At 41.9% G+C, this 121221-nt stretch overlaps 6 protein-coding genes, 1 non-coding gene and 1 pseudogene across 8 annotated transcripts; 3 read left to right on the top strand and 5 right to left on the bottom strand.

Annotated features, from left to right (window-relative positions):
- Positions 1–15677: 15677 nt before the first annotated feature.
- LOC148714670 (uncharacterized) lies at positions 15678–16483 on the bottom strand. Its single transcript, XM_088717230.2, has one exon. It carries the CDS (start codon positions 16124–16126, stop codon positions 15848–15850), a length of 279 nt encoding a protein of 92 aa, XP_088573356.2. The 5' UTR covers positions 16127–16483; the 3' UTR covers positions 15678–15847.
- Positions 16484–31451: 14968 nt separating this feature from the next.
- Positions 31452–31523, top strand: TRNAD-GUC (transfer RNA aspartic acid (anticodon GUC)). Its single transcript has one exon. It is a non-coding gene; the product is annotated as a tRNA-Asp (tRNA).
- Positions 31524–38441: 6918 nt separating this feature from the next.
- On the bottom strand, positions 38442–41483 carry LOC120112965 (pyrophosphate--fructose 6-phosphate 1-phosphotransferase subunit beta 1-like). Its single transcript, XM_088716448.2, has 5 exons — positions 40782–41483; positions 40499–40660; positions 40208–40329; positions 38804–38857; positions 38442–38656 (listed from the first exon to the last, which is right to left on the bottom strand). Exons 1-5 carry the CDS (start codon positions 40957–40959, stop codon positions 38555–38557), a joined length of 618 nt encoding a protein of 205 aa, XP_088572574.2. The 5' UTR covers positions 40960–41483; the 3' UTR covers positions 38442–38554.
- A 3167-nt stretch (positions 41484–44650) lies between these two features.
- On the top strand, positions 44651–46321 carry LOC103718849 (gallate 1-beta-glucosyltransferase-like). Its single transcript, XM_008807843.6, has one exon. It carries the CDS (start codon positions 44792–44794, stop codon positions 46202–46204), a length of 1413 nt encoding a protein of 470 aa, XP_008806065.2. The 5' UTR covers positions 44651–44791; the 3' UTR covers positions 46205–46321.
- An 8014-nt stretch (positions 46322–54335) lies between these two features.
- LOC103718850 (protein FERTILITY RESTORER RF2, mitochondrial-like) lies at positions 54336–62057 on the bottom strand. The gene is made up of 5 exons (XM_008807844.6): positions 61903–62057; positions 60863–60962; positions 56396–56529; positions 55103–55178; positions 54336–54959 (listed from the first exon to the last, which is right to left on the bottom strand). Exons 2-5 carry the CDS (start codon positions 60942–60944, stop codon positions 54772–54774), a joined length of 480 nt encoding a protein of 159 aa, XP_008806066.1. The 5' UTR covers positions 60945–60962; positions 61903–62057; the 3' UTR covers positions 54336–54771.
- Positions 62058–63998: 1941 nt separating this feature from the next.
- LOC103718851 (triacylglycerol lipase 1-like) lies at positions 63999–79570 on the bottom strand. The gene is made up of 9 exons (XM_008807845.5): positions 79172–79570; positions 74322–74432; positions 73959–74099; positions 73677–73787; positions 73418–73561; positions 73300–73340; positions 73126–73202; positions 66326–66421; positions 63999–64671 (listed from the first exon to the last, which is right to left on the bottom strand). Exons 1-9 carry the CDS (start codon positions 79334–79336, stop codon positions 64349–64351), a joined length of 1209 nt encoding a protein of 402 aa, XP_008806067.1. The 5' UTR covers positions 79337–79570; the 3' UTR covers positions 63999–64348.
- Positions 79571–84875: 5305 nt separating this feature from the next.
- Positions 84876–86850, top strand: LOC149768278 (uncharacterized). The gene is made up of 2 exons (XM_089928005.1): positions 84876–85985; positions 86119–86850. Exons 1-2 carry the CDS (start codon positions 84876–84878, stop codon positions 86848–86850), a joined length of 1842 nt encoding a protein of 613 aa, XP_089784131.1.
- An 8424-nt stretch (positions 86851–95274) lies between these two features.
- LOC103718852 (F-box protein GID2 pseudogene) lies at positions 95275–98247 on the bottom strand (annotated as a pseudogene). The gene has a single exon (XR_015975272.2). The product of XR_015975272.2 is annotated as an F-box protein GID2 pseudogene (transcript).
- Between the last annotated feature and the right edge of the window lie 22974 nt (positions 98248–121221).

The raw sequence follows: 121221 nt of genomic DNA, 5'->3' as shown, positions 1-121221 counted from the left end.
CCTCTCCCGCGGCCCCTTTCTATGGCTGCCACGGCCCGGCCCCCTTCCGTTGCTGCCGACTTGCAGGAGAAGAAAAAAGAAGAAAGAAGAAGAAAGGAAGAAGAGAAAAAAAAGAAAAAGAAAAAAAAAAGAAAAAAAGGAAAAAAAAGAAAAAAAGAAAAGAAAAAAAATGAAAAGAAGAAAAAGAAAGAAAGAAAGAAAAGAAAAAAATAGAAGGAAAAAAAAAGAAGATTTAAGTGTGTATAGAGAAAATTTAATTATGTACAGAAAATACTTAACTGTGTGATGCACATAATTAAGTATTCTCTGCACATGATTAAGTCTTCTCTGCATACACTTAACTGTGTAATGCATAGAACACTTAATTGTATGCAAAGAAGATTTAAGTGTGTGATGAAAAGACTTAATTGTGTACAGAAAATATTTAACTTAGCTATATGATGTGTATAATACTTAACTATATTGAGAGAAGATTTAAGTGTGTGCTGAGAAGACTTAACCGTGTGCAGAGAAGAAAAGAAAAAGAAAAAGAAAATAAAAAGAAGAGAAGGAAAGAAAAAAAAGGAAAGAAAAGGCAAAAAAGGAAAGAAAAAGAAGAAAAGAAAAGAAAGAGGAAGAAAAAGGAAAGAAAAAGAAGAAAAGGAAAAAAAGAAAAAAAGAAAAGAAAAAAAGAAGAAGAAAAAGGAAAGAAAAAGAAGAGAAGGAAAGGAAAAGAAGAAAAGAATAGAAAAAGGAAGAAAAGGAAAGAAAAAAAAGAAAAAGAAAAGAAAAAAAGAAAAAAAAAGAAAAGAAAAAAAAAGAAGAAAAAAGAAAGAAAAAGAAAAGAAGGAAAGAAAAAAATACTTAACTGTGTGCAGAAAAAATTTATGTGTATGCAGAGAAGACTTAATTGTGTACTAAGAATACTTAACTTAACTGTGTGATGCATAGAATACTTACTTGTATTCAGAAAAGATTTAAGTGTGTGCAGAGAAGACTTAATTGTGTACAGAAAAAACTTAACTATATAGTGCACACAGTTAAGTATTATTTGTACACAATTAAGTCTTCTCTATACATACTTAACTGTGTGATGCAGAGAACATTTAACTGTGTGCAGAGAAGAAAAGAAAAAGAAAAGAAGATTTAAGTGTGTGCAGAAGAGATTTAACTTAACTGTGTGATGTATAGAACATAACTATGTGCAGAGAAGATTTAAGTGTGTGCAGGAAAGCTTGACACATAGGTAATATACCATGGCACATGATAGAGGAAAAAATGGATCGTCCAGCCCACAACTAAAAGGCTATCCACTTTCGGCCCAGTAAACTTCAACGACAATCGGCTGAACCATCATTTCAGCCCAGAGCCAGTTCGTCCTCGGAACTCCGCCGAAAGCTCCACCAACTTCAGACATTCGCCGACTCCCCTGACCAAGCTTGGGGTACCTCCAGACAATCGCCGATCCGTCCCGACAAAGCTCGGGGCGCCAACCCCTGCGATACGCTCCGACCCTCGAGCTCGGGGCGCTCCACCGAGCATATCTCGAAATCCGGGAAGCCAAGCTACTTCCAGCACCCGTCAAGCCGATCTCGTCAAACGTATGATGCGACTACTTAACGAGCTCGGCCCCGCCAACGACCACACCCATGTGCGGGCCTACGCCCACCACGTGGCCGTACTTCACCACGCTACCATGTCATGTCTCCACTCCTCGGTCTCACGCCGCTGCTGCTCCACGGCGGCCGCTCGATCTTCGACGTCCTGTTGACGCTGCGCGGCAGACGCCGCTCGAGTTTCGGCCTCTTGTCCTCGGAGCACAGCACGCTCCGTCTTCAACTGGAGCGCCGTCAGCTCCTCCCGGTCGGCGAGTATGCTGGACATCAACACGTCGACCACGTGAAGAGGCTAGCATGGAAAAAGAAGAGTGTCAGCAAAAACTGGGCAATCACAAAAGAAATAAACAAGGGACAGAAGAGCGGCATTACTTACCCGCACGCTTGCCGAGTAAACATGATGGACGAGGTCGTCAAAATCCTCCTCCATCAGTGCACGGTCGCACGGAAGCATGATGTTGCGCAAAAGTCTGCGAGCAACCTCCTCGAATCCGAGAGCTGAATCGCCCTCAGGTGTGCGCCGTGGTTGTTCCTCACCGGTCTCAGGAAACGCCGGCTCGATTCTCGCCAAGGCCGGAGCCTCGGAGAAGGTTGCAACCTCGGCGCATAATGAAACAGTGGGGGAGACCGAAGTTCCGGGCCCACACTCCAACTCGGAATCCAGTCCGGATGGCTGGACTATCGCGGCGATCTCCGAGACTTGGTCAGCAGGTGCGACCGTCGTTCCATCGGGAGGATCCCCCCAGTCGTCGACTGAGGCACCTCGGCCTCTTCTGCGGGCCCCCAGCTAGGCCCGGCCAGAACAGGAGCGACAACCTCGGGCTCTCCCTGCTCGACCTCGAGGCCGGAGGCGACTCTTGCCTTCTTTGGCTTCCCCTCAAGACGGACCCCTTCGGGGGCGGCCCTCTTCTTCTTAGATATAGCTATTAGCATCTTGGTGTTGAAGATCATCCCTGCAATATCTGCAAACAAAAAGTCTTATCAGCATCCCCGACATAAAAGGGAAAGAAGGAGAAGTCAAATTATTCTTACACTCGGGACGAGCCGGGCTCAAGCCAAGATTTACCAGGGCCTCCTTGCTGAGCAGGTCGGGGAGCCGGGGAATTTCTTTCAGTCTGAGCAAACTATCCAAGGTCTTCTGCTCGGACTGCAACAACTGCGGAAGCCTATTGTTTACTGAGGCCAGCGGAAAGCTTCAGGTCGGATTAAATCCTCACGACCGTTCGGAGGAGATATAGAAAAATTTATCCTTCCACTCGTGGATGGAAGTAGGCAGGCCCCTAAATAGCATACAGCCTCCTCGAGGGGAGAACTACTACCACCCTTTATCTACAGGGTTGCCTTTTAATATGAAACAACTCCTGAAGATATTCACCAAAGGGCAAGCCATGTGCCAGATAGAGGGTGAGGAAGCCGATGATTAGCCTCCATAAATTCGGGGCAAGCTGCGCAGGCATCAGGCCGTACGCCGTCAGAAGCTCACCCACAAATCCATGTAGAGGAAATCTCAGCCCTGCTTGGAGTGTATCTACGTACACTCCAACCCAACCGCTAATTCGGTTGGTGGCTCGGCCTCCGAGGTTCGGGAGTTCAAGAACGAACTCCGGGGGAATGAAGAATCGGGCTTGAACTGAGCCCAGATCTTCGTCGGTCATGAATGAGCCCGTTCCGTACGAGCTCGAGCCCACCTCAAGTTCAACCTCTTCCACCTCGGAAGAGGTCGAAGATCGCGATGGACCTACGTCGAACATCGATGCCCTCGTCGGCGAGTCCATTGCCCTGGTCTTAAGATTATAAAAAAAGGGAGGAGAAGATGAAAGACTCTCCGAGCGACCAAAAGAAGGGATAAAATGCCTACCCGAAAGCTCGCCGGAAAGGGATGGACGGGTGGAGAAGAAAAATGACTCCCGGAAGAGGAAATCAATGGGTGGCACAAAAGCTAGCAGAGAGCTCCCAAGAACTTCTGAAAGAAAGCTCCAACACCCTGGCAACGGCGGCTGAAGAAAGAAGATCAGGAGCAGGGGGAGGGTCAATCAACACAACCCTACGACCCCTTTTCAGGCCTTATATAGGCCACCACAGCGGCTCCGATCAGGCAACCTAAGCGATCAGACGGCCCGGGATTCGCCACGCGGCGAGCCATAAAACAGCCTCAACAAATCTCCCCGAATCGCCCTACTAAATGTTGTTCATTATAGTGGGCGCTCTGGAGCACGAAATATTGATGATTGGCCTCTAGCATTCCGCCAGACGAGACGCTTCGGAGAAGGAATCATTAATGGCCGGCTTCTCGCGTACCGCCTAGTGACGCTTCGAAAGGAAGCGCGCACGCAAGGCATTTAAGGAACTCTAGCAACCCCTTCCTCTTCAGCTGATGTGGCGACCTAATCCGCCCAAGCTCGCCTCACGAAATGCGACCGAAAGAGACCGGCCCTTAACGTGCATACCCAGTTTGGTACATGCCTCTTTTTGTTTATGTGACTGAAGCACTGGATGATCAGGAGTCTAACTACTTCCATTGTCCGAGCAGCCAGACAGCTCGACCTCGGAAGTGGAGGGCAAACGATAGAGGAAAAAATGGATCGTCCAGCCCACAACTAAAAGGCCGCTCAAGTTCGGCCCAGTAAACATCAACGACAATCGGCTGAACCATCACTTCGGCCCAGGGCCAGCTCGTCCTCGGAACTCCGCCGAAAGCTCCACCAACTCTAGACATTCGCCGACTCCCCCGACCAAGCTCGGGGTACCTCCAGACATTCACCAACCCGCCCTCGACCAAGCTCGGGGTGCCAACCTCAGTGATACGCTCCAACCCTCGAGCTCGGGGCACTCCTCCGAGTACATCTTGGAATCCGGAAAGCCAAGCTACTCCCAGCACCCGCCAAGCCAGCCTCGTCAAACGTATGATGCGACTACTTAACGAGCTCGGCCTTGCCAACGACCACACCTATGTGTGGGCCTACACCCACCTACGTGTCCGTACTTCACCACACTATTGTATCATGTCTCCATAACCGGCCAACAACAGTCAGACGACACCTTAACTACTCCGACCATATCCTGCCGTGACTATCAACACCCTACCGCATATCACCAGCCAGCCTGAGCTGTGCACCATCCGGTTCAGAGCCACGCCTCCTCATGATGAGGGCTGTCAGTGCCTCCGCCATTTGGGCCACTCTACCGAGGCTATAAACAGCACGGTCAGGTAATTTCTAAGGAACTTTTGTTGGACCAACTTTACCCCACTCTAACTTGATTGTCGGAGGGCCCTCATCAAAAATACCGATGAGGCTTTGTGCAGGTCCGCGACCGTCGCGTAGGAGGTGGCTTCCGTCTTCCCCTTTCAAGCACCGACGGCTCCCTCAGCTCCACCGGCATGGTCACCCTCGGGCCAAATTTGAACCACAATAGCACATATTTAAGTAAGCTGGCACACAGTTAATCAATGTTTGAACACTTAATCTAGCCTAACACATAGTTGAATCTTTTCGGCACACAGTTAAGTAAGATTTAACTGTGCTAGGTTAGATTAAGTGTTCAAATATTGACTAACTGTATGCTAAGCTTACTTAAATATATGCCATACTATATTATATGTGTACCAAGTTTACTAACTCAACTGCCACTCACTAATCATTTTTCTTTTTCCTCCTTTTTCTTTACTTTTCTTCTTTTTCTTTCCTTCTCTTCTTTTTCTTTCCTTTTCTTTCTTTTTTTTCTTTTCTTTTTTCTTCTATTCTTCTCCTCCCTTCTTATTTATTTATTTTTATTTTATTTCATTGAAATATATTTAGTTATTATCTCAATTATTTATTTATTTCTTTATTCCTTCATTCGTAGATATAATTATTTATGCACTTATTTATTTATTTATTTTTTCTTTTCTTTCTTTTTCTTTTTCTTCTTTTTTTTTTTCTTCTCTTCTTCTCCTCCTCCTCTGGATCTTGCCACAGATCTTTTCTACGTTCGGGGGGTGGGCCGTGGTCGGAGAAGACATCTCTCTGCCGGATTGAGGCGTGGTTGGCGGCGATGCGGTGGATCTTCTTTCCGCATTGGTCGTGGCCGGTCGGCGATGGGGTTTTTCTCTTCCTCCACGGAAGATCTCGGCTTGGGAGAGGAAGGGGGCTCGGGAGGGGGCGGGCTGTGGTCGGCGGCGGAGAGAGAACAGGAGCTTGGGAAAGAGAGAGAACACCCAGAAAGAAAAAAAAGGAGGGGGGGGGGGGGGATTGATTGCCCCCTTTTATTGCGAAGAGGAGTAAAGGGTATTTTTGTCTCTAGATATAAATCTAAAAATGGAAAGGACCGGGCCTTAAACCAACGGTCAAATAGGAACTTTTTCTTATGTTCCGGTCCAGCAGGGGACCGCCCATCAATTACCTCTTATTATAATCGTTCATGTAGTATACGGTCAGACGTGGCAGAGTAGTAAGTCAAAATGACGTGGACAAGTACCAAATGACACCTTCCTATGCCTCTTAGAGGCCTGCAAGCCACGTCCAAAATACATGTCCAGGGGACTCTCTCTCTCCTTGTCTCCCCTCACGCGACGAACGGCACATCAACTAGCCAGCTGTTCTTAAGAGAAAAAAAAAAAAAAAGATCACTGTGTACTCACTAGTCACACATTTCCAACTCCAAGGAGAGTTCATATGAATCACGAATAAAGAACCAACTTGACAGGTGCTTAAAAAATTAAACCGAAAAATAATGATATCCTTTCTATATACCCAATCTTATGGGAGGCATACATATAAGAAACTATTAAATAAATAAAGCAATGAAAATAAACTAGTCACAGAAAGCCACACTGAAGCCCAAAGCAATGAAAATAAACTAGTCACAGAAAGCCACACTGAAGCCCTTCAAAGAACAAAACCCTGGACCAAATGTGCAGGACCGATCAGGACTCACATATATAGTCCTGTAATTAAACCAGGGACGATCGCCAACGTCATCTTCTAATGCCCAATTCCAGGACTTGGCCCGTAGTCTTTCAAGTCCGCTGAAGGGAACAACTCCGTGAAATTATGCCCTGCGCCGCCATTACTTTGGCCTGCACTCTTGCTCTCTCCGAGAAGTAAGTCTCTCACCAAGCCATCGATTCCCCCGGCCGTCCCACCTTGCTCCAACAACTTAACAGGTCTTGCTTGCGCCGTAAAGACAAGACCCGCCACCAAGAGAAGGAAAAGAAGAGGCAGGACCTTGTGTGTTGTAGCCATGGCAAGAGAACTGGTTACAGGGTTGTTGGGTAACCAAGTAACTCGGCTAAGTTTTTGGCAAGGGAGATATGGATGAGACTAGAGGTGTCCTTCCAGTTTATATAAGGCCTCAGGGGAGGGATATAAATGTTAGAGATAATACTGAATCTCTGCCACAATCATCTTCAGATGATTCTCCGGATCCTCCAGCTAATTCTCTAGTCAATACTTTTCTAATTTAAGCTGAATCTTTGCCACAATCATCTCCAGCTGATTCTCCAGATCCTCCAACTAATTCAGCCAATATTTTCCTAATTAAAGTTGATCTCACACGATTACATATGAAAGTTTTGTACAGCCTAACACCCTTATTATTTTTCCTTGTAAAGCTTGTTTTCTATACATAAACCATGTACAGTACATCTATATTAATGCAATACATTGAAGGCTTGGTATGTTTTTGTACCGCTTGTTATCTTTCATGGTATCAGAGCCTTGCAAACATCAAGTTTTGCCATTAACGTTCCTATGACGCACTCTGATGCTACTTCCTCTCAACAACCTAATCTGCCTACTTTGAATGTGAAATTGTCTGGCCCTGATGACTACCTTGGTTGGGTGGCTATGTTCCTGCCACTACTTCGAAGCCATGATCTTATTGGCTTCGTTGATGGATCAAAACCAACACCTGTGCAATTTGTTAATGATGCTGCAAAGATTGCTGGTACTATCAATCCAGAATACGCCAAATGGTATAAACTGGATCAAACTCTACTTACTTTCATACTGTCTACTCTAGCACCATCACTGCTCTCTTCTATGTATGAATTGAGTACTTCACAATCAGCCTGAGAATCAATCACTACAAGATTGGCTTCCCAATCTCGATCCAGAATCACTCACCTCAAGAAGCAGTTGCAGGCTCTACTGCAAGGTAACCTCCGTTGTTATGAGTATCTAACCCAGGCTAAGCTCTTTGCAGATCAACTCTCGGCTGTGGGACAGCCAGTCTCAGATGATGATCACTGATTTCCATTCATAATTTACTCAATTATGAGATGATGCTTGATCAGCTCAATAAACAGACAATTACTCCTGAAACTGGTCCTATTGCATTCTATTCAAACAGGCTTGGTACTCCAACAGCTCCACGCAGGCCACAATTTCCACCACTAGCAGCACCAAAATCTAACTTTGGTCGAGCAACATACCCCTCTCTGCACCTACAACTCCTTGCTGCCAGTGTAAATAGTGTGCTTGTCAAAGTTGTGGAAAACTTAATCACAAGGCATTGGACTGCTTCAAGCGATTTGACTATGCCTTCCAAGGAAGACATCCACCACAGGAACTTGCCTCCCTTGCTACACAGAACAATGCTCCCATAGCCCATTTTGCTCATCAAAATGATCAGTGGCATATGGACACTGGTGCTAACACCCATGTTACATCAAATATTGCAAATCTTAAATATCCTCAGGCTCCAGAAGGTAACACAACAATCAGTGGTGTAGGTAATACCTTTGTCTTACCTATTAAACACATTGGCTCAACATCTATTCACACACCACATAAAACCATCATCCTTAAAGAGCCTCTACAAATTTGATTTCAATTTATAAATTTTGTGCTGATAATAATGTCCTGATTGAGTTTTCTAATCGTGGCTATGAAATTAAGGACATACAGACAGGGGTTGTTCTGCTGGTGGGACACAGTAAACATGGAATCTACCCTCTTCATCAACAACAAATCTCTCAGAATAAAACTAAATGTCTCACTGCTCTTTTTGGAGTTAACACTTCACGAACAATGTGGCACAAGCGACTTGGTCATCCCTCCTCTTCCAATCTCAATAAAATCTTTTTTTTTTTTTTTGGTCAAAAATGGGAGGGGAGGGGGAGGGACTAGCCCACCCGCGTAGCAGCCCCATTACTGGACCCCCCTTCCACCAGGGAATGTTCGATGCAGGTCGCAGGTTACGCGTGCCTTCCCCGACCCGTGGGCTCACCCCACTGGGTTCACCGCCTCACGTGTGGGTACGTCACCCCAGCGCCACCTTGGTACAAGTGGAAGGAAGGCATAACCGCCAGCAGGCCAGCCGGGCGTGGGGCATCCGGTCCCCTAATTTAATCGACGCCCGCGCGTTTCGAACCCGGCCAACCTGAGTGGAATTATCGCTCCCTTACCACCAGGCTACTACCTTGGTGGCAATCTCAATAAAATCTTTCAATTCCAGCATCTTCCACTTCAAAATGTCTCTATCTCAAATCATGTTTGCGATTCATGCCAATTAGGAAAACATCATCAACTCCCCTTTCCAGATTCAATAAGAAAGTCTACTACTTCTTTGAAATTAATCCACTATGATGTGTGGAAATCTCCTGTCCTATCTCTTAGTGGATGCAAATACTATGTAATATTCATAGACGATTACAGTAGATTTTGTTGGTTGTATCCTTTATTCAATAAAGCTGATGTGTTTTCATGTTCTGTCAAATTCAAGATCCTTGTTGAAAATCAATTCTCGAGTTCCATTAAACAATTCCAAAATGACAACGGTAGTGAATACTTGTCTAATCAATTTAAAGATTTTCTTGCAAATCATGAAATTCACCATCGTCTAACTTGTCCCCATACATCTCAGCAAAATGGCATAGCTGAGCGTAAACATAGACATATCGTAGATACTGGCTTAACACTTCTTGCTGAATCAGGTTTATCAAAATCCTTTTGGGTTGATTCATTCCTCACTGCAGTCTATCTTATAAATAGACTTCCTTTTGTCACCCTTAATCACGAAACATCTTATTTCAAACTGTTCAAATATCATCCAGATTATCGTCCTCTAAGAGTACTTGGATGTAAGTATTTCCCTCTTCTCAGACCATACATGCCAAATAAACTTTCTTATCGTAGCATCTCTTGTGTCTTTGTTGGTTACTGCTCTCAACAAAAGGGATACAGGTGCTATGATCTTCAATCTCGTAAAGTGTACATCTCTTGCAGTGTCATATTTGATAAGAATTGCTTTCCTGCTAGCGAGTCCAACACACATGTGTCTCCTACATCAACTCAACCTCCTAAAGATACTCATGCCACATAGTTAACTCATTTAGGTACATTTCCTATACCTCCTCTACCAGATATCGTACCACCTCTACCTGCCAACACCAATCCACCAAATGAGCCTACGACCTGTACCAATCAACCCAACTCACCAACTTCCTCACAAACTGAGCCTATACCTGAACCTGATAATACTAATTCTCCATCACATTCCCTAAATACACCAACCTCTCCCATTATTGATTTACCTAGGCCTATTACACTCACAAAACCACAAAATCCTCCCCCACATCAAATCGTCACTCGATCTCAAACTGACAATCTCAAACCAAAATCTTTCACTAATTATCATACCTACTACTCCACATGATACCCTCTAAGAGCCCTACTCACTGTCCAACTTCCACTTGAACCTTAAACCTATAACCAAGCTGCTACCAACCCTGATTGGTGTCGAGCCACGGAGTCTGAATATAGCGCTTTGGTTGAAAATGCTACATGGTTTCTGTGTCCTCGTCCCACTAGTCACAATGTTGTTCGAAATAAATGGGTTTTCAAGATCAAACAGAAGCATGATGGAAGTATAGAAAGATTTCAGGCCAGGTTAGTTGCAAAAGGTTTTGATCAACAAGATGGCATGGATTACATGAGACCTTTAGTCCCGTGGTCAAGCCTGCAACAATTCGTACTGTTTTAGCTCTTGTTGTTTCTCAACACTGGCATGTATGACAATTGGATGTCTCTAACGCTTTTTTACATGATTTTCTAAGTGAAGAAGTATATATGGAACAACCAAAGGATTTTATTGACTCTACTCATCCAGATTGGGTGTGCAGACTTCATCGATCAATTTATGGTTTGAGACAAGCCCCACGGGCTTGGTTTCAATGCCTTTCCTCAGCACTTACAGATCTTGGATTTGTTTGTTCACAAGCAGATCAATTCCTCTTTACTTACAAGTCTGGTGCTACAACTGTTTTCATCCTAGTTTATGTTGATGACATAATAATTACCGGTAATGTTGAGGCAGCCATTCATTTCTTTATTGATAAGCTTAAGCTAGAGTTTGCAATGAAGGATCTTGGTCTGTTATCAAACTTTTTATGTGTCGAAGCAACTTGGGATGCTACTGGTCTTCAGTTGTCACAGGCCAAATACATACATGATTTACTCGACAGACTTAATCTTGATGGAGTAAAACCCTACAATGCTCCTTGTGTCACTGGCTCTAAATTGTCTAAGTTTGATGGTAATGTTCTTGATGATCCTTATGAATACAGACATGCAGTAGGAGTTCTTCAATATGTTACTTTCACACGTCCAGAGATTGCCTATTCTGTGAATCAACTCTGCCAGTTTATGCATGCACCAACGACAGCTCATTGGATTGCAGCAAAGTGAGTTCTTCGCTATCTCAAACATACTTCACATCATGGCCTTCACTACAAGCCCAGTTCTCTTCATCTTCAAGCGTACTGTAACTTGGACTAGACTGGGGATCGTGATGATCACAGATCAACTAGTGGCTATGGCATCTTTTTGGGTGACGATCTTGTTTCCTGGTCCTCGAAAACACAACCAATTATATCTAAATTCAGCACTGAGGCTGAATATCGATCTATGACCATTACTAGTTTTGAATTATACTGGCTACGCATGGTGCTTCGTGACCTTAATGTTACTCTTTCCTCTCCTCTAGTTTTGTGGTGTGATAATTTGAGTGCTCTTGCTCTAGCTTCCAACCCTGTGTTCTATGCTCGAACAAAACATATTGAAATAGATTATCATTATGTTCGAGAGAAGGTAACTATTGGCGATCTTGTCCTTCGCTATATCAACACCACTGAACAACTAGTAGATATCTTCACTAAGGGTCACACAGCTGCTCATTTTCTTCATCTTCGGTCCAAACTGTGTATCTCTCCACCCCTCAGTTTGCGGGAGGGTGTTAGAGATAATACTGAATCTCTGCCACAATCATCTCCAGATGATTCTCCGGATCTTCCAGCTAATTCTCCAGTCAATACTTTCCTAATTTAAGCTGAATCTCTGCCACAATCATCCCCAGCTGATTCTCCGGATCCTCCATCTAATTTATCCAATACTTTCCTAGTTAAAGCTGATCTCACACTATTATATATGACAGTTTTGTCCAGCCTAACATCCTTATTATTTTTCCTTGTAAAGCTTGTTTTCTATGCATAAACTATGTACAGTACATCTATATTATTGCAATACATTGAAGGCCTGGTATGTTTTTGTACCACCTGTTATCTTTCTATAAATTTGACCCTGGGAGCTTAAAACATCATCTCAAACACGTGGTTTAGTACCTGGAGTGCTAAGGAAGCGTCGCGGTTGCTGCATGGGTGAAAGTAGGGGGGAGACAGCCGGCTGTGAGAAAATGGGAACCGGTGAGACCAAAGGCATATGGCAAGCTCCACATGTAATCTAGGAGGAAAAATGGTACTTTGGGCGTGAAAATTTTGCTGGATAGCATTTGAATGAGAAGAAAAGGGCGGAAAGCTGATGGTGCCAGCAAGAACATCTTGCCTGGTTTCAGGCAGCATCCAGGAATTCAAAGACGACTGCGTTTTGACCAGATCTATGTGGAACTAACCGAGGTTTGAGGTTGTTATGGGCTCCAGCTTCAAGGTTTAGGGATGCGTCAAAGGAATGGAAGGGAGCTACGACTAGGATTCTGCTAACCATTGGTCATACAAAATTCAGATAGAACTTGAGAGGAAAGAGGGTGCATGGCTTCAGCTTTTTTGAATGGTTTCAAGTTTGAATGCCGTACAGTGGCTTGCGGGGTCCTAAATGGTGGGCAAGATACGACCGGCAAAAGTCTTCCACTGGATTGCCCCGATGTGGCCTAGACGGGAAACCATTTGAAGCCTAATTCTAAGCATGCATGCCTGGACAAAGCTCTTCACTGTCTTCACGTCGCAATGAAGTGTTGTCCCAACTTTTAATCTGGCTTGCTGTACTCATGTTAGAGTTATATGAAGTGCCGTTTTTAACTATAAAAAAAAAGTTGCCCCAAAAACAAGCTTGTAACACCTCATGTCTCGTCGGCAACATTTGAAACGCTACCAAATACAACACGTAACTCTGCGACGTGACCGCTTTTGTTAATGTAGGATCAACCACTGGAGGCACAAGCTTGACCAAGATATAGAGAGGTGCAAGGTTTGCTTCATATTATAGTCAAATGTTTTGAAAATAAATAGTTTGATTTTGTGCATTTGAGTATATGAAGGATCCAAATAACTAGAACCGGCCACGAAATGGTTATACTAGACTATTTAATAACTTAATTCCTTGCAGTTCACATAATAGTTAGAATGTTGTGCCCCTTGTTTGTCGAGAATTGCTTTGGATTCCATGGAAATTGAGCATGCCTGGAATGTTTATTTATTGAAGAGTGTGTACATATATATATATATATATATATATATATATATAAAACAAATTTTTTATTTATTTTATGTCGAGCAATATGTAGAGTAACTTTCGATATAGTAGTAAAAGCAAAACTTGTAGGCAGATCGAATCATCAAGTTTTTATTGTAATATAATCTACACAAGAAAAAACACTTGCTATAGAATGAAAAATATACTTCCAAGTGATTGATATGAAATACCCATCTTCTTTTTCTCTCTTAGATAAAGAGAGAGGGAAGAGAATTTGCTTAAAATAGGTTTTTCTATTAAAGAAATAGACATTTACAAAGCTGCCCTTCAAAAGGTAGGATCCTGAACATCATATTGGGGAGTTTGCTTTATAGTATAGTAAGAGGTGCAGATAACGCCCAGTCTCGGTTTATTAATATCAAGTTCTATCAGTGTTGCATGCAATTCCAAAGTTGAAACTTTTCGCCCTCATAAATGGATCCAGAAGCACAGATTACCACCAATCCTAGCCAACTGCACTGTTTGGCAATTGCCATATATATCTCTCTTCAATGGAGAGGTCCCAAGACTGGTAAGTGGAGGCATACTCAGGGTCACTTTCCAAAAAATAAAAAAGGAGTTATTTTCTGTCTTCTGTGGAAAAACTAATATAATATACATGATTACCGTATCTTGTTTATTTTCCCTGGTCTGGGGGAAAGTTCTAGCTGGCCTCCGGCTGCACAAATTTAACTAAAAGTTATGTACTTGGCTCCTTTTCGAGACTTAATAAAGGAAGCGAGACATTTCCCCCTGTTTTTGCAGATAAGGACTTAACAAGCTCTTAGTGATAAGAATGTTAGGTCATAATGCATGACATGCTGGTATCCATTAATCCCTTCTTTTAAATAATACATTCCATTAGTTGTGCAATTAGTCGCTATTCTTCATGAACTTCTAGAAGAGCTGTGACCCTAGCTTTGCTTTGCCTTAAGCCAGTTTCTCTCTCTCTCTCTCTCATTCACATGCACTAGCACATATTTTAAAGATCTTTTATTGTTCATATATTATTTTTAAAAGAATAATGGTTTGGAATCTAGCATTGTCGAATGACATAAATGTTGGAAGTGGAATGGCTTATCTCGCCACCAAAAGTACAAGTGTTTCTTGCCTTGATATGCATATCTGTTGCGATACGATAGGCAAAAAAAAAAAAAGAAACAAAAGGGAAGAAAGATAAAGGAACAAGAGAATAGAATATTTATGTGGTTCGGTCTATTAATCTTTATCTTCGAGCAGAGATGGTGCAAAAGTTTGACTATAAAAAAATGGAGATGACAAAAAACAAGATTGTTTCACAAATTCTAGCTTTAAATATTTATATGGTTCGGCCTATTAATCAAGTTATCTTTTCTCTTGCTCTGCTCCCAAAAAATATCTTTGTTTACTTTTTTTTTAAGAGCTTGTAAACCCAAAACATGCTTAAAAATGTGGAATGGGTTCAACAAGTGGATCAAATTCTTGGATGTAGATCCTGCACCACTGGAAGAAGCTAGCATGCATGATTTTGTGTGGAATATCTGGCCAACAAATAGCTTTGTTTGCAAAGCATGGCCAAGAATAAATTTAACATTCTCACTCATCATTAGCAGAGCCATCCAATGGCACATGACATGGTGACATGTTTGTTAAACTGACCGCTCATCGCTGTGTCAATTCGAACCAGCAAAATCTCTATGCGCCTTACACCTCGAAGGATGGCATAATTCTTGAGCAGTAATTGCAAGATGGAGCCTTTGCTCCGTCTCGCCATCATCTGCATGTTTGCACCTTCAGAAATTCCAGGATTCCAATCTATATTCTTCGTTGGAATTTATTATAATATTTGTAACCAATCACTCCATCAAGCGTTTTAACTTGATGATGAAGCTTAACATATAAAAGGTGACAATTAAGATCAGTCATCGGTTGCTTCCCTACTGATGATCATATGCCCCTCCCTCCCTTTGCGTGTTATATTATTTGCCGTTTTGATTTGAAGAGTAAAGAAATATTATTCCAGCAAGTAAGATTGAGTTTGTCTTGCTTGATCATCATGCACTGCACGATTTCTAATACATTCACCAACTTCCTAATGGCATCGCTCTTTTTACAAGTTCTCCCGAATCACATTGTTGAATTCACAGAGCCACGAGCAATCAAATCGTCGGAAGCTTCACTTGGCCCAAGAAAAACCTCACGTCGAACGGTTTTGTTCTCAAGTCATGCAGACAGACATAGAAACCGAGTTAATCGAAGAAACGAGTTGCATGAAACTTCGTTATTTATATGGACAGTATATATATATATATATATATATATATATATATATATATATATATATATATATATATATATATATATATATCTATATATATACACTTGGTATACTGGTTTTCACAATAAAACCGTCCAACATATGCAACCATGCATGGTTTACAAACGCTCAGGAAAACACCAAACAACTTGGCAGCAGAGCCATCACAGGCAAGAGCTAGTACATGATAGCCAATCAGCCCATGGTAACTCTATATTCCAAGAAAGCTTCATTCACTGATGGACCTCCTCAGCAACTGGATTGCCTACGCTTGGCCTCGGACTGGACTTCTTGCTCCCTCGGCCGAGAGCATGAGCATCGAGATGAGGGGAGCCATGACCCCCACCTCCCGGGCTCGGCCCCCCGTTCTTGGCCGCTCCAATATTCGGCCCTTCGTACATGAAATTTCCAAGTTGATCTCCTATCATCGGCCTAGCCTCCACCATGAGAACAATGCAGGATGAGAGAAGAAAGAGGAAGAGAGACCCCAGGATTTGTAGCCTTGCGGCCATTGGTCATTTGCCTGCGATGAGGAAGTCCTCTCTCCTAGTATTATAGATACATAAAGCTTGAGTTAATGGGTTGGTTTGACTGAGAGCAGCTCTGCATGCATAAGGTTGGCTGGCTTGAGGAAACATCTAGTTGGATTCGTTGCTCGATTAAGAAAATTGGAGTCTAAAGTCGAAACTTAGGTGCAGTAAACGGAATGATCACTTCCACATTCTATATAACGGGATGTGGAAAACTAAGTCCAAGGCATCAGAAAGTGGGTCATTGGACGGCGCCATCGGATACGTAATTATGGTAGCTGGTGTGGCACCTGAGGAAGGGAATCAATGAGCACTTCGCCATTAAAAGAAGAGATGATGACTTTTAGTTCGGATTTGTTTATGAGGTTAAGGGTTGCTTCGGATAACATGGGTACTTGCCACTTGGTGATAGGGAAATATGGTGACCTTTTATTCTCTCTCTCTATCTCTCTCTGGGTGAGCAGTGACATCTTATTCTTCGGTTTAAAAGTAGCATGAATTGCATCAACTATCAAGTGTACGTGGCTACGTGCAAGTCAGTGATCCCAAGGTTCGTTTAATGATGAAATCCCAAGACAACAAATTAATTTGAAACAATTGTTTATAATTATTAGAGCAATATTTGGTGGATTATTTTATGAGACAGGTCTCGCGCGTCAATACATGACGTGGTGTATATAAACAGTATAAAGTTAGCTAAATTTATTAAAAAAATATATTTATAAAAATAATAATTTTAAATATATAATTTTCTATAGATTTAGTCGATGCTATCTGATAAAGTCCTTCACCCAATTCTTTTGTTTGAAAAATACTTGATTTATGAGCATGCAAGCACACACATTTTGTGAACCGCACACTTCTCTTCTTCCTAGGAACATCATAACTAATTCATGATGTGGTCGCAAACCTAAATAGAAATGGATGTAATTTATGCCATATAATTCTAGCTTTGGTATTTAGCTTGGCATTTCTGTAATTTAGCCTAATTCCACCTCATTTTAAGATCACTTCTGATTAAATTACATAGTTGCATTTTCAATTGGGTGGAGCCATATATATTATTTAGGTTAAATCGGGCTGAATAGAAATTTTAAAATGTTTTCTGGGTTGAGGTCTCAACCATCCATCAATTTTAATAGTATAATTGCAGAAATTTATAATTCAATGATACTAAAAATATATTAATTAATATGAAACACACACACACACACACATATATATGAACTCTATATATATATATATATATATATATATATATATATATATATATATATATATATATATATATATATATATATATATATATATATATATATATATATATATATATATATATATATATATATAACATGAAAGTTATATGAATTATATATTATCAACTTATTTAGTAGTTTGGGTCAAATTCATGTTGGGTTTAGGCTCAATCCTATACCAATCCAACTTAGTTGAAACTATGGTTTTTTAGCTCAAACCTAGCTCTAATTTATATAACACCTCAACACAACCTCTTCCCATGAGTAGGTTGGGCAAGTTGGGTTTGGATTGAGCCCAACCCAAGTTGCCTCCCTAATCTTTGTCTTCTGTGCATTCGTGCAATTGCTAGATTATATTGGCTTTTGCAATAATGAAAATAACAGCCATTACTTGCCTATAAAAAGAAATAATTATTATTATAATGTTTGCTGTTGGGGGAAAAACCCCAAGTCATGCCACCTCGGAGGCGCTCGACCAAATAGCGCCGACCAGAGGCGCTCGACCAAAGAGCGCCGACCAGAGGCGCTCAACCAAATAGCGCCGGCCAGCGAGGCACTCAACCAAAGAGCCTGAATAAAGGCGCCCGACTAAAAAGAGCCGACCAGAGAACGCCGACCAGAAGTAACCCCGCCACAGGACACTCCGCTGGGCGACCAGCTCGGCTCGGCACCCGTGCCGAGCCCGAGCCTTAACCAAATACTCAATCTCCGCCTAATCCTCTAAAGGATTTGACGGCTAAATACACGACTCCACTACAATCTACCACTATCTCTAAGTCATCAAAGCGTGAGATTTCCGCAGGTACTCGGCACGACCTGTCATTAATGCATGAAACCCCCTCAGGCCTCCGATGCACTCAGTCATTAAATGAACACGGCTCAAGATGATCTCCGGATCACTGAACCATCAAAGTGTATGGCTCTCCCTGACCGCCGGTTCACTCAGCAATTAATGCACTTACCATCTACGAACCCCAGGCCCACCACGGCCGGCGGTTCAACCACTCCAGCGGGTCCGATCAACCGTGACAACTCTCTGATTCCGGTCTGATCCCGCCTTATTCTCCACTACGCCATTAATGAGCCAAATCGTGCCCAATTATCACAAAAGAGGACAAATTCCCCTGTCACCTCCCAGGTAACATAATATCCTTCTATAAAAGGAAACCTGGGAGGAAGAAGAGAAGGGGGACAACACAAAGCAGACACAAATATACACACAGAAAGAACAGACACTCCTCTCCTTACTCCCCCCACATATTAGCCCCCTCTGACTTAAGCTTCGGAGGGCCGGCGCCGGAAAGCCCGGCCACCGGCTTTTTTGCAGGACTCTCCAGAAGGACACCACCAGCCGGCGCACCGCCATCCACCGTCCCGGCAGCGGAGCTCCTCCCCCTTTGGTTCGCGACAGCCCCCGGGTCCAATTTCCAGCAACAGTTGGCGCTAGAGGAAGGGCCCGAGTTGCTGCAACCCAGGGGCATCCCGACGGCACCGCTTCCTCCGGCTCCAGTTCAGCCGGAGCCCCCTACAAGCGGGCTTCCCCTTCGAGGTCAGGACTCCCAAGTCCAGGCCTCCCTCTGGAGAGAACACCCAGTCAGAGGCCCTGGTGGCTGGCCACAACCTTCGGAGGCTGAGTCGGTTCCAGGGCAACTTGCACCGGAACGAACCACCGCCGCGATCCCCCAGAATGATGAACTCGACAAGAAGGTTGAGAAGCTGGAGCGCCAGATCCAGGCACTCCACGGAAGAAAATCGGGACGTGATGGTGACTTTGAGTTCACCACGAAGTCCCCCTTCTCCCCGGAGATTGAAGACGAACCGGTCCCGTCACGGTTCAAGATGCCCCAGGTGGAGCCTTACAACGGTAAGGCTGACCCCCTGGACCACCTAGAATGTTATCGGGTCTTAATGGCCCTACAAGGAGCCTCGGAGGCCATGATGTGCAAAGCTTTTTCAGCAACACTCCGAGGACCTGCCCGGCTCTGGTTTACCGGGTCGAAGCCGAGTACTGTCTCTTCTTTTGAGCAGCTCGGCAGACAATTCGCCGGCAATTTTGCTGCCAGCCAGCCCCAGCGGCGGACATCGGACTCCCTCCTTGATATCAAACAAAAGGAGGGAGAATCCCTGAGGGAGTATTTGGACCGGTTCACCGCCGCAATATGGAAAGTCCGGGAGCTTGACCAGTCAATCGCCATGTCGGCACTAAAGACTGGAGCCCGGTCTTACAGGTTCCTCTTCTCTATCGAGAAGAATTTCCCTGCGAACCTCACCGAGATGCTTGTTCGGGCGCGGAAGTACGCCAAGGCTGAGGAAGCCGTGGCTGTTAGGCGGAGCTGGGCCGAGCAGAACTCCAAGAAACAGAAGAGACGCCGCGAGGAGCGCGGCCAGCCCAGAAGCCCGTCCCCGCGCCGAGCCAAAAATCCGCCCCGCCTGAAGAGTCCACCCCGACTATGGGGACCGCCTCAGCAGAGGTCACCACTCCGCCCGAGGTTTCCACCACGGGCCCGTGCACCCGAAGGGAGGTATGAAAACTACACTCCCTTCACTGTTCCTCGGGCTGAAATCCTCATGGAGATTGAGGGTCAGGATTATATCCGGCTCCCACCTCCAAAACGAGATTCCAGAGCTCGGCGTGATCCCCGAAAGTATTGCCGTTACCACCGGGATCACGGCCATGATACCGAGGACTGCTACCAGCTCCGAAACGAGATCGAAGCACTCATCCGCCGAGGGGTGCTCGATCGATTCGTGCGGAGCCGGCGTGAAGAAAAGAAGCCAGCCGAAGGAGCTGCGCAGCCTGAAGGTTCAAATGCCAACAAGCCCATCGCCGGCATCATCAACACCATCCGAGGCGGGGCCTCGGCTGGAGAAGCTTCAGGAAAAGAAACCTCCTCGAAGCGCCTGCGCGCCTCAGAAGCCATCTCTTTCTCAGATGATGATCTAGAGGGAGTTGAAACTCCCCACAATGATGCTGTGGTCATCTCCATGATTATAAATAGATTTGATGTAAAACGCATCTTAATCGATAATGGAAGCTCGGCGAATATTCTGTATTTTGATGCCTACTATAAAATGGGGATGACAGGAGAGCAACTACGGAGGATGAATGCTCCGTTAGTTGGATTTACTGGGGACTCAGTCCCAGTAGAGGGCGAGATCGACTTCCTGGTCACAGCCGGGCTCGCCCCCCGTGAAAGTACCGTGGGGATGAGTTTCCTCGTGATACGCCTGCCCTCGGTCTACAATGCCATTCTCGGAAGACCAGGTCTCAACGCCCTCCGAGCGGTAGTCTTGACTCGCCACCTGCTCATGCGATTTTCCGCCAGCCAAGGAGTTGGCGAAGTTCGTGGAGATCAAGCAGTAGCAAGGCGATGCTACATGGCGACCCACGAGGCGGAACGACCAGCTGAGGCGCCTGTCCCAGCAACCGACCAGCCTTCAACTAAAGTTCTGGAGGCGCGGGTCGACCCTCAGAAAAAGCGGGTAGAGCTTGGTGAGTTACTAATCTAGGTTCCTTTGCGCAAAAACTTTTCCGAGCTAACCGTGCAGGTCGGCTCTGGCCTCAATGAGCGCGAAAGGGATCACCTCGTTAACTTCTTGCGAGACAACATGGACGTCTTCGCATGGTCGCCCACGGATATGCCAGGGATAGACCCAGAAATCATGGTCCACCGGCTCCAAGTAAAGCCAACCTGCAAGCCAGTGCGACAAAAGAAGCGAGGCGCCGCCCCTGAACGACAACGAGCAGCAGCCGAGGAGGTTGACAAACTCCTTGAGGCTGGTTTCATCCGGGAGATATCCTACCTGGAGTGGCTCGCCAACGTGGTCCTCGTCAAAAAAGCCAGCAGAAAATGGCGCATGTGCGTGGATTACACCGACCTGAATAAAGCCTGCCCAAAGGACAGCTTCCCACTTCCCAGCATCGACCAGCTCGTGGACTCCACCTCAGGTCACGAGCTGCTAGCATTCATGGACGCCTTCTCTGGATACAACCAGATCCGCATGGCGCCAGAAGATGAAGAAAAAACGGCCTTCATCACCGATGGGGGAACCTACTGCTACAAAGTAATGCCATTCAGCTTAAAGAATGCCGGGGCAACTTATCAGAGGCTGGTCAGCCGGATCTTCAAAGATCAAATAGGCCGAAACATGGAGGTCTATGTTGATGACATGCTGGTGAAAAGCAAGGTGGCGCTAGATCATGTGGCCGACTTTGATGAAGCATTCTCCACACTCCGAAGGTATCAAATGAAGCTCAATCCAGCCAAATGTGCATTCGGAGTCACCTCCGGCAAATTTCTTGGCTTTATCATTGCGCAGCGGGGAATCGAGGCCAATCCTGAGAAGATCCGAGCCCTTCAGGAAATGACGCCTCCAAGAACAGTCAAAGAGGTACAACGGCTTACGGGCCGGATCGCGGCTCTCGGGAGATTCATCTCCCGCTCAGCCGAGCGCTGCCTTCCGTTCTTTGCGGCTCTTAAGAAGCCAAAGAATTTTCTATGGTCGGACGAGTGCCAGCGGTCTTTTAAAGAGCTCAAGCACCTTCTGGCATCTCCTTCCCTGCTCACAAAGCCTCAACAGGGTGAACTCCTTTACCTGTATTTAGCTGTCTCCCCTGTAGCAGTAAGCTCGGTCCTGGTCCGAGAGGAGGGCAAGCTCCAAAAACCAGTGTATTACACCAGCCGGGTCCTGAGGGACGCTGAGACCCGATACTCCAAGCTAGAGAAGACTGTTTATGCCCTGGTCATCTCGGCTCGGAGGCTGCGGCCTTACTTCCAAGCCCACATAATGGCCGTGCTGACCGACCAGCCAGTCAAGCAGATCCTGCAAAGATCAGACCGCGCGGGCCGGATAGAATTTGACCTCGAGTACCGACCCAGACCGGCGATCAAAGCACAAGCACTCGCCGACTTCATAGTCGAGTGCACCATACCGGATGAGGTCGAGCCCGAGCTTGAGCCACCAACGGAGCAGACCCCAAGTTTGGCATTGATTTTACATGTCGACGGCTCTTCAAACTCGGGGGGTAACGGAGCAGGTCTCATCCTTACCAGCCCAGAGGGGGTGGTCGCTGAGCAAGCCTTACGCCTCGAGTTTCCTGCTTCCAACAACATGGCGGAGTACGAAGCGCTCGTCGCCGGGCTCAAGCTAGCCAGTGAACTAGGAGTGAAGGATCTGAAGGCCTTCAGTGATTCTCAGCTCGTCGTCAACCAAATCATGGGAGACTTCGAAGCCAGAGACCCGACCATGCAGAAATATCTTTAGAAGGTACGGGATCTCACCTCGACCTTGGACTCTTTTCACATCCAACATGTTGTCAGGTCGTAGAATCTCAGAGCCGACCAACTGTCAAAGCTGGCGTCTTCTCGCATGAGCGAGCTCCCCAAAGCGGCAGCACTGGAGTATCTTCAAAAACCCAGTACGGAGGAGCCCGAGCAGGCCGTTTGTATCGAGTTCGAGCCGAGATGGATGGACGAGCTCATCAGCTATCTGCAAGACGAAGTCCTCCCCAGTGATGAACGAGAGGCTCGCCGAATAAAGCCCTCCGCCACCTGGTATCTACTGCATGAGGGAAAGCTTTATCGGAGATCTTTCACTTCTCCCCTCCTCAGATGTCTCCGCCCAACGGAGGCTGATTATGCCATGCGCGAAGTCCACGAGGGGATTTGTGGAAATCATCTGGGAGGACGAGCATTGGCTCATAAAATTTTGCGCCAAGGATACTATTGGCCGACACTCCAGAAGGATGCTGTGGACTTCGTCCGAAGATGCGACCGATGCCAGAGAAACGCCAATGTCCAACGCCGACCTTCGGCTCCCTTAACTTCTATCAGCTCCCCTTGGCCTTTTGCCCAGTGGAGAATTGACATTCTAGGACCATTTCCTCTGGCTACCGGGCAAAGAAAATTCTTGGTCATCTCCATCGACTATTTCACAAAGTGGGTAGAAGCTGAGCCTCTTGCCCGGATCACCGAGCAGAAGATGCGGAATTTTGTCTGAAAGTCCATAATTTGCAGATTCGGGCTCCCCCGCATCCTCATATCCGACAACGGTCGCCAGTTCGACAACCTCCATTTTAGAGAATTCTGCTCTGAGCTTGGCATCGACCACCGCTTCACCTCGGTCGCGCACCCTCAGACGAACGGAGAAACCAAGGTAACAAACCGCACTATTTTGCAGGGGCTCAAAGCCAGGCTCGACAAATCCAAAGGACAATGGGTCGAAGACCTATACAATGTCCTGTGGGCTTACCGAACCACATTTCGTGTCCCCACCGGCGAGACTCCCTTCAATCTGACGTATGGGACGGAAGCTGTCATCCCGTTGGAGATTGGGATTCCTTCTCCAAGAGTAGAACATCACGATGCCAGCTCCAACTCCTCGCAGCTCAGAAACAACCTTGACCTGATCGAGGAAACATGGGAGGCCGCCCGAGTTCGCATGGCGAGGTACCAACAAAAGACAGCTCAGTACTACAACGCCAGGGTCAAAGTCAAATCCTTCAAACTGGGGGACCTTGTCCTCAGAAGAGCTGAGGCCTCCCGACAAACTGAACAAGGAAAATTGGCTCCAAATTGGTAAGGACCTTACCGAGTCACGCGCATCCGCCGACCCGGAACTTATAAGCTAGAGTCTCTAGATGGGACTCCTATTCTACGAAGCTGGAGTTCTGAGAATCTCCGCGTGTACTACCAGTAGAACCCCAAGGGGTCCCCCATTATTCAACCATAAATTCCATTTTATAATAACTTGTGATGGTTTGTGCACTTGTTCGAGCTCACCAATTCTCCTAGATATCTCATGGTGCCAGGCTCATTCTCCTACCCTGACCACGGTCGGGATGCCTTGATATTTCGGGATGGAGTACCTACAAGGACTCCCTGAAGATGTTCGTGAGTTCGTGATGCGTTCTCCATCAGCCAACGAGCTCGGCTCGTTCTCCATCGGCCAACGAGCTCGGCTCGTTCTCCATCAACCAACGAGCTCGGCTCGTTCTCCATCGACCGACGGGCTCAGCTCGTTCTCCAACCCCGATACGTCGGGATGCCCCGATACGCCGGGATGCCCCGATACGTTGGGATGCCCCGAGACGTCGGGATGCGGCCTTAACCAGCCAACGAGCTCGGCTCGTTCTCCATCGACCGACGAGCTCGGCTCGTTCTCCATCGACCAACGAGCTCGGCTCGTTCTCCATCAACCAACGAGCTCGGCTCGTTCTCCATCGACCGACGGGCAAAGCTCGTTCTCCAACCCCGAGACGTCGGGATGCCCCGATACGTCGGGATGCCCCGATACGTTGGGATGCCCCGAGACGTCGGGATGCGGCCATAACCAGCCAACGAGCTCGGCTCGTTCTCCATCAACCAACGAGCTCGGCTCGTTCTCCATTGACCAACGAGCTCGGCTCGTTCTCCATCAGCCAACGAGCTCGGCTCGTTCTCCATCAACCAACGAGCTCGGCTCGTTCTCCATCGACCGACAGGCTCGGCTCGTTCTCCAACCCCGAGACGTTGGGATGCCCCAATACGTCGGGATGCCCCGATACGTTGGGATGCCCCGAGACGTCGGGATGCGGCCTTAACCAGCCAACGAGCTCGGCTCGTTCTCCATCGACCAACGAGCTCGGCTCGTTCTCCATCGACCAACGAGCTCGGCTCGTTCTCCATCGACCAACGAGCTCGGCTCGTTCTCCATCAATCACAGAGCTCGACTGCTCGTGATCGGCGAGAAGACCGTCATTGGCAACGAACTGGATTCTTCCATCTTGCTGGCATCCTCAAAAAACGGACTCCGAGCAGAGGAGCGTCTCCAGTCGCCTTGGCATAAAGACGCTCATGGTACCAGGTACCCCTTTTAATTGATGTCTTTCCGTTTTCATTTACCTTCATTCTTGGCTAATTAATTACCTGAATGAATCCCCGACTGGCGTCGAGGCACCTGGTCAGGCCAATCATCGCTCGGCCTCACCTCTCCAACATGCACTGTCTAATAGCAAGCTTAATCCAACAACCCTTTCGTCGGAAAAAATCCGATCCGCCTCGGCAACTCGAGGCTCGAACCCAAAATTCACTAAAAAATTCCAAGTTTTAGTGGCTAGTCTTAGGGCTCGGTCGAATTCCGAGTTAAACTCGAACTTGAGCTCGCCATCCCGAGCCCAAACGCAAGTCCAACTGTGACGGACGAAGTCAGGGCCGTGGAGCCCATGTCCTTGGAGCCTAAAATGGATCCAAGCAGAGAAACCAAAGTCTACCAAAGACAAAGGCATTTGCAAATTTAAGGAAAATACATGTATATTCATTTCAAAAAGCCTGTAGGCTAAGTACAAAGACTCGGGCTCGGCCTTAACAAGTATGGAGGCCATCCCGACTTAAAAAAAAAAAAAAAAACTAACTACACTAAGGCTCGCACCCGGCAGCTTCGAGAATAGCCGGCTCTGCGGTCAAGGCCTCCTCTTCGGCAGCCTCGGCAGCACCAGGAACGGCCTCGGAGGCCGTCTCAGTGGCCTCGGGGACAGCCTCGGCTGCCTCGGCCAGACCTCCCTGGTCGGCCTCCGGAGCTTCTGCCTCGGCCTCCGGAGTTTCTGCCTCCACCTCTACCTCCGACCTTTCGACCCCTGCTCCTGGTCTGAGCAGGTTCAGGTCAAAGTCCGGAAGGAGCTCCCGCAGTTGATTGCGGAAGTCCTTGAAGCCCTGGATGAGCCCGTTCACACCTTCCTCCTCTAGAAGGTCACGGAACTCATCTGACTCACGGAAAAGCTTGATCGCGTCTTGGGCCTGCTCCCGAGCCTCATGGTATGCGGCTTTCCGCTCGAGGTTTTTTATTTCCTGCTCGAGCTCTAAGGTCTTAAGGCGGGCATTCCCCACCTCTTGCTCGCGGGAGGCCAGTGCCAGCTCGGCCTCGGCCAAACGAGCCTCCGCGGCATGCACTTCTGATCTCGCCAACGTATGCGCGCCCTTCTCGTCTTCGAGCTCGGCGGTCAGAGCTCGAATCTCGTCCTCGGCTGCTCCCACTCTTGTTTGGAGCACCTGGCGCTCGGCCTCGGACGCCAGGCACCTCGCCTCGGCCTCCTCATGCCCCCTCTGATGCCTCCGGGCCCGCTCCCGGTAGTCTTGTACAATGTGCATCAGCGTCTCCGTCTCGTGCAAATGCTGTAAAAAAGAGACGTGAGAGATGAGACTAAAAAAAATAAATAAATAAAACTTGCATATAACCGTACGAATAGGAAGACCAACTTATCCGGACGGCAGAGCAAAGAGTGGAGTCCATGAAGGCGCTGTAGTTCATGGACCGTATCTTGGCCTGGTCGGCCGGAAGCAGCGCGACCTGAAACACTTCGCGCGCTACTTGAGGATTGTCGAGGGCCGAGTCGCCCTCAAAAACCGACCATACGGGAGCGTAAGGAACCCGCTCCCGTGAGCCCGACGGGCCCGAAAGGCTAGCTTCGGCTGCCCTAGGCAGAGCCGATCCCGAAGCTCCCTGGCTGCTCCCCGGCTCGGAATTGGAGGGCTGGGGTCGAATAGGCGGCCGATTTGGCTGCCGCGAAACTAGAGCGGGGCGCGCGAGCGCCAGACCCGCGGAGCTTCTCCCCTGGTCGGCAACTGGGGCTTCCTGCCGACCTGGAATTTGCGACAATGGCACTGGGCACGGGAGCGCCACCGCAGCTCCCCTTGAGCCCACGCCCCTGGAATCCGCGCCCTCCCTCCGACCAGCTTCGGAGCGCGCGGGTCGAGGAACGCTCACCTCGACCGCTGCGGTCGCCGAGGTCGCCGAGGTCTTCGCCTTCTTCCTCGGCTCGGTCGGTTCTCCCGAGAGCTCGGCCGCCCTCTTCTGAAACCGGGCGTATAGGACCTCGCTCTTGGTCACCATCTTTGCGATATCTGCAAGGGCGAGCAGGATTAGAACTTAGAACAGTAATAAAATGAAAAATGACACCCTACTGTTATCCTTACCATGGGGACGCACCGAGCTCAGGCCAACGTTCACTAGAGCATCCTCACTTATGAGGCCACTCAGTGAAATACCGTCCCCGAGGCTGCGGATGGTGTCGATGATCCCCTGCTCACGTGGAGAAAGCTGGGGGGGTTTGTTGATAGACCTAAGCTGGGTCGGTCTCCACCTAGGGTCAAACCCCCATGTCCGTTTATAGCCTAGGAAGAAGAACTTCTTGTTCCAGTCATGAATGGACGAAGGAGCGCCCTGAAAGAGTGGCCGACCCGCCCGAAGGGCGATATAGAGCCACTCTCCGTCTCCCGGATTCGACTTCAAAACAAAAAGTCGCCGGAAAACGTTGACAGAGGTCGGAATCTCGTGCAGTAAACACAGCGACAGGAAACCGATCACTGTCCTCCAGGCATTCGGAGCAAGCTACGCCAGAACCAATTGGTACACCGCCAACAACTCGTTCACGAAGCCGTGGAGAGGGAATCGTAGGCCGGCCCAGAGTGACTCTAAGTACACTCCAATCCGGCCTACCGGAGGATCGGTCACCCGATCACCCCGCCTGGCGGGTTCCAAACGGAACCCTTGAAGAGGGAAAAACCACTCTTCGGTCATTTCGACCTCCAGAACACTCATGGTGGACTCAACTTCACTAGAAATGGAACCCATTAGAAGGAAGAGGAAAAGACTAGGAAGAAAAGGGACCTATAGGAGACGCCGGACAAAAGAAACTTCGGACTGAGAAGAGCTGGAGGAAGAAGACAATAAGAAAGGAACGGGAGGCCGGTGAGAGTTTATATAGACCCTTCCAACGGCCCGGATCAGCGAGAGAAACGCTGCATCCCGTTTAGATTACGACACATGTCGGCCCGAAAGACGGAGCGCCACATTTAATTCGGGTTGACGCTTCGAACACCGAAGTGCCCCATCGGATCGTGCGGCCCCATCATGAGCCCACGACGCGAGGACGCTTCGGAGAGGGCGTCCCAATAATGGGACATTTCCGGAAAAAAGAGACGCCGCCTATTAGAGGCACCCCAAAGCGCCCGATAAATAGAGAAACGCGATAATTTAAAAATTTTCGAAATCCATAATGACCCAACTAAAACTACTTCCCGCGCTCAAGCTGGTAGCCAGCTGGAACTTAGAAGTCGGGGGTAGTGTTGGGGGAAAAACCCCAAGTCATGCCACCTCGGAGGCGCTCAACCAAATAGCGCCGACCAGAGGCGCTCGACCAAAGAGCGCCAACCAGAGGCGCTCAACCAAATAGCGCCGGCCAGCGAGGCACTCAACCAAAGAGCCTGAATAAAGGCGCCCGACTAAAAAGAGCCGACCAGAGAACGCCGACCAGAAGTAACCCCGCCACAGGACACTCCGCTGGGCGACCAGCTCGGCTCGGCACGGGTGCCGAGCCCGAGCCTTAACCAAATACTCAATCTCCGCCTAATCCTCTAAAGGATCTGACGGCTAAATACACGACTCCACTACAATCTACCACTATCTCTAAGTCATCAAAGCGTGAGATTTCCGTAGGTACTCGGCACGACCTGTCATTAATGCATGAAACCCCCTCAGGCCTCCGATGCACTCAGTCATTAAATGAACACGGCTCAAGATGATCTCCGGATCACTGAACCATCAAAGTGTATGGCTCTCCCTGACCGCCGGTTCACTCAGCAATTAATGCACTTACCATCTACGAACCCCAGGCCCACCACGGCCGGCGGTTCAACCACTCCAGCGGGTCCGATCAACCGTGACAACTCTCTGATTCCGGTCTGATCCCGCCTTATTCTCCACTACGCCATTAATGAGCCAAATCGTGCCCAATTATCATAAAAGAGGACAAATTCCCCTGTCACCTCCCAGGTAATATAATATCCTTCTATAAAAGGGAACCTGGGGGGAAGAAGAGAAGGGGGACAACACAAAGCAGACACAAATATACACACAGAAAGAACAGACACTCCTCTCCTTACTCCTCCCACATATTAGCCCCATCTGACTTAAGCTTCGGAGGGCCGGCGCCGGAAAGCCCGGCCACCGGCTTTTTTGCAGGACTCTCCGAAGGACACCACCAGCCGGCGCACCGCCATCCACCGTCCCGGCAGCGGAGCTCCTCCCCCTTTGGTTCGCGGCAGCCCCCGGATCCAATTTTCAGCAACATTTGCTATTAGTTGTAGTTAGTTATTCTATTAAAAATAAGGGAGAATCAAGAAGTTTTGAACTATCGTGGTGTTTTGAATTTTCAGATGCTTCCTAAGAAATTAAACTATGGCGAATCAGGTTGCGAGCATGTTGGATCGAGCAGGTCAATGTAGGAGTTTAGGTAATTCTAAGATAGGGCACGGTTTTGCCTCAATTAGAGGATTTTGGTAATTTCTAGTAGGACGAGAATTGCACAAAGAATAAAAACAATAAGGAGAACGAAAAGAAATCTCCAATAAAGTCAATTACAATAGAAAAAATAATTGAGTGTAGACAAAACTCTCCAAGATGGAATCCAGAGAACCAAGATACAAAGAGTTCCTAGATATTTCCATGGAAAACTTGATTAAAATAGAGGGTATTTATGTTGTGATGTTGGTGATCCATACTTCAAACATGGCCTGATTCCTTCATACTTGATAAACACGAGAAAAAGAAAAACGTCTCGAACAATTACATCATCCCCATCATATTTTAAACTATAGTTAGTTCTCAGAACTCCCTCAACTCTCGTGCCTATTGTTGGTTCAAATACAATCTCTTTTCAGAACTATAAATATTGACACTTATGGGATAGTAGTTCTCAAAGTTATCTCATTTACATGCTTACAAAGTAATCCTCACCCATGTACAAAATTATCTCAAAATTATCGTTTCCTTGCGTAAAGCACCAATCAGTCACAAGAAGAGTCTTGGCCATCACTCGCCCTGTAGCTATAGAATAGAAGTTAAGATAAACAACAAAATTATTTTAAGTTGATAAACAAGGAAAATGTTAGACAACAAAAGTTAATCCTATTATTTAAAGTTATCACAAAAAAATAATGACTAAATAATGATCATTATTCATTTATGTATTGCTGTTAAATATAGGTTTATGCTAGGTACTAGTTAGATATTGGGTTAAATCAGAGGCACTATCTTGCAGCCAGACATAACGTCCTCAGGAATGAGGTAGATGCATGGTTGGGTAAACAGTTTAAATAGATCGGGTCAGAATGGGTTGGACTAAATAGGTTAAACAGATCGGGTCGAATTGGACAAACAGGTTAAACAGATCGGATCAGGATGGGTTGGGCTAAACAAGTTAAACAGATCCGATCGAATTGGGCAAATAAGTTACCTGTTTATTAAACAGATTAAACGAATCGGATAGGATTACCTATTTATTAAATATGACAGATTCAAATTGTAATTTCTGACCAATTTAATAAATAGAACCCACCCAACCAATCCAATTGCCACCTCCTGTAACACTGGCAATCTCTTTATCTCCTTAACTTTTATAAGTTGGGATCCTCCCCATCTGTTTATTAATCATGGTCATCGGCGGCCGTGATTGATCAGGGCCTCCATGGATTAAATACATGTACCGTGGTGTACGTCTCAAGCTGGATTTTAATTAGATCCGGGCCTGCCGATTACCTACCTGACATTCCTTAATGAAATATTATGGTGCGTAATAAAAGGTCAAAAGCCCCCCTTAAGGGCCAACAAGCATGCGCTTGTGCAGGCCCAAAACCAACCTATTTTAATACCCTAACATCAAGCAAAACATATATAAAATATATGTTTAGGGACTGCTGACTGCTACTTGTACCTTAATAAATTTAATAAAAATGCGGATCAATTAATTCGTTTCTACGTTTTTTTTTGTTGTTGTTGTTTTGAAAGTGAGTTAAAGAGACTACCAATATAAATTCATAAAAAAATGATTTAGGAGGTAATTTCTGCAAATCACTAGACATATATAAAATGTGATTTTTCTATTTTTTGAAGAAAGATGATCTCCCCATGATTTTAAAGGTGGCAATTATGTTTTCGGTGGAAAAGCTGTCCCAGTACCCGGAATGATTTTGATAAACATGGATTATGTAGCTACTAAGTATCTTAATGTTAGAATTGTCGTTGTAGTATAGTGGTGAGTATTCCCGCCTGTCACGCGGGCGACCCGGGTTCGATCCCCGGCAACGGCGACTTGCACTAATTTCCGTCTGTTTTTTTTTATGTTTTTAAGTCTGTTTTCATTTTTTTTCTCTCTTTTTTAAGCCTGTTTTCATTTTTTTTCTGTTTTTAAGCCTGTTTTCCCTTTTTTTTTCTGATTTTAAGCCGGTTTTAATTTTTTTCCCCTGCTTTTTAAGCCTGTTTTCTTTTTTTTTTTTTTGCTTTTTAAGCCTGTTTTCATTTTTCTGTTTTTTAAGCCTGTTTTCATTATTTTTCTGTTTTTTTAAGCCTGTTTTTATTTTTATTTTTTTCTGTTTTTAAGCCTGTTTTCCCTTTTTTTCTGCTTTTTAAGCCTGTTTTCATTTTTTTTTGTTTTTTAAGCCCGTTTTCATTATTTTTCTATTTTTTAAGCCTGTTTTCATTTTCCAGTGTCTGTTTTCATTTTTTAGTGGAATTCATATAGAAGTAACATCCAGCTTCTCTCACTAGAGCGATCGCAGGATGACATAAATAATGCGTTTGCTTTGAAACTTCAACCTGATTTTATTTTTTTTCTGTTTTTTAGGCATGTTTTCATTTTCCAGTGCCTGTTTTCATTTTTCAGTGGAATTCATATAGAAGTAAACAGCCAGATTCTATCATTAGAGTGACCGCAGGATGACATAAATAATGCGTTTGCTTTGAAACTTCAGCCTGATTTTATTTTTTTTTCTGTTTTTTAAGCCTGTTTTCAATTTCCAGTGCCTGTTTTCATTTTTCAGTGGAATTCATATGGAAGTAACAACCAGCTTCTATCATTAAAGTGAACGCAGGATGACATAAATAATGCGTTTGCTTGGTAACTTCAACCTTGAAAATAAGTATGTAAAGATTTTCTAAAAATGTTATTAAATTTCTTTTAAAATATCTACACTTCCAGGCTGTTCAGGCTCCACCCAAATTTCTCTTTTTTCTGTTTTTAAGCTTATTTTCATTTTTTAGTGGAATTTATAAATTAGAAGTAACAGCCAGCTTTTATCATTAGAGAGACCGTCGGATGACATAAATAATGCATTTGCTTTGAAACTTCAACCTTGAAAATAAGTATTATTGTGGTTGAAATTTGGCCTGAGGGTGACCATGCCAGAAGAAGCCGAGAAGACGCCAGTCAGGATGGAGAAAGAGGGCCATCTCGTACGCTCCAGGGTACCTGCACAAAGCTTTGGCTGTAAATTCCGACGAAGATCCTTCGATAGCTAAGTTAGCCAGACTTTTGGAAAGGTTTCTGAATGCCTTAGTTAGCCTCTTATGACTTAAGAGTACTTGTAATAGCTTATAATGGCTTATCAAAGCTTATTGAGGGCCTTTTCCTACCCCCTATTTATAAGGCGAGGGTGACAGGCATTGCCTGAAATCTCGGATCAATTCGTGATCAGCTGGCCATCAATTGGAGGTAGCGTACAGCACAGAGATCAATCCCGCAGACGGAGAATTCGGGAGATATCTTTCCGGATTTGTTCTGAGGATCCGCCACGTAGTTCTAAGCGGAAGTGATCAAAGGAGCTCTTTAATGCGTTGTGTGCGCACTCACTCCGAGGCATTACCTGGTGGTATGCGAGGGGCCAGTCATCAATGCTTTGCCCTGCGAGGAGGCCATCATACTGACTGGCCTTTAACACCGCGATCTAGAAAGATCTGCTGAGGGAGCTTTTAGGTCTGCCACGTGGCACGATTTGTCCACTCGGCCGTCTGGGCATGGGATTCGCAGGATCTTCGACGGGATTAAGGTTGATAGGGCCAAGGTCGGCTCGGCCTTTAGCAGGGTTCGAGGTCGGCCTGGTCTCTGGCTGAGGTCGGCTCGGCTATCGGCAGGGTCCGAGGTCAGCCTAGCCCTTGGTGGGATCTAGGTCTGGCCTGCTCGGCTCTAAGGTCTGCTCGGCCGAAATTGGGTGACTCCACGCCGGAGTAGGACGATCCATTTTGCTTCCCATCAAGTATGTAAAGATTTTCTAAAGAAGTGATCTAATAGAGAGATAATTATATTAAAATGTTGGGTCCAACGACTTAACAATAGTAGGGTATACTTGAAGATTGTAAGAATTCTGCATGATTTTTGGCTCAGTTCCTTTCTTAAACAATCATTCTAATTCCAGTTAACTTTTTCCCAACAATATTGAAATCTGTTAGTTCAAAAACTTGTTGGATTCTTTGTCCGGAGCTATCGGGTGAGCTCATTTAGTTGGATCAATGTAGAGAGCATGAGTCTTCTCCAAGATTAACTTTCACTGAAGCTACTATTAGTTGAAAAATCAAGATAGAGGATGCACATAAAATAGAATTTTGGGTGAGATCCGGGCACCTAGCTAGAATTTTTTTGTGATGTCAGTTGTGCCGATGATTGCATCAGTAGCAATCATGCATCATGAATATAGTGTTCAAACTTTTTTTGATCAGTGTATAGCAGTCTTCATTGATAACATACTGGTATTTTTTTTCCAAGAGCAAAAAGAAGTATGAAGAGCACTTGAGACGGTGCACTACAGGTTTTCAGGGAGAAGAAGTTACATGTAAAGCTAAAGAAGTGTGAATTTTGGTGGGACACCATGGGATTTCTTAGCTATGTGGTATCAAAGGTTAGGATTTTTCTGGATCCAAAGAAAATGAAAGTAGCTGCAGAGTGGAATTGGCTGATAAATATTTCTGAAATTCACAGCCTTTTGGGTCTACCTGATTATTAGGAGATTGCATGATTTTCCAGCATACTTATGTCCTTGCCCCACCTAACTCAGAAAGAGGTCAAATTTGAATCGACTAAAGAATGTGGGCAAAGTTTTGAAGAGTAATACTAGTATTTACTCCATATCCTCACCTAACCTTTGAGAATAGAGGAACCACCTCTAAGAAAAAGTCCTAGGGTGTGTTTAAATATTGTAGTGATAATATCATATAGTTAATTGTACGATTTTTTAATACTAAAGAGATATAAAAATATACCAAAATATAATGTCATATAATACGATGGTAATGTTGATATATTTAAATTATATGATGATTCTAAAACTCTTATATGTAATAAGAATTTGTTTCTAATTATATGAACTAATAATAAGTAATTAAGTTATTGTGTATGATGATACCAATGTTATCATAATAATGCCATATTTGTTCCTTTGTTTCTCAAGTGATACTCTAAGTTTGCCCCTACATTGCATGCCGCCTCACGTACACTATACATGTTAGGATCTTATTATTATACATAAAAGTATTTTTAGAAATTGAGATGACATGATGACATGTAATCATATATTTTTATATTAATAAATTGCTTTATAAAATTAACTATGATCATATGTGAAGTTACTTCTCTTGATTACATTTAGCTAAAGCTTTGTATTTATGTGTACAGACAGAGTACAAGGTAGCAAATTTAGAATTAAAAATTTTTGAACTACAGTAGCATGTTTTTTATACAATAATAAATATATAAAATATTATAAATAATATCATTATATATTAATAAATATAAAGGGATGTTTTCTATAATTATAATATTTTATTTTGGATATTTTGGTAAAAAAAATAAATCAAAATAGCTTTTAATGTATGCTAAAAGTGCTTTTCGGAAGAAGCTCCTTCTCTTCCAAGAAATTGTTTTAGCTTTCTGACAAAGCTAAAATAACTTTTTGATTTTTTTTACCAAATATCTCTGTTTCATCCAAAAGTATTTTTGGAGGATGAGAAAGTGTTTTCTGGCCCATTCCTAACGTATGACAAACTAGCAGCAAGCAAGAATTAGCTAATTTCCTTATTTAGCTTCTTTTTTCTTTTGCTCATTCCTTTCTTTAGTCCTTCAATGCAGCCATTGATTATTTCAAACTCTTGTATATATGGACAAAGCATACAACAATACAATAACAAGACACAAAGCATCTTTTCTCCATTCTTAGGTTTCTTCTAAAAGCCCTGCAAAATAAAGCCTAAGATAATGAGCATTAGTTCGGATGGCACCATCCCTTTTCATTTATGAGCATTAGGTTTTGCCTAATGTTTGGCCCAAGTAGAGAATAGGGCTAGGCATTGAATTGTAGCTATTGATTATTTCAAACTCTTACATATATGGACAAAGCATACATCAATACAATAACAAGGCACAAAGTATTTTTTCTCCAATCTTAGATTTCTTCCAAAAGTTCTGCAAAATAGAGCCTAAGATAATAAGCATTAGTTCGGATGGCACCGTCCCTTTTCATTTTGTGAGCATTAGGTTTTGCCTAATGTTTGGCCCAAATAGAGAGTGGGGCTAGGTATTAAATTGTAGCTATTGATTATTTCAAACTCTTGTATATATGGACAAAGCATACATCAATACAATAACAAGGCACAAACTATTTTTTCTCCAATCTTAGGTTTTTTCCAAAAGCTCTGCACAATAGAGCCCAAGATAATGAGCATTAGTTTGGATGGCACCCTCCCTTTCCATTTCGTGAGCATTAGGTTTTGCCTAATGTTTGGCCCAAGTAGAGAGTGGGGTTAGGCATTGAATTGTAGCTATTGATTATTTCAAACTCTTGTATATATGGACAAAGCATACATCAATACAATAACAAGGTACAAAGTATTTTTTCTCCAATCTTAGGTTTCTTCCAAAAGCTCTGCAAAATAGAGCTTAAGATAATGAGCATTAGTTCGGATGGCATCGTTCCTTTCCATTTTGTGAGCGTTAGGTTTTGCCTAATGTTTGGCCCAAGTAGAGAGTGGGGCTAGACATTGAATTGTAGCTATTGATTATTTCAAACTCTTGTATATATGGACAAACCATACATCAATACAATAACAAGGCACAAAGTATTTTTTCTTCAATCTTAGGTTTCTTCCAAAAGCCCTGCAAAATAGAGCCTAAGATAATGAGCATTAGTTTGGTTGGCACTGTCCCTTTTCATTTTGTGAGCATTAGGTTTTGCCTAATGTTTGGCCCAAGTAGAGAGTGGGGCTGGGCATTGAATTGTAGCTATTGATTATTTCAAACTCTTGTATATATGGACAAAGCATACATCAATACAATAACAAGGCACAAAGTATTTTTTCTCCAATCTTAGGTTTCTTTCAAAAGCTCTGCAAAATAGAGGCTAAGATAATAAGCATTAGTTCGGATAGCACCGTCCCTTTCCATTTTGTGAGCATTAGGTTTTGCCTAATGTTTGGCCCAAGTAGAGAGTGGGGTTAGGCATTGAATTGTAGCTATTGATTATTTCAAACTCGTGTATATATGGACAAAGCATACATCAATACAATAACAAGGTACCAAGTATTTTTTCTCCAATCTTAGGTTTCTTCCAAAAGCTCTGCAAAATAGAGCCTAAGATAATGAGCATTAGTTCGGATGGCATCGTTCCTTTCCATTTTGTGAGCATTAGGTTTTGCCTAATGTTTGGCCCAAGTAGAGAGTGGGGCTAGGCATTGAATTGTAGCTATTAATTATTTCAAACTCTTGTATATATGGACAAAGCATACATCAATACAATAACAAGGCACAAAGTATTTTTTCTCCAATCTTAGGTTTTTTCCAAAAGCCCTGCAAAATAGAGCCTAAGATAATGAGCATTAGTTTGGATGTTACTGTCCCTTTTCGTTTTGTGAGCATTAGGTTTTGCCTAATGTGTGGCCCAAGTAGAGAGTGGGGCTGGGCATTGAATTGTAGCTATTGATTATTTCAAACTCTTGTATATATGGACAAAGCATACATCAATACAATAACAAGGCACAAAGTATTTTTTCTCCAATCTTAGGTTTCTTTCAAAAGCTCTGCAAAATAGAGCCTAAGATAATAAGCATTAATTCGGATAGCACCATCCCTTTCCATTTTGTGAGCATTAGGTTTTGCCTAATGTTTGGCCCAAGTAGAGAGTGGGGCTGGGAATTGAATTGTAGCTATTGATTATTTCAAAATCTTGTATATATGGACAAAGCATACATCAATACAATAACAAGGTACAAAGTATTTTTTCTCCAATCTTAGGTTTCTTTCAAAAGCTCTACAAAATAGAGCCTAAGATAATAAGCATTAGTTCGGATAGCACCGTCCCTTTCCATTTTGTGAGCATTAGGTTTTGCCTCATGTTTGGCCCAAGTAGAGAGTGGGGCTAGGCATTGAATTGTAGCTATTGATTATTTCAAACTCTTGTATATATGGACAAAGCATACATCAATACAATAACAAGGTACCAAGTATTTTTTCTCCAATCTTAGGTTTCTTCCAAAAACTCTGCAAAATAGAGCCTAAGATAATGAGCATTAGTTCGGATGGCATCGTTCCTTTCCATTTTGTGAGCATTAGGTTTTGCCTAATGTTTGGCCCAAGTAGAGAGTCGGGCTGGGCATTGAATGGTGTATAGGCACTACAAAAGAAATAGTATTTTCCGGCGCTTTCCAGAGCTTTTACCGACGCTTATAAGCGTCAGTACTTTCTAATCCAACGCGTCCAAAAGCGTCACGAAACTGTCGGGCAGGTGGGCGTGGATAATTTTCGTTCCGACGCTTTTCGCCTGCGTCGGCATTACCTTACCTTTACCGACGCTTTAAAGCGTCGGCAAAGGCTTTATATCCGTCGATTTTAAGCGTCGGCAAAGGATTTATGCGTCGGTGTGCATGTGCCTGGATAGTGTTAGTGCCGGGATTACCGACGCTTTTATGCGTCGGCATTACCTTACCTTTACCGACGCTTTAAAGCGTCGGCAAAGGCTTTATATCCGATTACCTTTACCGATGCTTGAAAGCGTCGGCAAAGGCTTAAAATCTTCTTATGCGCCTGTGCCGGGATAGTGTTATTGCCAACGCTTTTAAGCGTCGGCAATAGAGATTTTTTTTAAAAAAAAATCATAAAAAGAAATGTGAAACCTGTATACAAATTTATAAAACAAATTTTTCCAGCACAGCAAACACACAACCTATTATCCCATCACAAAAGTCACATCACAAACAAAATTTTTTATTAAAAGCTAATCATATTATCATATTTGATTACATTGTACTTTAAAAATATTAAAAACATACATAGCAAATTCCTAAATAAACAGTCTACGAGGTCTCAAGGGTCGACGGCATCATCATCTCTACGAGTAGAAGTATCAGCAATCACAACAAGTCCATCCAAATCAAGTTTCAAGGCTGTCTCTTCAGCTTGCTTAAACTGATGCATATGAACATAAGAGAGCATCAGTCAGTTAAAAAATGAGAAGAATGAAAATTTAAAATCAATAAACAGGGTAAAAATGGCTCACAATAGATACTGCATTTATTCAAGAGGTATTTGTAGATACATATAGACAATAAGCACCTGTTCTGGAGTTTCAATTTTGTCCCTTCCACTGCAGATCATATCAAATCCACCCTATTTTCATATCAAAACCACAAAATTGAAGTCAAATAACTTACTTCCAAAAAAAAATAAAAAAAGATGCAATTATAAACTACATAAAGGTCATTACTGTTTAAATAAATGCTTGCATGAAACAAGTGTGCAAGGAATCAACGTACTGGGTGCTACCTGGCTAAATATTTGTATGCATAGGCCACCAACTAGACTGTAACTCAACAGTCAAACAGCTGATTAGCATTCATAGCATGATAGCACATGGTGTTGTATCAACAGAACCACTAGCACAATTATGGAGCACCACCACAATTACCGTTATGGAATGTTAAGATGAGCAAATTTTATCTGAGGACTATGTTGAATAATGCAAGAGTACATTTGTTTCTGATACTCCGTAGTTTTACCTTGATTACAAATACATCATGTCTTTCCATATACACTTTAATAGTTTAGTTTCCGTGCTGCCTTCTCAAAGAATTTTACCTTCAAACAATAACTTTCGCAATCTAGAAGTGAATATTTTCCCTTCCTCTCCAACCAATGTATGTTACTTTTCATTTCAATAAAAGCACCCAATAATTCACACTTCTTCGATGTTTATTATCTAGCCCTTTTGGTTTTCACAGCAATACTCACATGTCATGCCAACTTAAAACAATCATGGCCAGTCCCAATCATGATAAGAAAGGTAAAAGTTTGCCATTAGGTTCACAGCCAGTTGTTAAAAAAAAAAAAAATCCAAACTATCAAATGGATCCAAATTTGATATTCACAACTGCAAGTGCATCACTTGTTTTATCTAAAGGTAGTGCTAAATAGAAATGCTTGGAAAAAGAGGATTAAATAGAAATGCTTGCAAGTGCATCACCAATCATTATGAACCATCACCAAGCTTATTGGAGGCAACTGAGCCTCACAGTGTCAAACCAACAACAGGGAGCAAATCTATTGTATTTTATTGGCATCATAATACTTAGGTACAATATTTAGGCACAATGGCATTCCTTACAAACCATAAGCTTTACTTTGCACAGACTAATCCTCTTTTTTTTTTCTTCAGTTTTTTTCTCTATTTAAACTTACAGATTCTGGACAACAGTAACAAAAAAAGCTAAACATCTATTAAAAAGCAAGCAAGAAAGAAAGACCATGAATACTCCTATCCAAAACTAGGTTAGAAAAATCAGCATCATCATTCCTCAAACATATTTTTTCCCATAAGATTATTGTCTAATCAAGGTAAGCACGTGTGAATAGTATATTAATGTGAAATTCAAGAGAGAGAAGAGGGAAAACGGTCTATAAACCCTGTAGCATAGAAAGATGCGGTTGGTTAATCCAGAACTATTAGGGCGAGCCAGATACCTGATTTCTATAAGGATAGATGTACTCTGAAGTGAGCTCCATGTATTTGCATTTCATGATCCCTGCTGGACCTCCCTTGAATCCGTACAGCGTGCTCCCCTTGGCTCGATCCTGCAAGTAATCTACCATGACGACAAAAAAGATGAGGAAACCAAGAAATTAATCCATCACACAATCAACCAAAAGCACACCAAAAAAAAAATCATCCATGACCACAAAAGGATATAGAAAGAAATCAATCAATCAATAAGGGGTAAAAATCCAAAAGAAACAATGAAACGAAGCGCTCACCAAAGATCCCAGAGATGACATTGTGCCCACCGGGAGCCTGGCCTCCAGAGAGCACCACTCCGACCTTAAGACTCCCAGCCATCTCCGAAGGAGCGGAACCTGTCGGAACTAGCGTGGCGGAGGGCTGGCCGAAAAGATTAGGAAACAGCTTCTTGATCTCATCTGCAATCGATATCGTCACAAGCATGACAATCACAACACAGACCATCATTGGCCTCAGATCGATCGATATAGATCTCAATCAAGTCATAAGGGGGAGAGAGAAAACAGGGGAGACAGATACCGGGGTTCCCGGCGGCGGAGCTCAGAGGGCCGTCCACGATCTTGAAGGGTCCCCTAACGACGGAGGGGAGGGGGAGGGAGTGGTTGAGGCGGCTAGTCTGCACCTCGCTGTACACCGCCGCGAGGCGGCCGGGCGACGGCCCCTTGCCGCCGTTGGCGAGGATGGAGTTCGCAGCCATCCGCGGAGATCGAGAAAGATGATGAGATGAGAGCAAGCGACGGAGAAGATATATCACTTTGTATAGTGTGCTTACGGTCCTTTTATAGCAGGGGGAGAGGGAGCAGGGTGGGATCGGTTAGGGTTATCGTCACGGAGTTATCCGACGTTATATGATCAGGATTCAGGGGGTGAGGGAGAAAGTCTAGGGCTCAAGCCTCGAGCTATGAACCACCAGTTATATGAGCGGAGGTGAGGCAACGCTCGATCTATGAACCGGAGAGGAGGGAGGAGGCTTGAGGAAGAATCGGGAGGCGGAGAGGCAGAAATGCTAGGGCTCGATCGGGTGGGTACTCAGGGAGGCGGAGAGGCGGAAAAGGATTTCAGGCTAGGGATCGATCGGGAGAGGAGGAAGCTACCGACGCTTCTTTGAAGCGTGAGGATGTGTGGCGCTTGGGGTATTTTTTCCCGACGCTAGTGAATAGCGTCGGCAAAAAAGGGTCGGCTTTTCCCACATTTTCTGTAGTGAGGGTTGGAACCCCTCGTGGTTCTCTAACAAGAAAATGACGCCTCAAAAACTCCCAATCTCATCAATCGATGACAGGATGAGCCGGTCACCATGACACATTAATTTTAGTCTCTCGGTACAAATAATATTAGTATATACATTTTTAAAAGTAATGACCATATCTGGTAATTTTGCAAAGATATTGGACCAATGATATATTCATATTATTATTGTGAAAGATAAAGAATATGACATGGTTGTACTTTAATGTTAAGATAGCAATTGGGATAGATTAGTTTCAGGACAAATCAAAAATCTACCAATCACATCTGATGTATTTATGAAAGAGTCAAAAATTTATATCATCCCATTAAAAGATAGCGCTATTCAACCTACGATCAATAAATGAACTTAAATTGGTTAAAGGTATAAGCTGTAAAGACCCATGCGTGCGTGTATTTAGTCCCATATCAGTTATTCGTTGGATAGATCTTAAATATTTATACGAAATCAAAAAATTTAAATAATATTTTTCGCCTAGTTTTTTTTTGAATGATGTCTGAATTGTTACATAAGCATTGTCATACTTTGAGGCGACAGTTTTTTAGTATCTCTAGAAATATTGAAAAAAACTATGATGAAATTATGTGGATGATTGAAGTTTACCATGGAAACAATGGAGCCATGATGAAATTCAAGAACTGTGTTGAAGTAACCCATCCACCTACATTGATGGGACATTCAAATATCCATCTCAAGATTAGGAATAGTTTGTGGCACTAATTGCAACTTTTAATGATTTATACCACTTGAGAGTTGACATGGTTAGCAAGAGATCGAAATATCTCGATGCATATGAGTACCACACCAATAAAAAGCTAATAAGACAACATCTGATCTACAGTACGACTCTATTTTCGTAGATTAAAAAAATTATGTCCACAGTCTCTTGTGCTCGTTCCAAATTTTCTCAATCATCATATTAATACTGTTTATCGATGTCCAATTAGAATTTTTATTAAATTGTCATGGCAATAATAATCTGGTCTAGGAAGACAGGTTTTACCCGTCTCTTTCACATGTCTGTTTTTTCTTTAATTAGATGGTTACTTTGTATAGATCCCAAATGAATATATACAGTAAAATTAAAAGAATAAAATATTTTAAAAGAGAGCGGATATATCCCACCGTTTTAATTTTCTGGGGTCCTGCCGTAATGATGCAACTCAATTCTGACCTAACCCACGTTTTCCGCAGACAAGTTTTGGTCACCACTTTCACATGACCGGCCTTTTCCTGCACCCACCAATCATTGACCTTTCAGCGGCTTCGGAAGAACGGTACAAGTTACATATTGTTCAGGAATTTTTTTTCACTCTTGGTGAAAAATTTCTTCACAGACGTAGCCTTCTTGGATTAGTTTTGCTGAATTGAGTTGTGATTTCAGCAGAAATTTTGAGTTTGAACTCTGTCTGTGCATATATGTTTAGCTCATCCATTAAAAAAAATTATTTTACATATAAAAAAATATAAAATATATAAATAAATTTATTTTATTTTATAGACTTAAGTTTTTGAGATAAATAATGATTTTAACCTTTTCATATAAATACTATAACAAAATTTTGAAAATTTATAAATTATTCAAAGGGGTGATGTCGCCGAATCAACTCCTTGGAGGATGCAACGGTAATACATGATTAAATTTATAAAATGCATACGTAATTGCCAAATCTGCGCATTACTCGGTGAGAGAAGGGGGTTTCAAGTGCATGGATAATGAAAGATTATTCAGCCAAATACTACGAAAAGAGCATGGATAATTTTGTCCATTCATTGGATTAAAAAAATATAGTAAAATTATTTAAAGAAAAGGTATAGTAAGTCAGAATTTTATCTAAAAAATTTATAAAAAATATTATTTATTTTTTTTAATTTTTATAAATATCTAAGATCTACATAGTGTACAATAGATATGGGACTAAATGTATGCCTACATAAATTCTTGCAGATTTTCTCCATATAAGCTCCGGCATTCTTGCCAAGTTAATGATCTTAATCTAATTATAAGTACCATAAATCCGATTACAAATACTAAGATCATTATGTGATCAATTTAAATAGATCTGTGCTGCAGTATTTCTAACTTACATAGGATACGGGCTAAGTTCTATTTTTATATCATTTATAATAACTCAAAAACTCATTAAAAAAACAAAAGTAATATTCAAATTTTATATTTTTTAAGAATATTTAAAATTTATTTAGCGCACAGATAATATAAATTAAATATGTACCGGCATGGATCCCTTTGCAGGTGAAATAATCTTAGTGGTCCCCCCAACCTTTTCATTACAGTTTGTATTTATGCATAGTACTTTTTTTCAGTCTCTTTGTTACCGTCCTTTTACTTTTTACTAGATGACATTAATTGCGAGAAGTGAGCATCAATTAAGCAGCAAATAACCTTATCAGAAAAAGGGTGTTCTCTCCTCATAAAAAAGTTGAGCCAAAAAGATTTAAATCAAGATAAATTCATACAAAAATGGTATTTTTTTATGACTTACTTCAGCATCAAAAAATAAAAAATTATGTATTTTGGCGGTTACTAATCTTTGCATTGTATTAATATTTTTACTTTGATCTAAGCATTAAATTAGGTACGGGTTGTCTTCTGCATGAAAAAAATAGCATATATATTTTTTTTTATGATATTAACTATTGGATTGTTTCTTACATAAATTCCAAAACATTTTAGACTCCCTCGTTCATTTACTTCACGATTCGGTAGTGAATTTGTGCGGATGAAGGTGAATCACCTTTTCTCGTATGTATTCACCGTTGCATCGCCTATTCTACAGCTCTCAAAGCACTTCAAACTTTTTCATTTATTTATCTGCATAGATCTCAATCAGTAGGTGACCTGACCGAACGGAGGATTTGCGGAAGGGAGGTGAATCCTTCTTTTTCACGTCCCTCCACCAAACTCCCGCCATCCATCCAGAACGAGCAAAACTTCTAACGTCACTGCTGGACTCACGTAGATGTAGACAGACTAAGCTAATAAGCCGTGCCCGCGACGTTTATAACCGGGTGGAGGTTCAGCCTTGGAGCTTATCGAACCAGCCAGTCACGTCTGGCTCTATCAAACCATACGAAAGACTCGCATACGACACTTTTGCTCAAAGCCATAAAAAAGCGACTCGTCCTCCATGTCCGACCATTCGTATCGAAGTTTGCTTTTCCACCCTATCTTAATTCGTAGTTCTGACGGAGAACATAGGAGAAGGCAAACCTAAGTATATATACGTGATATATAGTGAGACCAAACCAATTGTCGTCGGACATGAGAGGGGTCAGTATGGGAGAGGAGAACCTCGCCCTTCCTCACGTGTTGCTGGTCTCCTTCCCTGGCCAAGGCCACGTTAATCCCCTCCTCCGCCTCGCCAAGCGCCTCGCTGCCAAGGGCCTCCTCGTCACCTTCTCCTCCACAGACATGATCGGCCGCCGCATCGCCTCCGCCGCCAAGAACTCCGTCGATCACGGCGACGGCGTGCCGGTAGGCCGCGGCCACCTCCGCTTCGAATTCTACCCGGATGGCTGGGAACCCGACGACCCCCGCCTCCACGACCTCGACGCCCTCCTGCCCCACCTCCATGATGTCGGTGTCCCCGCTCTCGTCGACATGATCCGCCGCTTCGCCGATGCAGGCCGCCCGGTGTCGTGCATCGTCAACAACCCCTTCATCCCCTGGGTCCTCGACGTGGCCAACGACATGGGCATCCCCGCCGCCGTCCTCTGGGTGCAATCCTGCGCCGTCTTCTCCACCTACTACCACTTCCACTACTCCCTTGCCGAGTTCCCCTCGGAAGCCCATCCCGACGTGTCCGTGACTCTCCCCGGCATTCCCACACTGAGGCCCGAGGATCTCCCGTCCTTCCTCCTTCCATCCAATCCTTACAAAAGTCTGACGGACGCGATCCTGCAGCAGTTCCAGAAGATCTCCAAGGCGACGTGGGTGTTGGCTAACACCTTCGAGGAGCTCGAAAGCGATGCAATCAAGGCCATCTCCGAGCTGTCGCCGCTCATTCCGGTAGGCCCGCTCGTCGAGGCTGACGACTGCGAGGAGTCGCAGAAGGCCATAAAGGGGGACATGTTCGAGGCGGCCGACTGCATGGAATGGCTCGACGCGCAGGATCCGCTGTCCGTGGTCTACATGTCGGTGGGGAGCGTCGTGGTTTTGAGCCGGGAGGAGATGGAAGAGATGGCCTGCGGGCTAAAGAACATCGGCCGGCCGTTCATATGGGTGGTGAGGAACGATTGCCGGAACCTCCTGCCAGAGAATTTCGTCGAGGAGACCAAGGAGAGGGGAATGGTAGTCGGGTGGAGCCCGCAGGACCGGGTGCTGACCCACCGCTCGGTGGCGTGCTTCGTGACGCACTGCGGCTGGAACTCCACGCTGGAGGCGCTGACGTCCGGTGTGCCGGTGGTGGCGTATCCTCAGTGGGGAGACCAGCTGCCGGACGCTAAGTTCTTGGTAGATGTTTACCGGGTCGGAGTACGGCTGTGGGCGCCGGCGAAGCGGGAGGATCTGGAGAGGTGCGTGCAGAACGTGATGACGGGGCCGGAGGCCGAAGGAATGAGGAAGAGGGCGGTGGTGTGGCGGGAGGCGGCGAGGAAGGCGTTGACCGACGGCGGCTCTTCCGACCGGAATATTCAGGCCTTTGTGGATGAGATCCGGAGGAGGGCTGGTGCTTAACTTTGGCCTTTGGACTGTGTTAATGGCATGCGTTTGTATCCGGCTGAAGAATAAATAAACGGCGTTTAGCCTTGACGTTAAATTGCATTAGAAAATAACTACGTTTCTGTTGGCAAATTTTGGTCAGGCAACGTCGCGCTTTTATGCTTATATGTTGTAGTTTCGTCTGAAAGCAGTTGGGAGCTTGCGAGTCATGAGAATTGATGAGCAAGAGCCAAATGCTGTGGGACCGGGAGTAAATTGATGGCTCGTGAGTTGCAAGCTGCAACCCACGAGCCAAAATCTTATTGACTGCATGACTTTGACTTGTGTTACTCCTCGTTTAAAAAATTAGTTTCAGCGTTCTAGAAAATGGTTTTGAATAAAAAATTATCAACCTGTTCCTCTCCTTATCTGGAGGTAACACGCGAACATCCAGATATCTATCTTGCATGCGTGTCGCAACGTCCAAGGAGGATGCTGTGAGCCGTGACGTGGACAAGTTCAGGGTCCAATCAGCCGTGGAGCTAACCCCTACTGCAAGTAACACCACTCATGTATATACGTCACTCGATAAAATAAATCTTTTTGTCTTTTCGTGTCAGCAGATGAATCTGGCCCTTTGCTTTAGTTGATTAATTTAACTACCGCGAGCTTCATTTGCGTGCAGTGTATGGTCAACGGCGAGATAGAAGATACGTAAATATCAGTAACGTGTTCTTGGATATGCTTATAAAAAAAAAAATTAGCATAACGTATAACTGATCATGAGTTCCATACTGGAGCTGACCCACATAATTGCAAGAAGGGCTCCCGGTGGCTAGACTTCAGCATCAAAAGTATTAAATTTTATATTGACCCTAATTAAAAAATAAAATAGAGTTTAGAACTAAAGTTCCGCCGTGATCAACTCTAGACTTATTTATAGGATAACAGACGTCGTGTATTTGGATTCCTCGTTCGTGGTCCTGGACTTTGATTAAAAAAATTAGGACCCATTTGGCAAAGCTTTTGGAGGGTCAAAAAAATACTTTCTACTCCTCCAAAAGCACTTTTAGATAAGACATGAGTGTTTGGTAAAAATTTTGAAAAGCTGTTTTTAGCTTTATGAGAAAGCTAAAACAGTTTTTTAGGAGAAGCTCTATTTTGGAGCTTTTCAAAAAAACACTTGTAAGCTTGATGGAAACCTGTTTTTTTATCAAAATATCTGTAATAAAATATAACAATTACACAAAATGTCTCTTTAATAATTGTTTAACCAATTTTATCACCTTTGTTAGAAAATTTGTTATATTATGAAAAATTAATTTACGCTAATAATTATAATATTTATATCTTTATTTTTGTATTATACTATAAATATAATATTATATTACATTATATCATAATTCATTGATATATTATGTTAAATAATTTAATATTATATTAAATTATTATGCTATAATATATAATATTATATTACTATATTATAATAATATTATTTTATATTACAATAATATTATACTATATCATATATTTATATATTAATACATATTATATTTTATTATACTCTGTTGTATAATACTATGTAATGTTCTTTATAGTCATTTTATCATACCAAAAGTGCTTTCTTAGTTTGTTCACCAAATACATATTAAAGGGGTACAACACTTTAGAAATGTAGTTACCAAACATTAAATAGTTTTTTATAAAAACTCTACTTCAGAAAACTCTACTTTTAAAAGCTCTATTGTCAACAGCTCTTTCAAATAGGGCCTAGATTATGATTATCTAGTATGGTACCATGCGACACTTCTGATAATTATGCCTACCTTAGTAGGTCATTATTTCACGCTCTATGCATACGTACAGACCTCCTTGGACGCATGCCCACATCTGGTCACCACCGCCATATTGATCGGCCAAAATTCACTATTTTAGTTTTTTTTTATTTCTTAAAAGCTCTTCTAAATGAATCTTTTATATACCTAAATTTTAGCAGTTAGGGAGTTTGCGGCCCACTCAGTTTTGTTGCTCCTTTTCCCATTGCCTGCTCCTCCATCTGAACTCTCACTCACTTGCGTGTAATTTGGAATAGCCGTTATCTATGCTGATAGGCTCAACAAGAGAAATGCTGAAGGTGTGGATGCAGTTACCATAGTTTGCTACTTTGAGATCTGCAATGAAAGTTGTTTAACATGGTTTTCATCTATTAGGAGGTCTCGCACCAAATACGAATAGAGCTGTCGATGATAAAGAAACCATGGTTCATATCACTGATCTGAATTCAAACGACTTGGTTTTTAAAAGCAGTATGAGAAGTGGAATTGGAATTAGGGATTCCCGACTTGATTTGGTGCCTCCGTCTCATCCTCAACCCTCCTCTTCCACTTCTTCGGCGTTGGCATGATGGGAGGAAGGCCAGCGGTGGCTAACCACCAGGTAAAGTAAAGTCGTCTCATTCTCACTTCTTATCTTCTCTAGTGTCCTATATTCTTCCTCTCTCACCAACTCCCTCCCTCGCTGGATATCAATGAATGGCCCAAAAACTTTAACATAATATAGAGCATGTTCACTTTTTTGCCTTGAGTAATATGTTTTCTAAAAACTTTAATATCTGCATAAATCTCCTTGCGATCGGACCCATATTAAAAGAATACTCTCTCTCTCTCTCTCTCTCTCTCTCTCTGATTTATGAAATAGAAATCAAACTTTTCTGCTAGCATAGAATAAATTTTATTCACAGGAATAGAAGAAACAAAGAATAATGTGTGAAATAAATCACCAATATTCTTGATAAGATGAAGGGAACATCAATAGTAACAATGGCATAAGGACCTTATAATCATGCAGAGAATTAAACGGCGACCGTTTGCCGGTTGCAGCGGCCCCCAATGGCCGTCGGTCGTTTGCATTGGCCCGACGAGTCCCCACCAACCACAACTGGGGGCGACTAGACCTGACCATGGTTCCGGAACCGCCGGTTCCGGAACCGCCGGTTCCGGTTCCACAAAAACCTAGAACCTTAACCGGAACCGAAAATAGTCGGTTCGGTTCCGGTTCTAGAACCGCCGGTTCCGGTTCTGGTTCTAGATGGTTCCGATTCCGGTTATAAACGGTTCCAGTTCTAGACGGTTCCGGTTCCGGTTCTAGACGGTTCCAGTTCCCATTATAAAATTTTGAAAAAAAATAGATTGTGTAATTAATTTGGAAAAAAAATTTAAATACAAATATATTGTGTAATTAATAAAAATGATAATTTGTACCTCATTTTATTATTTACTCATCAATAGAGGGGGGTCGGTAATTTGGATCCCAAGAATTTGGATTTGGAACATATATTTTCTTGCCTTTGTTTGAGCAGGAGGAAGACATTTTTGATAATTGGATTGGAAAAAATGAAAATGTGGGAAGGTTATGAAATGTATAGAGAATTGGAATAGATTGAATAATTGAGAGAGTGAAAAATTGAGAGAGAGATTGGAAGATTGAGTGGTGTGGTGAAAAAATTGATTTGGAGAGGTATATATAGTGTTGGCAATAATTTTTGTTTTCCAAAATGCTCCTCAAACTAGCCGTTTTTTAGTTGTTAGGAGGGGTAAAATAGTCGTTTTCTTTTTGTTCGAACCGGAACCGAACCGCCGGTTCCGATTCGGTTCCGGTTCCGGTTCCGGTTCCATCAAACCTGTAACCTTAACCGAACCGTATGCCTCAAGATTCCGGTTCGGTTAAGAACCGTGAGACACGGTTCCGGTTCCGGTCCGGTTCTTCCCGGTTCGGTTTCGGTCCGGTTTTCCGGTTAGAACCGAACCGTGGTCAAGTCTAGGGGCGACCATCCTCTTCTATTTCGATTTCAATTTTTTTTTGAAGTTTTCTGATTGAAAGTTGGTGGGCAATGCAAACTTCAATTCAAAATAGGCCCAATTAGTCCAACTCTCATAGTTGTTTTTATATTTTTTTTTTCTTTCATTCTTTTTGTTGTTATGCTTCTATTTCTCCACAGATTGGTAACATATCATGTGAAGATCAATGTTGAAAATTGTATTTGCACAAAGTCTCTGCCATTAGTTGTTTCTTTTTTTGCTTTATTTAAAAAGCAATACATATTTTCTACCAAAGAAATTTCACAAGCTCCCGTTGAGTGTAGTACTCCCGTTGATTTTTTTTTCTTCGGCTTTTAAAAATAAAAAAAGGAAAGAAGAGAAATAGCAAATGGATTTTTCGCTTGTAGGTCTTTATCTTATTATTTTGAAAAAAAATGTTTAACAATTCCAGATAGTATAGTTGGTAAATTCAGTAACATTTCGTACCAATAACATTGGGCCAAGTTCTCCGTTCATCCAATTTTTCGGTTGGATTTCCTCGTAGAGGGAGAGGGGCGGGGCGGGGTTAAAAGATTACAAAGCATCAGCCTCCTTTTGGTCCTTTTGGGTTATAATAATAGCGAGCAACTCATTTAAGTTACCAGCCGCAAAGCACGCCTTTGGTAACCAATCGCTGTCCCAAAAAAAGCTGACGTCCAACCGTGCTTTGCAGGAAATGTACTGATGTTTCATTTAAAAAAGTCCAAGGGCTTTTCTGCACCTATGGACAAGCCAGTTGGGTCCCTCCAACTAAATTTGTTTGCTCGTACATCGTAAACGGGCCCATCGTTATCATCTTTGGAACTTCGCTTATATTTGTGAGGTGGAGGAAGAGCTGGACAGAGGAACCAATCCTCCGATCACCACCAACCCCTGATCTCATATCCATTGTATGTCCCACGCTAGTTGTTGAAAATTATTGCAACCAAGGGCCTCATCTAAGATCTACCTAAGCTCTCGCATTTTTATCCGGTGCTGCAATGTTCTCTAATTTACATAGGTCATAGGCGGAATTCGTTTGATACTATTTATCATAACTTAGAATCTAATCCAAAAAGACTAGCTATTATTTGGATTTTTTGGTTATATATAAATACTCAAAATTTACTCAATGCATAGCTAATGTGGGACTAAACATAAACCTGCACGGATCCTCACAAAAATCATGCAGTTTGATGTATGCATAAACTCCAATATATAATATCGAATTGGAGTGGATAGAGACAAAAGGGAATGAAATAATTACAGATATATGAACATTTTTATGGATGTATTGTTTCACTTTTGAATGGCTGTATCTGGCATGTCCTTACCTATAACCTCAGCATGATTTGTTGGACATGAATCTTAAATTCCTCCCTGGATTGGATCTTGTTCCAATGGAAATAAAGAATTCCACACCCACAGAAGACTTGAGCTAACCCCTTTCTGAAATGGTAGCCGAGTGTTGTAAGCGCAGACGTCGTACCTTTTCAATCAATCCAGTAGATTGATGTACAAACAATGGGGACATTTGAAATAACCATAGCCAGCTTTCGAGGTAGTGGAAGCAAGTTGGTAACAGGAATCGCTTTTGATGGAAATATTTAGACGTAATACTTTTTAATTAATCGGGCATTGATCTAAAAAAAAACAAAATTGCAACTGCTCTCTGCTCAGTTTTCGCATCTTATATGGCAATTAGAAATCAATGCAATACAAGAACGCAGTAGAAGGTTAAATTGGAGGGGTCTCGTTCCTCCTCGCGAGCTATCCTTGTGCTGCAGAATAGGAATAGCTGATGTCTGAGCATGCAAACTGCAAATAATTGAGAAATAGGTATCCCATGAGGTTTAGACCAATCACTTTGCACCACGTTGTAGCAGCGAATAAGGTGGCAAGTCCAAGCATGAAGGCTTTCTTTGGTAGAAGGGATAACTTCGAAAGCGATGTCGCAACTATTGTTGAAGGGTAGGGCTATTCCAGGATAGTTATTCTTTGGTGGCCGGATGTTGGGGAGGTCAGAGAATAAGTGAGGACATCGGTTTCCAGGATTTTATGGCAAAGACAAACATATCAGCCCACTTTTTGATATATTTAAAATGCTTAGGGGCAAAACCATAATTGAAAGGAATAATTTTACTCCATTCATTTGATGGAAAAGATCGTCCAAATAAATCCAATTTTTGGACTTATCTGAATAAGACTATTCCATGATCGTTTTGGAGCTTTCTGTTGGAAGTAAACCAATATAAGTCGTCTAAGTGACTAGGATTTGGTTTTGGCTAGAGTTCTTACTTGTTTGGGAGTTTTATTAGGTTAGTGATTGGATTACTTTAGATTGGATTAGAACTATACTAGAAGTGGTGTCTTTGACAGCGACTCAGTTGAAATAGAATTTGTTTAGCGCTGGGAACCGGACCTATATACATATTTATATATGATATGTATGTGGTGGCTGGTTTTTCTTTGGAAGCAACTTATGTTTTTTTAGACTGAATTGAATTCCCATCGTAGCTTCTCAATTCCTCTCTCTTTTTCTCTCTTTTCTTTACTATTCTACTTCTCCAAAGAGGCCTGTTGTTTTCTAACAGTGGTATTGCATTAGCATCTCAAAACAAGTGGAGGATTCAACAAATGGATGTAAAGTCTACTTTCGTCAATGGGATCTTGGAAGAGGAGGTGTATGTTGAACAACCTCCAGAATATATGAAAAAAGAGTATGAAGATCAAGTCTATATGTTGAAGAAAACACTATATAGATTGAAGCAAGCCTCAGATAATGGTACACTCGCATTGACAAGTACTTTCAAGAACAAGGGTTTCGTAAGTGTCCTTACGAACATACTTTCTACATCAAGCAAAGTGAGTATGGAGATCTATTACTTATTTCCTTATATGTCAATGATTTGATGTTCATTGAAAATAGTTCTTCTATGATTGAAGAATTCAAGAGTTGTATGGTTCAAGAATTTGAGATGACTGACATGAGTCTTATGGCCTATTATTTGAGTCTTGAAGTTCATCACAATGAACATGGGATATTTGTTTCTCAAAAGAAGTATGCGAATGAAATACTTCTAAGATTCAAGATGGAGAATGCCAAACCAGTTAGTATTTCGGTTGAGATCGGATTAAAGTTGCGTAAGGAAGGAAGTGGTGGATTGGTAGATGCAACATATTTCAAGCAGATAATTGGAAGCCTTCAATATCGAACAGCTACACGACCTAACATTATGTTTGGAGTTGGGCTCATCAGTCGCTATGTAGAGTTTCCTACACAGTTACATCTACAAGCTGCAAAATAAATCATGAGATACATCAAAGGTACACTTGATTTTGGTATTCTTTATACATCTACACAAGAATCAAAACTGGTTGGATACACAGATAGTGATTGGGCAGGAGATATTGATGATCGAAAGAGTACATTTGGGAATATATTCTTCTTTGGCAAGAGTGTTTTTACTTGGTCCTCTAAGAAGCAAGACATAGTTGCACTCTCCACAGCAGAAGCCGAGTATGTTGCGGCATCATCATGTATGACTTAGATGTTATTGGCTAAAAAGAATATTGAAAGAGTTGGGATTTCCACAAAGTGATTTGACCAAAATCTATTATGATAATAAGTCGGCAATTTTGATTGCCAAGGATCCAGTTTTTCATGGTAGAAGTAAGAACATAAGAGTTCGATATCACTTTTTTCGGAAGCTTGTCAAAGATAAGGTAGTCGAACTACATCATTGCAAGGGAGAAGATCAAGTAGCTGATATCCCCACCAAAGCACTAAAAGTAGAAGCATTTGTGAAGCTAAAAAGTCTGCTTGGTGAGGTTTCTTATGAATATATTGGTTTAAGGGGCATGTTGGAAGTAAACCAATATAAGAAGTCTAAGTGATTAGAAGTTGGTTTTGGCTAGAGTTTTTACTTGTTTGGGAGTTTTATTAGGTTAGTGATGGGATTAGCTTAGATTGGATTAGAAGTATATTAGAAGTGGTGTCTTTGATAGTGACTCAGTTGAAATAGAATTTGTTTAGAGTTGAGAACCGGGCCTACATATATGATCTCTCCAGAAATATATGATGAGGCTTTCCAAGCTGAACGAAACGAGGACTTTTCTTTTCAAACTTGTAACCACTCCCCTCGAGGGGGACGAGGCCATAAGCCGAAGGGGGGAAATGAACCATAAATGAAAGGTAAGTTTCTCCGACACAACTCCGATCGGAGAAAAACTAAATCAAATGATTGTTTTTTCACCAGCGCCCCTTTTTTTTGTGGGTACTAAGAGTCCTCTCACTACCAACCAGCAGACATCATGCTCAAAGAGTTCAATAGTAACCAATATAATTTTCATTCAATTTTCCTTCACCTTACAGCGACCACATTCACTGTACATCCCAAAACTGCTATTATAATTTTACATAACTACGTCTACCATAAATTTAGGACTCAATAAGTCAGCAACATCTATATAAATTATTCACTTCTGTTACTTTATACAACAAACTTTATAGGAGGGATACTGAACAGACGGATAATCGGGCTGTCAGATGAGAGAGCAAATCACCTGGGTCAACATTGAACAGGAAGGACTAGAAGGTTCTTACACTGAGCTTTTACACTGAAGTATGTGAACATTAGAAATCTAATCCATATAACATCATTTTGTTATATTTTCTTTTAAAAAAAGACATTATTCTTGCTAAAGCAGAATAAAGAGAGGAAACAATCATGCATTAATGCACTATCCTTACTATGGGTGGTTTCTTCATCTTCTATTCCCAGAAGGTTCTTTGCTCTCTAGATCCTTCAGATAACCTAGGAAAACAAGGAAAGCAAAAAAATAGAATCCACCAGACCATTCATGCCCACCACCGCCACCACCGCCACCGCCGCCATCATTCCGTGGGGGGAAACCTATACCTCCATCGTCTAGCTTCGGTAGCTTTTCCTTCCCTGCGATATACAAAGTTGAAATGTCTCAGTTTATGAAAATGAAAAATTCATGTTTCAATAAATTAAGAGAAAATACACTTGATGACACAGAAGCAAAGATACTCCAGACAACATTAAGTCCATAAAATGACAATATACTGTACCTTTAATGGGATTGACAGTAATAGTTGATGATTGACGTTGCACAGTTTGGGTTTGTGCTGCTGCACAACTCGCGTTCTGTAGAAGTTAACGATGCAATTAGTCACAAGTGAGCATAAAAACAATGGTTCATGACAATGTGTTAGCGTCACGTAACTGCACATCAAAAAAGCTAGCCTAGTGAGATCTGGACCCATCCAGCCTTCAACAGAGTTGTGTGGGTTTAGGTGACTGGGGAGGGCCACCCACTCTGGATATTCGCAAAGGTTGCAGGCCCCATGTGTTTTAAACCATCTTGCTAGATAAAAAATGAGATTCTTTGCTTGGTGCATCCTTATTGGTGGTATTCATTGTAGAAGAGTGACATACACCTAAACTGCTTCCCCCAAAAACTTTGAAAGTCCTAAACAATGTCCTGATAACTTTGAGACTAACTCTCCATCATCAGAGATTCTTCCGAACAAATGCATTTTCAAGATCTATACTACATACAAAAACGACGGTTTCGAATTCAGGGAATATTCTCTCTGGTTCATCTGTCAATTTTTATGCCGAAAATACCCACCCTATTTATAAGAACAGGTTACTTACCTCCACTTTTTCACCATTAACTATCACATGCGCTCTCTCCTCCTCTCCCAATCATGTAAGACCTCCTCTATAAAACACCCAAACTGGACTTTACATCTTTCTCTAATGCAACTCCCAAACAGATTAATCTTCGGAATCAACTCCTAAATAGATTGGGCTCTATCACTCGCTCTTCTTTCTCTCTTTCCTAATGCATGTACCCGGTTGCTAGCATATTATGAAGCTATAGCGATTGAAAAGCTATATGTTTTGAGGAGCATAGGCAAAGCTCCTCTAATCATTGATGCAAGGTACGCCGCAGTGGTATCAAGCCCCGTATCCGTGCCACACTATCACTGTGTTGGTATGATATGACATGGAGCCAGTTTGGCGTACCAAGTGTCGGTACGCCTCCTATACCATGTACCGGGTACCAAACTGGTGTGGTATGGCGTACCATGTATTGAAGATTTTCTTAGAAATTATTATATATAAGCTTAGATGCAGATGCTAATTTTAGCTTATTAAAGTTTTTTTATCCCATTTATTTCTTCCTTGCTCAAATATTACAAGCAACATGCCTTAGATGGCTTCTATTATTGGAGTAAAGGCAAGTGGTCCATGCCCACTTTTGTTTGGGGTTTTTCCTTTTCTTCCTGGGTGGTTGGTAGATAGTCATGCAGTTGTTTGCTGAACATGATCTTCAAGTTAAGAGAAGACAATACCAAAGCAGCTGCACAAATCCTTGCTCTGAAAGGCAATCTTCGAGTAAATGAAATGGTCTGTTTCTGCCGAAAAGGATGAAATTGTGTGGCAGGCAGCTGGAGACCGTATGGGGTATGTTGGAGCCTCTTGTTGCCTGCATTTATATTATAGACCAGCATGGGTTGATAGCGGCATAAAGTTACAATATCCAGAATACCTACAATGCCCAGACTAACAGAACTTCACCAGAAAAGATTTAAACATCAGAGCATATAATTATCAATATGATATAGATTCTTTTTCTTTTCAGGTATTTCAGAGTCATTTTTTTCAGAGAGCAGCAATCAAAATTGAAAACATTGCATGCTAATGCAAAATTAATTTTCCACTGGTGCACAAATTGACCTACTACAAAAGATTTTCAGTACTCCAAGTCATAGCTTAATTTCCAACAAATGATAAACAAATCGAGGAATAAAATATCAGTATAGATACAATCTAATGCATAATGAGAATAAGTATAAGCACACATTTCTTTATTCCACATGATTATAACAGCCTGATAAACATTTCATTATACCTCACCATATTTAAAAAAAACAACTGCATTTCTAAAATCCTTTCTTCAACTTGGATAAACAGCTGTTATCAGTCAACTATAGCTACAGGTCAGCTAATTAAAGCCTTTTTAACTAAGGATCATAAATCTTGAATATTAATAAAAATATTGAAATTAAATGAACAAAATCAAAATATCATCATCACAGAACTTGGCATTGGATATGACTAACTTTGCTGGCTGGTGATCTGAATGTAACTTACTTTAGTAATCTCTTGCATGATTGGAAGTGCTTAGAGAGCAAGAAGTTAAACTTGGGGAAAAAATAGCTCTAAAATATTTTAAGAAACTTCCACTAAATCAAACATGCAGGCTAAAGTTACTTGCATGTATTAGTTGCTACCTATTTTATAGTGGATAGAGCAAAATTATTGAAATATCATTAAAGGGCAGCCCAGTGCATGAAGTTCTTGCTATTGCAAGATCTGAGTAGGATTAGACGTACACAGCCTTACTCTCATGTGCAGTGAGGTTATTTTTGTGCTTCAAACCCATGACCTCCAATATACATTGAAGCAACCTTACCATTGAGCCAAGGCTCACCCTCAAATTTATGAAAGTATAACCACCTCCGTAAAATTTGAAAAAAAGAGAACTATTAACTGGCACTCAATGGTTACAAGACTGTTAATAGTCAGCCACGCTGGTAGACCTCTATGAAAAGTTCCACAAACTATCATGCTTTAACCTTTTCAAGAATTTTTCCAAGAATATATTTCCAATATGCTACCTTACAAGTAGGCTTGTTAATGTAACAGTTCTGTGATGAGAAAATTCAAAGTTTTCAACAAGCTTGTCCTAAGACCTTTCTCAAGACGCATCCAAAAAAATATACAATTGGGCTGCAGGTTGCCCCATCAGCAGTCCCACTTACAAGAAAATGACAAAACCATCGAATGCAATCAAGATTATTAACAATTTTTAACCAACTGAATGTGATCACAATCCTTTACAAACAGGTCTCTTCATTTAGAATTGGCATTTTTTTTCCTCTCACTCACAGTAAGAGATCTCCTGTAGTCCTCTTCTATTTTCTCAATCACCAATGCCATAGATTTAACCTTATTCAGTGTTTCATCTGTTCAAGCTCCAACATCTAATTTCCAAGCTCTCTCTCTCTCTCTCTCTCTCAAATGCATGTGCAAAATGCATGTGCAAAATGCATGTGCATGCACATGAATGCAATCTAGGACATCAAACAATGTTGAACTGCATATCCATATTTCAATTTACATAAAGACTTTTTTCTCCAAATGAATTCAATCAGCTGGTGATTGGTATTTCTAGTTTTGCAAATTGTTTTATTTCAAACTTGTAATGACTTTATTTAAGAGATGACTATCATTCTCTTTGTTTCATCAATAAATTGTTGCTCAATGAAAATGGCCATCTATCGGTTGTCTTTCTTATTATCACGATTCTTTGTGTAAATAGGAATTTAACCATTAGTTAACCTTGGGGTAAATAGATTAAATCATTGGTAACCACACCCTTATCAGATAATTATGGGTTAGAGTTATTTATTGTTTGGTTGACATTCTGAGGGTTAGTGAGTTAAGCTATAAAAAAAGTGAACAAGTAAAGAAAGAGAGGAGAGAGATCCAGTGGTTAACTTTATTTTACCTCCCTTATGAATCAGGTTAGGCTTCTTTTTGGGGTGTTCACCAATTAAGTTTGACATGTCATTTTGGATTTTTGATTGGTTGGTTAAACTGCTAACCTGCCCCTAGCCATACCATAACCAGCAGGATCTGTTGTGCCAGTATCGAGCACCGTATCGGTTGTCCGGCAGCACGAGTTGGTATGGGCCCGCGCCATGCCGGGCCGGGCCTGTACCAACACAGAAGATCGTGGGAGCGGAGGAGGGAGAAAGAGGAGGAGGGAGGGAGGTTGGCGGAGGGCTGGCGGAGAGCGATTTCACTTAAAAATCGCAAAACATTTTATGGCCAAACCCCAGCCGCGGCCTCCGCCACCCGCACCAGCACCAGCCTCCGCCGGCCCTCCACCGGTCTCCCTCCCTCTCCCTCTCCCTCTCTCCCCTGCTCGCTCTCTCTTTTCTTCTCTTTCCTTCTTCTTCTCCTCCTCTGGTGATGGCATTTCAGTTTCTTTGCCGGAACCATCCCCATAAGCCGCCGATACGGCTTGGGACGCTCCGAACCAGATGGTTCGGGACGATTCTGCGGACCTTGATAACCAATATCCAAACATGGCGTCAAAGACCAAGAACAACAATTAAATCTTATATTGCACAGAATTTTGATCCTCATTCCGCGTCCCATTTCTATTCTAAAGATCCTCCACACTGATGCCTTTCACCACCACTAAGTCCCCACAAAGTTAGGAGTCCGGATCCTCCTCTTTGATCAGCTTGTTCTTCTCCTATCATTAAACATAATCCTAGCCCACCTTCCCCCTAGCCAAATAGTGCTTTCAAGCTCAATTGAGTTGAGCTCAAGCTAATTCAAGTTTAAAAGGGCTCAGCTTCAGCTAGGCCTTCCAGCTCACTATGACCTTAGGTTAAGCTTGGGCAAGCTTGGTTAATTGAAGAGTCGAACTCAAGCTCAACTCCTTTACACTCCCTAGACTGGGGGATGTACATTATCCTAATATAATGAATAGCACATTAAACAACCATCTATAAACTTTCCACCATCATCTAGTTGAATTTTATTGCCAACATCAGATGGCTGTAGGTGCAAGCCTTTCTTATAAAATGAGAAAAAGATATAATATCAGTTATAAACTTCTGCTATGATGTAGACAAATATAGACAAACTTAACATGCAGAAAGCATCAAGGAATAATAAAATTTATATAAAACTTAGCACCATACATGCTTATTGCTTTCCAAAATGAGGCAAGATTTATTACTTGTTATAATATCACGATACTGGTAAGCAATAGAAAAATATAGGTCATTCTAGCAATTATGGAAAAGATCACATAATTATCACCCAGTTCTAACCAGAGCTCCGTGCTGCCAATCAAGGCTGTGCAAAAGCATGGTCAAATGATCTAGCCCTGGAACTGGAAATGTTACTTGCAATAAGTAAGATCAAATAATTATGCCTGCCTAAGAAGGGTCACTAATTTAAGTTCACTTAAGAGTGATATGCTCATTCAAAGATGAAAGCTCCTAATTGAGTATTTAATCACTCAGTTGCCTGTGACAATCCTGAAGTGGATAGTGACACAGAAGGAGTTATGAAAAATACAAAGCATAATGAAGAGAATCAACAACAGAATTAGAAGGTCTGGAGTCCATATTCTGCTGCAGACATGAGAATGGGAGGTCATGGATAAGTAGAAGAACAGAGAAGAAGGAAATGAAATAACTGACAGTGTGAAAAATATTAAGGTCATTATTATTAATAGAATTAAGCAGGAAAGGGGGAAAACTTAATACGAAGAGGACAGAAGCAAAGTAAAAGAAAACAAAATCACCCAACTGAAGGACCAGAGCAACAATGAAAACAAAACTGCAATACTGAAACAAATATTTAAACTATATATATCATGAAATGTGACAATCAGGGTGATAGCAGATCGAGCAGAGCTAAATCCTTTCTCAAGTTCTACAAAGCCACTCTGTAGCATTAATACCATATGTTTTATTGCATATTAGTGAGTATTATTAGTCTTCATCTCCGGCAGATGCCCCACATATATTATAAAGGCCGACAACCACATGGTATTCTAAACATGAGAATCATAGAAGGTGCTAGGAGCTTAAATATACACCAATAATTAAATATTACCATCTTAGTAACAAGTATAGCATGCTAAGGAAGTGAAAATTCATGACTATAGTGAGATATATCTACATATCCATTTACCCATAACATATCACAACCAAAGAAATATTTACCAAAAAATCTCTTGGTTGAGGTCGTAAAAGTAGGCAGATATACACTTGGTGATGCTATGGTTGCACTTAATGACTGCATCATGTAAGAATAGTCAAAAGCCTGCAAAATTTAACACATATTAAAATGACCCTCACATGATAAAATTGTGGACTAAATCAGTTTAAAGAAGCCAAAAGAATCATGCTTGTTACTAAAATTATAAACAAATGTGTAACTTACAACCTTTCATTTACAAACACAAATAAGAGTGCAAAATTGTTATTACCATCATCATCATCATAATAATAATAATAATAATCTTTTCCCATGCTTGGTTAGCAATCAGAAATAAAACCACAAGCTTTATACCAGTTATTAAGGTCAAGACTGTGAATTCTGATTTCCCACTGATTCCTAAAATTATATTTCATCCAACACGAGCATCCACAGATATTTTCTCTTCTAAAGACAACCTCTAATTTTCATTTTATTCAGCATTCATTACTTTAATGTTGTCTACCGCAATGGATCATGAAGATAACATATCCCATGCAAGATAGCAAACAGAGCAAGAGCCAAAGGACCCACTGCGAAAACTAAGTTGGTATGGGTGTATACACAACAGAGTCCCATAATGGACTGTTAATCCGTACAAGTGCACTTGATTTCAGGATACTTGTGTATACATCGCGAAAATTCAGACTCGGGAATGTTAAATGATAAAGAAAAGACTCATAACCAAGTAATCATGAATTCTTGAGGTCCACTAGCTTTGAATTAATCAGGTTGACATTTGGAAATATTCAACAAATCTAGGCACCTAAAATATTCCCCCCCTAAAACACACACACACACCAAAAAAAAAAAAAAAAAAAGCTATACCACTGGAAGTATTTGGATCCTCCCTAACAGGACACAAGGAACACATCCATGTACACAAAAACAAGAAAAGAGAAAGCAAAGGAAACAAACAAACATTACAGATAGCCGTCATCACAAAAGACAAAATAAACAAAATAAAATGAGAAAGATGTTTTAAGAAGACTCGAAGAGGACTCACCTTCTTGCTCTGTCCGAGATCGAATAGTTCGCAGCAAGGAAAAAGGATTTTTAAGGCTATGGCGGACGGTGGGCGAGGGTTTGGAGCGGCCTGGTTTGCGCTCGGGAACGTTCGCGGTCGTTCCTAATGGTTTTAGGTATTTCTACGTAGGCTCCAAGTCTCCAAGGCGGTGGCTTATATTTCTAAAAAAAATTATTAGAAATATAGAAAGCTATTTTTTCACCACTGAAAATTGAGATTTCTTTTTTAAAAAAATATTCATAAACAATCAATATTAATAAATAATGTCTTTTTTAATTAAAAATATAATAGAGATTTTATAATATTTTTTAAGAAAATTAGTTGCCCAACCAAATATAAGCTACTCTAAAATGTATCACTTTCTATCATAAATCAAATATGTCAAAACTATTTTTTCAGATATTATATTTTTAAAATTAATTTTTTTAAAAATATTTTGGTAAAAAAAAATTTCGCGAACCATACTAATTCTTTATATCTAATATCTTGAGTAGACTTACTTCTCATCAACTATTAATGTGGCCCATGTCAAGCCCACGTTGCTTAACTTTTTTTTATAAAAAAATAAGATAGGCGAAATCGCCATCGTTTACCTTCGTTCCCTCTCCACCCTTTGAGGACAACTCCAATCGGAGTTAAATTCAGGAAATCTCAAGGGATGATATGAACTGAAGTTTCATGACATGCTTACCTAGTTTTTAACAGGCGCAAGTTAGAAGGATGGATTCGTTGTGATCCTACATAATTATGGTTAAAATATATTAGTAATATCTAAATATTTTGTAGTGTTGCAAATTTTCTTATTGACACCAGGGAATTGAATAAATGGAGTACGTATTTTTCAGTGAAGACTACAATTAGCTCACAGGTTCGCCAGGCTAATGTGATAGATGGGGATTGGTGCGGTACATGAGCCGGTTAGCAATATCCATCAGGCCCAGCCTACTGCTCTATCTGGTGGCTGAACTCTAGCTTTTTCCCTTTTATTAGCATAGGATGGGAATTATGGATGAACAACAAATGATGGTTGCGTTGTTCGACTAGCGATAATTTGCTTGGATGCTATAAACTCTCAACGTGGCATGGGTTTTGGCACTCATCAAATTCAATTGCTTTTACTACGGGCTTTTTTCGCCATCGTTGAGCATCATGATCAGAAGAATTACTATGAGGAAAATACTATTACAGGCATAAAGAATCATTTTAACTTGCACATTCAGTAGCCTATATGAAGAATGGAGCTATAAGTGCATGACAAATGACGTGTCTGTAAGCCCGTCCAGAAGACGTATAAATTAGTGTTGGGATCTAAATGGAGACAATTTCAATCCCTGTTTACACTTCAAAAATGGGAATTAAAGGAGAAGGGAACACTTTCGTTTGTAGTTATACGTTAAACGCATATTATTTATAGTTCTGCGGCCTTGAATGATGATATCTAAATACTTAGCATGTTTTCTGCACCCCTCATCAGCACTTCAGGTGGCAAAGATTAGGAGAATATTACGAGCACAACATAGTTCTTTTTAACATTTTAAAACCGCTGAAGTTGGGGCTCTTGATCATTAGAAATTTGCCTTCTTTTAGTTCCTTCCTAAACCAGTGCTTGTAGTTTCCTACTACTTAAGAAAGATGGCAGATGTTCTGGAAAGGCGATGGAATTGAGTTAGATCATGAGATGTCATTATATTTGTAGTTAATGAGGCAAGAGTTTTCTCTTTTTTTTCTTTTTTTCGAAATTCGAATTGTGCCAGAAATTTGGCGGATGATTTGCCATCGCCGTAGATTGTCGGACCAACCTACATAATCCAAGCGCCTGCCAACTTTTAACATGTACTAACGTACAAGCTCAGTCATGCTCAGGGAAAGAACTACATTGTAAAGCCAAAAGGAATGAGAACAAGAAAAAAGAGAGATAAAGAACCTATTCCGATTGCCGAAAGGAAGCAGAGTTAAAAAACATGCCAAGAGACATTACATAGCAAAAATTTCCACATTTATGAATTAGACAGTATCCTTTTCCTGGTAGAATTTTTTTTAATATAAAAAAAAGTTCATCCAAGATTCAGACAAAATTAAGTAATATGGTTCAGACATAAATAGTCTGTTCACTCAAAATTAAGTAATATGGTTCAGACATAAATAGTCTGTTGCAACTTGTTTTACAGTATACATCAAATACTTCATGTTATCAAGTTCATACAGAAGCTACATATTTTATCCCACAAATGAATTCTAGTCATGCAACCCTTAATGTGGTGTCTTCTTCATAGGTGCTTGCTCCTTTCCAGTATTTTTTTGCCTTGCACTCTTTAACCAGACAGCGCGCAGTCCATCCTACACTTAGTTACTACAATATGCTAAACTAAGATAATTATATACAAACAGATATACCGAAATCAGCACTCTACGATGGCTAGGCATTCTAATAACTGCTAGGCCATCCCTGAGATCTGAAGAACCTTATCAATTCACCATACACATCATCTTTTGCCTTCACACTCATGATGAAATCGATGTGACCATACTTATCAATGTACAACAATTCAGGCTCAGATCTCAACTCCTTAATAGTGCGCCAAACATCAGTAACGTCTGCTAATGCATCACTACCTCCATAGCCCATCCATATGGGCAATGAGGTCGGTATGTGTGCCAAATCAAATGCTGGGGGATGCAAGCGCCCATAATTTATCAGGTTCCGCAGCCACCCATAGTCATACTTTGTGAAGGTGCCTGCGCGGATCACTGCCAAAGTAGTATGGGCATATCGTCAGATGGAATTTAAGAAACCAGAACATAACCTCTGCAAGGAAATTTTACAATTGCTTCATTAACTAAAATTTGGTCAGTGCAACTGTCACGATGGACAACTGAACTTTTTTACTTTTGCAATGATGTACACACAATGCAGTACCTCTACACAGCTGGTAAAAGCTTAATATCTACAAGCAGCACTTTTCCTGTTATGAAAACATCAAGCAGTTTGACAAACAAGTTGCAATGGCAGGGCCAATCATTAATTGTTTGTCTATCACAAGGAAATGACAATGAAGATAGCAGTTGAAGAGATATTAAGATTTTAAATTCAACCAAATAGATCAGAATGATCGCGCCATTCAACAATAAAAGGAATCTTGAGTCACATGCACAGTGAAAACCTAGAGTCCAATTCATGGACAAATTTCATGCAGCAAATGCTTCATTGAATGGCCATCTGAGGGATAGAGGAGAAATTCACAATGAATACAATAGCTACTAGAACCAAAGTGAAATAAAAGAAAATTATTCAAGAATTGGCACAACTTCAATGTGCTAGAAACACCACCCACCAATCATGCCTTTTTTTAATCATATATGATGTAATCTACAAAGCAAAATCAAAGTTGAGAGGTCTGTGTGGAAGGATTGAAGACAACTGGCCATCAACTTGAAATCAACCCTTCAGACACTTGCTGTTGAATGCCTAGTCAAGGTAAATTCTAGGCAAGAGTGACCTGCTATGAAATCTACAAGGTTGGCAGGCAGGCAAGAAGATCTACACCTCATGGGTCATTACTTAAGCTCATGCAACTAAGTAGCAATCCTCCGAGTCAATTGAGCAGTTTTGCTTATAACTGAAACAGACGTCAAGAAAAGAACTCTAGTAGGACAACTTGACGATACAAGGTTGGCAGGCAGGCGAGAAGATCTACCTCATGGGTCATGACTTGAGCTCATGCAACTAAGTGGCAATCCTCTGAGTCAATCGAGCAGTTTCAGTTATAACTGAAACAGCTCCAAGTTATAACTCATGTCAAAAAAAGAACTCTAAAAGGACAAGTTCGTGATGCATCAGTTTGCCAAAAATAAGAATTCTAAACTTTTGACTTTTGTTTTTCTTTTTTTTTTTTTCTCATTAGTTGTGCTAAAATTTGTTTGAATGGACATAATAGGTTCCTTTTGATTGGATTGCAGGTTTCTTCAGAGTCAATGCATGGTTATTTAATCTGGCATCGACTATTCTGATTTTCAGTTTATATTCATTGTGTATGAGTTCGTCGCCAGCACACAAAATTTATATTGAAGTATATCAGTTTTATTCTTTTAATTTATATTCTCTCATCTTCTTGCCTACCATACTTGTCCTAGATAATCCATATTTTCTCTCTTCATTAAGATGTTCAGGAAACATTGCCATTTTGCAGCCCCAACTTCAACAAATTTGTATCAATCTGCCAAAGGACTTAAAGAATCACCCCATATATAGAGAATTTCAAACATCCAGCTGGAAAAAAGCACGTGCTATTAGATATATGCTATAAGAAGCCAAAGGAAAATTTCTAAAGCATGTTTCAAACTTCCAATTTATGCAGTAAGCAGGTATTAGCATAAAAATCCAGCAAGAAAATTAAAAGCATACTTTGAAAAAGATGGTTAAGGTTTTTTGTGGATGATGGATGAGGTTCATACTCCAGGTAATGGTCTATCCGAGACACATTGAAGCAACAATTTTCCCCTGCAAAAGAATAATCATGGTATTCTTAAAAGCTTATTACTCAGAAAGGAACATCACGTCAATAAATCCAAACGTGTTAGTTATTTTGTCTTGGAAAAAATAGCCAGGGATAAAACAGGAAGACATATAGAAGAAAACAACCATGCATAAAACTAACAAGGAAAATATGCTCCACATAATTTGAGTAAGCATGTCAGAGGTTTATTCTAACATGAATTAACCACATTTGACAAATAGATGAAGGAAGTCAATGACGTACTATAGGTTCGCAATACCAGTTTCCATACCCGTACCAGTACAATGCTCATACAGTGTCAGCATAGGTTGGTTCATGGATCAAAACTTGGTGCATCTCTTGCACCAAGGATTGGTTTGCTACCGGTGCAGTACAGTATTGCCCAGTATGGGGCAATACGGTCTGGTAGATGAACCATGGATTACATCTTTTGTCAGATTGTCAGAACACTAGAAAAGTCTAGAATCAAGATAAATGACTAAAATATCATGAGTAAAGGTCAGATAATACAAGTTACACAATAGTTCTCGGAGAAGGTGATACGTGTCAATACTCCTTGAAGCAAGAATAGGCACACCAGATCCAAAAGGTTACAGGATCATCATGGGAAGGTCAGAAAGAGGATTTATGGTAAACAAACAGAAGACAAGATGAAAGTCTAGAATCAAGATAATCGACAAATATCACAAGTGAAGGTCACACAACACAAGTCATACAATGCTCCTTGGAGAAGATGATACATGTCAATATGTGAAGACATAAAAAAAATCAATCATAAGAATAATAGCTCTCACATTTGTGATGTGATAAAGAGCATTTTAGCAGCTTTAAGATGTGATGACATCGTAAGATGGGATGATATCCATTAGGAACAAGAAGAGCCAACTATAGTGTGTGCACCCGGTAAGAAGAGCAATTATGACTTAAGGGATTAATGAAAGTGAAACCAAAATGGTAAAGGTTGGAAGTGGAAATGAGAAGCATGTGCAGTCTCAAGATGTGAAATTGCATCCTCAAAATATTATTAAAACAAGAGAACCATGACAAAATGACACCACATATCAGATATACCTGGGTGCACCATTCTAGTGATATTCCATGACAGGAATTCCAAAGCTAGTTACATTAAGATTTTCAAGATATCACAAACCTCAGCCCAATGACACATAAGACAGGCCTAGATAAAGAAAAATGAATCTCACACTATTCATTCACACCATATGTCAAAATGAACTAAAAAGAACCCGATTACTTTGGTTAATTATAGGAGAAAGAGCAAGAACAGAGAACACATGTTGGCAGAGCAAAGAAATCACCAAGAAAGAAAGAAAGAAAAAGAGTGAAACAAAGTCCAAAGGAAAGAAATGGAGCCTTCAACCTGGCTTATGAGGCTACGGCACAGACCAACACAAACATGGTGCAAAAAAGCAATAGAAAAATGAGGGTGGTGAAGGGACATTTTATTCTCCAATCAGCATAACATAACAGCTTCACATGCTGTCACAATCTTCCAGCATATGAGTGTCCTACATAGAATAAGGAAAGGATGAAAACTAGATAGTAAACTAAGATTTAACCAACAAACATAAGCGCTGCTGAGGCAAATACCTAGCTGTGCAAGATAGGATATAGTACTTAAAATTTTGAAAATCTTCTTTAACAGAATATATATATATATATATATATAAAGAAGGATTTCAATGTATTGTCAGTAGCAGTAACCTGTCACTGTACGTGCCAGACAGCATGGAATGAAACTTGAAACCTTGAATTCAACAATTTAACTGACAGGCATTAAGTTTGTAGATCAGCAAAGACATGTGCCAAGGACATACATAAGCCAAGTATTAATGTTCAGAATAATGTCATGGTTCTCCACCATTTAATATGGGAAAATTAGGAGCAATGTTGATCTGAGAAGAGTAAAACACAGAAAATAAGTTCTAAGGATATAAAAGAGATATTAAATAGGGATTAACCTAAAGTTAAGTATATACAAAGAAGATGAAGGGGATCCAGAACCAGTGAACATGAATGAAAGAGCATCACTATTGCCGCTATCGAGGTGCAGTAGAAAATGCTGAACTTGCGGCTACTGCTAGTGCCCTTGCTGCAATCGCTAGACAACTTGTGCAAGGCTTAGGCATGGGAGCAAATATACTTCGGTAGGCAAGACTAAATCCAGTCATGGCATCCAATGGCTTTGAAGTGCAAGGCTATATCTTTAGTCACTTAAAAAAGTCTTCCTTTTATTCAGATATCCTTCCTTTAATCAGTAGAGATATGGCAGAAAATAGACAATTATTCATCACAAGAGGAAGAAGCACAAGATTCAGCCAGAAACAGAATAAGTATGGCAAAAAGGCTGGAGATGGAACAAGCATAAAGCACTGTCATGGTATAACGGCAAGGTTTCAAGTGCAGGCTCATGCTAGTATTTGCTGGCAGATACAAACCATGCCAAACCACAACTGCCACCTAGCACAGGTTAGCATGACACTTGTTAATTTATTCTTTAAAAGCTTCTAGATAAAATATCATTAATTTTTTATTTTGGCAAGGTGCTGCATGTGTGTCAGCACAACACAACATGTGCATGCCCACTAGTACGGGCATTTAAGTCCTTTTATATAGGTCAATCTCCTTTTCGGTTTGTTCATTAATATTATGATTGGAATGAAGCATGGATCCTGCAACTAGTACAACTAAGATCTACAATCTCGATATCTGGAACTATACTGATCGTTAGTGGTTCAGTACGATATGGTCAATACTATATGGTACGCATCCTGTACCAAGACAACTCCCAACCTCTTTTTCTCACTTTTTATCATAGCAGTCCCTAAAATCAGACGTTATGGGTCGGTACGACACAATATGCCCTCTAATTTTGGGCAGTACAGGGTGGTTCTGCTTGGTTCAGACCATGGTATGTTGAACTGGTCCGTATCAGCCAGTTCAACCCGTACCAAACAGGTCTGGTACAGTAGTGGAAAACGGCTCCGGCCCCAAGTCCGGTACTGCATTGAACCGGACTGGGCAACGCACCCGCGCATGCAGCGAAGCATGCCCACGCGCAGGGTAGCGCGCGAGGCTTGGGAAACGTGTCCATGCATGGGGAAAGGCACAGGGAAACACATCCATGTGCCGGGAAAGATGCGGGAAAATGCTCCGCACAACGCGTCCCTGTGAGGGGAAATGCGCCGCACGACGGCATTGCGCGGGGATGCGCACCCCCGCGCGTAGGGCAACGCGCCCCACGCTTAATGCCACTTTGTGGCATTTAACACGCCGTGTGTGCGTCCTCGGATGCACTTTTCCGCTGGCGCTTTTCCGCGATGTTGGCCGGTTCAGTACCAGTACAAACCGGTCCGAATCGGTACCATACCGGTCCGTTAGGCGACCGGTACACCTACCAGTATCGATATGGCATACTTGAACTGCAGACTGATATGGACTAGTTTGACTCACATACCGAACCAAACTTCGATATCATATCTTACCAGTATGGTACGGTATGGTTGATTCACCATACATGAACTTGAGTAAAGATATTCCAGAACAAACTGAGATGAGAACAATTTCTGAAGCACTGAAATCTCACATGGCAGGATAGGCAAATACTAGGTCCATAACCTCACAAAGTACCAACTATCAAGAATGAAAGCATGTACACCAAGGTCAATTTCTGAATTTAATGAGTAGACCAAACAGTTGTGTTGAAGCTAGCATTTATGTATCTCCCTAGGCTGCACATGAAAATACAAATTATCAATGTTGTCAGAAGATAATGAAATTTCATGCACTTAGCATATGCACATTATCTTTAAAGTTCTCTTAGTGATATATGTGGAAAATCTTTTCTGAGAACATAAGGTAGAATTGGGCATGAAATGCAATTTACTTGATACTAGTGTTTAGAACTAGCTAGCCTAAGGTCATTTTCAGGAAAAATGTCTTTGACAAGATTACCAATAGTTTCTACTAAAGGTGTGCTATCCAAACCATTCTTATGTCACTGCTAACATAAGATTTCTGAATCTTTTCTTATGTCAATAGTAGAGATTGGTTTTTTCTCTAATTCCTTTCAAAGGCTTCTTCCCCAACTGCTGTTCCTTAATTTGCACGAATTTTGGGATTGAAGGCCAATAAATGTTATGAATAATTAGATTCCTGTTTGCAAAGATCTGCCAATTCCCTGCTGATTCAGGTGATTCAATACGTTACATAAGATCTGTCCTCTCCGTTTGAGCTACAATATTTTGCCAGCATTCTGTCTTCTCATTATCAGCATTGCCAGCAAAAGAGGAAGGTTATGCAGTTGTCTTGAATTCCCATTTGGCTCTACATCTGATATAACCTCCACGGCAAGAATATAGTTTTTGCATAGTTCCTATTGTATTCCCCGATAACAGTTCTCAGCAATCACCTGGAAAATGAATTTGCTATATTGCCATTCTTATGAACATCTTGCATGCCAAGATCATTGCCTCTCCTGATTCAACTCATTCCAATATAGCTGATAAGTCAGGTTTGCACATGTTAAATAAGGGATATCATTCAAAATAGATTTTATTGACATAGATAAGACTGCATAAAAAGGCGTCATAGTTAATGAACACTGGAAAGAAACAAGAGGAATATCATTACCCGAGCAAAAAAGATACAATGGTGGTTGTAATAATTAAGACAATTTATCCTGTCATTTATTGGAAGATGTTATCAATAGTCACAGCCACACTATACAAACTATTTGTGCACTCATCTAAATGTCAGATTTTAATTTAAGACTTCCCAACCTTCTATAACATTATTTAGGAGCAAAATCTAGAAATTCTAAGTTTCTTTTCAGGTTTTGCATGTATACCCTCCAAAATATACAAAATTGTATGGATACTTTCATAAAATTGCTACTTACATGTATACCCTTATTAAATACTTATTTTGCATGTATACCCTTTTTTTTCTTTCTTTTTTATATATGTATCCATACCATCCAATGCCGTTAAAAAATAAATAACTTAAATTTGAAATGACTGAAATACCCTTACAAGTAGAGGCGCAAAAACAAAACTTCATAAGGATACACATGCAAATAGCAACTTTGTAAGGATATTCATGCAATTGCGCATATTTACGAGGGTATACACTAAAAAATCCAATAAAAATGATCAAAATTTAATGAAAATAATTTAGTTGTTCTTAATAAAAAAAGGTAGCAAAAAAAGATAAATATTATCATATCACATGATCTTATGTCAATATCAACTCTTATAGAATAAATCATGTTGCTTTTATGAAATTCTAGCCTCAAAAACAAACAGCTCAACATTTACAAATGACTAAAAAATATTTTACTAATCTAAGCATCTATAATTAATTTAAATTTGATATGCTTTAATCTTTTAAAAGTAATGAAGAATATATAGATGTCATAGATTTAATAATGATAATTATATCAAAATCAAATGGAGAATAGCATTACCAAAATGATCACCTAATATTCTAACTTGATTGAGTGATGATCTTATAAAAAAAATGGCAATGCGGCTTAATCTTTTTTTGATTTGTCGATCCAGCTGAATCATAAAAGACTTAGCAAGTTCCAGCCAAGTTTTGATCTTTTTTTTTTCCAATGGACTTTTCGAATGTATAGCCTTTTAAATATAAGAAATTACATGAATGCCCTTGTAAAGTTGTCATTTGTGTGTATACCCTTATAATTTTTTTTTGCATATCTACCCATAAGGGTATTTCAGTCATTTTAGTTTTAAGTTGTTTATTTTTTTAATGTCGTTAGATGGTACAGGTATATATGCAAAAAAGAAAAAAAGAAGGATATACATATAAATAGTAATTTTACAAGGGCACTCATGAATTTTATATATTTAGGAGGGTATATATGCAAAAAAACCCATCTTTTTATTGCTTTATTCTAAAGGTTTATACCCTCGCTGGTGTCACTCAATCCTTGCAAAAGCTCTTCCATTCAAGATGACTAAAAACTATAGGGGACGCTTGTGCGGTCACATTTTCCATCAACTGAAACTCCTAGCGACGCTCCTACTAAATTTGGATAGGCAATTTCCATCCCTCCTGGTTACCGGTATTTGTTGCAAAAGAAGCAGGTTATTCCATGTTCATGATTTTTTTTCTAATATTTGGCTTACATCTAGTTTATGTTTGTAATGTTCTACTTGCCCTTCTATGTTCCCAATACTCTGCCTTGAAGTTCGAAGAAAATTTTCAGCAGTGCAGGTACTTTTATTTCTCCTAACAAAATAGACTTTCTATAAAGTCTAATATATCAAGCCTGCAAGGGATGCCTAATTGTTGGTGCAACTGAATCTATTTGAAATTCACTTGATCATCTTTTTATTTTACTTTGGAGCACACGTATGTTTGTGGTTAGTCTGAGGAATCAATATATCATCTAATGACATTGTTGTGTAGAACAAATTTAGCACAGTAATCTAAATAAACAAGCAAATCGTATCAACGATTAGTCAAACTGAGAAGCCTATATATTTAGCCAAACTGAATGTACAAAATTGTTATTAGGAAAACCCGTTTATGGTACCCGTCCATGCATAGCTTTTTAAAGTCAACAAATGTAGAAGTGCACATTAACGAAGAAAAATTACAGGAGCATTAACCAAATAAGGTGTATAGCAGCATATAGCCAAACCTGTTATTGCAGACAGCAAGTTGTTGCAGTCCATATGGCCATCACATACAGAATCCAGTATCTGAATACCCGTATCACTGCACACAATAATTAGGCATCACAAAAATATTACCACAAAAACATCAGACAAATTGGAATAAGGAAAATTTCATTTTAGGCAAAGGAAAATCAAACCTCCTAAAATTAAGCTGATGAATGCCGATGGTGAGAAGCATCTGTCATGGAGTTAGGGGGAAATCAAATTTCTAATTTTAAGATTTTTCTCAACTTTTTCAGGCATACAATGGACTACCTGATCAAGACGCAAGCCAACTGCTCTAAGAACAAAACTTGAACTGATATGATCTAAATATGAAATAGGACATAGAAGAGCAGCAGCCTCAATCATTCTAACCACATTTGGCATGGTGAAAGCAGCTAAAGCCATGATAGTTCCCTGCCAAAGGTTTAAAAATGAACTTCAAGAAATATTTGTACATGTGCTGTTTCAATGATACAAAAGTTGACCCGAATTGAATGTTGAAAATAATGGCTACCCAAAGCTAATATACCTGTGAATGACCTACATAGAAAACTTTGGAATTTGTTGCTGAATATACATAGCTTATCATAGCCAGCAAGTCATATTGAGCCAGCTCCTGCCAACTCCAATCCCAAAATGCCTGCAGAATAATTCAACACTTTCAGGTTGTAACAGCAACTGATGCACATGTACACGAGCATTCACACAGAAAGCAAGGAATGGGTTCATAATCAACTACATGTAAGCAAAGACTACATCAAAAATGCTTATGCAAATGATGAAAGCAATATACGATATTATTCATAATTACCTTATCATTCTCAGATAAGGTGACATGGCCATAACTCCAGCGTGTACCACGTACACTCCCTACCCAGACATCAAAACCATTATCAGCAAGGATGAATCCCAGTGACTCTTCAACAGAATTCACAAACCATGTGTCTCCTCCCTGTCCATGTTTGGATTTTACGCATGTTATTGTATATAGCACAAATATAATGTACTGCAAAATAATTCCCTAAATTCCAGGCTATTTACATTACGAGAGGGGTCCAATAGTACAACACAACAGTTGAATTCCAACAACAAACACAGCAAACGAGAATATCCAAAGAATAATCAATCTAATTTAACAAACAAAATTGATAATCTTGAATGGCATGAACAATACCTGAAAAAGGCCATGCTGAAGGAAAACTGGAGGACCAGATTTTTTCCCTAAAGCTGCTCTCCCGCGTGGAATATGTTGAACAGATAAAAGGAAGCCATCCTTTGTTTCGACCTGCAAGTTATACCGTTATCACTAAACTTTAATAGATCGTGCATTCACAAAAGGACTACAAGCTTCAACATTGATTACATAATCATGTTGGAAGTTGTGTCATAAAAAACATGAAAAATATCTCATGACCGTATAAAATAGCTAACTATGTGGTCCATGAAAAAAGACAGATACACCAAAGACACATTCATAAAATCCAGTTCGAGTCATTGTCAACAACATACTGTAAAATGATTTTTTATTAGGTTAGGCACAGAAATGGGAGAAGATGGTACCTATAGTAAGCAAAATTAAGGAATGAGAAGATTAGGTTTGAACTTAAAGTGGAGATCACAGAGTTTAAAAAGTATTTCATAGAAACGTGAAATACATTGGCAAGGACTTGATTCAAGCCACAGAGCTTCATTTTCCAATTCGATGAAAAAGCAAGTGCATCAACAAATACTGGATTTGAACAAGTGGGAAAACAATTGCTATACACTAGTTAGTTACTTCTTGACATACATACATATATGTATTTATTCTACTATATAATGCCAACTCCACTAACATGTCCTTGTGTGAGGCATGTCTGACTGTCCGCATATCCCCACCCCTCTTTTCCCATCCCTCATGTTTCCTCACCCCACCTCTCCCTGTCCCATGTTCCGCCCGTGTGTTTCCCCTTTCTCCGTGTGGTCGTTAACTACAAGGTCGGAGGTTTGCTTCCTTCTTTTAACATTTAGTAGTTATTTATATATTTTTTATTTTTTATTAAAATAAAATAACACATGCTCGCACATGCTATGTTCTAGTATATATTTGGATAGAGATATGACACTCCCATTGGAGTAACTTCATAAGTTGCTCCTACTGGCAAATGACACATTTAACCCCATATATTGGGGCATGTAGTCATACATGCATAGGGGTACTTTTGTCATGTGGTCATGCTATCAGTGCATCAAAAGTGAAGCAATGCTTACAAAAATCATTGCAAGAAGAAAGTGCATTGATGGTAATGGACCAAGTCACACATTTAACCTCCATGTGTTGCACTTGGCAATCTTAGATGCATGGGGGTACTTTTGTCACCTAGCCCATGACATCAACACACTCAAGTGAAACAATGATTACAACAAGAACTGTAGGACAAAAGTGCATTGATGGGATGGACCAAATAACAAAAATATCCCATACATGTAATGCTATCTATAGTAATTGACATTGCTCCTCTTCCACAAATGATCTTTCAAAAAAGCATATAAAAGCAAATTAAAGTAAAAAGTAAAAGAAACCTTTTCAATATTTTTGTTTAGCAACCATGTGGTGAAGTACTTCTTTTTATCATCTAGGTAGAAATGAAGATGCAAATAGGTTAGGTTAGGTCTAAGCCTTGCTTGACCTATACCTAAACCCAATTGCATTTTTATTTCCGATTTATGCTCAAATTCAACCAACTAGCATACTTGTGCCAAATCAAGGTAGGTCTACCTGGAATTACTTTTGGTCTTGCTGGTCTATTACGAATCTAAGTCAAATACTGGAGTCATTCCTAGTCACGTTTAATTGGTTTCAATGAGTTGTCTTCAATCGTACACTGTACTAGACAAAATGCAACTAAGATGAAGCTTGGGTCAAGTTTCACAGGTGCACCTTGGGTACTAGTTTAAATCTGCGATATGAGATAGATTCTGAAAATATGCATTACGTGCAACTCATAAACACAACCCAGCATTCACCACCGGTGGCAATAAAAAAAGATAAAATTTTGCTCTTAAATGATGCAGAAGCTTAAGCTAGAAGCTAGCTTTTGGTGGAACTAAAACTTATTTCATTAAAGCTTGAGCTAGAAGCCAGCAATGCTCCCTATTCTTCTCCCTCGTATTCTATATTGATTCTACTCTCTACTTGTTTTCCTTTCTTTTCCACATTGTTTAATATTTTAACATAAAGAAACACATGATTTTTCTTACCTTAGTTCCTTTAATGGAAGAACTCCTCCACAACATTTTTGACTGGGCATGTATTTGCATAGTTGATCGCATCTTTCAAGACCTTTTATGATCTTTTGATTGCTTGTATACCTCAAGTCTCCACGTGATACCAAAATGATCCAACGGTCAATACCTTATACATCACATCCCAGATCTGATTGGAATACGCATTTTTAGGTCTACTACATCAGTCTACCTTTCTTTTCCACTTCTTTTGACAGTTCACCATAAAAAAGCACATGATTTTTCTCACCTTTAGCACCTTCAATGGAAGATATACTCAGGTAATTTTAACTGCATGTAATTGTGTAGTTGACCATATCCTTCGAGACCTTTTATGGTCTATTGATTACTTATATACCTTGAACCTCCCATGGTATCAAAATGATCCAATGGTCAACAACTTATGCATCACATTCCAGATCCAGTAATACATACCTTTTTAGGTCTAGTCGACCATCCCAACATTTTTTGCCTTTCATTATGTTCTTTTCTACCTAGAAGATCTAATCATGGTAATGACCCACTCCTTACTCTAGAAATATATGTAAAGAAAATGGAGTTCTGATGTTCAAAAAGAAAGCTTCAGCAGGTTTTTTTTTTGGAGCTTTACAGGCTGAAATGTTATTTCTTGGCTGATCCACATCTTCCTTTAAATAAACATAACAATTTCCTGGAGATTTCAGTCACAGGCATAGTACGTTTTGCTATATATAGATGGTGTCTGAAGGTGCTACTCAGTTATCTTCTTTTATCTTTTGGCCAAAGCTATATGTTTCTTCATCAAAAAGGCTTCTTATTTTTCTAGAATTATATTTCTGGGACCTACTTTTGTGTGTGAAATATACGAGATAACAAAAAGCAGGAACCTAAAATTCCATCTATGAAGGAAATTCACAAATGCGGAGGCAGACTACATTTGGCCTCCTCGCCATGCGCATTAAATTGGCAGACTTGATGGAAAAGGTAATCATGATCCTTATCCTTCCTTGTTTGCCCCTCTCACCATGCACATTAAAGTTTCCCTTGCATCTTCCCTCTTTTTCCTTTCAGTGGTGTTAATATAAATTATCTTATGGAACTTAAAATACATCAAGCATTAGGCCTGTTGTACCACAAATTCTTACAAAGCAGAACCTCTCGTAATAATCTTAAGCAAAAAAACCTATATCATCTAATTACCCAACGAGAAAAGAAAGATTTTCCTCCATCCTTTTTGTTTATGCTTCTATTCATTATGTGGTTTCCATGGATCTTCATAAAATAGAAAGTCTGGGCTTTTCCTTTTTATTATTTTCCTTCCAGTCTGGGCTTTCTCCTTCCACTAATTTCCTTCATGCAAGATTTTCCACACTAAGATTTTTAAGATATCGTCATGTCAATGTCAAGGAAAATGTCTTGATATAAGAGTGCATCTGTAAGCCGATTGGCATCCCCTTCCTAATCATTGTTGGATATCTCCTATATCTCCTCTATTTCAGAATGGATGCCATTTTATGTTTCACTGACTCACCCAACAAATTATCTTTGATATACTAAACTAAACCCACTTATTAACATCTAGTAGCACAAATAAATTTAAATTCCAGATAATTCCATCATGTTCTTCTTTTCCTTCTTGGCCTTTGCTCAAAAGACTCTTATAAGGCCATACCATGCTATTAGCAAGCTTTTCTCAAGACCTCTAGCAGTCTTACAATCTTGGGACAACAACACCTATAGAGCTGCTATATTAGCAGCAACAGCAGCAGTGAACACAACTAGACCACCTAACTACTCAGACTCATCCAGCAGACCCAGACAATCACCGGCATCCTGACCACTCATCACGAAGTCTTCTCACAGTGAGTACACTGACAAATCACTGGACTACTTTTTACCTTCCCCATCACTCTTGTGCCTTTTCAAGACTTCAACACTTAGAAAGTGTTTATCAGAGGGCGGGAGGCAGGAGAGTTTCATTTCCTGAATCGTAATTTCAGAACACGTAAATATCCTACACATATGTCTCCTTATGAGCAGCATTGCCACCATTGTCGCTACATCTGTTTGTCTAGAAATCCCACTGGAGTGTTAGTGTATGCGCGATATATCCTTCTTCTAGTTGACTATAAACATATCTGATCATATCTAAAATTCATAAACCGAAGAAAACAAGTCGAAACCTCACTTAAATCAGCAAGTCTTGTTAAGACATATCAAATTGATTATAATACAGATTCTCCAAATATCTAACTTCTAAACTATTCAAATAAGAGTAATGCTACCGATCACCTGCTAATGATCACCGCTCAGTTCAGCTGGGATGTTGGCAGTCAGCGTTTAGTACCCAGCAAATTGGGGTCAGTGGTGTCAGGCCCCACCTGTGCTCAGCCAATTTCCGAATTGGACATCCCCCAGTGAACTGAGCAATGATCAGGAGCGGATGATCTATATCTTTTTCCTTCAAATAATCATCATAATCCCATAACATATAATAATATATAGCCCTTGCCAATATCTGATCACACTAATCTTCACTTTTCATCAAGTAACAATTCTAACTTTCCTTGTACTCAGACACCTGATTCTTAAAATCCCTGGTTCTTGATACCAAAATCCGTGCTCAAGAACTCACACTCTCGCACTGAAAATCTAAACTGTCAAAAGAAAATAGCATTTCCACAAAGAAAATCCCTTTCACAAATGTAGGGGAGGAAAAAAGACGCTAAAGATGTGATTAAGTTTTGGAGGTAAAGAGGGAAAGCAAGAAGGAAGCATTACAGTGTGTTCGGTGCAAGGGTAGCCCAAAGGTCGAATAAGCCGAGCGCAAACACCGTCGATGGAGGGCGGCGATCGGCGGCCCAGGGCGGCGCTGGCGGAGCACCGGACCGTGCCAAGAAGAAAGAGAAAGTGGAGAAGAGCGAGGAGAACCGAAGCTCTTCCCATCCGGGAGGGCCGGCGAGTACGGGGAGGCGGAGGACGAGACCACCGCGCCAATGGGAGTAGTATCGCTGCGTATCGGTCGCCCTGCTATCGTCTCCCGTGGTCCCCTCCCTCACGTGTGGAGGAGAAGAGATCAAGAAAAATATCAAGGTACTGGGATGCGATCACCTCCAGTGAGGATGTGACGTTTCACCCTCCGGTGGGACACCGGAGCTGGGCCCTTGCCGGGGCATGTGTAGGGTGCTCCGGGTTCGTCTCGTGCCGTTCGTCTCGTTCTACAAGCTGGCGGTGGAATCTGGGCCGTACGATGTCTACCGGCAGCTCTAATTCGAAGCTACCGTTCAACCGTTTTCTAGGCTGTTTTTTATCTCATCTTAAAATCTTGAATTAGTTTCCTTACATATCCCATCATCAACTATGGTACATGATTAGAGATCTTGAATTAGTTTCCTTACATACAAAGAATGCGGAGCCGTGAACGGTTTCCGCCCATTTCAAGCCATACCAGAGGCTTACCGATACGGTTCGAGCTTTGAAAATAATTGGCTGCCGGCGTTGGAGAATAAAAAAGAAAAAGAAAGCGGGCAGGGGAGGGGAGAGGGGAGAGGGGCCGGTAGAGACTGCAGCTGTGTTCTCGGCCTCCACCCTCCATCTGCGTTCGCCGCCGCTCCTTATTTCTTCTTTCCACGCTTGTTCTCTCTTTTCTTCTTCTCCGACAAGTTTCTTTTTTCGGTACTGGCCCGGTATGGCCCGTACCAACTCGTGCCGCCGGACAACTGGTATGGTACTCGGTACCAGTACAGTAAACTAAAAATTTTATCATTAGCTGATAAAATATGAAAATGGGCAACAAACGACACGTACGCACGGCCTGTCGGGTTGCTTCATGCTCGATCATGTTGAGTTTGGTCGCCATCCCCTGCACATGGAAGAAAATTTCTGCTTGATTCCTTTCTTTTGCAAGCCTTCGCATACACGCATACGATATCCCTTTAACATTTGTTAATACAACGAGGATCAGAGAAAGATATCTTTGGAGTCTACTAGTTATCAAGAGATATCTTCATAACTACTTTTCTTTTAATTGATATTTTCATGGCACGTCACAGGCACGTCACATCACTTTTGAAAAGAAACATGATAACAACCTAACACAATCTATAAGCTATCGAGCTAGCAAGTAAGAATTCAGGTTGGCATTACATGGCTTCTTGAGATTATTGCATTACCTTTTTATTTTGCCCCCCCCCCCCCCCCCCCCCCCCATGAATGACAACAAAACCCTTGAAACGCATCAATTCCTTTTAGCTATGTCTGCACATACAAGTGACTAGTGAGGTAGTAAAGCATTATTTATCTAGAAGAAACAAATACTATTCTTTGTGCTGTAAAAGAAAGTAGCAGAAGAAACAAATTGCAAGAAACTCTATGCATGTATCTAGAGTTACCTTTACCAATTAATATAGTTGAGCACATGTTAAGAGGACATGGAGGAGTGGATGCCATCGCTGCTCTCAGCCATGCCCAACAAAATAAAAAGTGAAGCAGGAGTTGAGAACATGCTCAGATGCATGCATAAGCGCTGCATGCATGTGAAGAGTTGTCATCAAGGGTATCATATAGAGGCAAAAAATTGCCTCTAGCCTCAGCCAATGCTTACCAAGACCAAACCTACTAGGCTTGCTAAAACACCAATAAATCCATGGTGCCCTAAATATCGTTGCTTGACCGAAATCCTCAAGCCGAATGGAAGCTCCTTGCCCTGCAATGGAAACAACAACAAATGTACATTAAGGCATAGTGTCGAAGAACATGACATGCCTGATAAATTGTAAAGATTTGAATCATTCATTAGTGACCCAAAATCAAAGAGAAAGAGGATAGAATGAAAAGTCTAAGTAAAAAATTGAGCATAAAATTAAGCAAGAACTAACTTTGCACCCCTTGTTAAAATGTCATTTAATGATTAGGGCTTGTTAATCAAAAATTTAATTTATTCTTGATACCTTGTCTTAGTGGCCATGCAAATTTTAGTTCTAGCTTGCACACAAAACGGTGTACAAGTGTGCAAAAGAAAAGGTATTAGTGAAAAGCCACCATAAATATTTATAAAACAAGGCTCAAGCATGTACATAATGCCTAATGGGGATGAAAATAACATATTGCTAGACCCTGATCATTAAATGACAATTAGATAAAAGATCATAATTAATTTTTCTATGTTTTAACAAGGCATTCTTAAAGATTAGCTTCGACTATTTAGGCTCCATTTGGAGGAGCTTTTGGAGAGCCAAAAAGTACTTTCTAGCCCTTCAAAAGTACTTTTAGATGAAATCGGGATGTTTAGTAAAAATTTCAGAAAGATGTTTTAGGTTTTTCAGAAAACTAAAAACAGCTTTTTAGGATAAACTCCATTTTAGAGCTTTCCGGAAAACCACTTTTAGGCCTGGTCGGAAAGTTATTTTGTAACCTAAATATATATAATAAAATATTAAATTATTATGCTATAAGATACAATATTATATTACTATATTATAATAATATTATATTACATTACAGTAATATTATACTATATCATATATTTATATATTAATACATATTATATTTTATTATGTTCTATTGTATAATACTGTGCAATGTTCTTTATGGTCATTTTGTCATACCTGTTGTGGTTCAAATTTGGCCCGAGGGTGACCACGCCGGAGGAGTCAGGAGAGCTGCCGGCCGGAGCGGGAAAAGGAATGCCACTTCCTATGCGATGGCGTACCTGCACAAAGCCTCACCGGTGGTTTCGGTGAGGGCCCTTCGACACTCAAGTTAGAGTGGATCTTAGTTGGTCCCAAAAGTTCCTTAGGCATTACCTGATGGGGCTATTTATAGTCCTTATAGAAGTACCCAGGTGGCGGAGGTATGGCCCGTTCTCATCATGGGAGGAGATGACTTTTAGCTAGATGGTGCGTAGCTTGAGCTTGCTTGAAGTGTACTGCGTAGGCCGTTCTTGTGAACGGTAAGCCATTGATAGGTGTGGTAGGGTATGGCTGGCGCAGCAGGGCATGGTGATAGCCACCTCAGCCCGCCGCGCCATGGCACCAAGAACTTGGCCGAGGCCAACCTCGGCCAAGACTCCCGCTTGGGCCAAATCCACTGCTTGGAGGTCTGCCCAAGCAGTGGCTAGCACCTTCAGCCCATGGTGCAGCCCCGCGCAGGCCATGCCCAGCACCTGCGCGAGGTTCTGCGCCCACTGCAGCAGCACGCGGCCGACCGCGCGCACGGCCAGCCACAGCAGCGCGCGGCCAACCGTGCGCCCAGGCAGCCCCCAGCACGCGCGGCCAACCGCGCGCACCCACTGCAGGTTGGGCGCCCGCGCGCGCGCCGGCACCAGCCCGCGAGCGCCCGCCAGCCCATGCGCCCGCTTGCGGCGGCCCCCAGCCCGCACGCGCCCGCCTGACCGCACGCCAGCCTGCGCACGCCCTTCAGCCAGCACGCGCCCGCCAGCCCGCGCGCCCTTCAGCCAGCGCGCGCCCGCCAGCCCGCGCGCCCGCCTGCGCGCGGCCTCCAGCCCGCGCCCGCCTTCCAGCACGCGGCCTCCAGCCCGTGCGCCCACCTGTGTGCGGCCTCCAGCCCGCGCCCGCCTGTGTGCGGCCTCCAGCCCGCGCCCGCCTTCCAGCGCCCGGCGCCCGCGCCCGGCCCGCGCGCCCAGCGCCCTGCGCCCGCGCCCGCCTGGCGCGTCCGAACCTCGCCAAGCAAGGAGACGACCAGTGCACAGCCAGCCCGCCTCCCCGCCCCTCGCCAACACTTGGCGCCCGCGCAACGATGGGTTGCGTGCACGCCAGACATGGGCATGGCAACGGGCGGCAGCCAGGGGCACCAGCCCATGCGTGCGCACATAAGCGCGCATGCACAGCAAGCACAAGGCTCAGCCAAGGCTGCATCCTTCCGAGCACACTCAGGCCAACCAAGTTCGAAGCCAGCGCACGGGTCAAGCACAGCCGAGAGCACAGCAAGACAGCTAAGCCCGCGCATATTGGACCCGGACCAACCAGCGCGCGCACGCCCGAGAGCTAAACAAGGAAAGCCACGGTCAGCTCAGCCAAATGCACAGCCGAGGGACATGTGGCAACCATCTACGCGCAAGGCCAAACAAGGCAGAATGTCACCAGATTGCGCCCGGCCAGAATCAATCAGCCAGGACACATGGCAAGCATCCCCAAGTCAGCGTCGGGCCAAACAAGGAAAGCGCGTGCGCAGAATCAACGGAGGAGCCCAAGGGCTCTTCTATAGCGATCCGGCAAGGAAGGACACCAACGGCCAGGATGCAGCAGGCCGAAGGATGGACGCACAGAAGATAGCCACGGCAGCAATCCATGGGAGCAAGGGCAAAAGCAGCGCGCCCCTGGAAATCAGCAAGCGCATCTCAGCACATCAGGAAATGCAACCAAATCAGGCCGCGCCTGGGCAGATGGCAGCCTCAGCTCATGACACGCGCGCAGGCCACGCCGAGAGCAAATCCCAAGCGGCCAACTCAATTCAGCACATGGCCGAGAAGACCAAGTTTAGTTAGAGCTTTGGCAGCCGAACATGGAAGCCATTTTTAATTTGAATTAAGTCCAAAATAAGCCAAGGCACTCGGCCTACAAAAGGAGCCATTAGGGCCCTTAGGCAAGCATCTTCTAGCAATTGAATTTCCAGCATAGTGTCAAGGGTTGTACCCCTTTGTTTTTCATTCGGCCGAAAGGCTTGGGCTAAGGTGGAGAACATCACTCCCCTTAGATTGTTTTAGGCATAGCAAGGTTCCTTCCGGATCTTGCATTGAGTCCTTGTAATCGTTGCTTATTGGAATACAAGAGTCAATTTCCTTCAACACATTGAGCCCCACATTGATTCTTTCCCACCGTCGGCAGCCCAAAGGCAATAGCACACGGCGTGGATCCAAGGCAGCAAGAAGGAAGAGCGATACCCACAAGCAAGTCGGTCCCAACACATAGCAAAGTCCCTCAACCTTGGCGCGGGGTTTGGGACCGCAAAGCCCCGCGGGCCAACACTGGTGCTTTCATTGAGAGATTACAACGGAGATCGTCGGAAAATAGGCTGCAGTCCAATTCCCGAAAGGTCGATCTCAAGGGTATCGTCTTACTTTTCAGATCTACAATCTTCATTGTTTTTGTATTGAGATCTGAAAATCAGATCTGAAAATTATTGTAAATCCATAGAAAAATCTGATTGAAGGGGTTAGGTTTTCATGGAGTCGGGTAGTAAATCATTCAGCCCACAAAGGCTCTTTGAAACCATGAAAAACCACAACACCGAAGTCAATAGGGTGTTGGAACATTTGGTGACCACATTGGCTGTCATAAGAAGAGAAGGAAATGCCAACATTGAGAGGTTGGAAAGGAGGTTTGCAGAAAATAAAAACAGTGAGGGAGAAAGAAAAATGAGAGATGATAGAAGAAGAGGAGGAAGAGTTGAATGTGGTGAAACATGTGTTGATAGATGGGCCGATGGCATCCCAATGGAGGATCGGCCAAGGAGTATGGAAAGACCCATGAGTGAGCCCATAGGTAGCCCTCATCCTTGGAGGCCACATGGCCGACATGCACAAGAAAGAGGAAGAAGGGAGGATCGGGTGAACCATGGAGAGGAGATTAGGGGTTTCGGTCCAAATGAAAGGGGAGTCCGAAAACCTAAAATTGAGTTCCCAACCTTTGGAGGGGGAGATCCTTATGAGTGGCTCGACAAGGTCGAGCAATATTTTCATGTATATGAGATCCCTCGAGAGGAGAAGGTAACCCTAGCTAGCTACCATCTTGAGGGAAGGGCCAATAGGTGGTGGAGATGGCTAAGAAGTATTTATGAGAAGGAAGGGAACTATTTGGGGTGGACGGCCTTTGTCCAAGAGTTCATGAACCAGTGGGGGCCTTCACCAACCATCAACCATCATGGCCAATTGGCCAAACTCAAGCAAGAAGGCAAGGTGCAATCGTGCATCAACGAGTTCCGGCAACTCCAAACCATGGTCGACGGGTGGTCGGAAGAAGCACTACTTGGCACCTTCGTGGATGGGCTCAAACCTTGTCTCTCCAAGGAAATCAAGCTCAAACAACCCATCCGCCTTCAAGAAGCAATGAGGATAGCGGAGATCCTTGATCAAGCCAACATTCAAGACCGGAGGCTGACCAAGGAAAGCTCCAACCGCAGCCCGCTGCCATCCAAGTTTCAGCCGGCTGCAAACACTTCCAAGCCACAACCAGCCACTGCATCTACTTCCAAACAGCAACCTTCTGATGTCAAGAGGCTCAGCCGGGAGGAGGTGCAAGAATACATCAAGAAGGGTTTATGTTTCAAGTGTGGCGTCAAGTGGGAGAAAGGTCATCACTGCAAACCGGGCCAATCCTATGTGCTACACATTGACAGCAGCAGGGAGGAGGATAACGATGCCGCCACAACCAGCAGCTCTTCGGAGGAGGAAGATCCCACCGAAGACCATTCCATCAGCCCCTTACCAAAGGATGCCGAGCTATCCCTTTATGCGCTTACCGGTGTGCAGCGACCTTCAACCATGAGGATGACGGCATGGATCGGCAAGCATGAAGTATCCTTGCTCGTTGACAACGGATCCTCCCACAACTTCATCAATCCGGGAGCATTGCAGCGGGTAGGACTCAAGGGGGCAGCAACCGAGCCATTCGAGGTCGAACGACTCAAGTGCCAAGAGGTTGTCAAAGACGTTCGGCTCAACATCCAAGGGGTAAGAATTTCTGCAGATTTGCACATACTACAACTTGTAGGTTTGTGTAGTCCTTGGCAACGCATGGCTTCGGGGCATTGGTAAAGTAGTAACAGACTACAATACCATGACCATGGAGTTCCGGCTCAATGGAAGAAAGAAGATGTGGACAGCACTCAACCACAAGGAAGTCCTACCGTGCGAAGCCAACATGATTGAACGCCTATGCCGAGGAGGGGCCCTTTGCTTCGCCATCATGATGTCCAACCAAGGAGTGGCTGCGGAGGGACAACAACCGCAGCCAAAGGATGACTTGCAAGACCTTCCACCGCAAGTGCAAAAGCTACTTGCAGCACACCAAGGAGTTCTAGCCATGCCGATAGCACTTCCGCCCAAGCGTGCCTTCGACCATCCCATCCGACTCAAAGAAGAAAGCAAGCCAATCAACGTACCACCATATAGGTATGCTCATTTCCAGAAGGGAGAAATTGAAAGACAAGTCGAGGACATGCTGAAACAAGGGATCATCCAACCGAGCACCAGCCCGTTCTCATCACCGGTCCTACTAGTAAGAAAAAAGGACGGGTCTTGGAGGTTTTGCAATGACTATAGGGCCTTGAACGAGGCCACCATCAAGGATCGGTTCCCAATCCCGATCATGGACGAGATGCTCGATGAACTCCACGGCGCAAAGTTCTTCACCAAACTAGATCTTCGGGCCGGCTATCACCAAATCAGGATGCGCGACGAGGATGTCCACAAGACGGCGTTCCGCACCCACTCCGGCCACTAAGAATACTTGGTCATGCCCTTCGGACTATGCAATGCTCCATCAATCTTCCAAGCCACAATGAACCAGGTATTCAAGCCGTACCTAAGAAAGTTCGTAATTGTCTTCTTTGACGACATCTTGATCTATTCCAAGACCCTAGGAGAACACTTGCGGCATCTAGATCTAGTCCTGCACACTTTGGAGGAGCATCACTTCTTTATCAAACCTTCCAAGTGTGCTTTTGTACAAACCGAGCTTGACTATCTTGGGCATGTGATATCCAGGGATGGTGCTCAAGTTGACACCCGGAAGGTTGAAGCAAAGACAGATTGGCCGCTGCCCAAGGATGTTTCGGCCTTAAGAGGTTTCCTAGGACTTACCGGCTACTACCGAGGGTTTGTCAAAGGGTATGGACTTATTGCAAAACCCCTCACAGCTATGTTGAAAAAAGATGGGTTCGAATGGACCCCGGCCGCACGCCAAGCCTTTGAAGACCTCAAAAGAGCCATGACACAAACCCCGGTGCTTGCATTGCCCGACTTCAGCAAGCCATTTCAAGTCTTCACCGATGCAAGCAGCGAAGGCATTGGCGCGGTCCTAGCCCAAGATAAACGGCCATTAGCCTACATTTCCAAAGCCCTGGGGCCACAGAAGAAAGCATGGAGTACATATGCAAGGGAGCTGCTCGCGGTCGTGCACGCCGTCAAAATCTGGAGGCCGTATCTACTAGGACGACGCTTCACCATCGTCACGGACCAACAAGCTCTTCGACACCTTCTACAACAAAAGATCGTGACCCCGGAGCAGCAAAAATTTCTGGTAAAATTACTTGGTTTTGAATATGACATTATGTATCAACCAGGGAAGGAGAATAAGGTGGCCGACGCCCTATCCCGCAAGGATGGAAGTCCATTGCTTGATAGCACCCTTGAGGACAAGGGTAGTCTCTAAGGAGGGGGGAATGATAGCCACCTCAGCCCGCCGCGCCATGGCACCAAGAACTTGGCTGAGGCCAACCTCAGCCAAGACTCCCACTCGGGCCAAATCCATTGCTTGGAGGTCTGCCCAAGCAGTGGCCAGCACCTTCAGCCCATGGCGCAGCCCCGCGCAGGCCATGCCCAGCACCTGCGCGAGGTTCTGCGCCCACTGCAGCAGCGCGCGGCCGACCGCGCCCCCAGGCAGCCCCCAGCACGCGCGGCCAACCGCGTGCGCCCACTGCAGGCGCAGTGCCCGCCCGCGCGCGGGCACTAGCCCGCGCGCGCCCGCCTGCGCGCGGCCCCCAGCCCGCCTGCCTGCGCGCGCCCTTCAGCCAGCGCGCGCCCGCCAGCCCGCGCGCCCGCCTGCGCGCCGCCTCCAGCCTGCGCGCCCGCCTGCGCGCGGCCTCCAGCCCGCGTCCGCCTTTCAGCGCCCGCGCCCGGCCCGCGCGCCCAGTGCCCTGCGCTCGCGCCCGCCTGGCGCGTCCGAACCTCGCCAAGCAAGGAGACGACCAGTGCACAGCCAGGCCGCCTCCCCGCCCCTCGCCAACACTTGGCGCCCGCGCAACGATGGGTTGCGTGCGCGCCAGACATGGGCATGGCAACGGGCGGCAGCCAGGGGCACCAGCCCATGCGTGCGCACATGAGCGCGCACGCACAGCAAGCACAAGGCTCGGCCAAGGCTGCATCCGACCGAGCACACTCAGGCCAACCAAGTCCGAAGCCAGCGCATGGGTCAAGCATACCCGAGAGCACAGCAAGACAGCTAAGCCCGCGCACATTGGACCCGGACCAACCAGCGCATGCACGCCCGAGAGCTAAACAAGGAAAGCCACGGTCAGCCCGACCAAATGCACAGCTGAGGGACATGTGGCAACCATCCGCGCGCAAAGCCAAACAAGGCAGAATGTCACCAGATTGCGCCCGGCCAGAATCAATCAGCCAGGACACATGGCAAGCATCCCCAAGTCAGCGCCGGGCCAAACAAGGAAAGCGCACGCGCAGAATCAACGGAGGAGCCCAAGGGCTCTTCCATAGCGATCCGGCAAGGAAGGACACCAGCGGCCAGGATGCAGCAGGCCGAAAGATGGACGCACAGAAGATATCCACGGCAGCAATCCATGGGAGCAAGGGCAAAAGCAGCACGCCCATGGAAATCAGTAAGCGCATCTCGGCACATCAGGAAATGCAACGAAATCAGGCCGCGCCTGGGCAGATGGCAGCCTCAGCTCATGACACGCACGCAGGCCACACCGAGAGCAAATTCCAAGCGGCCAACTCAATTCAGCACATGGCCGAGAAGACCAAGTTTAGTTAGAGCTTTGGCAGCCGAACATGGAAGCCATTTTTAATTTGAATTAAGTCCAAAATAAGCCAAGGCACTCGGCCTACAAAAGGAGCCATTAGGGCCCTTAGGCAAGCATCTTCTAGCAATTGAATTTCCAGCATAGTGTCAAGGGTTGTACCCCTTTGTTTTTCATTCGGCCGAAAGGCTTGGGCTAAGGTGGAGAACATCACTCCCCTTAGATTGTTTTAGGCATAGCAAGGTTCCTTCCGGATCTTGCATTGAGTCCTTGTAATCGTTGCTTATTGGAATACAAGAGTCAATTTCCTTCAACACATTGAGCCCCACATTGATTCTTTCCCACCGTCGGCAGCCCAAAGGCAATAGCACACGGCGTGGATCCAAGGCAGCAAGAAGGAAGAGCGATACCCACAAGCAAGTCGGTCCCAACACATAGCAAAGTCCCTCAACCTTGGCGCGGGGTTGGGACCGCAAAGCCCCGCGGGCCAACACATGGTCCCTGATTGATATGTCATAGCGTGGCCAGCAAGTAAAACATAGTGCGGTGAGGCTGCTACAGGGCATGGCCGTAACATGTGGACGACGAGATCGGCCTAATGAAATTGGCCTTCTGACGTCGGCCTTCTGAGGTCGGCTCGGCCTTCTGGGGTCTGCTCGGCTTTTTGAGGTCTGCTCGACTAGAATTGGGTGACTTCATGCTGAAAATAGGACGATCCATTTTGCCTCCCATCATTGCCCCCCGGCTTCCATGTTTGAGTCGTTTGTTGGTTCGAGCGAAGGAAGTAGCCGAGTCGTTATCGTCCTATAATTCAGTCAAATATTTGTGAAGATATATGTGCCGTGTAGGTGTACCTCTCATGTCGTTGAAACTAACGGCTTTAGGCCGAGCTTTCCGAGTCGAGCTAAGCGACTTTGCTCTAAGGTCGACTTCAACAGCATTCTTTGGCTCGTGGTCGACTCGGCAGGGCGCCCCCATTTAGATCTGGGCGCGTCATCGCAGAAGGCATCGAAGGGCTTCGAATAGAGTCGAATGTCATCGAAATGGCGTCGAATTGGCGTCGAATGTCATCAAAATGGCGTCGAAGGGCATTAAAACGACATCGAATGGTCCTGCGGTCGAGGGAGCCCCTTCAGCTCACGGTCGGCAGCGCTCCGAGCTCGGGCCAGGGTGCATCGTCGTTTGTGCAGCAGGTTTGCTCTGTTGCTATTCCATGCGGGCTGATGAGTATAAGGCTTGTGCCCCTGCCCCACGAGGTCGAGGAGCCATAATCATGTAGGATTCATGGCCACCCAAGAGCATTTTCTTTTGCCAGGCTGGACCGATCTGCATAGTCTGCTCGGGTCAGTCATCCCTTAACGGGGTGCAGAGAGGTCGCTCACCAGGCTCTCCTCGTGTTGCCTTGGTTCATCCCGTACATCCAGCCCTTTAGTGAGCAGTGCTTGGGCCGAGACCTCGGCTAGCTGCGTGCCTGATTTTCTCAGAGTTCGCCGACCCCTTGACTTGTGGGGGACCGCATGAGCAAGTGGTAGGTAGAGGCCATAGCTTGGAGGGCGTTCAGCCCTGGTTAGCCAAAAATGGCATTGTAGACCGAGCCGACCTGAGTCACGAGAAGGTTTAACTTCATAGTACTTTCTTGGGGCGGAATCTCCTGTGAATCCGATCAGAGTGCACTCATCTTTTGGAAGGCATTACAAAATAAGGCGTCGCCGAGCTTCCATTATGTACTAAAATTCTTTTTACATCAAACCTTGCAATGATAAGGAAAATAGCTACAACGTCATCATAAAGGGGGCTCAACGCCCTTTTGGTCTTCATTGGAAAAGGAGATGACTTCCGCAGTACACGAATGCTTTGAGGAAGCCCCTTTTTCCGAGCTCAATGCTTCAGGTGCCTCTGCTCGCCTGCCCTCTGATGGTGTTAATGATGCCCCTGAGAAGTCAGTTGTCGTTCCGCTCCTCACGCGGCACTAGGTTTGTTCCTCGGGCTCTCTCTTGTAGGCTTGATCACGGACAAAACAATTGAACCTACCTCAGCGGATAAGTGCATCGATCTCATCACAGAGCTCATAGCAATCCTTCATATCATCGTCGTAATCTTAGTGGAAGCGGTAGTACTTCTTCGAGTGCTTCCACGACTCTATCGATCGCATCCTCAATAGAGGTCGGAGGTAGCCCTGATCCTTAATCTTTATGAGGATCTCTGCTTAGGTGGATGTGAGGGGAGTGTATGTCCGAAACTTCTGGAGGTGAGACCTCGGGCGAGCTGGGCTCTTAGGCCATGGAGGATCTTTCTTGCGTTGAGGAGATCTGCTCCTTCGTCGGAAGCGCTCCTTCTGCATCTTCGAAGGTTGCCCATGGCTTCTTCAGCCTTAGTGTACTTCCGAGCTTGGACCAGCATCTCCGCAAAGCTGGCGAAAAAGTTTTTCTCGATGGAAAAGAGGACTTGTAGGACCGAGCTCCAGTCTTCAACGCCGACATGGCGATGGATTGGTCAAGATCGTGAACTTATGTAGCCGAGGTGAAGCGATCGATGTAGTCTTTTAGAGAATCTCCCTCCTTCTGCTTGATGTCAAGGAGGGAGTTTGAGGTCCGGCGCTGACGTCGGCTGGCAGCAAAGTAGGTTGCAAACTGTCTGCTCAGCTGCTCGAAGGATAGAACCGAGCTGGGCCTCAGCCCAGAGAACTAAAGACAAGTTGCCTTGCGTAGAGTCACCGAAAAGGCCTTGTAGAGTAGGATGTTTGTAGCTCCTTGAGTATCATAAGGGCCTTGTAGCTTTCCAGATGATCCACGGGATCGGACGAGCCATCATACGGCTCTATTTGTGGCATCTTGAACCTCATGGGGATCGTCTCATCTACGATCCGCCGAGGAAATGGAGACTTGGTTGTGAAGTCGAGGTCGGAGTCGCGCTTTGGAGCTTGGTCTTTGAGTGTCTGGATCTGTCGCTCCAACTCCTCGACTTTTCTGCCAAGCTCGGGCGGGGGTGTCATCACTTGTGTTCGATGGGGCCTCTTCGGCTTTTGGTTGATACTGTAGGCATCCCGGCATGGGGCAGACCCTGTCTCCAATGGTTGTTCCCATGCTCGGGGCATCGGACTTCGGTGCAAGCTCTCAGGATAGTTGTTGTGCGATGGGCCCTCCTAATTTGGGGACCGAGCTCGGTGGGACCTTCGATGGTGGCGACGCTCTATAGGAGAACGACGTCACGAGCGACGTCCTGAGGACTAATGCTCGTGAGGAGGGAGTACAGGCTGGTCTCCTGCTTGTTGCAAGCCTTGAACGGCCGCAGTGAGTGCTTGGACTTGTTGGACAAGTAGGTTGAACTGCTCCGGCTGGACCTCAGAAATTCGGTCCGCCGGTTTTGTAGAGGGTGGAGTTTGGAGCGAGTTGCCAGGAGCTAGTGCCCAGCTCCTCGATGCATTTGAAGCTTCATGACCTCTTAACCTCGTAATCACGACTCAGACCCTTCCTCTAGTGCCAGATATTGTGGTTCAAATTTGGCCCGAGGGTGACCACGCCGGAGGAATTAGGAGTGCTGCTGGCCGAAGCGGAAAAAGGAAGGCCACCTCCCATGCGACGGCGTACCTGCACAAAACCTACCGGTGGTTTCAGTGAGGGCCCTTCGATGCTCAAGTTAGAGTGGATCTTAGTTGGTCCCAAGAGTCCCTTAAGCGTTACTTGATGGGGCTATTTATAGTCCCTATAGAGGTGCCTAGGTGGCGGAGGTATAGCCCGTTCTTATCATGGGAGGAGATGTCTTTTAGTCAGATGGGGCGTAGCTAGAGCTTGCTTGAGGCGCACGGCGCAGGCCGTTCTTGTGAACAGTAAGGCGTTGACAGGTGTGGCAGGATATGGCTGGGGCAGCAGGGCATGGTCTTTGATTGATATGTTGTGGCGTGGCTAGCAAGCAAAGCATGGGCAGTGAGGCTGTTGTATGGCATGGTCGCAACATGTAGACGATGGATCGGCCTTTTGAGGTCGGCCTACTGAAGTCTGCTCGGCCAGAATTGGGTAACTTCATGCCGAAAAAATAGGACGATCCATTTTGCCTCCCATCAATACCAAAAATATTTTCTCAGTTTGTTCACCAAACATACGTTAAAGTGGCATAGTATTTTAGAAATGTAGTTACTAAACAACAAACAACTTTTTATAGCTCCACTTCAGAAAGCTGTACTTCCAAAAGCTCTATTGCCAACAATTCTCCCAAACAATGAAAGTTTGGAAGTTTGTATATTGAACCAAAAAAATTGAAGAGATTGCTTTTGATTTTTCATGGATAAAACAAATTACTAAATATTCATCATAGAAATTCTTAAAAGTGGCATTACTCTTGGGAGATTTATGAAGACAAAACCATTATAACTATAAAATTTATGAAGAAGTTGGCTTGGGGTAAATTGGTGAAAATTAGCACGTTTGATGGTTGAGAGATGTGATTCTGTAGTATATTTGTTAAAATGGGTGTAACAATGAAACTATTTGCTAGATGACCAGTCTTGCTTCACTCAAAACATTTCACAGTCAAAGCCACATTAGCCGCCAAACTTTTATTAATCTAGAATATCGATATCTAATTCCATTATTTTGAGGGTCAATAGGAGCACACAAGTAAACTTGCCCAACTTTATCAATTCAAAGAATATCAAATTCTATCATTCTGAATGTCAATGGGAGCCTCCAAGTTTTTGTCCTTTTTAAGAATTTTTGTTCCCATAAATCTAATAAACTAAATAGATTCGAATTACTCCAAAATTTCATCAGTGCCATCCTACCAAGATAATCCCTTGAGGGAATTTTTGGATTCATTATTATGGACAATTTTTTAAAAATTTTATAATATAAATGGATAAGAGCTTATAGCAGAGATAGGTGAATCACAAATTATGTTGATATGAATATAGGAGCAGTTCTTCTACCTTTCTCTCCCCATTCCATATGCTTCTTCTCTCTCTTTCTTAGTGGTATGAAGATTAAAGCCGTGTCCGAAAAGCAGTCAATTATATTGGATGAGGTGCTACTACAAGATTGAAAAACACATTTAAAAGCACATTAATGATCATATGTGATTTTTTTTTTAAATTTTTTTTGAACATATCTATAATTTAAACCCGAGGCAAATCTTTACAGATACCGTGTCAACCATGCTAAGATTGTTTGACTGTATAAGACATACATTAGGTACTTCATATTAATGCTTTTTTTAATGTCATCATGAAAAAGTGTGACGGGTAAAATCTTAGAGAATTGATATAAAATCATTTAGTTATTAAAAATATAATTCTTATATTTCTAAGAAAATATCTAAATAAAATTTTAAATTAATATTTTTTGTCATAGACTTACAATCTAACAAGCTTAAGTTATTATAAGGAAGACCGATTCATGAATCTTATTTGATCCTACATGACTATTGATATCATTTGTCACAAACTTGCAACTCAAAAATTTAAATAATTTGCAGGAGGACTAATACATGCTAATAAACTCACGTGGCATTATACAATTTTACGCGGAGCAAGTAAAGCCATATATTGTAATCGCAAGCAAATAAATTGATATTTTTATTTTTTAATCAGCCGATATAATTCCAGTTACCCACCCCCATACTCTTCCATGTTGAATCAGTCTCACGCCACCCACGCGCTTGAATACTATTCCTGTTAAGTGTCAACAAGCACGCCAGTTATCCTATCTACGACTAATTAGAACAAAATGAATTATAGGAAGAGACAATTAGCATACAAATGAATTAATTCGGACCACCCATAAATACGCTTGAGGGAGATAATCCAACACTAGATACTGGGAGAAAATCCAAGCGAGTTTCTCCAAACAGTCCAAGCTGATAATTGCACAACGGCACTAGCTCCCTCCCAAAAGTGGCCAAAAACACAAGGAGTCAACAGGCCCCTACCTCCTTGTCCTTCCTTTCCGCTCCTTGTCCTCACAACCGCAAAAATCCAAAGGTGGCGATGGAAGCCAATCAACAAACCATTAAACTATCCAATTAAAAAAGAAGTGGGCAGGCCCGCCTTTAACTCGGCATCAACTCCCACTTTCCCTTTGTCCTCTTCTGCTCCCCTCCTCAATAATTCATCTTCCCCTCCTCAAAAGAGTCCACCTTTCCGCCCTCTCGCGAAAGCCCAAATGAAGTCAGGAAGATAACGTAGAAGAAATTCTATTCATCAGTCCATAAATTTTACATATAATTAGAAACAGAGTGAGCAAATCTCTGAAGCAAACCACAACAACAGCAGCAGCAGCAGCAGCAAATAAAAATAACAATAAGGTCGAAAATTAGAAATTAGGAGAGGAGGAAAAAAGAAGGGGGGGGGGGGGGGGGGGGCAAAAAAGGAAAAAAAATATGGAGGAGGCGACGAGATCCGGCGGCGCGGCCGCCGGCTTCATCAAGACCCGCCTCCGCCTCGCTTGTAGTTGGGGTTCATCCTCTCGAAATAGCCGATGGAGAGGAGGGAGAGGGAGAGCTGGACCTCGTCCTTCCCCCACCGCGCCGGCAGGTGGGGCCGACGCGGGGGCATGGTGGCGCTGGTCGCGGGGAGGGGGAGCGTCGGGAGGGGGGCCGGGCGGCGGAGGGATGGGTGGAGGAGGGGGAGCAGGTAGAGGGAGTGGAGGCGGCGGAAGCCCCCGAGGGCGAGCACCACCGACCGGAGCTGCTGGTTGCCGCACCCGATGTTGGCCCAGTGCCGGACGCACACCGCCTCCCAGAGCCGCTCGTCTTCCGCCAGCCTCCGCCACCGCCGGCACACGCAGGCCGCCGCAGCCAGCGTCCTCGCATCCGCCCGCTTGAGCACCTCGAACACGAGGTCCTCCCCCAGCTCCGCCACCACCACCTCCTCCGCCGCCGACGCCGCCTCTGCGTCCTTTTCGCCCTTCTGCTTCTTGTTCGCCTCTTCAACAACGACCCGGGAATCTCCGCCCTCGGATCCGTCGATCGAACGCCTCTTCATCACTCCTCCGTCGAGCGCCTCTCTGGGGGAACGAGATTGGGCCAAAAGGATTTCGATCTGCAAAAGGGAATCAATCCTTTGTTCTTCTCGCGCCCCGGCCACGGGGCTTTAAAGACGGCTTTACTCAATCACGGCTTTTCCGGGGGGCACTTACGAAACGAGGCATGGTAATTGACGGTAATAACGGGAGTGCCCGGCTGCTTGGCTTTGCCCTGACGACAAGATGCCGAAGCAAACTAAATGCGCTCCTTTTTTTTTCTAAATTTGTTTCCAAAAAAAAATGGATAAAAAATAAGTGGGTAGGAATAAGCACGGCCCCACCACTTGGGCCAGTTGGGTTTTTGGAGAGCAGGTGGGTGATGCCTCAGGAGAACACGTGACGCTTTCTTGTCTCCGTGCAGCAGGATTGTGCTCGATGCCGAGTGGAGAAGGGAAATCAGTGCAGACTGAGCTCAGTAATTTGCTAAAAATTTAGGTTCTGTAGACCAAAATTAACCAAACTGTTTTCTGCCGACACCTAATATCTATTTTTTTTGTTTTAAATGGAGTACGAATGGACTATATGGGATGACAATGGCAAGTGGCAACCGCATTCCGCTGAACTCTCGCAAAAACTTTGGCACTTTTGCTCCATTAGATTACCCAATTCTTTATGCCAATCGACGTGCCCTTTGTTCAATGGCTCAACACAAAGGCTTGCCGAGTCGGTTTCTCAGATCCGTCGTTTATTTTGTGGTGGCATATTAAGACTAGGATGGAAAGAGCGGGGTGAAGAGGCACCTACTTATGGGCAAAACTTAGAGCTGCTTGGACCGATATTAGCTATGCTCAACATGCTCTAAAAGTTTACTTTATTTTGGTTGAGGATGACTCTGCTACGATGATAAGAGTGAGCCAGAAAAGTAAATACTTATTCTCTACTTAAGGATTTTTAGAGTAGGGCCAAGGAGAGCACCATCTTTAAGGCATATTTATTGAAGAAGAAATGGCGCTGCAGATTGGATGGGCTTCTTTATGATTGGCTATTTTGGTGGGGTACTCTAGACTGACTTGAGGTGCTCTAGATTGTCATGATGGTGTACTGCTACTTTTTTGATTTTCTTGGATGTATTATGTAAAATATCAGGCAAAAAAAAAAAACAAAAAAGAAGAAAAAAAGCACCTCATTATTGGTTTTGCCTAGTGTATGTATATTATATTTTAATAGACATGCATGAGAATGTATTGTGATCGTTGCTTTGTAGAGACCATATTGATAATTTGATAGATAGCCGGTTTCAGCTGGTTGTATTTTGATTATTATTTTATTTCTTTCTTCCCTCGTCTGTCTTTCCATGCTGGTCCCACCCCATGCCGCTGGCCTTGGCGACGGCGAAGGCATCGACGGTGACATCGTCGAGAATGTTAGATCCGAGAGGGAGGTTATCATCCGGGGTGTTCAGGAAGGCGATCGAGCTCTAGGGAGGGCCGACGGAGGCGGCAGTGATCGAGCCTAATTAGATTCATAGCGGGACCGAGGAGAGCAAGGAGGACTTCTTACCAGACGCACAAGGGCAACAGTACCGTCGCGATGAAGACGATGAGCTTCGCCTCCTCCTCCTCCTCCTCGGACGATGACGACGCCGGCTCTTAGCACCCCCTCCTCAACCCCTTCTCTTCTTCAACTCCTCCTACGGTTCCCGCGAGGACTTCCACCTCTTCGACGCCCAAGCCAAGATCTTGGTCACCTCCGTCGGCGACCCCGCACGCGATGGACTCCACCACCTGCAACATCCACGCCAGGTTCATCCTCGCTTCAGCAGCGGCCATGGCCAGTACCCCAAGTCCTTCCTCTACCCACGCTTCTAGAGAGGAACACGATCTGAGCCCGAGCAGTTTGGATGCGTGGCAGAGCAAAGGCGCGCCAGAGCTGTCCCTTTTTGGCCCTTTAATCATTAAAGTTGCCGATTGCCATCGATATTTTTTCTGGTGTATGCAGCCAAACGCAGGGCAGAAGCACAGAAAAGCAAAGGGCCAGACCATCCGATGCCGAGAAATGAGAACATAAACAACATAAAGCCAAGCACGCATGATCATCGGCCCTTTGCCTAGTAGCTTTGATGACTTCTGTTTGACTTTGATGACTTCTGTTTGAGAGAGCTGTTGGTAGTAGATCTTTTGAAAGTAGAGCTATTGAAAGTGGAGCTATATGAAGTAGAGCATTTATAAAAAACTGTTTACTGTTTGGTAATTATATTTCTAAAGTGTTGTGACACTTCAACATTTGTTTGGTAAATAAATTGAGAAAGTACTTTTGTATGACAAAATGACCATAAAAGACATTACTAGTATTATACAACAGAGCATAATAAAATATAATATATATTAATACATAAATATATGATATAGTAGAATATTAATGTAATGTAATATAATATTATTATAATATAGTACTATAACATTGTGTATTATAGGATAATAATTTAATATAATATTAAATTATTTAACATAACATATCAATGTATTATGATATAATATAATATAATGTTATATTTATAGTATAATACAATAATAAATATATAAAATATTATAATTATTAGTGTAAATTAATTTTTCATCCTTCTTATGACCATTTATTTCTCTAACAAATTTTCTAGCTAAGTTATAAAATTGGTTAATTAAATAATTACTAATATTTTTATTTATTTATTTATATATTTGGATCAGATTATTTGCCACTCACTCATTATTTTTTTATTTATTTTATTTATTTATTATTTTATTTCATTGAAATATATATATTTATTATCTTATTTATTTATTTATTCGTTCATTCATATATATATATATATATTTATGCATTTATTTTTTTTCTTTTCTTTTTCTTTCCTTTTCTTTTTTTTCTTTTTTTTCTTTTTTCTTCTATTCTTCTCCTTCCTTCCTCTCTTCCCTTATTTATTTATTTATTTTATTTATTTTTTCTTTTTTTTCTCTTTTTTTCTCTTTTCTTTTCTTCTTTTTTTTCTTTTATTTTTCTTCTCCTTCCTTCCTCTCTTTCCTTCTTCTCCTTTCTTATCCTCCCGTGAGGCAGGCGGCACCAAAAGGGGGCCAGGCTGCGGCGGCCGCGGGAGGGAGCCCGGGAGGGGGGCAGGCGGCGGGAGCGAGTCCAGGAGGGGGCATGGTCGTGGCTCGCTATGGCCGACGGCCGGCCGCGGTGCAGCGAAGCCCCACGACCGGCTGCCATGGGGGCTTCGCTGCGGCTCGCCTCCCCGGTCCCGCGGCTGGGATGCCGCCCGACCACCCTATGGCCAAGCCCGGCCGCTCCACAGGCCGACCGCATGCCACGGGTGGCGTCGCGACCACCTGTGGAGGGGTCGCCGGCCATGGGTGGTGGCTGGTGTGGTGGCTGCCATCATGGGCAACCACGAGCTCCCAAAACAAAAAAAAAAAGAAGATGAAGAAGGAAAGAGGTGGCGGCGTTGAGAGGAAGAAGAAGATAGAAAAGAAGAGGGAGAGGGAGAGGGAGAGGGATGGGTGAGCCGCCTGCGAAGGGGTCGCCGGCCACGGGTAGTGGCCGGCGTGGTGGCTGCCACCGTGGGTAGCCACGAGCTCCCAAAACAAAAAAAAAGAAAAAAAAAGAAGAGGAAGAAGGAACAGAGGCGGCGGCGTTGAGAGGAAGAAGAAGATAGAGAGGGAGAGGAAGAGGGAGAGGGAGAGGGATCGGTGAGAGAGGAAGAGGCGGATGAGAGTTTTGGGAGAAAAAAGTGAGATTTAAATGATGATATTTTGGTCAAAAAAAACAGCTTCCCAATAAAACTGAAAGCAGCATTTTCGGAAAGCTTCAAAATGGAGCTTCTCCCAAAAAGCTATTTTCAGCTTTCCGGAAAAGCTGAAATAGGTTCCCAAAATTTTTACCAAACATCCTTTTTCATCCAAAAGTACTTTTGGAGGGCCAGAAAGTGCTTTTTGGCCCTCGAAAAGCTCCCCCAAATAAGGCCTTACTGTCATATTTCCGATTTGGAACTAAAAAAAATATTTTAAAGCTTTTAGAGTAAACAAAAATAAGAGGCTATGGATACTTTTTTAAAATTTAAATGTTTTTGTAATTTAAAATTTTCAACACAGATATAGTGGCCAATTCATGTTGAGTAAGGATGACGAAGAAAGAGATCGGATATAAACATTGCCGGCTGGCTCGGCCAAGTAGTGGAGCACCCTTCGACTCATAGATGCCCAATTTGGCTGCAAAAACTCGGCTAGCTAGCCAGAGGGCCTGTACAAGGCTGGAAACAACGCCAAAACTAAGCAAATTAAGAGGGGGTGGCCTTCGGCCAAGAACGTGGAGCGCCAAGGATAGAAAAAAAGGGACTTTCTCACTCTAAAAGCTCACTATTGACATACAACCTGTTGTAACAACATGCAAATGGCCATAGTTTTATCAACTATGTGTATTTATGTTTGTAAATGGTTGGGTTTCAAAGCAAAATAATAGATAATATAGAATTATCTTGATTGTTATTTTGATCATTGTTGTGTTGGTAGTGGGCTATAGGGGAGAAATTATATCTTGCACTACATGCACCATGCGGCAGTGCGCTATACCAATCACGCGTCTCGATTTCTATGAGCTCCACATATCATGCGCTCGTGTCGGATTGCCGGGTGTACATCTCATCTTGGTTTATTCCCATAGTGCACTGGATTGCTGCCTTATACATCTCATCTTGGTTTATTCCAATAGTGCACTGCTGATGTGGTGTGCATGGTGCACGATGTTGATGCCTAAATATTGCCCGATCATGATTTGATGATTTGGAGATATGGAGAGTGTTGATTGACCTATTTGGTCCACAATGGTAGAAGATGGAGAGTCAATTGCTGCAGGAAATGCCTCACTCAAAAAGAAAAGAAAGGCATGTCATATTGGTTTTGGCTGCACCTCCTTCGACGCTTAAGTTGGGCAGGATTTTGGAATAACAATGACAAAAAAATAAAAGATATAATACAAAAGATCATCGTAGAGTGATCTCCTTGGATTGCTAGGCTTTTATTACTTGGCCCAAGGTGATCGACCTTGAGTGATCCGCCTTTGTAGTTCGGCCTACCTTTAAATTATGGCCTTTGGGAGCTCGGCCATCGGAGGCTCGAAGATAAGGAACTTAGCCATTGGAGGCTCAATGATCTGGAGCTTGGTCGTCAAAGGTTCAAATATTTGGAGCTTGGCCGTCAGAGGTGTTAGCTCAACTTCTCCTAATGGCTAGCTCCTTCCAACGGTGCAGACAGTTCAAAGTCTTTCCCACGAGCTGTTTAGACATGGAGAAGTTTTCCCACGAGCCCATCTTTCTCTCTGTTATAATCGTTATAACTAAAGTTTGTTGTAATGATTACTTGTAACTCCCTCTCTCTCTCTAAAACTATGGGACTTTCTCTCTCTAAAACTTAAATACTTGAATGAACAATACATGGTTTGGTAAGTTGGCCAAATCAGTTATCCATCTCTCTTAGTTTTCTTTTATGGTATCAGAGCAGAAGTCCTGAGTTCGAACCCTGTCCCACACTCTTTAACCCTATTATTAAAAATTTCCCATGTTGGGCTCACCCATTAAAAAAAAGTCTGGCCCACATGTGAGGGAGAGTGTACGAAAATATAAAATATATAAATAAATCTACCTCATCCTATCAGCTTAAGCTTTTCGGATAAGTGGTGATTTCAATATGGTATCAGAGCTATCAAGCTAATGCTTGATCCTTGGGTTAGCCTCCGAAATCCACATAAATGGCCACTTCCGAAACTACTTCTTCCTTCATCTCAAGAGATACTTCACTACCATTTATAATACCTAATAATGCACAGCTCATCTTTGTGAAACTGGATGGCTCCAATTACCTTGTTTGGAGATCTCAGTTTCGGCCGGTGCCCAGAAACCAAGATCTGATGGGAATTGTGGATGGTTCTGAGGCATGTCCTCCCATAGCTCTTGCTGATGGCTCACCAAATCTGGCTTTTGTTGTTTGGCATAAGAAGGATCAATGTTTGCTAAGTTGGTTCTTATCTTCCCTTTCGGAGAAGCTGATCTCCACTGTCTATGGTTTAGACACCTCCAAACAGGTATGGAGTGCTCTTGCAGTATGTTTTTCTTCTCAATCTAGATCTTGTCTTGCTCATATCCGGCGGCAACTCTAGACTCTTTCTCAAACCAACAAAAGTTGTATGGAATATCTTGAATATGCCAAATCCTTGGCTGATCAACTTGCTGCTGCTGGTAAACCAGTAGATGACCAAGATTTAATCTCTTATTCTTTTGGTGGACTACATCCAACATGTAATCCATTCGTAACCTCATTCAACTTTGCCTCTCGAGATAAAGAATTTCCCTTGGAAGATTTTCAAGCCGAGTTGCTGAGTTATGAGTCCATCCTTGACATTCAGATTACTTCTTTTCATTCCGATAATGTCCAATTTGCTCTATCAGCTGTGAAACCAAAGGCTCCTACCTTCATAAGAAAGACAAAACCCCAGACTACTATATCTTGGTCACAACAGCAACAGAATGCTCAACAATGCATGATTGGGCTTCCAGCTAATAGATCGCCAAAGAGTTCACCTCAACTAAATTCAAACCTGAATGCTAGAGTTCCTGTGTGCTAGATCTATAATAAACCACAACATACAACTCTTGACTGTTATTACAGATTCGATTACTCTATCAAGGCCGTCTACCACCTTCTGATCTTGCGGCAATGGTTGCTGAAGCAAATACAGCTTATAATCATCAGGTTTGGTATGCAGACAGTGTGGCTAATGCACATATCACATCTGAAGCAACCAATCTCATGCACCAACAGCCGTTTCAAAAGACTGATACTGTTACTGATGGAAATGGCTCAGGTTTGCCAATTACAAGCGTTGGTTCCTCTTCTCTTCACATTGGAAATTCCATCTTTAGTCTGTCCAAAGAGCTACATTGTCCTAATGCTTCTGCAAATCTACTTTCAATCAATAGATTTTGCCTAGATAATAACTGCTATTTTATACTTACTGGTGTTGATTTTACTGTGAAGGAGAACAAGACAGAACGAATCCTGCTCCATGGAAAAGTTGAGAATGGACTCTACCCAGTTGCTGATCAAAAGTGCTCTCAAAACAAATTCAAATGTTTCACTGTCAATCTTGGTATTAAAACATCACTTGATACTTGGCATTCAAGGTTCGGTCATCCATCAAATATTGTTTTAGACCAACTACTGCGTCTTAACCTTCATCCTGTTAATGAGTCTTCAACTCAATTGGGATTTTGTTCCTTCTGTCAACTTGGCAAAAGGAAACATCTCCCATTTACTGCCTCTACACGTCAGTCTACAGTTCCTTTAGCCCTTGTTCATTCAGATGTTTAGACATCTCCAATACTATCAGTCAGTGTTTGCAGGTTTTATGTTCTTTTTGTTGATGATTTTTCTTGTTTTTCATGGTTGTATCCACTTCGTCATAAGTGTGATGTATTTGTTACCTTTGTGAAATTCAAATCTCTTGTTAAAAAGTTCTTTTCCTGTTGTATCAAACAACTACAAACTGATAATGGCAGTGAATTCTTATCAAACTAGTTCACTCAGTTATTAGCTCACCATGGGATTTTTCATCGTTTAACATGTCCATATACCTCCCAACAAAATGGCATTGCCGAGAGAAAACATCGCCACATACAAGAAATGACCTTACTTTGTTAGCACAATCATATCTGCCTCAAAAATACTGGGTTGATGCATTTCAATCTGTAGCTTTCTTAATCAATCGCCTACCCAGTACAGTCCTACACAACTCATCCCCTTATTTTTTACTCAATAAACAACACCCAAAATACTCTGAGTTAAGAGTTTTTGGCTGCTCCTATCAAACCCACAAATTAGCATTTCATAGCAAAAAGTGTGCCTTTTTAGGTTATTCTAATAATCAACGTGGATATCGGTGTCTAGATCTTCCCACTGGTAGAGTATTTGTCTCTCACCATGTTGTTTTTGATGAGCACTGCTTTCCAGCAATGGATGAGAGTCTACAATCAGCTGTCATATGGAGCACTTTGTCAATCAATACTCCTCTACTTATAACCACTCTAGTAATGTCTCCTATTACACCTCCTACAGGCTCCACCTTTCACTCTCCTATTACACCTCCTGCAGGTTCCGACTCTCCTACCTTTGAATCTCTTCCCATGGACTCAGTTTCTTCTGATATTCTTCCTGTAACAGCATCCCAATTAGATCAGGTTGCTGACCATCCTATTCCTCCAATTACCCCACAACTAGACACTATTATAACCTGGTCTCAAACAGGCTACTCTAAACTGAAACAGTTTCTAGATTTCTAAGTCTTCTGCTCTACTCGTCACCCTCTCCGGGCTCTTTCTAGCATTCTAAGTGAATCTGAGCCTACTTGTTTCTCACAGGCAGTGTCAGATCCTAACTGGCGTGCTGCTATGGGGCTAGAGTTTGATGCATTAATGCAAAATGGGACTTGGTCCTTATGTCCTCGTCCTAAAAATCATTGCATTATCCGAAACAAATGGATTTACAAGATCAAAAGACGACCTGATGGCAGTATTGAAAGGTTTAAGGCTCATCTAGTTGCCAAAGAATTTGATCAGCAAAGTGGAGTAGATTACCATGAAACCTTCAGTCCAGTCATCAAACCATCTACTATTCGTCTTGTTTTGGCTCTTGCAATTTCATTTCACTGGCCAATCCGACAATTGGATGTTTCTAATGCCTTTCTTTATGAGGTTTTAGACGAAGAGGTTTACATGGAACAGCCGAGAGGATTTGTTGATTCCTCATGATCAAATTTAGCCTGCCGTCTCCACAAATCTCTCTATAGCCTTAAACAAGCCCAAAGAGCTTGGTTTAGGAGGTTGTCACAGCAATTGTTGGAGTTTGGTTTTATCGAATCTTCTGTTGACTACTCATTGTTTACTTTCCACTCTACCAAGCTTTCTATCTTTGTGTTGGTATATGTTGATGACATAATTGTCACTGGTTCAGACTCTAGTGCTATCATGGATCTCATATGTAAACTGCAGTCCAGCTTTTGTATGAAGGATCTCGGTCCTTTAAGCTATTTTTTGGGCATTGAAGCTTCAAGGGATTCAACCATGCTGCATTTGAGACAGACAAAGTACATCACTGATTTGTTGATCAAGACGAAGATGGTTGGTGCCAAGCCATTAGCTTCTCTACTTGCTTCAGGTACCAAGCTTTTAGCTGATATTGGTGACTTGCTATCCAATCCTACTGCATATCAATAGGTTGTTGGCGCTCTCCAATACTGCACCATCTCCCGTCCAGACATCGCTTATGTCGTTAATCAACTTTGTCAATTTATGCATAGCCCTAGAGTCCCACATTGGGTTGCCATAAAGCGGGTTCTTCGCTACCTCAAGGGTACCATTGATTTTGGTTTACTTTACTCACCGTCTTCCCTTCAATTACATGCATTCAGTGATTCTGACTGGGCTGGCAACCCGGATGATCGTCGGTCTACTAGTGGCTGATGTATTTCTTGGTCAAAATCTAATCTCTTGGAGTGCAAAGAAGCAACCTGTGGTGTCTCGCTCTAGTACGGAAGCAGAATATAGATCCATGGCTCTTGCAACGGCTGAACTATATTAGCTCTAGATGCTGCTTTGTGAGTTTCGCATCTCCTTGTCCTCACCTCCTGTTTTATGGTGTGACAACATTGGCGCTCTGGCTCTTGCATCTAATCCAGTCTTTCATGCTCGAACTAAACATATAGAGGTTGATTATCATTTTATCCGGAAGAAAGTGGGAACAAAGACATTATGGTTCGATATATTGCCACTCAAGATCAGGTGGCTGATGTGTTCACGAAGGGTCTTTCTGCCGCTTGTTTCAGTTTATTGAGATCCAAACTGATAGTATGTCACCTCCCCATCAGTTTGCAGGGAGGTGTTAGCTCAATTCTCCTCACGGATAGCTCCTTCCAATGGTGCAGATAGTTCAGAGTCTTTCCCACGAGCTTCACGAGCTGTTTGGATATGGAGGAGATTTCCCATAAGTCCATCTTTCTCTCTGTTATAATCATTTTAAGTAAAGTTTGTTGTAACCATTACTTGTAACTCCCCCTTTCTCTCTCTCTGAAACTCTGAAACTTTCTCTCTCTGAAACTCTGGGACTTTCTCTCTCTGAAACTCTATAAATACTTGAATAAACAATACGTGGTTTGGTAAGTTGGCCAAATCAGTTATCCATCTCTCTTAGTTTTCTTTCAAGAGGCTCGGTCATCTGGAGCTTGGCCGTTAGAGGCTTGGTCATCTGGAGCTTGGCCATTAAAGGCTTGGTCAGCTGAAGCTTGGCTATCAGAGGCTCGTCGACCGGGAGCTTTGCCATCAGAGCCTCAACCATCGGGAGCTTGGCGGTTGAAGGCTCGGCCATCGAGAGCTTGGGAAGCCTTAACTCACCATGAGAGCTTGTGAGCCTCTCCATGATAAATAGGACTCATCCCCTTGTTTGCAGCCAAAGAGAATTTGGAAGTAATCCTAGGAGTAACCTTTCCATTGAATGCCTCTCTTAGTCGCTTGCATTCATCTTGGTGCTTGGGTGTGTGGCTGTAGCAGTGTAGCTAAAGTCTTGAACTTGTCTGAGGACCTAGAACAAAGAGTGTGCAAAAAGTTTACAAGGGTGGAGGGCTGGCTTGTGCTTACTGGACCTTGCACAAGTGTTTTGTATGGGCTTGCATAAGATCATTTGCTAAGTTCGTTACAAAATGTCAATCCCACAATACCATGGGATTCCCATACTTTGATACCAATTAGAATGTTCATTATCATATTTAATTTCTCTTTTATTCATGGTTTATTGTAAAATTTGGTTAAAAACTTTTGGCATGCTTTAGTTAAACTTTTTGTTACTAGCAATGTTTCTATTTTACTTATTGCTTGATCTTTGCAATTCTTATTCATCCTGTTGCTAGTATCTTTTCTTGTAAAAATACGGACTTTCTCCCAAGGAACACTTTATAAAATCAGTTGCCCTTGTATGAATAATCTGTCCCAGAAAATTTTAAATCTATAATACTCTACTGCAACAAATAATAGGCAGAAATAGGCTTAGAGAAAATAAATAGAGAAAGTGAAAAAATGGAACCCGAGATGCTAAGGCGTGGTATGTTGGTTACTTTCCTTGAAGTAGATTTCGCCGCCTTACAGTGCACTAGGCTTAGATGGCGTTCTACTCCTGAGATACAACAGCCTCTCGCACTGTTCCTTCTGCCTCAATGATTTGCACCGATCAAAGAAGCCTTCGAACCCAGAATCAGTATGTAGCAAGCCCGTTGATTGAAAAAATAATAGCAAACAGGGAGAATAGAAGTTCTCTGTTTTCAATTATGTATCCTATCTAATCCGAAGAGGTCTATTTATAGACTTCTTCAGGACAGACGCGACCCAAAACCGATTCAACGGTCAAAATCGGTAAGAAAGTTTAAAAAAATACTGTGAGTATGGCCAGTGGATGCGAGGTCGGTTGCGAAGAGGTGCTAACGAGGAAGCGACGTGGCTCCTCGTGCTATGGGTGCGAGGCACGGCCCACGCACCTCATGGCTCATCGCACCCGTTGTCCGACCTCGGCTCCTCTGGGCTCATCACACCTGTGGTCCGACCTCGGCCTCGGCTCCTCGCGCTTCGGTTGAGGAGGTGGGTCGGACGAGCACAGGCGCACAGAACCTCGGACGAGCAGGGCCGAGCGAGCACAGGCACAGGCGCAAAGAGCCTCGGACGAGCAGGGCCGAGCGAGCACAGGCACAAGCGCAAAGAACCTCGGGTCGGACAAGCACAGAGAACCGAGCTTTACGTAATAGACATAAAAAGGAGGGAATGGGGAATCGAACCTATTACCTCATCCCCACCCAACCAACGCACCAACCATCGAGCCATACTCCCTTTTTAACATATATGTATAACATATATATTTTAAGTATGAAAACTTTTAATCATTATTTAATAAAAATCTAACATTCCCCCACCTGATTAAAATGTTTTCAAAACTTTATAAAATCAAAAAATAGTCAAATCGGGCTTGTTTATGTCATGACTTCAATAAAGGTAGCTTGCGGCTTTGAACCTTTACCTAGTGAAAGTATATTTTCATCTGAAAGGTATAGTGGTAGCTACAAAGCTTTGAACCAAATCTTTTGGTTCAGATTTCTATATACTTCACCCATAACAAATGCAAATACTGGGTTCATCATAGGTGGTGCTTTTTCTGGCCATATGCACCAATATCTCAGTTTCATGAGTGCTCTAGGGGTTAAACCCTTATCCCCATAGACTGCGGCCACACAATCACACTCACATAGGTGAGTCTTCCAAGGGTGCTCGCAGCACAGCACCTTGCCATAGACTCGGACTCATTCAGAGTTTTAAACTCTTCCGTATACCTCTGCTGTATTTAGCACTCACATCACAGGGAGAGACCAAATGACATAAAGTCATTTTATAATAGTGCTAACTAATCATTAAACAACTTGTTTTTCCCGTTGAACCTTTCGTCTTGGGATCTCCAGTCAGAATAGGTTGGGTTGCCATTGTCAATGATTCCTTATGGATTTCAGTCCCATCCCCTTTGATGTTTCTATGACTTTGCTTCTAGCCAGTCCTTTAGTTAAAGGATCTGCTAGGTTATCTTTAGATCCAACAAATTCCAAAGTTATGATACCATTTTTAATTAGGTATCTAATAGTCTTATGTCTCACACTAATATGTCTTCTGTTTCTCTTGTTATACTCAGTATTTCTACAAGTATTAATTGCAGCTTCATTATCACATAACAAAGAGATAGCAGGTATAGGCTTTTCCATAATAGGTATTTCAGACATAAGATTCTTAAACCATTCTGCTTCTTGACTTGCAGAATCTAAGGCTACAATCTCAGCCTCCATAGTGGATCTTGTGATCACAGTTTGTTTGGATGATCTCCAAGCAACAGCTGCACCACCCAACATGAATATGTATCCACTAGTTCCTTTTCGATTCACTGAATCAGTGATCCAACTAGCATCACTGTATCCTTCAAGTACAGTGGGAAATCTTGAGTAATATAAACCATAATACATTGTACCTCTCAAGTATCTAAGTACTCTATCCAGTGCTTCCCAGTGACTAAGACTAGGGCAACTATTAAACCTACTAAGCTTTCCTATAGCATAAGAAATGTCAGGTCTACTTGTATTTGCAACATACATCAGTGTCCCAATAATTTGAGCATATTTCTCTTGGGCCACTGGATCACCTTTATTGCACTTCAAGTTCAAACCATGCTCATAAGGTGTACTCACTGGTTTACAGTTGTACTTATCAAATTTCTTCAATATTTTCTCAATATATTGTGATTGATCAAAAATTATACCATCAGGTATTCTGGTAATCCTGTTACCAAGAATTACCTCTGCCTGACCTAAATCTTTCATATCAAAATTATTAGACAAGAAAGTTTTGATATCAGTCACCATATTCATATCAGTATCAAAAATTAAAATATCATCAACATATAAACACAAGATAATACATGAATCATTTTCTAACTTAGAATATAAGCACTTATCTGATTCATTTACTTTAAAGCCATAAGACACAATTATTTTATCAAATTTCCTATGCCATTGCTTAGGAGCTTGTTTTAAACCATAGAGTGATTTGACTAACCTACAAACTTTTCTTTCCTGTCCTTGAGCCACATATCCCTCTGGCTGATCCATATAGATCTCTTCCTCTAAATCACCATGAAGGAAGGCAGTCTTGACATCTATTTGATGGATTATCAAATTATGGATTGAAGCCAGTGCAATTAAAGTACGAATAGTGGTTATCCTAGTCACAGGAGAATACGTATCAAAGTAGTCAATACCCTCTTTCTGAGAAAAACCCTTAGCAACTAATCTTGCTTTGTATTTTTCAATAGAACCATCAGGTCTTAATTTCTTCTTAAATATCCATTTACAACCTATAGCCTTACTACCAGGTGGTAAGTCAGTTAAAAATCATGTTTTATTAGTCAAAAGTGAATTCATTTCACTATTAATAGCTTCCTTCCAAAACATAGAATCTAATGAGTTCATAGCATCTTTATAAGTTTTAGGATCATCTTCAACCATAAAAGTATAGAAATCAGATCCAAAATTTTTCTTTTTCCCAATTCTTTTCCCTTTACCAAGTTTATTAAGTTCATTTTTATTTTCATTATTAGGAATAATTAGAGAATTAGATAGCGAACTACAAGATGCATCATTAGATCTATCTATTACATGCTTTTCTATTTTATCCTTAAATTGAAAAATGTCTTCAAAGAAAGAAGCATCTTTAGATTCAATTATAGTATTCTTTTCTATGTCATTAATATCAGAACTAATGACTAAGAACCTATAAGTAACACTATTAAGAGAATAACCAAGAAACACAGCATCAAAAGTATTAGGTCCTAATTTTCTTTTCTTGATTAAAGGAATATTAACCTTAGCCAAACAACCCCAAACTTTTACAAAGTTTGCTTCATCTTTAGATTTCATTAAATAAACTTGACAATACTTAGAATAATCATCTATGAAGGTAATGAAATACCTTCTACCCCCTTTAGTCAAAGTTCCATTTAGATCACATACATCTGAATGTATTAATTCTAATAAAGTTAAATTTCTATTTACTATTTTAAATGGTTTTCTAGGTTGTTTAGATTGAACACAAATTTGGCACCTTTCCTTTTTATTTAATGAAACATTAGGCAATAAACCAGAGCTAATCATTCTTTTAATAGTATTATTATTCACATATCCTAATCTAGCATGCCAAAGAGATGAAGAACATATTGAAAGCACAATTTTATTATTGTTATCAGAAGAAAAATCCAAAGATACATTATTTATTACATACAAGCCATCACACTCATAGCCTTTGCCTACAAATGTTCCATTCTTTGTTATAATCACTTTCTTAGATTGAAATAACAAAGAATAGCCACTCCTATTTAGAAGAGATCCACTGATTAGATTCCTCCTTCCATCGGGCACATGGTACACATTAAATAGTGTAAGCACATTCCCAGATGTAAGCCTTAGAAGTACTTTTTCAATTCCAAGTACTCGTGCCGAGGTGGAGTTCCCCATAGTTACTGTTAGGCCGCTCCGGACTTGATAAGTAGTAAAAAGGGTTTGATCAGTACACATATGAACATTCGCACCTGTATCCACTAACCAATCGGTAGAGCAAATTGCCAAATTTAATTCTGGACTTAAAGTTACATACCGATCATCAGTACTAGTAGGACCAGTACTGGATAGCACCATGTTGGTTTGTGGATTTGCAGGTTGAGAAGGCGCATGTTCATAGTTCTGATACTTCTTCCTCTTTATCCGGCATACTCGAGCCATATGACCGAGTTTCCCACAATTGTAGCAAATCGGCTTCCGATCATTCTTATTGATATGGTGTTTTGGCTTCATAGGTTTTCTTTTGTTTCTAGGTTCATCCTTTTCAAATTTGAAGTTCTTGAACTTATGGGTCTTATTCTGGCCTTCTACAAAGTTCACCTTGGTTAGAAGCTCAGGATTCATGAGTTGCTCATTATCTTTCTCAAGGTGTTGTTCTTGGATCCTAATGGCAGACAATAGAGTTTTCATTGTCATATCCTCGGTTTTATGTTTCAGGGATAACCCAAAGTCTTTTCAAGAAGGTGGGAGCTTGTCAATGGTACAAGCAACTTGAAGGCTCTCAGTTATACCCATTCCCCTTAAGCCTAATTCATGATAAATCACTGTTAACTCATGGGCTTGGTCAACTACGGGCTTGGTGTCAACCATCTTATAAGACAGAAATTGACTAGCAGTATACTTGTCCATTCCGGCATCTTGGATACCATATTTCTTATTAAGATCATCCCAAATCTCCTTGGAGGTTTTAAAAGTGCAGTAGACATCAAAAAGGGGATCAGTAAGATAGGACAGAATCCTTCCCTTACACAGGTAATCTTTCTTCTTAAATTTCTCCAAATTACAAGTTCTAGCTGGTTCATTCTCTTCCTCATTTGGAGGAGAGTCAAAGATTATGGAAAATAACCCAAGTGTGGTTAAGAAAATTTCCATCTTCTGTCTCCAACGCTTAAAGTTATTTCCATTAAATTTTTCAGGAGGAACCGGGTCACTTGCATTGACCATTGGGGTAACTCTAAGTACAAGCCTATTATATGTAGGAATAATCTACTTCAAGAATGTTGGGAATAATCTATCCCAGAAAATTTTAAATCTATAATACTCTACTTCAACAAATAATAGGCAGAAATAGGCTTAGAGAAAATAAATAGAGAAAGTGGAAAAATGGAACCCGAGATGCTGAGGCGTGGTATGTTGGTCACTTTCCTTGAAGTAGATTTCGCCGCCTTACAGTGCACTAGGCTTAGATAGTGTTCTACTCCTGAGATACAACAGCCTCTCGCATTGTTCCTTCTGCCTCAATGATTTGCACGGATCAAAGAAGCCTTCGCACCCAGAATCAGTATGCAGCAAGCCCGTTGATTGAAATAAAAATAGCAAACAAGAAGAATAGAAGTTCTCTATTTTCAATTATGTATCCTGTCTAATCCGAAGAGGTCTATTTATAGACTTCTTCAGGATAGACGCGACCCAAAACCGATCCAACGGTCAAAACTGGTAAGAAAGTTTGAAAAAATACTGGGAGTATGGCCAGCGGATGCGAGGTCGGTTGCGAAGAGGTGCTCACGAGGAAGCGACGTGGCTCCTCGTGCTATGGGACGAGGCACGGCCCACGCACCTCTTGGCTCATCGCACCCGTTGTCCGACCTCGGTTCCTCTGGGCTCATCACACCTGTGGTCCGACCTCGGCCTCGGCTCCTCGCGCTTCGGTTGAGGAGGTGGGTCGGACGAGCACAGGCACACAGAACCTCGAACGAGCAGGGCCGAGCTTTACGTAATAGACATAAAAAGGAGGGAATGGGGAATCGAACCTATTACCTCATCCCTACCCAACCAACGCACCAACCATCAAGCCATACTTCCTTTTTAACATATATGTATAACATATATATTTTAAGTATGAAAACTTTTAATCATTATTTAATAAAAATCTAACAGGTGTGTGGCTGTAGCAGTGTAGCTGAAGTCTTGAACTTGTCTGAGGACCTAGAACAAAGAGTGTACAAAAAGTTTACAAGGGTGGAGGGCTGGCTTGTGCTTACTGGACCTTGCACAAGTGTTTTTGAGGATGATAGTGTTATTTTGATGATTAACAAGCAATTATCTAGAGCATGCTATAAGTTAAATTGATACTTCATTTATAAGTTCATTACTCTCAGTATATTTGTTTAATTGAAAATGGATAAATGGCCTTGTTCATTTGGATGAATCTAACCTTGAGAATGCAGCAAAGTGTGGTTTGAGTCGACCCATAGGTTGATTGGGTCGACCCCGGCACATCAAGAAGTCATCTGGCACACTCCTGCAAAAATGGCACAAATGAACAGTGAGTTGGGTCGACCCAAGGTAAGCATGAGTCGACCCAACCTCCAAAGAACCTCAAAACACAACAGAAGAATGCTCTCTGGATTTACTGAGAGGGTCGACCCACACAGTGTTGAGTCGACCCAATCTTGAGTCGACCCAAACCCTGAGAGGGTCGACCCAAAGACAAGACAGAAAGACAGACAGAAAATGGTTCTCTGGAATTACTGAGAGGGTCGACCCAAGAAGAAGTTGAGTCGACCCAAGTGAACTTTGAGTCGACCCAAAGAATGGTTGGGTCGACCCATGGGAAGGAAGGCTGAAATTGAGGTTTCTGTGGTTTCTGAGAGGGTCGACCCAAGGAATGTTTGAGTCGACCCAAGTGAAGGTTGGGTCGACCCAAGGACAGGTTGAGCCGACCCAAACACGGGCTGAATATAACGGCTAGTTGTGCAGAAATGCTTTTTGGACTCCCAACGGCTATAAACGGCTAGTTTCTTCAATCCAACGGTCAGAAAGGACTATTTGGAGGTTGGAGAAGTATTTAAGAGGGAGTATTCATCAGAGGAAGCAAGCTTTTGGGAAAATACATAAAGTGCATTCAAGAGAGAACCCTAGCAAGGCAAGCTTCATCCAAGTGCTTCATTCAAGAGTCAAAAGAAAGGGGTTGAGCAGATTCAAAGAGTCATCAAGAGCTCCATCCTCCCTTGAAGAGTGAAGCATCCTTGACAAAGAAGAGCAAAGCGACTTCAAAGCGATAAATACTTTCTAACTCTTCTTTGTAGTTCATATTGTTTTATATGCTCATTTAGGAGTTTGAATCTTTTCTTTTTATTTGTTAAACCAAAGTGTAAAGGTTAGTTGGTGAGCCCGCAAAACCAACAAAGGTTTTTGGTGAACCCGGAAAACCAAGTGTATAGGTTCGTTGGTGAGCCCGCAAAACCAACAAAGGTTTTTGGTAAACCCGGAAAACCAAGTGTATAGGTTCGTTGGTGAGCCCGTAAAACCAACAAAGGTTTTTGGATTGTGAGCCCGAAAAACAATCCAACTGTAATCCGCGGGATTATAGTGAATTCCCAAGGGGACGCTTGGGGAGTGGACGTAGGTGCTAAGGAGAGCACCGAACCACTATATATTGTTGTGTTTGTGTTGTGCTTGTGCTTATGTTTATTCTTGCATCATCTTCTATCTTTGCACTAGTTTAAATCATTCAAATAGTTTAAGGAAGCATCCACCGCACTTAATTAAGAAAACATTTAAAGCACCAAAATTTAGAAGAAACCAATTCACCCCCCCCCTCTTGGCTTGTCACCTTGGGCAACAAGTGGTATCAGAGCAAGGTGCTCTAATAGTACTCATTGATCTCACAATCAAGAGTTAAAGATCATGACAACCCAAGTGGGATATTCTATGAGTGAGGGACAATTAATTGATAGACCTCCACTATTTGATGGTATAAACTACACATATTGGAAAGCACGCATGCGCATTTTCATTCAAGCACATGACTACGATTTATGGAGTATCATAGTCAATGGGCTACACACAAACACTAATCATGATAAAGAAAGGGCTCAGCAAAATGCAAAAGCCATGAATATTCTATATTGTGCATTGGATGATAGTGAACTTAATAGCATATCTTTTTGCATAACTGCTAAGGAAATATGGAATATGCTTGAAGTTAAATATGAATGCACTAACGTTTCTAGTGAATTTGAAACTAGTTCCGAAGAAGAAGAGCATCAAACTGAAACTGAAAATCTATGCTTTGGAGCACATGAAGATGAGGTATGTACCCGAACACAAAGTGATTTCTCATTCAAAAATCAAGTACATACTGAAGCTCAATCTGATTTTACATTTGATGAACTTCATGATGCTTTTTCTGATTTATACTTAGAATATAAGAAGCTTAGTTTAAAGAATAAAAAGCTAAATCAGAAAAATCTATCTCTTGCTGAAAGCTATAATATAACTCAGAAAAATAATAAATTACTTTCAGAAGACAATGAAAGGCTAACTAAAGAAGTTAACAAATTTAAGCCTATAGTTGAAAAATTTACTATCAGCTCTGAAAAACTGAACTTAATGATAAATAATCAAAGAGCTGAATTTGAAAAGGCTGGATTAGGATATCAATCTTGGTACACACAAAAATCCCTTAATGATATATGTGTTAAATCCTCCACTATCTATCCTAAAACGGATTCTAATTTATCTAATGAACCTAATGAACAAAAACAGAAAATTAAAAATCCATCATCCACTTATATTAAATCAATGTTTGTTAAATTTAATAAGAATATGCAGAAATACATTCCTTATAATCCTAAATTCTGCAAGCCTATGGACAAAATAGCCATTAAGAAAATATGGGTTCCAAAAGGAACAATAATAGCTAACCTACAAGGACCCAAAAGAGCTTGGGTTCCTAAGTTGAAAATCTAAATATTTTCTGTAGGTGTGTCTAGCACTCAAGGCTCCAACAAAAGATGCTAATTTAGAAATTGGGTGCTCTAGACATATATTAAAGAATGAAACTTAAAATATACTTTAGAAAAATAATTGAAATGAAAAGAATAATGAAATTAGTAATCCTTGCATCTCATCATTCTCTTTGCCTTAGTATCTAATTAAGACATAAATTGGAGGTATTAATCAATTTTGTGATATAGGTAATATTTTTAAAAATATAATCAAATCACTTCATTTTATAGTATGCCTTACTTACTGCTGGATAAGTTGCTAAATGATTAATCAATTTATTAAGAATAACTCTATGAATTCTCTATCTACTTGATTGAGAGTTTTTATCAATGGTATTATCTTATTGATCATAGACATGAGAATGTATACTTGGTATGCCTTTAAATATATGCACTATGAATACCAAGATTAAAGAAACCACTTTTGGCATATAAAATCAACTCATACTAGTATGGACTTAATCTCAAAAGACCTTGTCATTGGTTCACTTAGATTAATTTTTGCAAGGTCAAAGTTTGCTATGTATGTCATCTAGAAAAATAAACTAGAATCATTTCTAAATTTGAAAATATTGTTTCCACCTTTTAGCCGTTGGAAATTCTCCATAAGAACTTATTTGGATCTCTAGGATTGTGAACCTAGGAGATAAGCTCTCTAATTTTATAATTATGGATGATTTCTCAAAGCTAATGTTGGTTTTATTCTTGGCACTTAAATTGAAATATTTTCTGCTTTGGCACAAACTTACAAAAGGTTTCAAATGAAAAAGGTTTGCAAACTATGAAAATAAAATTGTATCATGACATAGTTTTGAAAACCAATTTCTTATTAAGTTGTGCACAGAAAATAATATTGAATACAATTGTTTCTACACCAAGAACACCATAAATAAAATAGGGTTGATAGAATCCTTGAAGAAATGAAAAAGACAATGTTGTATGATAGTCATCTACTTAAATGATTTCTGTTAAAGGCTATCATCATTGCTTGTCATACATATAGTTTCTATTAGAAAACTCCTTTTGATCTTCTGAAAAATAGAAAATGATATATTGTATATCTTTTATATTTTTCAGTCATACATGTCATGCTTGATATGTTCTTATGAAAATAATGTCAAATCTGATAAAACAAATATTTCTTTGGATATCACTCTTCAAGCAATGTATATTGAAAATTCAATGAAAAGATACTAGTTGTAGAAATATCAATTCATACTATTCTTATTAAAACTAGATCTTTATTGAGAATATAGTTTATCACTTTGATTCTATGTAACAATCTGAATTTTGATAGAAACAACTATTTAAGATAATTTGATTAAAACTTAATTGGTATATCTTATTGATAATTATCTTAAGCAAATAGAATCTAAGCTAAATTGCTTTTGAAAATAAGAAATTGGTTTGACTTTGATAAATCTTCTTATTGCCACACATGGGTGTCCTTGAACCATATTAATTAATAAAGTTATCTCTTTAGTTCAAGTGACTTGTGCTTGCTTATATTTAGGCAATTTCTTGAGTAAAGTGACTCAAATTCAATTAGTGTCATGTCTCATGTTGAGTCATCTAGTTAAGAAATATGTTGTATGAATGTTTTTGTATCCTAGAGAACCTAATGAATTGCCTTCAAGAAAAGAAAAAGATTTTGCTAATGATACAGGATTTGTGAGCAAGAAATTTCAACTTGAAGGATACCTCGATGAAAAATACAATAAACATTCCCTTGGAAACAAAAAAAAAGGAAGATTTTCTTCAGCCAAGGGTGTAAAGAATCTAAAAGGTATTTGACTTGAAGAATGCTAAATGCACTGGTAATCTAAACTCTTCTCTTGTGAGTTAGTTGAGCAAAATCAATAGTCTGAAATTATATAGTAGCATGATTAAAACTTTAATTGCTGATCATCTTGATATCATGCTTCATTCTCATGCTAGTGATGATTGTTTCATGGTGTGATTAAATTGAAGTTTACTTTTTCCTATATAATGCATAACCATGAAATACACAAGTTTATGCCTCAAATCTCTAATTCAAAATAACTTGTGATAAGCTATGAATCATTGGGCATAATGAAAATGCTGTTTGCATGATATACATTTATATGCAGCATATAAGATTATCTCTTTATTCTGCTCTTTCATGTAAATTACTTGAGAATAACAAAAAGAGAGAGAGATAAAGAAAAGAAAATGGATATTATTCAAGAGAAGTAAAATCTAAGTAAAGGCAAATACTTCAATCTTAAGGAAAAGCAAAACAAGCATAATATATTCGGCACATTTGTGAGACTAGTGAAAGGGTATATTAGGGACGGCACAAGAGGGAGGCTAGTGGTAGTACCTCGTGCCCCTTCCAACTCCACCGGATAGGGAGCAAATAGAGTATAGAGCATAAGAAGGTAAAAATGAAAGTATATAAGAAGAATCAAGTCAAATTTTTAATCACTTGAAAACACACTTTAAGGATGAAATCAGTGCAAGATTCTATTTAAATAGGAGGAGTTTATTTGAAAAGAATTGATTTTGATCATTGACATACTTGCTCTTAATATTTTAATGCATGACTTAACACATAATATATTTTGCATATGGCATGATGTCTTGAATTATGGGTTCTCAATATTTTGTAATGCTCCATGCTTGGACAATTTGATTGAATGTTTGAAATACTACATAAAATTTTTATTTGGTATTATTGAAAAGAAATTTCAGAATTGTCGTTCACAATCATCTTTAAAATCTGAAAGTTGAATAAATTTGTAAAAAGGAGAAGAGAAGGATATCTCTATTTAGGCAAAATGAATTGATTTTGTTTTATCCTTCAACTTGCCTAACTTTGGTATATAATGTTCAAATTCATACCAAAACTCAACATAAATACAAATATTCTGAATATGCTCTTATATGTTTGAAATATGTGTTTTCAATCGTAATGAATTAAGATGAGCTACAATGTGAAGATACATATCTCAAATTACAACTTTGAAAGCCTCCTTGAGAATCTTTATGAAATTCAGAATCTGATTTTGTATAAAAGCTTAAACTCAATATGAATCTCTAGATAAAACTACAGCTTAAGAAAAATAGAATAATTCTGATGCCTTGATTGCTTGCCCCGATACGCATCTGAAACATATCATTTCTTATCTTCAAAGTGTACTAATATTGGTCTGAATGATGTGTCTTTCGATGATCTTGATTGCAAACAAATATTTTTAATATATGATTTTATTTTGATATTGAAAAGATTTATTGTGCTTCATATATACATTGCTGAAAAACTTTGATTAAGAAATTGAGTTCTATAAATATATATACTTCAATAATCATCTATATATTTTTTTTTTCCTCTCCTACATTATTAAAGACTTCCATCAAAATATATATGTATATATATATATTATTAAAAGAGTGAATGATCTTAAGTCTAGAAATATTTCAGCTCACTCAAATGATTCTTAAAAGAAAGAAAATGTAAATGCTTTTGAAAGAATTTGAGCTTCAAATGAATCATTTTCTGATTAATATTTCAGTACATTTTCTCAAAGATTAAGAGGAAGCATAACTTGTTCTTAAAAGATTAAAAAGAGTGATTGCTATAAATTTTGAATAATTCTAGATCACTCTACATTCTTGATATCATAAAGTTTCAGTTTTATTCACGTTTATCATTAAAATCTGAAATTCAATAAAAGATAAGAATAATTAAAGAAGAATGCATCTTTTAAGGGGGAGCTTTAGATATTCAGTATCTTATCCTAAAGTTACTTTAATTTGATGCATACCTTGAATTTTATGGATTGATTTTGATGAACCTCCTTATATTGCAAGACTTGCTTTAATTATATAATAAGTTTATACCTTGAGATGAGTTCTATAAAAGTTGTCTTATCTCAAACCTTGAGTCTTATGAAAATAAAATATATTTTCGAGATTGACAATTTTATTGAACAAATTCTAAAACTCTCAAATGGAATGATTAATTAAGGGGGAGAAAGAAAATTTCAGAGGGAGAGATCATATAGAACTTAATCATATAAATTCGCATCTAAAGATGAGACAAAGAATACTAAATGTAAAGTGGTATTAAACCTTGTGCTTCATTGAATATCTTTTGAAAGTTGGATTTCCATCTGTATTCATCGGTAAATCATTTATTTCTGAAAATTTAATTGAAAAGGATTCCATCTGTCTTAGTTTTGAAAATTTATCTTTGGAATCTACATTTAGAGATCACTTCTGGCTTACATCCTTAATATCTCATTCCTAAAGACAAACACATAGAAATAAGATATCATTTTATTAGGGATCGTGTGCAAAATGGAAACATATGTATTGAGTATATATGTACTGAAAAACAATTAGCCGACATATTCACAAAATCCTTGAGTGAAGATAGATTCTGCACGCTAAGGAGAGAATTGGGTATATGTGATCCTTTTTATTGAAGAAATATAAAAGGGAGCCAGTAGTCTCATGATACATTCCTCCAATTTCTAAAAATCCATGAAACATGAGTCAAACTTGTTATCTATAGATTCCTTACTCATGTATCATTGTCCCAGAAAGAATTTATAAGGATTGGAAGCAAGGAAAATTTTTAGAAGCAAAAAGGAAGAGAAAAGAAAAATACTGCACTTAGGTCAACCCAACCCAGAATAGGGTCGACCCAACGTCGGGATCCCACTGTTAAAAGGGGGACCCGTGAGCTATCTAGGGCACTGTTTGCCCTTGTCCTCTTCTGAAAACCCTATTCCCCACTCTCAAATCTTCTCCAATCATCTCCAAACAGTAGATTACTTCAAGATCTTGGAGAAATGGGACCCAAGAGAGTCGTAGCCAAGCGATCCGGGAGAGTCTCATGATCTTGTTTAGAGCCTAGGATATGTATCTAGTTCTCATATGTATTTTGTGTTTATCATGCATCTTTAAACTTTGATTAAGGAACATTGTATCTGCTTTTGTTTTTGGTCTGAATGTATGAAAATGATTCCTATTTTGATCAATGAAGTTTGAAGTTTATCATTTATTGCATTTTTTCCCATGTATCTTTTTGATGATAACAAAAAGGGGGAGAAGTAAAGAAAGAGTACTTTAGGAGAAGCAAAGATCATCTTGGCGGAGAAGTAAAGAAAGAGTATCTTAGGAGAAGTAAAGGGAG

The sequence above is a fragment of the Phoenix dactylifera genome, chromosome 2 (genome assembly GCF_051530095.1).
Source record: "Phoenix dactylifera cultivar Ajwa chromosome 2, Ajwa_hap1_PhDact_Kaust_v1.1, whole genome shotgun sequence".
In the NCBI taxonomy this organism is placed as follows: domain Eukaryota; kingdom Viridiplantae; phylum Streptophyta; class Magnoliopsida; order Arecales; family Arecaceae; genus Phoenix; species Phoenix dactylifera.
This window is presented reverse-complemented; position numbering and strand designations above follow the sequence as displayed.

Excerpts from the sequence above, each read along its gene's own strand:
- LOC148714670 (XM_088717230.2), bottom strand. The coding sequence starts at position 16,126 with ATGGCCGCAAGGCTACAAATCCTGGGGTCTCTCTTCCTCTTTCTTCTC.
- LOC120112965 (XM_088716448.2), bottom strand. The coding sequence starts at position 40,959 with ATGGCTGCGAACTCCATCCTCGCCAACGGCGGCAAGGGGCCGTCGCCC. Across the intron at positions 40,330-40,498 it reads TGTCATCTCTGGGATCTTTG|ATTACTTGCAGGATCGAGCC; the intron begins GTGAGCGCTTCG and ends TCGTCATGGTAG. Across the intron at positions 38,858-40,207 it reads TCTATCCTTATAGAAATCAG|GGTGGATTTGATATGATCTG; the intron begins GTATCTGGCTCG and ends ATATGAAAATAG.
- LOC103718849 (XM_008807843.6), top strand. The coding sequence starts at position 44,792 with ATGAGAGGGGTCAGTATGGGAGAGGAGAACCTCGCCCTTCCTCACGTG.
- LOC103718850 (XM_008807844.6), bottom strand. The coding sequence starts at position 60,944 with ATGATGCAGTCATTAAGTGCAACCATAGCATCACCAAGTGTATATCTG. Across the intron at positions 56,530-60,862 it reads CTCAACCAAGAGATTTTTTG|GCAACAAGAGGCTCCAACAT; the intron begins GTAAATATTTCT and ends ATATAAATGCAG. Across the intron at positions 54,960-55,102 it reads TACTGTCAATCCCATTAAAG|GGAAGGAAAAGCTACCGAAG; the intron begins GTACAGTATATT and ends TGTATATCGCAG.
- LOC103718851 (XM_008807845.5), bottom strand. The coding sequence starts at position 79,336 with ATGGGAAGAGCTTCGGTTCTCCTCGCTCTTCTCCACTTTCTCTTTCTT. Across the intron at positions 73,341-73,417 it reads TTGGCTTGCGTCTTGATCAG|ATGCTTCTCACCATCGGCAT; the intron begins GTAGTCCATTGT and ends ACTCCATGACAG. Across the intron at positions 73,203-73,299 it reads CATCAGCTTAATTTTAGGAG|TGATACGGGTATTCAGATAC; the intron begins GTTTGATTTTCC and ends TATTGTGTGCAG.
- LOC149768278 (XM_089928005.1), top strand. The coding sequence starts at position 84,876 with ATGAGTGAGCCCATAGGTAGCCCTCATCCTTGGAGGCCACATGGCCGA. Across the intron at positions 85,986-86,118 it reads ATCCGGGAGCATTGCAGCGG|GTTTGTGTAGTCCTTGGCAA; the intron begins GTAGGACTCAAG and ends TACAACTTGTAG.